This window comes from Anoplopoma fimbria, chromosome 20 (genome assembly GCF_027596085.1).
Source record: "Anoplopoma fimbria isolate UVic2021 breed Golden Eagle Sablefish chromosome 20, Afim_UVic_2022, whole genome shotgun sequence".
NCBI classification, from domain to species: Eukaryota; Metazoa; Chordata; class Actinopteri; order Perciformes; family Anoplopomatidae; genus Anoplopoma; species Anoplopoma fimbria.
The window spans coordinates 27,343,176-27,468,175 of NC_072468.1; the positions used below are offsets into that span (position 1 = coordinate 27,343,176).

General features: G+C 40.2%; 3 protein-coding genes and 1 pseudogene across 3 annotated transcripts; 2 read left to right on the forward strand and 2 right to left on the reverse strand.

The window, feature by feature from the left end:
* Window positions 1-25,594: 25,594 nt before the first annotated feature.
* Window positions 25,595-69,615, reverse strand: cpne4a (copine IVa). Its single transcript, XM_054620916.1, has 15 exons — window positions 69,445-69,615; window positions 62,392-62,571; window positions 58,603-58,674; window positions 55,436-55,510; window positions 54,280-54,363; window positions 53,360-53,449; window positions 47,404-47,502; window positions 42,596-42,682; window positions 38,103-38,162; window positions 35,248-35,381; window positions 33,805-33,859; window positions 31,867-31,918; window positions 30,464-30,597; window positions 29,167-29,403; window positions 25,595-25,726 (listed from the first exon to the last, which is right to left on the reverse strand). The coding sequence occupies exons 1-15, from the start codon at window positions 69,613-69,615 to the stop codon at window positions 25,595-25,597; spliced, it is 1,662 nt and encodes a 553-aa protein (XP_054476891.1).
* Window positions 69,616-86,640: 17,025 nt separating this feature from the next.
* Window positions 86,641-104,330, forward strand: cmtm6 (CKLF-like MARVEL transmembrane domain containing 6). The gene is made up of 5 exons (XM_054620958.1): window positions 86,641-86,813; window positions 88,663-88,780; window positions 95,851-96,027; window positions 99,564-99,662; window positions 101,349-104,330. The coding sequence occupies exons 2-5, from the start codon at window positions 88,670-88,672 to the stop codon at window positions 101,520-101,522; spliced, it is 561 nt and encodes a 186-aa protein (XP_054476933.1). The 5' UTR covers window positions 86,641-86,813; window positions 88,663-88,669; the 3' UTR covers window positions 101,523-104,330.
* Window positions 104,331-105,001: 671 nt separating this feature from the next.
* On the reverse strand, window positions 105,002-109,846 carry LOC129109028 (uncharacterized). The gene is made up of 6 exons (XM_054620945.1): window positions 109,748-109,846; window positions 109,120-109,500; window positions 108,012-108,266; window positions 107,656-107,752; window positions 107,074-107,119; window positions 105,002-105,447 (listed from the first exon to the last, which is right to left on the reverse strand). The coding sequence occupies exons 1-6, from the start codon at window positions 109,797-109,799 to the stop codon at window positions 105,421-105,423; spliced, it is 858 nt and encodes a 285-aa protein (XP_054476920.1). The 5' UTR covers window positions 109,800-109,846; the 3' UTR covers window positions 105,002-105,420.
* A 12,892-nt stretch (window positions 109,847-122,738) lies between these two features.
* LOC129110042 (thyroglobulin-like) overlaps window positions 122,739-125,000 on the forward strand; it is a 25,689-nt pseudogene continuing 23,427 nt past the window's right edge.

Here is a 125,000-nt window from a genome sequence, read left to right on the forward strand (position 1 = left end):
TGTTATTTGAATGAACTGACCCTTTAAAGAGAGAATCCATTATGGAAACCATCATGTAAACAATGTAATGATGGTCTGCATGGAAAACATCCGAGACAATGAGTCCATCTGCTCCATTGTTCCCGGTGGAGCTGCTCATTACGGAGCTGGAACAACCCGCTGGGGATCGAACCGCCGCTCTGCTCCCCCCGCTGTTCATCAGCAGGCGGGGCCGGCGCCGAACAGAAACAAACGGCCGGAGAAGGTGTGAAGTGAGACGGATGGTTTGGTATTGTGGTGTTGATGCTACAGGGCGATGGAGGACGTTCGATACCAACAAACGGTTCCGTTCATCAGGACCATTAACGCCACTGGGACTTATGTTGTCTCTCTGAGGGGGGGATGAAGATCTTCAGGTCTGTGGAGCGACCAACGAGCTGACCTTTGACCTCCTGGATTGAACGTCTGCTGGGACGTTTGTGCTCGGATTCATTTTAATGGAGAGGAAGCACAGCAGCAGAAATAATTCAACCTGCAGAGAAACACACTTAATGTTGATTCACTGTAAATAATTCAGCATGTTTATTTAATTAAGATGATTCTATAACAGACTGAAGATGATTCACCACTGTAAATAATAATCATGCACTCTTTTATGAACCTCATAACTTCAAACTGTGCACCAGAACAAGAGATCAACAACAAAAGATCCAAATGTTCTTTTTACATTTCCTGTGCTTTAATCATTTACTGCACTGTTTTATTAACATCACAGATCTCTGCAGATATTCACACCATGTTCTGTCAAATGGATGAAGAAAGAAAAACCAACCACGGATAAATACACAGTTTGGTTCATTTATTCATTAATTTTTTTTGCAAAAGCACAAACAAATGACTTCATTAAAAGCAGGAATTGAAAAAAGAAACATCAGGAGAAAAACTAACAATAACAAAAAAGGAATAAAAAAGGAAATGACATAATTTAGAAAAATGTCAACAAAAAGCACCGAAAATAAGCAAAACAATCAGTTGATAATCTAATAACAACTAATAAATACATGAAAAATAAGACAGGGAAAAAGAAGCAGTAATTAAATGAAATTAATTCAATGTTAATTAAATGTCAATTTTATTTCTCAGTTTCATTTCTGTTCCATTTCTGAACGGTTAGCTAACACGCTAACGTTAGCTAAACACAAACTGAAAATCAATCAGGGATTAAGATCAGATAATCCCAGACGTCACAATGATGAACTCATTAATGCATCAATTATTCTAATCCAATAAATGAATATATAATATTGTGTAAAATGAGTCCTGTTAAAGTTCTGAGTTCTTCTTCCACCTCTGATAAATAATCAACAAATGTACTTTTTAACAATCACTCGTAATAAACATGTCCTATAAAGTTATGTAACTTTATAAAAACAGTTTGTTATTGTAGCCGCTCATTGACGGCAGGTAGGAAACATGCTAACAGATTAGCATCGCTAGCTCTCTTCTCTTTTAATTGAGGTTGGTTTTTAAAACATGAGGTGACTCTGCAGTGATGGGATCCGAGCTGTAACGTGTTTCAGGAGGAGGGAGGTGAAAGGTGGCCGGCGGGTGAGGAGGAGGGGAGGAGGAGGAGGAGGAAAGGAGGAGGAGGTGGGAGAAAGGTGGTTGAAGCCCCATTATTATTACCTGCCCCAATGGAGCAGCTCCAGGCGGGCATGGCCTCATTTTAAAGTATAGAGAGAGAAAAACATGATATTTTCCTCCTCAGACTCAAGAGAGTAGCTTCAGAAATATACGATATAAATATATATATATATATATATATATATCCATTTTCTATATATATATATATATATATATATATATATATATATACCACGTAGAAAACCTGGATCTTTGGTTCTCTTCTGATGTTTTCTGGTCAAAATAAACTCCACTGTTTGCTGCTGTTTGTCCTTAGCTTCGTTATGATCAATATATTCAATTAATGTAGTTCCCAGAGAAAGACTACTAATGAACATTTAAATGTTTTAAAGGAAGCAGATGACACTTGTTGTCAGAAGTAAAACAAACTGTTTATAATATTTATATTTCTCTAAAGTTGTTTCCTGAAACAAACAGATCAGAAAACAGAACAGCTCGTCTATTATCATTGTCTGATCCATCAATTGTTTGTTTAGTCTGTAAATGTTAGAAAATGTCTTAACCAGAGCCCAAACAAACATTTTTCACATGTCATGTTTTAATTGATTGATAAAACCAAACGATATTCAGATTATTGGGACATAAAACAGAGAGTTTGTGTTTAGTCAACTGATAAACAATGAATCAATACTCAGTTCTGCTGGTTGAGCTTTAGTCATATGAATCACAACAACAGTCATCACTCTACAAGGAAGGCTGTTAAAAACAACTTATTTTGTCATTTAGTTATGTGGAAACATGTTTGACTTTTTGTGAATATATACAGTTACTTTTATTTTCAGGCATGTTTGTTTTGTATTTACACTTTGTCAAAACATCTGTTTCCTCCGTTCTCTTTATACGTCCATCAGCAGTTTGAACGCATTCAACATAAATGTCAGTCAAAGGTTTACTACAGTTGTTTTCCTAATCGCTTTGAGACAGGATGTGCCTGATTCAGAGGTTCTTGACGGTAGTGCTGGATGTAAGAGCAACGCCATCTAGAGAAACCTTATCGTTAGATAATTGATTTCTAGTAGAATAACTTCCGTTTTGCTGGAGTTTAACATCAGGAAGTTGCAGGTCATCCAGGTTTTTGTGTCCTTAAAACATGCTTGAAGTTTAAAGAACTGGTTAGTTTCGTCTGGCTTAATTGATAGATATAATTGTGTATCATCTGCATATATACATATACTGATAATATTCCCTAAAGGAAGCATATATAAGGTAAATAAAATTGGTCCAAGCACAGACCCCTGTGGAACTCCATGACTGACTTTGGTTTTCATCGAGGTCTCATTGTTTACATAGAATAAAAATATAAACATATATGAACAATAGAACAATAATTATTAAATGTAAAATAAGTAATAGTGACACCATTGTGAAATAGAATGGAATAGCAATAAGAGTAAGGTTAAATAAAGCAGCTGTGGTGTCCGTCACAGAGACAGATGTGGTGTCCTTCACAGAGACAGATGTGGTCCTTCACAGAGACAGATGTGGTGTCCGTCACAGAGACAGATGTGGTGTCCTTCACACAGACAGATGTGGTCCTTCACAGAGACAGATGTGGTGTCCGTCACAGAGACAGATGTGGTGTCCTTCACAGAGACAGATGTGGTCCTTCACAGAGACAGATGTGGTGTCCTTCACAGAGACAGATGTGGTGTCCTTCACAGAGACAGATGTGGTCCTTCACAGAGACAGATGTGGTGTCCTTCACAGAGACAGATGTGGTCCTTCACAGAGACAGATGTGGTGTCCATCACACAGACAGATGTGGTGTCCGTCACAGAGACAGATGTGTCCTTCACAGAGACAGATGTGGTCCTTCACAGAGACAGATGTGGTGTCCTTCACAGAGACAGATGTGTCCTTCACAGAGACAGATGTGGTGTCCTTCACAGAGACAGATGTGGTCCTTCACAGAGACAGATGTGGTCCTTCACAGAGACAGATGTGGTCCTTCACAGAGACAGATGTGGTGTCCTTCACAGAGACAGATGTGGTGTCCTTCACAGAGACAGATGTGGTGTCCATCACAGAGACAGATGTGGTGTCCTTCACAGAGACAGATGTGGTGTCCGTCACAGAGACAGATGTGGTGTCCTTCACAGAGACAGATGTGGTGTCCTTCACAGAGACAGATGTGGTGTCCTTCACAGAGACAGATGTGTCCTTCACAGAGACAGATGTGGTCCTTCACAGAGACAGATGTTGTGTCCATCACACAGACAGATGTGGTGTCCGTCACAGAGACAGATGTGGTGTCCTTCACAGAGACAGATGTGGTGTCCATCACAGAGACAGATGTGGTCCGTCACAGAGACAGATGTGGTGTCCTTCACAGACAGATGTGGTGTCCTTCACAGAGACAGATGTGGTGTCCTTCACAGAGACAGATGTGGTGTCCTTCACACAGACAGATGTGGTCCTTCACAGAGACAGATGTGGTGTCCTTCACAGAGACAGATGTGGTGTCCTTCACAGAGACAGATGTGGTGTCCTTCACAGAGACAGATGTGGTGTCCATCACAGAGACAGATGTGGTGTCCTTCACAGAGACAGATGTGGTGTCCGTCACAGAGACAGATGTGGTCCGTCACAGAGACAGATGTGGTGTCCTTCACAGAGACAGATGTGGTCCTTCACAGAGACAGATGTGGTCTCCAGGGATGAGAGGACATGTCCTCCTCCTTTGTTATCAGGATGAAGCACCTGCTGCCTCCACAAACCCCAGCAGACACCCGGTCAATAATAAAATGGAGATTACTCGGAGACTCCACACCGCCAACACACCGGGAGATTATGGCTGCCAGCCGGGGGCGAGGGGGGGGAGATAGTAATGCCTCCCGACGGAGACGAGACCTGGGGGTGTAAGAGGAGGAAGGTGGAGCTGGGAAATGAGTTTCCTAAAGTCTGCCCAGTGAGGTGTAACAAGAGTTCCTGTGGCCGTGTGGAGGATTTGATCTTTAAGGTGGAGGTGTTTAGGTCTCATAATTAAGGTGGCACTGTGGGGTAACGCGCTGAATTTAAGGTGGTATTATCAGCTGAGTGTGAACACGGAGCTCAGTGTCTCTGGTCAGCAGGACGATGTCTAATCAAGCTCTCAAGCTGTGTGTGTGTGTGTGTGTGTGTGTGTGTGTGTGTGTGTGTGTGTGTGTGTGTGTGTGTGTTGTTTGACATTTATAGTTTATAGTGAATAAATTATCTCATAAATATCACTTAATAAAGCGCTCTGTGACTCCCACGTAGAACAGATTAAAGCAATGAGATATTAAATGTTAATCAGTGAGCTTTGGAGGAGCTGGTAGGTGGAGATTGTTCCTTCAGACAGAGCCATGCTAGCTGTTTCCCTCCGCTTACAGTCTTTATGCTAAGCTAAGCTAACCGACTGGTCCACACTGATGAACTAATCTCCGTCTGTAAATTTGAGCTTCATGTTCAGTTTGTCCCACTCCTCACCTGTCTGTCTCTCTCCTCACCTGTCTGTCTCCTCACCTGTCTGTCTCACCTGTCTGTCTCTCTCTGTCTCACCTGTCTGTCTCTCTCCTCACCTGTCTGTCTCTCTGTCTGTCTCACCTGTCTGTCTCTGTCTTCTCTGTCTCTCTCCTCACCTGTCTGTCTCTGTCTGTCTCTCTCCTCACCTGTCTGTCACCTGTCTGTCTCTCTCACCTCACCTGTCTGTCTCTCTCCCTCTGTCTCTGTCTTCACCTGTCTGTCTCTCTCCTCACCTGTCTGTCACCTGTCTGTCTCTCTCCCTGTCACCTGTCTGTCTGTCTCTCTCACCTCACCTGTCTGTCTCTCTGTCCTCACCTGTCTGTCCTCCTCACCTGTCTGTCTCTCTCCTCACCTGTCTGTCTCTCTCCTCACCTGTCTGTCTCTGTCTGTCTCTCTCCTCACCTGTCTGTCTGTCTCTCTCTGTCTCCCACTCCTGTCTGTCTCTCTCCTCACCTGTCTGTCTCTGTCCTCACCTGTCTGTCTCTCTCCTCACCTGTCTGTCTCCTCACCTCTGTCTCACCTGTCTGTCTCTGTCCTCACCTGTCTGTCTCTCTCTCTTCACCTGTCTGTCTCTCTCTTCACCTGTCTGTCTCTCTCCTCACCTGTCTGTCTCTCTCTCACCTGTCTGTCTCACTCCTCACCTGTCTGTCTCTCTTCTCACCTGTCAGTCTCACTCCTCACCTGTCTGTCTCTGTCTTCACCTGTCTGTCTGTCTCACCTGTCTGTCTCTCCTGTCTGTCTCTGTCTGTCTCTCTCCTCACCTGTCTGTCTCTCTCCTCACCTGTCTGTCTCTCTCCTCACCTGTCTGTCTCTCTCCTCACCTGTCTGTCTCTCTCCTCATCTGTCTGTCCCACTCCTCACCTGTCTGTCTCTCTCTGTCTCTCACCTTCTCCTCCTGTCTGTCTGTCTCTCTCCTCACCTGTCTGTCTCTCTCCTCACCTGTCTGTCTCTCTCCTCACCTGTCTGTCTCTGTCTTCACCTGTCTGTCTCTCTCCTCACCTGTCTGTCTCTCTCTTCACCTGTCTGTCTCTCTCTCACCTGTCTGTCTCTCTCACCTGTCTGTCTCTCTCCTCACCTGTCTGTCTCTCTCTTCACCCATCTGTCTCTGTCTATCTCTCTCTTTACCTGTCTGTCTCTCTCCTCACCTGTCTGTCTCTCTCCTCACCTGTCTGTCTATCTCTCTCTTTACCTGTCTGTCTCTCTCCTCACCTGTCTGTCTCTCTCCTCACCTGTCTGTCTCTCTTCACCTGTCTGTCTCTCTCCTCACCTGTCTGTCTCTCTCTTCACCTGTCTGTCTCTGTCTCCTCTTCTTCCTTCTTTGAGTCTCTATCTTCATTGTTAAGCTTCTTCATTTCTCTATTATATATTTTAAATCGCTCATGTCTTCCTCCATCAGCTCCTTCCTGTCCTCCTTTATCTCCTCCTCTCTTCCTCGTTGCTCTTCTTCCTCTCTGTGTTTCCTCACTTCCATTCTCACTGTTTTCAGCGCTGCGACTGGACAAACATCACACTAGCTTTAATAATTAAAACACTTCCTTGAATAAATGATAATGTGTGTACATCTGGAAGGAGGACCGTCCCTGTGTGTTTAGTTGCATATGGTAATGACTTTCCTCTGTGCAGCGACCAGCCGTCACTCTGCTCTCTCATCCTGTTCCAGTATCAGCAGCTGCCAGCAGAACACGCTGCACATCCCATAATGACTGAAACACTCGGCTCGGCAAAATATCTACTCAAACAGAATGTTTTACTTTTAACTTCCGCTTCCTGTAAAACTAGAATATTTCCCCAGTCGGTTAGCAGAAATATTAGAGATGTAAAAGAGAAAAGATGCTCGAGTGTATGTTCACCACATGGCCAAAAGTATGTGGACACTGAGAAGTGAGATCCAGACACCACGTTTAGAATTGAGGTTGTATGAGGTTCTTCAGTCAGTGTATCAGCAATGTACTGCTGTGGACGTATTTTAGACACCAAAACCATCTATACATTAGTGTAAGTGAACGTTTCACCTCTTTACCTTGCTGTCAGACAGAACGTTCTGAGAGTGACTGGAGCTCTCTACAAAGACACCAGACTCCATTGACAAAAACAGTAATTTTACCTCTCGGAACACAGGAGTTGCTGGTCTGACGCTGCCTCCATCTGTTAGTTAGTTTGTTTTATTGTGAGTCTATTGGTTTTCTGAACATGGATGCGTTCGTGTCACTCAGGAAGAAAACAATGCCAATGCAAAGTCAATGAAGGATCCATAAACAAATTAAATTTAAATAAATGAAACACAGTGACTATGCAACGCTCAGACCAAGTGATGAAGTATTAAATATTCAGAAAGACCACATGTGGGTGTGTCAGACAAACACAGGACCTTCAACCAGGAGACCAGTGTTTGTCTCTGTGATGTGGGTTTGTTGTTGTGGTTCTGTTTGCCAAACCCAACGTTCATGAGGGTTTTCCTAAACATACCTAAGGGGTTTTGTTGCCCAAGTTTCATTTTGCAGTGTAATGTTGTTTAAAAAAAAGAAACAAAAGAAACGGGGAATTTGTGTCTCAGTACACAAAACCAATAGTTAGCATTTTGTGAGATGTTTTCAATGGAAGCCAGTAACATTAATCTACAAACTGACGCTACATATCAAACTTCATCTGGTCTTTAGTTAGTTCAGCGCTCCAGTGACGCTGTAAATCATCAACACATCATATGGTTATGTTTCACTCTGTTACATTCCATCTAAAAAATCCCAGTTAGCAAATTTCCAGTCCTATTTAACGACATAACTAAATCAAAGAGCGCTTGAGCAACATTTCAACGGCGACTCGAAGCCACTGTAGCTGACCACACTCAGCCTTTTTGTTGATTTGTGACTCTAATGTGAACATAGAGTTCTGATTCACCAAAGTCACACAAAAACACAAACTAACTAACCGAGTGAAGCAGAAGGAGTCTTGTGGCTTCGGGTGACTTTGGACATCATAGAGTATCAGATCATTTGAGTGTAGTGTAGTAATGTGTAGTTTGATGTTTTCTGGAAGACTTTGGATCTGACTGAACTCCAAACTGGAAAAAGAATTACCTTATTTTTTTTGTCTCATCTTGGCTGATGTCAGCTTTTGTTTTGGAGATGGTCTCCATGGGAACAGAGCCAGAGTTGACAACAGTACAAAGTATTAAAGATAAGATAAGATAATCCTTTTTAAGTCCCACAGCGGGGGAATTTGCAGCTCCTCACACATTAAAGTTAGATCATTTATCAGCGTCTGAGTCACATGTTTGACGTCACATGATTTTGGGTTGGAGGTCCTTCTGTTTAGAGCACAGGGCTGAACGCCGGCCTCCTATTGGCTGCTCCTCGTTAACCTCCTCGTTAGTCGGAGGCGTCTCCTGCACTCGTCAGCTGAGGTAATTAAAGACCTGCTGAACCTGTTTTTAATTGGGCGGTTTTAAGGAACACCTCTGTGGGTCGGAGCGCTTTCAGAGGTGTGACAGCAGCTGAAGGTCTCGACATTAATCAGCTTTTGTGAGTCATTCTGAGTGAAGAGATTCTGCTGAGTCATGCCAACAATGATGGAAAACAAAGTTCACTCTGGGAAGTTTAGTTTACGGAAATTTTGTTCCAACCTTTTTATCTATATTGGCCTCTTTTTTGTATTTTAGAAGGCGGGGCTTAGGTTTAACACTGGCTACCACTTTCTTGAGTCCCTCACTCTCCAGGACTGCTGGTGTTAGATGAAAAAGTAAACATTGACCAACAGGACCAGATTGGTCGACCCCTTTCACGCTGATCTGACAGGATTACCTACAGTGGATTGGCCAGACATTTACACCTTAACACCTGAAAGCTGAACCAGGCGTCTATAATAAAGAGATACTGAAGGAGTATAAACGCCTCTGACTATATCCTCAACAGATATGTACAAGACTTGAAATACCATTTGACGGATGAGTTTTGCGTCATATTTCTGATTAGCCACCAGTTGTCTCTGTCCATACAACTAACAAAGTTAGCGAAAGTTCATGACAGTTTTCTTAAACCAAACCAAGTGTTGTTATTTTTTACCTAAACCTAACTTTCGATTTCAACCTATCCAGAAAAAATATGTTCAATTCATGTCCCTGTACACGAAGCCAGTAGACCACGTTTCATGACTATATCACTAACGGCAGTGAGACTGTGTTGGACCCATGGTGGCGGGAGGTCGTCATGGCAGAACTGTAACCCCTAAGGCTAGCCCTGTTAGCACTGCTGTTGTTGTTAGCACTGTTAGCTCTGTTACGGCTCAGCAACTTCCATGTTTGCTTGTGACGTGAGATCCAGGATCGGTGTGCAGGCAATCCCGGCTCGGACTCTGAATGTTGTATATAGCACCAAAGTGAACAATAAAGTGTGTATCCGCCCCTAAAAGTCCAATGGCTTTTACATTGGACATGTTACACCCTTCAACCAAGTTTCATGGAAATCTAGCCAGTAGATTCTTTAAGTCCTGCTGACAAACAAACAGAGCCGAAGACATAACCTTGTTGGTGGAGGTGATAAAAAAGTTTAGGGTTATCTTAAAAGAAGTAAACAGTTCAGTATTCTAAAAGCAGAAAGAAAAACCTAAATCTGGTTCTGGATAACATCAATGATCCTCTGACTTCTCAGCTTGTGCCATAAAATGTGTATTTTAAACCTTGTCTGTGTCTCATACCTGCAGAACTAATGAAGCATTTGATTACATACAGAAAATAATTGATTTCTCCATCACTGTGAGCCTCAACCTCTACCTTATTCTGTATGGCTGTGTAGCACCAAGGCTGTAAAACCTTGTGCAACAGCATATAGTATATAATCCTGCGGGCTTAATAATAATAATAATACTTTTAATCTTCTTATTCTCCTTCTTCCGTACAAACGTTTGCTGCGTATCTCCTCTCGCAGCGTTGCCCACAAATACGTCAAAATACATAAAAACGTGCGGCCTGATCGGGAATCGTGTGCTATGACTTTTCCATTATTTCGATTATATTGGGCCAAATGGGCATTTTGATAGCTAGCACAGATTTCATGTTTAAGTTCATCAGAGTTTAAGTTTCAGGAACATTTTGGGAACGTATCAGATTTTATAATGGGTGTGTATTGGATGGAATGTTCAGTGCTAGAGTGGGTGATGTCATCGCCAGAGTGAAGAGCAGCTTAAAAATATTCTGTGATTTTCCCCCCAAAAAGTCCCACCATTTTTACTCCTTATACACTTTTTTTAGGGTCAAAATGTAGGAAATGTTGAGCTGGTCGTAGACATGTGTCAATGAAATCAATCAGACTTACATATTTGACTCAATGAGCCTGAAAGCAACATGAACTCCAACCAACTGCTCCATTAGACTCAATGTTAAAAAGTCGGAAAATATCGGACTTTATCGACTGTTTGCTGCGAAAATAAGCTTCTAGGACATCGTAATCCATTTTTATACATTACTCTTAAATAAGAAAGTTCGCTTACAGCTGTAACACGAATGCGCAAGTTCTTAGATGTTAGAGTTTGGAACTTCGACTGCACTGCCAGAGAGGAACGGTCGAGACTTACGGAGCCGAGACTCACATTTAAAAAAAAACAATATGGTCACCGGTGAAAAGACTGGTTCAAGAGTGAATATGTTTTTTTAATTCTTGTTTAATTTACAGACATCCATCTGAAATATGGCAGATCATCTGAAACTGGTTCCTGGAGGCTTTGACAACGACAATTAAAGAAGAAACGGGAGATTTTGTTGTTTGTATTTTCAATTTCATTGTAGTTGTATGAATAAAAACAAATGAATTGTTGTCTGTGTCAGATGGTCTTATTTGTCCTGTCAATGTAAACTGTTAGTGTGTTACTATGACTACGTATTTAATTGCTACATATTTAACTGTGAGCATTTCGACATTTAAAAGATGTTTAAAGGTGGTTCAAAAGTGAAAGTTTATTCAACGACTATTTGTAGACGTTCACGTTTAGACCATATTTCACCGGGAATTGCAAGATTGGCTTTCAACTGAGAAATGTGGATGTGGTTTCATAGTAAGCCTCTAAAATGATAATATAACATTATTAGCACAACGTAGATGATTACAAACGCACAAATCACGTTGAAATGTGGTCTAAACGTGAACGTCTAATCAACGCCTACAAATAGACGTTGAATAAACTTTCACTTTTTAACCATTTTTGAACATCTTTTCAACGTCAGCCATAGACGTCTTTTAGACGTCTTTTCAACGGAAAAATGCTCACTGGGATTTGTTTGATACGCAAACAGACAATATAGACGATATATTTATATACTATATGGAGCTTTGCACAGAAAACATCTTAATGATTCTATCGTCATGGCTATGAGGAGAGGATGTTTAACAGCAGTGGACTCTGTGGTGGTTGATGTTGTTCATCAGTGCAGTGAGACGGAGGCAGAAGGGTCTCCAACGTTTTCATAGTTCACCGTACCGTCATCATCATCTTCATCATTACGCTCCTGTAGAAAAAAAACACCACACACTTTAGATTCTGGTTGAACAATTGGTTGCTATATGTTCATTAAGCTTTTCTCAATTAAGAGTAAAACTTAGCTGTAAAATATCCACTTCATTTAATACATTCAGCTGTTTATTCTCATGCTGCATCTTCATCATTCTTTTGTAGAACAGTGAAAAGTGGATAACTAGAACAACAAACACTGATTTTAATTATGATTCACTGTTTGAACTCACAATGTTTCCTTCCGTCCGTGTTTTGTTCACTGAAAACACAAAAAAGAGTTGACTTTAGTTTCAACAGTAAAATCGAGGTTCATCAAAACTTCTTGTTAATAAAAGTTTCATCCCTGAATGTTCTCACCGTGAGTTCTTGTCCATACGTTGACTGTAACAACACTTGTTATAAGTGCTGCTAAACCCACAGGAACAACGATGAACCTCCACCAGCCTGAAAATAGAAATGTTAAATATAGTCTGAGGGTTTTTGATGACGAGATGTTTGTTAGCGTGTTCTTGTGCTGACTCTGTCTCTAATATCTCAACAAAGTGGGGTTTTTTCCCTGCATGTGGTTTCTAACTATAAATCTAGTTTTGCTCTGTTCAGTCACTACCTTCTGGTTTATTCCCATTCGTGTTGTTTACAGATGTTTTGTTGTTCGTCACTTCTGATTTAATTCTTCTTGTGGATGCTGAAAGAATTGTTGTTGGTGATTTTGTAGTCGTCGTTGTTGAAGCATCACCTTAAAGAATACAATAACAAGATGCAACAAACTGTACAGTTAGAAAAAAGCTCAAGTATCTCACATAAAGATTAAAGAATTAGTTATTTTTGTGAATGATTTTGTGTGAATGATTTAAACAGCTCATCATATTCTCACCTGAGGACTGAGGAGGGCTGAAGGTGAACTGATGCTCTTTTACACTGTGACCATCAGTCACTTCACATTTCAATAACTCATGATACTTTGACTTCTGATCAAGGTGAGATTTTTTAAACGTTAACCGGGCTGAACAGGGATAATATAATGTCAGCACATCATTGTGATTACCCTCATACAGCCACTCCACTGTGTGTCTACATGGTCCATATGTAGAAACAGAGCACATTAACCACTCCTCATCATTGTACTTCTGTTCAGCCACTGTTGGTGAAGATGGAGACGTTTTGAGAGACAACAAGAGTGAAATCAACACCTGGAAATAACTGTCACCATAACTATTATAATGTTTCAGTATATTGATCGAACAAGACAGTTTGAAAACATTATGATGTAAATACTCACTGGTAACAACAGACAGATAATACAAGCCTTCACGTTCTTGTCGTTCTGATCTGAACTGTGTGCAGGTGTAACGACCGACATCCTCAACTGTGACCTTCTGTATAACCAGAGAACAGTTCTCTGAAACACTCAGTCTGTCTGACTTAGCTTCTGCTTCCTTGTGAATCTTCCCATATTCAAACAGCGTTACTGTACTTCCTGAACCAATGAAGAGCCACGTAGTACTGTCACACTTATCCTGATCAGGTATCACATTGTCACAAGGCAAAGTGACTTCCTCTCCATCTCTTACAATGACGGAAGAAAATTCATCAGTTGCTGCTGTTGAGGAAATAAAAAATGTAGTATGAATTTGACTGTCAAGTTTATAGTTTGCAAATATGTCTAATTTTTGGTTTCCAAAAGTTCACAAAACTCATCAAGATGTAACAAACAGAACCTGAATGCTTACCTCTAGAGCTAAACGCCTGCAGCATCAGGAATGAAGACATTACCATCCATCTGAATTCAGCCATCGTGTTCCTCTCTTGCTCTCACGTTTTCAGATGTCAAAGTCTCAGACGCGCTGCTTCTTAACGATGAACGCAGCATCTACTTCCTGTCTTCACTTCCTCACCCTGACTTCACCTCTCAACACCTCTGTTGGATCAGTGTGCAGACAGAGGAGTTCAACCCAACAGAGGGAAGGTTTGCAACGAGAGCTGAGCAAAGACAAGCTTGTAGTGGAGTCTGTGTGTTGGAGACACAGAGAACAACTCGTCACCTCGTTAGCAGTGACTGCTTGATGACCCTCCAAGTATCTGGAGACTCACCTGTGCAGGGAGACGGCCCAATGCCTTTCACAATAACTTACAATAAGTGCATTATTAAAGATTATACACATGAACATATAATATACTAAAATAAAAAAATGCACATAAATAACAAGCATATGGTCTGCAAAAACACATATATGCATGCACATGCACACATGCAGCTACTATCAGAGCCTGTTTAGTGTGCAGGAGTGAAGTTCACCAACCAGCAGGCCGAGAGGAAGCGATGCGAGACTGAAACTGACATCATCATCTTTTTATAGATTCTAAAATATTCATATTGTCAATACCTCCAGAGCCTTACACTTCAGGAGTTGTCTCATTGTTTTCACTTCCTAAGAAATATATATATATATATATATATATATATATATATATATATATATATATATAATGACTTTTAGATTAAAGTTGGTTTTCCACTGTTACTATCAGTCACTTCACATTTCAGTAACTGATGATACAGTTCGGCTGTGATGTCACCACATCATTCTGATGACCTTCATTCAGCCACTTCACTGTGTGTCTACACCGTCCACACATGTTTTATTTAGAAGTTCCCTGCCTCTTGTGTCCTGTGTTTGTTTGACTCCCTTTCTTTGTGGTTTCCACTCCTTTTTTCTGTGGATCACCTGTGTTGGATTTGTTTCGTCAGTCTTGCTCTGTTCCCTTGAGATTCTTCCACATCACTTAATTGTGATGTTCTTTATAACCAGAGAACAGTCTGTCTGATTTAGCTTCTGCTTCCTTGTGAATCTTCCCATTTTCAAACAGCGACCCATAAGTTCCTCGACCAACGAAGAGCCACGTAGTACTGTCACACTTATCCTGATCAGATATCACATTCTCACAAGGCTAAGTGACTTCCTCTCCATCTCCTACAGTGAAGGATGGTGTTGGAATATCTAAAAAAGTTAAAATAAATGACTGTCAAGTTTATCGTACATCGTGTTGCGAAAATTTTAAATAAGTCTGTAAATATGACTAATTTTTGGTTTCCAAAAGTTCACAAAACTCATCAAGATGTAACAAACAGAACCTGAATGCTTACCTCTAGAGCTAAACACCTGCAGCATCAGGAATGAAGACATTACCATCCATCTGAATTCAGCCATCGTGTTCCTCTCTTGCTCTCACGTTTTCAGATGTCAAAGTCTCAGACGCGCTGCTTCTTAACGATGAACGCAGCATCTACTTCCTGTCTTCACTTCCTGAACCTGACTCCACCTCTCCTCTGTTGGCTGTTGTATTAATGTGTGATATTAGCTTTTATTCTCTCTGAGTTTCATGTGGATGTCAAGAGTGTGAAAACGTTGTAACTTTATAGTTCTGTGTGGCTGTGAAGGCTGTAAAGCCTTGTGCAACAGCACATAGTATATAATCCTGCGGGCTTAATAATAATACTTTTAATTTTCTTATTCTCCTTCTTCCATGGAAACCACAAAAACGGCAAGAAATTTTCTCATAGACATACATGCGTTTTAGGCGTGAAGAGAGCTAGAAAAATACTCAACTTTGGGCCGAGACTGACTCGCCATACTTTAATGTAGAAAGAATATTTGAGGTTTAAAATGTTAACAAAACTCTGGACTGTATTGGGCCAAATGGTCTTTTTGATAGCTAGCACAGATTTCATGACATCACAGTTTAAGTTTCAGGCAATTTTTGGAACCATTTCAGATTTTATAATGGGTGTGTATTGGATGGAATGTTCAGTGCTAGACTGGAGAGCAGCTTAAAAATATTCTGTGATTTTTCCAAACAACTTGCTTTTACTCCTTATGTACTTTTTTATGGTCAAAACGTAGGAAATGTTGACAAATATAAAAAATATATCAATGCGATTGGCAGAGTCTTTTCTCTCTGTTGATAATAATATTTTGGCGTTTGGACTCACGTTTTTATTTTCAAAAAAACTTAAAAGGACCTCAAAAGGACACCAAACTAACCCGAAACTAATCTAAATGACACAGCTGCCTTAGAGCTGTTACTATATGCATGTCTTTGGGCAGCAGCAGCCACACAGTCAGTGTTACAGTTTTATTTTCTTTATCTACCATCTGATTAACAGTGAGGATAAAATAGAATAGAGGAAGTTTAACGTGTGAAGATAGTTTAGCAGCTTTTCTGAGAACTAAAGGAGAAGTTGAATGTGGGTAACAACAGCAGCAGAGCTCTGGAGGTTTTTAAAGAAAAAGAAAAATCTAGTTATTATTATTATTATTATCTAAGGATTCCAGTTGGTTTTGCTAAAGAGTTCCCCAAACATCAGTGCTCATGTAAGCTGGAGAATATTTAAACCATCGCTCCGGTTTCATGCCTTTTGCTGTCGGTGCAGTTCTTTGCTGCTTGGTCCCTCAAACACCAATGTCAAGGCCCACCGGGCGACGTCTGATCGGCTGCTATTTATAGGCTCTGTCCCTTTAGACCGGTCCAATCAATAGGGTCAATGTTATTGCTTCACTCCTGTGAAGTTCACTGCTTCAACACGTTGTGTCACATGTAGAATAACGGGTGACTGATGACGTCCGAAGCACAGAGGAGAGTTGAAGGAGAGGCAATGATACTGCAGAGATGACTTATATCATTAAATATATATAACCTATTAAACTATAATGGCTACAGCAAAGTCATATATCTCTGTTTCCTGACCGTACATGCAAAATTACATGCATTTATAGTTATTTGCACTTACAAAACAGAAATGTCTTTAAATTTCAAGTAATAACATTAAGATCCTCAGAGCAGCTTGAGCAACATGATTTAGAAACATATGACTTATGTATATAAGTATTGTGTTCTATTCTAACAAGACACTGTCCTGTCTTTCTGTTCCCAGGAGGCCATAGTGCTTTCACCTAAACGCTGCTGCTGCCCCAATTCTTGGTTCATATGCAAATCCAGACGCGTCTGAAGAGAGATTTTCAGTGTGTGCATATTTGCTAAAAATAGTTCCCTCTCCGGAGGACCACAGCTGTTGCCAGGTGATAGAGGTGCTTGTCTTCATAGCTTGATGAGTTCTGCATTTGGGATTCCCAAAACCTCAGTACAGCGAATGATTCACAAAGCTAGCATTGTTTTATTAGTCTGTCTGTTGGGTTGCAGCTGAACCAGGGGTGCAGTCTCCCTACCAACTCCTCTGGTTGTATAGAAGTCTATGAGAAAATGACTCTACTTCTCTCTTGATTTATTCCCTCAGTAAACATTGTAAACATGAGTTTATGGTCTCAATCTCTAGTTTCAAGTCTTCTTCAATACAGCATGATGTTCATTTAGTAAATGATGCTCCATTTAGAGTCAAACAGACCATAAAGCAGGGGATGCTTTAGGGCGGGGCTACACACTGATTGACAGGTCGACACCAGAGACGTATACGGCGTCTCTACGTCACTCCTCCTCAGTCCATATATGGTCACTTCCTGTTCACTGGTCGCAAAATGCCAAGATGGCGACGACCAGAATGCTAACCTCGTGTATTCAAGACTTTAGTTCACAAACCAAAGAGAGACGTCATGATGACTACGTCAACTTCTTATTTTCAGTCTTGCTCAAACCCCCACGATTGAATGGAAGCTGTGTGTGTTGCACTGGTTAGCTTATCGCCAGCCCAATGCACAGCGCTCATACAGCAGTTAACGTGAAAACACCGTCCCCTGACCCACAGTGTAACTCAAGGTGAAAACTATTAGTTCTGTCAGCACTGTTGCCGTTCTCAGCGCTGTTAGCACATCTTTTTCACGTCAGACATTTCAGTTTTCAGAGCCTTGTGTCCCAGGACATTGTTTTCTCTGTGTCAGTGTGTTCTGTTGGGTTGCAGGTGAACCAGGGGTTCATCCCAAGTCTCTTAATTTGCCTCCTCGCTTCCTTCACTTGCGTCGTTTCCTTGCGTCTTAGTCCCGCCCACCAGAGATGCATGGAGAGACGCAAGGAAACCAGGCGAGGAGAGAGGAGACGAGGAAATGTGTTTTAAGAGACATGAGACGTCCTTTCCTCTGGAGCGTCACGTGAAGCCACGTCTGATTCTGATGACATGACACCACTGATCACATGATCACTGTACTAATATTAATAATGAAACAAAGTAATCATCACTGTACTAATATTAATAAAGACACAAAGTAATCATCACTGTACTAATATTAATAAAGACACAAAGTAATCATCACTGTACTAATATTAATAATGACACAAAGTAATCATCACTGTACTAATATTAATAATGACACAAAGTAATCATCACTGTACTAATATTAATAATGAAACAGTCATCATCACTGTACTAATATTAATAAATGAAACACTGTAATCATCACTGTTTAACAAACTGCTGTGTATAATGAAACAAAGTAATCATCACTGTGTAATATTATTTATAAAGTGTATTCATACTGTGTTCTGTGTATTAATACTGTGTTCTGTGTATTCATATATTAATAATGTGTTCTGTGTATTCATACTGTGTTTGTGTATTAATACTGTGTTCTGTGTATTTATACTGTGTTCTGTGTATTAATACTAATCTGTGTTCTGTGTATTTATACTGTGTTCTGTGTATTTATACTGTGTTCTGTGTATTCATACTGTGTTCTGTGTATTCATACTGTGTTCTGTGTATTTATTGTGTTCTGTGTATTAATACTGTGTTCTGTGTATTTATACTGTGTATTTATACAATACTGTGTTCTGTGTATTAATATACTGTGTTCTGTGTATTCATACTGTGTTCTGTGTATTCATACTGTGTTCCAAAGTGTATTAATACTGTGTTCTGTGTATTTATACTGTGTTCTGTGTATTTATACTGTGTTCTGTGTATTAACACTGTGCTCTGTGTATTCATACTGTGTTCTGTGTATTCATACTGTGTTCTGTGTATTAACACTGTGCTCTGTGTATTCATACTGTGTTCTGTGTATTTATACTGTGTTCTGTGTATTTATACTGTGTTCTGTGTATTTATACTGTGTTCTGTGTATTTATACTGTGTTCTGGGTCCTGCTCATAAGCGCAGGACCGATTTCTACCGACAAAATGCGTTTGTCTTATTTATTAATCATTAACGTCTTTAATTAATTAATGTTTTGAAATTGGGATTGTGATGTCATTATTAAATAATCCAGAATATGATTATGGTTTCTCATAAACACTGGAATTAATTGATTAGTCTCAATGTTTCGGGGTAAATTGGAATTACATAACTCATCAAACCAACACTCAGGAATTATTAGCCTCATATGAATGAATGGAAATGACAAGAAATGATGTAAAAGTGTTTCTACTGACAGACAGACAGACTCTCCAACTCTTTAACTCTCTGACTTTTTAATGCATTCAGTGTGTGATCTGTCATCACTCTGGTATTAAACTCCAGTGATGATGAGTTATATCAGATCAGTATGATCGGCTGCAGCGTCCAATCAGATACCAGATGAACGATGAGGGGGCGTGTCGGCCCTCACAACACTTCCTGGAAGGAAGCTCTCGTGCATCCTCGTTCATGTCTCCTCGCTCCTCGCTCCTCGCTCCTCGCTCCTCACTCCTCGGTGCTGAAATAAGAGCTTTGGGACGGCCGTCAATATGGCGACGCAGAACGACTTCCGGTTCAAGCGAGGAGCGAGGAGACGACAAATAAGAGACTTGGGATGTACCCAGGTGTGCAGTCATGCCTCCTCCGCCCTAATTGTTGATTTGTTGCAGCTGCTCTGAGTTTAAAGCCCCTCCTCCACCCAGCAGCACTCTCTCCAAGCCAGCTGGATCTGCAGGAGCAGTCTTTACTCTTACTGCACTACTTTGTTTGCTCTTTTTTTCTTTTGTTTATTTAATAAACTCTTAATCTGGTTAATGCAACTTAGTTTCTTCCTCTATGTTGTTTCTATTGAGCCAGAGTCGTAACAGGAGATAAAGAGTCACAAACCCTGACTTCGTTGTCAGAAGGCTTCTGTAACCTTTCAGAGTCCAGTCTTTGTCTTTGCTGCTGGGTCACTGATGTCGGGATCAAACATTCAGAGAACCAGCACCCGGGGGAATTTACATCAACTATAAGATTTTTCCATCCAGATATATGCAGGCCATCTGTGATGCAAACGGCTGATTCCTTGGTGTTTTTATTTATGCAGGTTCCATTCATGATGCCAGAGATTTGAGCAACATCCTCTGCCAGGAACTGTTTCCTCCAGCTGGCTGTTTCCTCTCTGGATATATTGGGTTTACTTGTCTCAGGAAACCAGTTTCTTTACACCATACAAGGCCAGATTCAGGTTCAGTTGGTGTCATTCCAGGGCTGATTATGCCGTCAAACTAGCTTTTGGGATCATAAAAGCCCTCTGAAGGGCCACATTAAAAACAGGCGAGAACAAGCTGGAATTATCTTCATCAAAGCTCTTCTTCAGACTTCACAATAGAAACAGAAGGTTAGTCTAGGGTTAGCACTGTTAGAAGTCCTGTCAGCTGATCTTAACAGTTTAAACGCCTTCATCAGAGAGATTAACTCAATATTTACAGTTCAATAATGAAACTAATCCTACAGTTTTCTCCCTGTCATTTAACACTGTGGGGAAATCCATTAAATGGTCGTTTTAATCATTCCATTCTTCTTTTTTTGGGGGCAAAAACTGTTTCACACTTGAGTAATCCATTTAGTGTCTGAATTATACTGTTTTTTATCATTGTGGAAAGCGTTATTATGGAAGGAAAGAAAATGAACGTCAGCAGCTGAACTTTTTCATGGGAACGTGGATTTCAGTAAAAGGAAAACATTCTGGCATCGTTGTTGATCAACCTTTCCTGTTTCTATATTCTTTTAGTTTATCTTTGACATAGTCGAATGTAAATTAGTTTGAGCCAAAGGTAACCAGGTCAGTACAGACTTCCCATTCCCTCCAATCCAAGGATGGAGCTAAACGCAACGTTCAAGATCCTTTTTAGAGGATTTTACTATCTTTTCAAATATTGATACATTTGGTGAAGTTTCAGAAAAGACGTAGGGATTATTTGACAATCTGTCCTGAGTTCAGATTGAGAGGCTTAAAAGCTCACGACTCTTTGTTTCTTTGGTTCTCCACACTGAGCAGCTTTTCACGCACCCATTCTTATTTGTGGTGTTCCCTTGTGTTCGCTGTGACAGCAGCTTTATGCCGAGTCTTTTGCCGTCTTTTGTCCTGTTGACGGAGTTAATGACCTCCTTTCATCCGTCTCCTCCTCTTCTTGAACTCCTCTCGCCTCCGAGCAAACAGAGGTTTAATTACTGCTGCTGTTGTTTGGGAATCACACGGAGGATGTTGGGTAAGCTGGAAGATTCTCCCTCATTTTCTCCTTGACCCTCGCAGGGTTAACACACAGTTCAACACAGAGGAGCTGACTCTGACTCCAACCAAATACACTGAACACACTGATAGTTACTGATAAAACTTTTATTATAAGTCATTTTCTCTTTGTTTTGGACACAATACTGCATGTTAACACAACAATAGGTCATGTGTCCCAACATCTGTCCTCCATCTTTTCTCTCTTTGTACAATTTAACAAACAATAAACGCAAAGGGCCAGTATGTTTCCTGTAATGACCACAAATAAATCCTTTATCACAAGGGCCAAGGACTTAACTCAAAAGTATTGTATGAATGCAAACTGCAATATATAAAAACAGTCCATACACAGGCTCCTGAAATGACAACCACGTCATTAGGATTCTTACTCATAGTACCAATGTCCTTGACGAGTGATATGGTTGATGACGTGCATGATGTGCAAAGATGATTGCGTAAAAAGGGCTAAAGTTAAAAGGTCAACGATCAAAAAATGGGAGATTTTCATAGATGTTGTTAAACTTGGTGAAAGAAAGCAAGTAAATTGGACGTGCTACTTTTTTCATCCAGACATCATGAAGCGTTCTAGTAGCAGAATTATGGTCTTCTTTTAACACATACCACACCCCATAAAACCAATTATTGGCTGTTTGAGTGAGCACTTCATGCATCTATAAGGTCTAGAACCTTGTCCACCTTATAGCATGCAAAGGAACCTGTTGAGGTGGTTCCTCTGTGTGAAGGTTTTCCAGCACACTCTGGAGGGATTACATATCTCAACTGGCCTTGAAATGCCTCTGGATCCTCCAAGAAGGACTCAAAGACGTTGGTTGGGAGAGGGACTACTTTGCATAGCATGATCCGGATCTGTAAAAGGTTGATTGATGTGGGTGTTGAAGGCAAAGCTCTCAATGTTTTCCAGTCTACATTCCAACCCTTATCTGTGGTCAAGATCTTTGGGACGAAAGAACGAGAACACAAATAAGTAGCAGCTGTAATGCGTTACCTTCAGTGTCAGGGCTCAATGACAGGGTGAGGAGCCCAGTAAGAGCTTTGACATCCAGAAAGAGCTGTGAGTAGCAGCTGCTCCTTCATGTTGAGAAACTAGGGCAGACCCAGAATTTGTTTGACGGATTGCTAATCCCAGTTGACTTGATGAGGAATACATCAGGATCACCCAGGATGAGCTGGAGGATGTAGCTGGGGAGGAATTCTGGACCTTGCTTAGACTGGTGCCATTGAGACCCAAATGAAGTGATGGAAAATGGATTGATGAATAGTAAAGTTTGGTCCTGATGTAAGATTGAATTAAACTGTATCATTTTAGGAGGTTTAAAGTGACAAGAATGAGACTGAGTGCAGATCTTTGACATCAAAAAGGAGGTGGGAGTAGCAGCTGCTCCTCCGTGTTGTAAGGAGCCAGTTGGTTCAGGCATCTGCCTTCCTGTTGGGATTTTATGGCCAACAAGGAGGTGACACTGGGGTAGACCCTGAATTTGTTCGAGGTATTACCAATTCCAGTTGACCAAGGAATACCTCAGAATCCCTCAGGATGAGCTGGAGGATGTATCTGGGGAGGTCTTCTGGATTTGTTTTGCCAGCATGTCCTAACAGAACGGGACAGGGGAGTAGATCCAGAATTTGATCCAGGGATCATTTATCACATCTGGCTTGGTGAAACCTTGGGAGGAAAGCTTTATGACATCTAGAAGTACCAAGTCAAAGGCAACTGGACGTCCCTCCCAAGTCTTCAACATCTTATGCCTATCATTAAAAAAGGCTTACTGGTCCAAGGCTGCCTGAAACCAATCCACATGCCTTTGACTGAGCACTTCTAGCTATAAACATGACCTGGATGAGACACCTGGTAATCAGGATGTCTGGACTATCTTTAGCCTGCTGCTACAGTTACATTGAACTGCATATATGGTGTAAAATGGACAGATGGATGGGATGTGAAGTTTAATCCTGTTTTATGACATGAGTACTGTAATATTTTAGGAAGTTTTCTAAAACTGACAGTAAACGTCCTCACTTCCAACACAAAAGAAATGTAGACTGAAAGACAATATGGTTGCACCCTTAAAGGACCGGATGCTAGATGGGATTGTTCCAGAGTCAACAATACAAGGAAAACAAAAGTGAAACAGTAAAATCAAAGACAGAAAGAGGGATGGGCAGGTGTTGTGTCACCAAAATCTATCACCATAATCTAAAAATATCTCCAAGGATACTCAGGTTGTGCTTTTAAATCTACTCACACATTTTCATTCACATGTGAACATGCTTTAGAGCAGAACATCCCCATCATCGGGTACATTGTAAACGTCATTATTACTCATTTTACTCACTACCAGGAAACAGGAACCACAAGGACCGAGGAGTCCCGCATTGAGATTTGCATGCAAAACAACAGTTCATGCATCTGCCTCACCTTTAGAAAAAAAAACAGAAGAGGATGCAGACGTCTGTGGAGGCAGCTTGCTTGTTCATCTGGCAGAGATCCAAAATGTTTTACAACGTACGAACCTTACGAAATTTAGCAAAATATCGATAAACTCTTATAAAACCAAACCAGCATGGGGGGGGGGGGTCATACATTCCTTCATCGTCTGTTTCCCTGCCCGTCATGCTGTCTGCAGGGAAGCAGCGTTTGGATTGGTCAGTGTTGTGTGTTTGTGTGCTTTTCACGTCCATTAAAAACACTCCTGAATGTTACAATCAGCTCGGCCTCAGTAGGCCCCGCATGCACAACGGATGCTAAAGGTGCGACAGTAAGCATTTTCATACATGGAACCCAAGTTGGACCACAAGATAAGATGAAGTTCTTCCTCACCTGAATTATACTTTTAGTGCTACTCTGCCTCATTTCCCAGAAACCTCTGCCGTGTCCACGTGATGTAGAGGATAGCGAAAGATTACGATGTGTGAGCCTTTATGTCACTGTGCACGGTCACACATGAAAACTGGCGCCACCAATGGGCAGTGTTTGAAGCTTGGTGATGTACTGACTACTTCAAGGCCTGGTTGGCGAGCTACTGTGGCTGGTGAGCTAACTGCTGACATGCTAGCTAGACAGTAATTTGCAGACGCTGGTCAGTCAAAGTAGCTCAACAGACTAGCAGACTTGCAACCAGTTAGCTACGTTGTGGTAAGCTAATTAGCTGGTTTAGTTGCTAACTGGACTCACAGTTTATATCGTACCATACATTTTGGCAGTTAATACTGTTGCAAAAAAGGATTAAATAAAATTGGATGGAGTGACAATGCTATTATGACAACTTTCTCGATTTCAGACTCATCCGTTCCCTGTCACAATGGTTTCCGATTGGTCAACACCACAAACACAATAATCAGAGTTCGTTACGCAACTTTCTTCTATGTGAAATCTCTGCATAGATTTACTTTGCCTCTGCGGGCAAATTCCACTGAAAATGAATCGATTCTCATATGAAATGACCAACCAGATCTCAATAGGAGGCGTAAAACTAGCGTGAAATTTTTACGCATTTTAGGCTTTTGCGTGTCATTTATCCCCACGTTGTTAAGTAAAACGATTGCGTTAACTTTTAAGCAACAAACCTACGATGACAGCAGCAGTTTAGGTAAAACATCATGGTTGGGCTTAGAAGAAGAACGTAAACTAAATAAAACAAGAAGTAACTACTTTGGGAATCTGCAAATTAGCGTGTCATTTATACGCCAATTGGTGAAGGCAGGCTGGAATTCTGATGGCATCCGGCTATTATTTTAGCAGTATCACAGAAAAAAATATATACACAAACGTTAGCTACAATTCTTAATAGCACAACCAAAGTAATGCTACATAGCTAGCAAATTTGCTTACAAAACAGTGGCTACTAATAAGTGTAAACTCTGGTTTAGTATATGGTTTAGAACTCGGATCATGACGTGAAGGATACTCCCATGTGATATGAGCTCTAAGGTAGTAGCCTTATGAATGATCAACAAGACTCGTGTGCTTCTATGTTCAGGAACACTAGAGGGTGAACAACACTGCCAACTTATAATGTGCTCAAAAAAACCTCCAGTTATGTTTTTATATTTCAGTTTATATACTTTCGGCAACAGGACGCCTATGAACTGCATCTGGCCACTTACGAAAAGTACCCATTTAATCAGGTTGTTTTTTTAATTGTAACTCCTCAGCTACTTTAACTGCTGTAGCACCTGTATAACCAGCACCTACACCTGCTACGCTACTCTTTTAAAAGTATGATGATGGTTATGAAACACCTTCTACCTGTTTTGTGCTATAAAGCAAGCAGCAGAACTTCCTGTTTGACCAACCTGTTAAATCCCTCCCAATGTTACAGCAGTGTGGAGGCTTGACAGGCTTCTGTGTGCGTACAGTGATCACATTAACTTCTCCAAATGAGCCCCTTCCTCATGGTAAAACGCTGCGTTTAGCACCTTTAACATCCGCATCAACAAAGAACAAAAGACAGTAAACATTTTTCCTCAGTCTCGGAGAGGTTGTGCTGTCCGGAGAGCAGCTGTGGCGGCGGCTCTCAGGGGCCGAACTGCCTGGAAGACTGGTACTCGCTGGGCACTTTGGGCTTGATGCCCTTGCTGTTGTAGTAGTCGACCACCTGGTTGGGGACCTCTGCTAACACACTCTTAGCCAGAGCAGCTGGAGACGCCTGAGGAGGAGACAGAAGGAAACTCTACTGAACATGTGGTTCAGTCTGCAAACATGAAACAGGCTGCTCATTCAAGTGTTCAGAGCCGTTGGCATGAACAGGACAAACATTCTGGGTTCCTACCAGATGATTATTATTGTGGTTTCACTCTTTATTTTTTGGGAGTATTTTAGTTTGCTTTTTCAGGGACAAACACATTGGCACATGGGACGTAGCCATGAAATGACAAATAAAGTACAAAGACAACAAACAACTCCAACTTAAAATCCAATAAACAATGACAATGAAATGATATAACTAAACGAACATTGAGAGACACTATGCTGTTTCTCATCAGTGAGACGCCAAAATGCGTTGTAGGAAACAAAACAATCTGCATGCCAGCTATGCACAGCGGTTCCAGTTCCCAGTGTCCGCGCTGCTGCGTTCTACATTTCACAAAACACAAACTAAACAGGTCCCAAATCTGATGCTAACATTAGCTGTTCTGGTTAGCACCATTCTGGAACCAACTTCCATTAGCAAGTATATCCTCCTCTGCAATCTTAGCATACATTGTCCTTTATTTAGTTGTTATAGTTGTTGTCATGGCGATTGTCGTACATTATTGGGCGTTGAGAAGGGGACTGGTCCATTGTGCTGAAGGCTCATCATTCAGAAACACCAATAGTCCAAAACATTTCACATTAGATTACCCGGAAATCAAATGATTGTTCTGAATGGACTTGACGACGCTGCACATCGGACGGTTCTGGTCTACAAGTCGTTCATTAACTCCTGACAGTGGAGCGTTATACCTTACACATAGTATACTAGTCTCTGCTAACCTTTTAACCTATTCATTTGCTAGAGTGGATTTACAATAATAGCCTCTAGGTTGTAAATGCAAAGCTTTTACTCTGAAACGAGAGCAGCAGGAAGTGATTACCTTTAATTAGCAATAACTGAAAACAATCTACACAATAAATTACCTTTGAATTAAAATGAACTATGATCGACTCTGGAACCTTTCTGGAGTCAATAACAACACGGTGGACTAAAGGAATCTTTTCCTTAATTTGTTTAAGCCAAAAGTAACAAATGACCATTGTTCTGAAAAAAACAGCCCTTTCATTCAGAATGGCTAATAATTATGCTTGATGACAGAGATATTTGGATCAGTTGGAACAAAGTATTTCATCGGACAAATATATTTCCGAAATCGAAGCCTGTCTGAATATTTTGTTCTCCCAACGAATGTTCTGCAGGGATGTAAAAGCATTCATTGTTTTTATACATTGCCATGCAAATATGTTGGACAAAATCTGTGCTTGGTGTAAAAACATCTTATAATCTGCCATGACAATAAGCCAGAGAACATCATCAGCAAAAACATATAACAAAATACAAGAATCTAAAGGGGTTGATAGCTGTAACATTTCCTGATCCCATTCTTGCTCCCCAGAGGATAAGTCCTTTAAACTTTAATGAGCGTATGATCTTTTTTCTCTGCTTTAGACCCTCGCTAACCCTTTTAACCGCAGAAGAAAAGTGCCTTACTCTCCAGAGAGCTCTGAAAGAGGTTTCTGTTCACGATGAACCAGGACGATGATTCGAGAAATTATTCAACAATGAAATAAATAAAATTCACCAATGTTCGACTGTTAGAGATTATCTATCTGCAGCAAGTTTAATTTAGTAAAAATGACCTGAAATCAGCAGGAATGTATAGTAATTAGATTAGAAACTAATCGGCAAAACAAATAATATAGGAATTATGAAAAACATAATGTACGGCAGTTTATATTTCTCCTTTTGGGAGAAATCCCTAACAGCAGTTCTCATTTGACAGCAGCAGTACGAGGCGACACAAGCAGCTGTGACTGACTCTCTAACTGCTGCTGTCAAATGAGAACTGCTTCCTTCTGGGCCCGAAACTCTCCTTCATCTCACAGATTAAACCCAGGAGGGAAAACATATCCAGTCTGTAAAATGAGATAAATCTCCTCCGTACAGTAGAGTCTGCTCACTTCAGACTTGTTAAAGACTCAAAATTCATTATTATAAATAAATAAATTATTTCCCACTTATGATTGCTTGGCAGATTGCCATGCCATCTCTTCTTAAAATGTGAAAAACTAATTTCTTCAATAACTTCACACTCTCGTCCTCCTCCACTTACAATATGCTCTGATCCAGATTCAGAGCTTTCTGCTTATTGCTTTCACAGTCATCTACAGTTCCAATATTTTAGGGTCACGCAGAGTTTATATACAAACTGTATAATTATATATAAAGAAGACATCTTTCAAAGTAACACACCATCTGGTGCCCATATTTAGAGGCTTTTAGCTCCTGATAACAGAGTCTGTGAACAGCTAAATGTGTTCGTAATAATAACTTCATTTACATGGCAAACAAGTAGTGATTAACAGCAACAAGCAACAACAGATTATTACAAAATGAGGCAAAGAAAAGACAAAAAGTTTCAGTTTGGGGGAAATTGAATTTTTGGGGAAATTGTTTTTTCAGTCCACCTTCCACTAATGTTGTTATTGACTCCAGAAAGGTTCCAGAGTCGATCATAGTTCATTTTAATTAAAAGGTCATTTATTGTGTAGATTGTTTTCAGTCATTGCTAATTGAAGGTAATCACTTCCTGCTGCTCTTGTTTCAGAGTAAAAGCTTTGCATTTACAACTCAGAGGCTATTATTGTAAAGCAGCGGTAGGAAATTAATATCTATATTATACCCCGGTCACTTTCCACAGCCTAAAAAAGTTAAGACCATTTAATTATATTTTCATGCCTTTTGCAGCCAAAATCAAAAAAAAATGACAAGCCATTCACTCAGTCCTTTGTAACGCTGTGGGTTTGACTAATACCTGGAAATGTTATGATTGCAAGATTCAAAGTCTATAACAAACAGTAAATTTAACTTGACAGTCTGTTTAACAACAGGACAAGCTTTTTGTGTACTTAAGTCTCCGGGTGTATTAACTGCCCATTTTGTTGTTGTCTTTGTGTTGATCTCATCTTTTTCTTCTATTTGATTAAATAGTTTCATTCGATATCGACCCGTTCTCATTCCAAACCTGTGACATACACACTCTTGGTCAGAACGTCTTGGCCTCACAAAGGTTTAGGCAACAAAACTACTTGCTTCGGTTTATTAAGAGATCAAAGCAACATTAACTCTGTTTTACATAGGATGGGTGAAAGTCCATATCAACAGAAAATAATATTGTTTCTCGACATGATGAGCCCACAAAGAACAAAGAATCTTGTAAGTAAGAAACAATAAAGGACCTAAAATCGCGCCTTGGGGAACTCCGCTATAGAAAAGAACTTTGGGACAAAAACGTCAATAGAGAAACTCACTCCTGTTTAGATGAATGAACATCTGTGTTGAACTAGAAACAGATGTTTTCTTTCCATGTGAAGTCAATCAGATTGACTCACATGTTTGAAGTTGCGGAAGGGGACGAACTGGACGATGTCCCGGAGGACGGGCTCTCCTTTGGGCGATCGCAGGATCCCGTCGTCTCCGTCCAGCATCTGCATGTCACTGAAGTCGGCGTTCCCGATCCCGACGATGATGACGGACATGGGGAGGTGGGACGCCTGGACGATGGCCTCCCTCGTGTCGGCCATGTCAGTGATGACGCCGTCCGTCAGGATCAGCAGGATGAAGTATTGCTGCGAGACAGAGAATATAAAAACAATCAGACTTATCAGTTCAAACTGTATCAGGAAATCTAATCAAAATAAAGTTCTCAGAAAGTCAAAGTCAACATATATATTTATATATTATTATCTTTGCTATCATCTCAAGAAAATAATAACTGAAAAAACTATATTGAAACAGTGAAAGAAATTTTAAAGATGACTTTTTTATGTAATCACAAATATTAAGCTCAAATAAAAACACACAAAAAAGACCTAAAACATAAAAAATAAATAACAGACATTAATGGTTAACTTTTAGATGCACCTGCTGTATTTCAGACTTGAACCAAAAATGTTTCGTAATGCATCAAACCAACTTCACATCTGCTCTCAAAATGTCAAAAGTGAACTGAACCTGACTGTAAACTAACTCCGACCAAGAGAAGTACAGTTCTGTTTTCTCTTCTTTAATCTTTCATGTGTTTGACACTTTGTGTTGGAGGCTGCCTGTCATTCAAACCTGACCCATCCGATGGTTTGTTACACAGAACCATCGTCATAGGAAACAGTTTGGAAATTGCTATCAAAAAGGAAAAAAGCTCCCGTTCTGAAGAGTGAAACCAATACTTCATGTCTTAAAGCTGCATTCCCTCTCCTGTCCACCAGGGGGCGACTCCTCTGGTTGTATAGAAGTCTATGAGAAAATGACTCTACTTCTCTCTTGATTTATTCCCTCAGTAAACATTGTAAACATGAGTTTATGGTCTCAATCTCTAGTTTCAAGTCTTCTTCAATACAGCATGATGTTCATTTAGTAAATGATGCTCCATTTAGAGTCAAACAGACCATAAAGCAGGGGATGCTTTAGGGCGGGGCTACACACTGATTGACAGGTCGACACCAGAGACGTATACGGCGTCTCTACGTCACTCCTCCTCAGTCCATATATGGTCACTTCCTGTTCACTGGTTGCAATAAAGCCAAGATGGAGACGGCCAAAACAAAGACTCGAGGCTTTAAAATGTCAGTCCACAAACTAATGAGTGATTTTGTGGTTGGATGAAGCAGTGAGCTCTAAGCTCTCCCTCACCATGGCCTCTTTGGTGTGGACCTCCTGCGAGGCGGAGTTGGCGACCTTCTGGATGATGGGGGCGATGTTGGTGGGGCCGTAGAGCTGCAGCTTGGGGAGGCAGGCCTGGTAGGCCTCCACCACGCCCTGGATACCTGACGGGGAAACGTAAACCAGTCAGGAGGTTCAAACAGCAATGAACACATCGGGGAAGAGTCCAATACATCCCTGCTTTTGAGAAATTCTGATTATTCACTTTTTCCTGAACATTAAATCATTTTAACGGTTCCAACGTTTCCTCCACAAACACAACCAGCAGCAGAAAATAAAAAACCTCTCCAGACTCTGGAGGACGGTCAAGTTCACTCCGTCCCAGCATGCCCGGCGGCAGCAGTGGTGTGATTTAGTGTCTGAAGGTCATTGATAACAACATCTCCTTCACACACACACACACACACACACACACACACACACACACACACACACACACAGTCTTAATTAAGAGTGTCTCTCTGTGCTGATCAATGACCTTTACAGACGAGATGGCGAGAGACCTTCAGCTGAACAGAGTCGCTCTCTCTCTCTCTCTTTCTGACCCAATAAACATGCAGGAAACATTTTATCTCGTTAGCCAGCAGGATAATTAGCACCATGTAGTCAGCTGGTTATTACTTCACTGATCCTCAGGGGGAGATTCAGCAGCAGATACATGAGGAACACGAGAATAAATAACACCTTTTCAATAAACATGTCAATTTGACAGATTAGCTGAGCTAGGCTAACAGTTTCCCCCTGCTTCCAGTCTTTGTGCTAAGCTAGGCTAAACCATTTGGACTGGATACTGAGGCTTGCTGAGGTGATGACAAGATAAACAAGTTTAGAGGATGTCTCAAATAAAAAATGAATGAATATTATTCCTTTTTTATTATACATTACCACCTCTGGTTCTTTTTGATGTATAAACATGGCAATTCCTGTTTATATTCTAGTTTATTCCATTTACTTTGTTATGCATTTGCATATTTTATTTTTCTCCATTTTAATTCTGCAATGTTTTAAATTCTCTTTTTTTATATTTATTGAGCATTATTGAAGGGAGTCTGAGCTGAGAACTTCCTTTCATATGAAAATTCAATAACTTTATAACTTAATGGAACAAGATTGTATTTCTAATCAGCATAAAGTTAGCTAACTGTTTTTATTATCAATGAATATGATGAGCAGTTTCTCAATTATCAATTCATCAAAATTATTTAAAGAAGTAACTTTCACACTGAGCTGATAAAAGCAATAAATCAGCTCCTTCATCCTCATCCTCGTCATCACCAAACTGCTCCTCAGATCAAAGAGGCTCCTCAGAGATCGGATTCTGACGCTCGTTATGTTGAGTGTTTCAAAGAGAGCCGGAAGGCAAAGCTCCTTACCTGCACACTCCGGGTTCTCCTCGTTAAAATTCACTGCAAAGTCGTGGGAGACCTGGAGAGGAGGAGGAGGAGGAAGGAGGAGGAGGAGGAGAGGAGGAGAGGAGGAGGAGGAGGAGAGGAGGAGGAGGAAGGAGGAGGAGGAGGAGAGGAAAGAGGAGGAGGAGGAGGAGAGGAGGAGGAGGAGAGGAGAGGAGGAAGGAGGAGGAGGAGGAGGAGGAGGAAAGAGGAGGAGGAGGAAGAGGAGGAGAGGAGGAGGAGGAGGAGGAGGAATAGAGGAGGAGAGGAGGAGGAGGAGGAGGAGGAAGGAGGAGGAGGAGGAGGAGGAGAGGAGGAGGAGGAGGAGGAAGAGGAAGGGAGGAGGAAGATGAGGAGGAAGGAAGAGGAAGAAGGAGAGAAGAGGAGGAAGAGGAAGAGGAGGAGGAGGAGGAGGAAGAGGAGGAGGAGGAAGAGGAGGTTTAGGAAGTCTGTTTGATCATTTCATCAGAAAAAAAGATACCTGTAGAAAGAGCTTCAACAACGACATAGGTATTCTCTCTCTCTCGCTCTCTCTCTCGCTCTCTCCTCACCTTCATTCCTCTTCATCATTTTCTTCTTCTTGACATATAACCAGAGCAGCTGACTGACTCGTTCCTCCCTTTGTCTTATTGAAACCTTCTCTCCGTCTCCCTCCCCCAGTGGTGCTGCTTCATTTAAAGAAGCTTTCACCTCAAAGGTTCACCTCATGAAGAGAATCCATCACTTGTGGGTTTAACTAATCTGGCATTTTAACGCTGGTAACGCTGATGAAGAACAGAGGATTTAAACCTTATTCATTCAGTTCAATCTTCTCACTAATGCAGCATTAAAATGGTCCTCAGGGAAACTCTATTTTAATAGAATGTGTCATTCTTTCTTGATCAAAGCAGGAGAAACAAGGTTATTATTTATAAATATATAAATGCTGTTAATCACATGTCAATTTAAAAGATTATTGTGGTTTTAATACGGTCTCACTTCCTGTCTGTGGCCCTTTGGTTCCTACTGAAGCATTTCAAAACACAGACGTGTAGTTTCATCATTCATTTTAAAACAGCTGGTCATTGTAGTTTTTATCAAACAAACTGGAGGGAACAGTGCTTTTATGTGGGACTGCTACTCTAAATAAATATTATATAATTGATAATTACTCATTCAAACTTTGACAGTTAAGAACTCATTATTGTTTTAAAACATCATTTTAGTTTCTTCTGTTTCTATGTTCAGTATGAAAGGTCAATGTTTAACGTTAAATACCTGATCAATGAATGAAATGAAATGTTTACTTATGACGTGAATATAGATAACTGACTCTCCCACTCCTCTCCTCTCCATAGTCTTTCTGTTGGAGTTATTTATGGAAATATGTTAAAAATAAATAAATGGTATTAAACTCATACTATATTATATTTGTCTGTTATATTGTTGTGCTATATTACTATATGTCACTCTTATATAGATTATATATTTAGCGTTATATACCTCTTGTTATTTATTATTTATAATGTCTGCTAACATTAGCCATCGTGAGCTAGCGGTCAAACAAGACCAAGAAAAGCTGAAGCAGCAAAAGAAAAGTGTGTTAAAGAGAAAAAAACATTTCTTTTATTCTGAAGGTCTGAACTTTTCATTTGTTCTGAAGTCACTTTATCTCACTTTGACCGCCGTCTGCTGGAACCTGGTCGGACATTGAAACGCAGCGTTCACAGGTTCATGAATGGAGATAATCAGCATCAGACGGGCTCCTGCCGGGCGCCGCACGGCATCATGGGAAGAGAAGTGAAAGAGCAGCACCCCTGAGGTGAGGAGGAGGAGGAGGAGGAGGAGGCCGGCTGGTAATTACCGGCGTCTTGGTGAGACCCCCCCACCCCCTGCAGACAGAGAGCATGCTGGGAGAAACGGTGAGCTGAGCAGCTAAATTACCTTGTAGTCAGGAGGGATCTGAGCTCCGAAGCCGAACGCCGGGAACATTTTGTCACTGCCAGGAGAAAAGAGAAAAGAGCCTCAGAGTAAGAATGGAAACGAGGGCTTGTGATTGGCTGCCAGCAGAAGTTAACGAGCTCATTCAGACGGTCGCTGGTTCAACACAAAGCTCAGAAATGACTTCTGATTGGCGGGGGAGTGTCAGGTGGGGACTTCCTGCTCGGATCGTACGACTGAAGAGTGAACAAGAAACACGTTTTAAAATATCACAAAAACAAATGATCCACTGGAATCAAACATTGTTCTCTTTTGTTCTGTTGTTGTTGACACGTTTCTTGAAAAGAAACACTCAGAGAGAAACTCTTCATATAAAGGATTTGATTCATATTTTTTATGGATTTAGAAATGTCATCTGAACACAAACAGAAATGTAAAAAAAACACAGTTTGAGGTTTCATGGAACTATTTCTTGACAAACAACATCATATCCATCCGCCAAGTACGTCTGTGCAGTGATTCAGGCTACGGTGAAGGTTGTTAGATGGTCTCAATAAACGGTTATGAACCTGCATTCTCTCTCCTGTCCACCAGGGGGCGACTCCTCTGGTTGTATAGAAGTCTATGAGAAAATGACTCTACTTCTCTCTTGATTTATTCCCTCAGTAAACATTGTAAACATGAGTTTATGGTCTCAATCTCTAGTTTCAAGTCTTCTTCAATACAGCATGATGTTCATTTAGTAAATGATGCTCCATTTAGAGTCAAACAGACCATAAAGCAGGGGATGCTTTAGGGCGGGGCTACACACTGATTGACAGGTCCACACCAGAGACGTATACGGCGTCTCTACGTCACTCCTCCTCAGTCCATATATGGTCACTTCCTGTTCACTGGTTGCATAAAAGCAAAATGGTGACGGCCATGAGGACAAAATGGATGCTTCAAAACGTCCACAAACGTAGGACATTCTCGTAGGACATCATAGGAACCGTTGAATGAGGAAACGTTGTACTCTGTGTGATCTGATGCAGATCTGATTCAAAATAAACATTAGCTCTGAGCTTTGGTTTCAAACAGAGTTCATCAAACTAAACCCTGAAGAGAGAAAGAATGTTCAAGGTTTCTCTTCACATAGAATAAAAAATACAATCTTTTCTAAAGATGTAACCTAATAAAAGCCTGTGTTGAGTAGAAAATGAAGCCTGAAGGGTTTTAAAAGTCTCTCAGCCAGAAAAAAAAAAAAAAAAAAAAGCTTCAAAAAAACAAATACCCGAAGACAAAGACGTTAGACTTAAGAGCACGAGAGGACAGTTCTGTTTCTTAATAAAACGTTCAGTTACAGGAACAGAAGCCAAGGCCTTTTATTTAACCTGCCGTCGAGTGTACTGTCCCTTTAATGAATGGACTCCTGTGATTGGCTGCTGTGCCGTGAAGCAGACTCACCTGTCGTAGTCCTGGCAGATCTCCCCCACAGCCACCAGGGCCTTCAGGTACTCGTTGGGCTGGTACGGGTGGATGTAGTGCAGAGAGCAGCTGTTTCGAGGATCCCCGTTGGACGCCGTGAAGTCGATGGCTACCTGGAGACACGGCAACCAATCAGAGACCAGCGTCAGTTCATCGGCTAGCTTAAACGCCCTTAGCCGTAAGTGAATCACGTACACGCTGGTGTGAGATTCAGCGTACTGCTGTGTCAAAGGGCTTTACAGAGGTATGTAAAATATAAATAACAGTTATGAATCAACTCGTAAACACACCAGGACTTTCACCAAGGAGGAAGCTGTTCATGTCCCCTTAAAAACCAAGGTCCAATCCCAACGTCCCCCTAAAACCTGAATATAAAGGACTTAACTGACATCACTTGGTAGATGGTTGACTTTGAGAGGCAGCAAGGAGTTTAACCAGTGTCAATACTAATGGGGCAGAACAAATAATGTTTCCTTAATATTTTAAACATGTTATGTGCAACTGTGTTGTTGTTTTTTACGTTATTTAAACATCTTTGAGGCTCTTGCTTTACGTAACGAGAGCTAATTGATGAATAAACCAGGTGTGTAATATAGTTTATTCCTCTGATTGCATGTGTTTTAAAGCTACTACAAGGGACTTTTACTCTGTGTTGATTCTGGCGGCCCCTGTGGACAGAAGTGGTAGTGTCTCTGAGCACCAGAGTGCCTTGAGAAAACCTCTCATTTTACTGCAGCAGCGAAGGTATTTGACGAGTTTGGGAGAGTGTTGATTTCTTCCACAGTGAAAAGCAACGCATTGTATACAATATGATAACGAGATAGAAGAAAAGTGTTTAGGAAGCTGCAGTAATTTAAGCAAAAGTAATTAAATGTACTTAAATTAAGATTTAAGAACACGTTGAGGCAGCTGTTTGTGTTTATCTCACAAAAAACAGTGAATTTATCATATTCTGAAATATAAATGGTTCATAAATATATCGTTTAGCTTTTCTATCCCTAAATAAACTTCCAGAGGGAGTTTATGGAAATGAAGAGTTTCTCTCCAACACAAGAATAAAAAACAGTCAAACAAACAGTCTGAGTTATCCTCTGGAGACCACGAGAACCAACAAACAATCCTCTGACTGGAAACACTGCTGCAGAGAAAACTCCTCCTGTTTCCACTTCCTGTTTCTACTTCCTGTTTCTACTTCCTGTTGCTACTTCCTCCGTTGTTTACATGCTGAGAGAGTTAATAATGGATTTTATTTATATAGCACACTTTAAAATACAAAGAAATCTCAAGGTGCTGCACAGGGTAGAACAATCACAATAATCAAATATGATAATAAAACGCTAAAAACAAACAAAAAATAAAATAAGAATTTAAATAAATTAATTAATTTAATCATAATGAAATCTAAGAATATCTATTAAAACTGAACAACCATCCAAACACAAGCAATCTAAATTACCAAGACCTTAGGGGAAGAGAGGAACAGGTGAGGGAGTCTGAGGCCCTGATCTTCTCCGGGAGCTCATTCCACAGGCGTGGCCCCAGTGAGGAGACGGCACCATCTCCCATGGTGGCCAGCTTTGTTCTGACCCTCTGGTGATTAAAACCTCTGAGGAGGAGAGAGGAGTCCTCTCTCTCCTCTCTCCTTCCTGTCTTCCTCTCTCTTCCTCTCTCTCTTCCTGTCTTCCTCTCTCTTCCTCTCTCTTCCTGTCTTCCTCTCTCTTCCTCTCTCCTCTCTTCCTCTCTCTTCCTCTCTCCTCTCTCTTCCTGTCTTCCTCTCTCTCTCTTCTCTCTCTCTTTTCCTCTCTCTTCCTCTCTCTCCTCTCTCCTCTCTGTTCCTGTCTTCCTCTCTCTTCCTCTCTCTCTTCCTCTCTCTCTTCTCCTCTCTCTCTTCCTTCCTCTCTCCTCTCTTTTCCTCTCTCTTCCTCTCTCTCTTCCTCTCTATTTTCCTCTCTCTTCCTCTCTCTTCCTCTCTGTTCCTGTCTTGCTCTCTCTTCCTCTCTCTTCCTCTCTCTTCCTCTCTCTCTCTCTTCCTGTCTTCCTCTCTCTTCCTCTCTCTTTTCCTCTCTCTTCCTCTCTCTTCCTCTCTCTCTTCCTGTCTTCCTCTCTCTTCCTCTCTCTTTTCCTCTCTCTTCCTCTCTCTCTTCCTCTCTCTTCTCTCTCTTCCTCTCTCTTCCTCTCTTCCTCTCTCTTCCTCTCTCTCTTCCTCTCTCTTCGGGTTGTAGCAGCTTCTCTTCCTGCTGATTAAACATTTAGACGTTGGGGGAGATTCCGCAGCAGGAAGTGATTCTGATCTGAATGTTTAACACGAGTAAACAAACGCTGACATCATGTTTGTGTTCCTGACAGACGGAAGGAAGGCGTGTAAAGAACTGTATCCCAGCATGCACCGGGAGGGTTTAATACAAACACAAAGTTTTGGAAGATGATCATTTCTGCTAGTACAGACACATTTTACATTCTGATGTTTTGAGTTTTAGTTTTTGAAAAAGTTGTCATAAAATAATAAATATTCACACATTTAAACCTCCAGTCTCAGTCATTGAGAGGCAAAGAGCTGCAGACTGGTTACACTGGTTGAACTGGTCAGATTCCAGTGAAAGATGCCGGCTGTTAACTGGGACACTGAGGCTGCTGCACGTGTCACCGTGGCAACCGTTTCCATGGTGACATCAGATATTACTTGTGTCTTTTTTTATTAATTTTTTTATTCTTCTTCTCTTCACAGTAAGATAACCTGTGTGTGTGTGTGTGTGTGTGTGTGTGTGTGTGTGTGTGTGTGTGTGTGTGTGTGTGTGTGTGTGTGTGTGTGTGTGTGTGTGTGTGTGTGTGCTCACTGTAAACTGGATCTGACAGCCTCCCATGATGTAATCCAGGAAGGAGTGCATCTTGATGATCTGCAGACAGAACATTTAATATTTTAGAGTTTTTAAAAGAAGAAACATCAAAAAGTGGAGAAGTGAAGTCAGAGTTGCATCAGCTGTTTTGTTTATTCCCATTCTGACCAGCTGACTGGTATCGTCCAATCAGATTCATTCAGGCGTAAACAGAAGCCTTTATAACCCGACGCTTGTTCTGTTTGCTGCTGTCTCGATTTTTCTAAAGGTTTCACTTGAACATGAACGAGCTACTTAAATTAAAGGGCCATACCACGCTCTGAACCCAAAGCAGTTTTTGGGCCCTTGATTTTCACTTCAAAATAAAAGTCCTGCTCCTCTATGGAAACAGAACCATCATGACTAGAAGTAGAGAACTCAAACATGTCTTTAGTGCAGAATAACACAGTAATAATGACATAAATCATAAGTTGAATTTCTTAGATAATCTACAAAAGTTTCAAGTTTCATAGATATTTTTGTCACATGACTGTTGGTCTCAGATGAATCAATCATGGATTCCTGGTTCCGCTGCATAATTAAATGTTTTTTACAGAATCTGGTTTATTTAGTGTGGAATTTTGTAGAATAAAATGACTATGATGAAATATCACAATTATAAGCTTAGTTTTGGCGTAAAGTGTTTGTTACACATGACGTGGTGGGTGAGCTTTAACAGCTTCTGGCTGTGATGACGGTGTAGTTTTGGTGGTTCAGAGGATCAGTTTAATGGTCCATGTTAGTCCTCTTCATCATGGGGCTCTAATTTAATAGACATACAAGATTATAAAAAAGGGTTTAAGGATCATTTCAGCTCTTAATGAATAATTTGTTTGATGCCATTTTGTCTTTTTTATATTTCTATACTTTCTCTTTTTGCTGTTTTGTTTTTCTAGTCTGTTCTGTGTTTTTGAGTTGTGGAACTTTAATGCTTCCATCTTTGCCAGCTCTTAATAAAAAGATATTCAGAATGTTAATGGGATTGTTCTGGCTGATTAAAGGTTAATTCATATAAATATCACAGTAAACTCGTTTTCGGATGGCGTGATTCTTCCTGACTTCCTGCCTGAGACAGAATGAGATCAGAGGATCTTCATGGAGCGTTTGGAGGAACCTGCTCTCATTCTGTCGTCTCGACGCCAACTCTCCTCCTGATCTTAAGAAACATTTTGCTTTCATTTCCTTTCCTCGTCTCCTCCTCCATCGAGTGTTAACGAGCCTTCAGAACCGTAATTTGTTTCCGTGTCGTGCAACACCTCGTCCTCTCCCGCTCTCTTCAAACCGCCGTTCACTGGCTTTGAAGAGGAGATCTCTCGGTGTCGAGTGTCATCAGGCTAAATGTTATCCGGCTCTCGTTGGGCAGGGTTCCCCCGACGCCGCCGTTCAGCGTGGAAATGTCAGCGAGGCTCAGTTCAGACTGACAGATGGGCTCAGAAAAACATCTTTACTGAGGAATCTAGTTTAATGTCACAAAACTGGGAGGGAAGATTAAAAAGTAATTAAATGATTGGATAAGATCCAGATTTGTTTTCCACCAATGCAGGAACAGCTTTTCTTTTCCCAACAACTAAGTGTTTTTTTTGACTAAACCTAACTGGACAGAAGTTTATTTAGAAAGAAATAGATTTAATATATGTGTATATATATATATATATATATATATATATGTGTGTGTGTGTGTGTACAGATTGTAAAGCCCTCTGAGGCAAATTTATGATTTTTGAGCTGTACATATTACAGTCATGTAGCAGAGGCTTTTCTCCAAAGCGACTTACAGTCAGTAGTATGTTACATATCATTCACCCATTCACACACTGATGACAGGCTACCATCAAGGTGCCACCATCAGACTCTAACTAACATTCATCATCAGTCCACACCGATGGCCTTCAGGAGCAACTTGGGGTTAAGTGTCTTGCCCAAGGACACATCGACTGCCGAAGCCGGGTATCGAACCACCGACCCTCTGATTGGAGAACTACCTTACTCTCCACTACGCCACAGCCACATATAAAATTTAATTGAAAATAATTAATATTTATAAGGGCTGGTCTAATCAAGCATTCGCAGCGAAACCTACGAAAAATAATCTGCCATAAATTGTAGATATATCCCACGAAATTATTTTTAGATTTAGTAGATCGAAGTGATCATAAACGAGGAAGTAAAAAGAAAGCAAACGCACAAAAACGAGGAGAAAGAGGGGAGGATGTCCAACAAACAGTGATCTTTCCTACAGGAGACCTCTGATGTTCCTCGTGTGAAACAGGAAGTCAACGTTGATGATTTCGTCTCGTAACTTGTGTATTTCAGTAACGGCACTTTTGTAGTTATTTTAACCCAAACGACAAATCTTTTCCTTAACTTAACTGAGTTGTTTTCTGTGAAGACGAAAGTTTATTTTGAAAGGACTGTATTTATATAACGAGCAGAAATTGCTAAACCTTCGGAGGAAAACACACAAAATATGAGGAATAAAATAAAGTACAGTTCTGGCCTCTACCAGGAGCTTGGCAAATGAAATAATCAAATGTCCTCACCTATTTTATGTTTGTTTTTATTCATTTTTATTAAATGCAAATGCAGCTCGTCAAAGTTCCCCTCCAGCTCTTTTACTTTTACTTGTCTGTCTGTGATTCTGCCCAAATTCAAATTGCCTTTGTGGATTAATAAAGTTGTATTGCATTCATTTGATGTCACTCTGGCTCCGCCTCCGGCCACATCTCTACGTTCCTTTCATCATTATGCTCCCCCCGTCCACCTGATGCCCTCACACTTTACTGCTTTCATCCCATCTTCAATCTCCTCGTTCTCCTCACCTGAGCCTCGTTCGCTCATCAGCCCTGCACACAGCCTGACGGTCTGTCCAGGTTGTCTCATGTCTTTGATTTCTAGCATCTGTTACATGCTTCCTACACCTACTGCCTTTGGACTTATAATTCTTTAGCCAAACCTTTTGAGATAGGTTTTCACGTTCAGACTGACTTCCTGGTTTTGACCTTTGTCAGCAAACGTCTCCATAAAATCACTGAACTGTGTTTTGGTTCTTCCCTTGTTACCTCTCACACAGCAAAAGTCCCTTTTTCAGCAGTGAAGAGTGTTTTGGTCTTCATTAGTCTCTAAATATTATGATAAATATAACAATTTTAATTAAATAATATGAGGTATGCTTATCCCTCTCTCTTCTGTTTCTGTATCACTGTCAGTATGTTGAGAAACATGAAAAACTGAAGCAATATATGAAGGTAGATTCTGATATCAAGACTGTCAGGTCCTGTATTTATGAAGCATCCCATAAACTCTCCTCCATCTAACCGACAGTAAAACCAGGACTAAAGACGTCCTCCTCCCTCGGTGGAGAAATAAATCAAGTTCCTGACAAAGCTTCAACTCTGACTTTCAGCAGCAGACGACTCTCCAGAGAGAGTGAGACCTCGATGTTTTTACACTCTCTCTGACACAAACTAGAAGTTATGACGACATGTTGTAGTTTTCTGTTGGTTTGAAATATTATATTTTGAAATACATATGAACTGAAAATATCAAATTTTCCTTTGAATGACAACAGTTTTATGGCTCCTATATGCAAGTAAAACTGTTATACATGTAATGTCTCGCAGTTTTATTAACAATATTTTGCAATATATAACACTATGTAATACTTTTTAGCTGTTTTGATTAAGTTGAGGATTAAGTTGAATTATTGGTCATCGTCTACAACAAATTGGATGATGTGTCTTCTGTTGTGAACGAGGGAACGACTGATGAACCACATCACAGAAGGGAGATGTTTTTATGGGTTCTTTTGTTCAGAGAATTTTGAACAAAGTTTCTTTTCAACTATTTTACAACGAGGCAGATAATCTTACAGAATCAACAGCTACATAGAGCAGAGTGTCATCTGCATAGAGATGGATATCAATGCTGTTCTTATGGATCGTGACCCCTCGTGGTGACATATTAAGAATGAGAAGTAGTGGACTCAGGTCAGAGCCTTGTGGCACTCCGTTTGGAATATTTGTTTGACAAGAATATTTGTTTTTTTTAATTAACACCTCTCATACTGACATTGCTCAGTGTTGTTTTTTATTTTGTTTGGTAAAATGAGTTTGTTAGTTTTTAGTTTAAACTAAACGAAACCAATGTTGGTTTTTTATTAACTCCACCAAGGAGGTTATGTTTTTTGGTTCGGTATGTTTGTTTGTCAGCAAGATGACAAACATGCATGGAGCAACAAAGATCCCATAATATTTTGGAGCTGATCCAAATCATAGTACTAATACACACATTATCCTTCACATTTAGCAGTTGACCTTTGCGGGGATATGCTTTGTCATAAACCAAACTATTGCTGTTAATGTGCCAAACCAAAGTCTCACGTGTCAGATTTCCCAGCAGCACATGAACACACCGCGAGGAACAAAAATAAAGTGCTTTAAAACTCAGTCAGTCACCTTGCACTGGTTCAGAATGACGATCCCAGAGTTCTTGTAATTCTTCTTTTTGACTGTGTATTTGGGATTCATGCATGGCCACTGCACCTGAAAACACAAAAAACTAATTATTATAGAAAGTCATTTTCAGTTTGTCTTCCGCTATAAACTATATACATAAATAAGACCAACAAAAATTAAGAATAATAAAAAACCTCAGAACATCACATACATGAGCTACTCTGAACCATAAACAAGTAGTAAAATCAAAGAATGGTTGTTGATTAACAATAAGACCTTTATGCATCAAGGAATAATACAATAATGGAAACATTTTTCTAGTATTTAAACAGAAAGTCTCTTTGAGATCAAATTCTGTTTATCAAGAGAGACCAATGCACAAGAAAACAGTTTAAACATTTACTCACACAGAACAGCGGTTACCACTTTAAGTAAAACGAGTAACATTCAAAATGATAGAGTAATAAAATATGTGTATTTATGTATATTTATGACTCATTCCTCTTTAGAACATGAACTATCTTACCCTCCTGTTCTGTATTCATGTCTCTAATCATAAGGTTTGATTTCCTTTGAAAAGGATTCTATTTGCATTTTAAGGTTTTCATGCATTCTTTATTACTTGGTTTTGTTTTTGATTCATTATGCAACACACTTTGAATTTTGTATGAAATGTGCTTTACAATTAAACTTACCAAACCTTGATGAAGTGGATATTTAAACCCAACTAACTGAAGTTAAATGGACCTCAGCCTTTGTGTTGTCACATCATAAAGCACTGCTATATTTCAGACAGGGTTTGCAGCAGTTTTGGAAGAGACAAACAGATCTCAGACTCTCTTACATAAAGTTAAGTAACAGCAGGACAAAGTTATTGATCGTCTCACCTTCTCATAATGTCATAATGTCCACAAATAGAAAACCTACCAGGTGACAAGATGACAGACTGAGGCTGTAAATGATCGTTGTTCTATGTTTTTCTTTTTGTCAGCAAATCTCATGTTAAGATGCAAACCAGTGTGTTAAATCATCATGTTAGTTATCCACCGTGTATAACAGCGTCACAAGGTTAAAGTCAAAGGTTAAAGTCAAAGGTTAAAGTCAAAGGTTAAAGTCAAAGGTTAAAGTCAAAGGTTAAAGTCAAAGGTTACTTTTGGTGTCCTAGGTGAAAGTCCTGAGTTTGTTACCATAACTCCCACTTCTTGCTTGTTATACTCATTATTATACCAATAACTTTTAATAATGGTTGATATACGACTTCACTTCCTCTGACTGGATGCAAAAACATCACATTCAACGTGTCCGTGGTTTTATGTAATGCAAACATTGTTTCTGCACGTTTTGCTGCTTTAACCTGAATGCTAGCAGAGCGTGCTAAGCTAATCCTGAACCAGAACAATTAAGAGTGAGACCACCACGATCTTTAAAACGCATGGAGACAAACTGATGAAGCAGATTTGACTCAACAAACAAGAAACACCTGCATGAACAGCTGACGGAGAATCAACCCCAACCAGCTGCTGCTTCCAGGTGAACACACTCATTATTCCTCCTCTGTGTGTGTGTGTGTGTGTGTGTGTGTGTGTGTGTGTGTGTGTGTGTGTGTGTGTGTGTGTGTGTGTGTGTGATGGATTGAATGAAACACATTATTCCTGTTAACACCAGGTTTCTGTGTGTTTTTCTCTCAGTGATAATCTGTCTCTGCCCCACAAACAGACAAACAGCTGTTTGATGTTGATGCTTATGACAGAAAACAGACTGGTCTCAGGTGATTTCAAAATAAAAGCGCCCCGCAACAAATCAGTTTGTGTTCGTCTGCAGGTGAAGCTGATCCGTGAGACGATGATTCCACCATAAACACCATAACTGAGTTCTCACATAAAGGTATTGATAACTGTGATGTTCAAAAGATTAAGCATTGATATCACTTTAATTGTACACACATGATAATATGGTGTAAATCTCAATTGAAATAAAAGAAATTCCAGTTGACAATGACATTGTATTGATGGAAGGTGTTTGTTTATCACTTCATCTGGTTGCCTTTTTACTATAACACTAGTGTATTTGTGTTCTATGAATGCTTAGAGACTTTTCCCCTCTCTACACTCTCTACATGTTTTCAGTGTAATTCAATTGCCAAAAAAGGGACAAAATGCACAATAATAATAATAAGTAATAATTAGTGTGTCAATAATCCCCTGCTCTACAAGAACACAGGCCTGGAATTCAATTAGTATAAAGTAATTATATCTAATCTCATAATTACAACATTGGCGAGGAAAATCCCAATTATATATTCAGCTCTGGACCAAAGAGTTTCAGCTCTTCTTCTGGAGGACACAGAGCTCTCAGTGTGGAGAGAGAAGTCTGTCTCACAGCTGTTTTAACCACAAACCCTCTGAGCTACAGACGGTCCTTCACCCAAACACGACCGCAGAGGATTCACTCTGACTCCATTACATGTAACCGCTGAAGCCAGGTGACACACGGCGCTCAGACTCTATTTACGTCTGCTCAGATGGATGGAGGAGGAACGGAGAGGTCCCCGGAGGGCTTCGGTCTGAGGCTGACTGTCAGCTGAGGAAGGAGGCCAATAAATAAAACCTGAACAGAAGAAGAAGAAGAGGAGGAGGAGGGGGGGGTATGGGGGGTTTCCCCGACGGGACTCCACTGACTGCTCAGAATGTTCCTCCTCCTTCCGTTGGATCACAGCAGGGATGAAAATACCTTTTACAGTTGGATAATTATATGTATGTTTGAAGCCTCGAGTTGGGCCTTTTGGCCTCCACCATATTTGTTTTTGACTTATGCCAAATAGGTTTTTGACCGTCATCATCATTTTGGTTTTTTTCTTTTGCCATCTTGGGTTTTTAAACGTCATCATCTTGGTTTTTGACCGTCGCCAAATTGGTTTTTGACTTTGCCACGTTGGTTTTTAAACGTCATCATCTTGGGATTTTACTTTTGCTATACTGGGATTTGGCCATCCCCATTTAGTTTTGGGGATTTTTGCCCTTTTGGTTTTTGATCGTCCTCATTTAGTTGTTTTTTTTACTTTTGCCATCTTGGTTTTTGTCTTCGCCATCTTCGTTTTTAACTTTTGCCATCTTGTTTTTTTTGCATTCATTATCTTGGTTTGTTAATTATCACCATCTTAGTTTTTCGACTGTTGCCATCTCTGTTTTTGACCATCCCCATTTTGGTCCTTGAACCGTGGCAATCTTGGTTTTTGACCGTCGCCATCTTGGTGTTTTGTCATCACCATGTTGTTTTTCGACTGTTACCGTTTTTGTCTGTCACAATCTAGTTTATCGGCCATCATTATCTGGATTTTTGCTTGTCGCCATCTGAACAGACACTAGTCCTGTTGCCAAAAAGACAATTGATCATTCACAGCCTCAGTCTGTCATCTTGTCACCTGGTAGGTTTTCTATGTGTGAACATCATGAGAAGGTGAGACGATCAATAACTTTGTCCTGAAACCAGGTGACGGTAAACTAAAGGATGTATTCATCTCCTGCAGGGCTTCATGTTTGACTGTTTTCAGCCTCAGAAGATGGATTTCATTTAAATAACAGTGAAGGAGGACGGGTTAAGGAACACTGTGGCATGGTGTCATCAGACCGTCACAGAGGATCATTACAGAGAAAATATTCGTGTCCTCGTCTCTGATAATGAGACAGCTGAGAGGGAGTCTCACATCGTTAGTGTGTTTTCAGCCGTGTTGTCATCTTCGGGCAGTTTGCAGAGAAAAAACACACAACCTGAGCATGTGGAAACAGAGCGCCGTTCTGAGAGCACATTAATTAATTAGTCTGCCAAAACTCCTGTCCAACAGCCGTCTTCATTAGCCGCCTCCGTCTCCGTCGTCCCGGGTAATTACTCCGTCTGTCCACATGACCTCTACAGCCCCAAAGGTGCCTTTAGAAAAGCCGGTCACGCTGCTAATTGGAGCTTTCATGGAATCCTGGAGCTGCAGGACCTGACGGAGATCGGGTCATTTCTTCTTAAACCTCACGGGGTGAAAGTCTGCCGCTAACTGTGGTTAGCAGCCACTTTAGCGACGCTGCTAAACGGAATCTAATGACGGTAAAACGGTCCCTGTGGTCAAACTGTTTTCAGCTGGAGAAGTTTTGGCTCTTGCTTGTTGTCTTTGCCAAAGAACCCTGCAGCAACGCTAGCAGCTCTGTGAGTCATGCTAACACTAGCATGGCGACATTCTCACTTTGTTACCACTTTAACAATCTTAGTGTTAGTAATTTAAACACAAAGTATGTATCTTTAGATCTCGCTCCGTAGAAGGCACTGTTGAAAAATGTTGGTACCATATTCTATATTTAAGAAGTGGAAGTAATGGTCATGACGTCTCTCATTGGTTTGTGGATGTTTTGAAGCCTCCAGTTCGGCATTTTGTCCGTCGTCATCTTGAATTTTTGCAACCAGTGAACAGGAAGTGACCATATATGGACTGGAGGAGTGACGTAGAGACGTTGTATACATCTCTGGTAGAGACCTGTATCTCATTGTATCTCATTGTATCTCATTGTATCTCATTGTATGTGATTGTATCTGATTCTATCTCATATCTTTTCATCTCATTGTATGTCATGGTATCTTATTTTAGCTCATTGTATTTTATTGTATCTCATCTCATCAAATCTCATTTCATCTCATCTCATTGTATAAAATCTTATTGCTTCTAGTCTCAACTTGTATCTAGTTGTATTTCATCTCATCGTATCTCTTCTTATCTTATCTCATGTCCTCTCAGTGAGACTGTGAATGAAATGTCTTTTGTCTCCTACCTGCCGTCCATCGATGGCTCCTCTCATCTCTTTGAACGAGGCCTCGAACTCTCCGATGTAGTCGTGCTTCCCGTTAGAGTCCCAGTCCCACACGGTGCACTGGGTGGACAAAAAAACAGAGACACCTCAGAGGACGCTGAATTATGAACCGATGAGAAACAAAAACATGTCACACATTTAAATCTTCATCACTCTCTGATTTATGTAATCATCATTCAGGCTCATTAATTAAATGTTTTGTTTCTAATTAAACGTCTGCTGTTGCTGATGAAGATCACGGGAATCTGTTCATTCATTTTCTCTGTTTGGAGGAAATTAATGAGGTTTTATACAGAGAACTGAAAGTCACATTTATTTCTGTTTGTTGGTCATTCAGTAAATAAAGATAAGAATGAATAATCTGCTGCTGCCGAGCTTCACTGTGTCCACTCTGACATGTGAGAGGACGACTCCATATCGAAATGTCTTTTATTTTGTAGAAAGTCTCAGTGGAGAACAAAACAATGTTCAAAGAGACAAAGAGGTACAGCTGATTAAGAAGAGAAGAAATCATCATGATTAACTTAAACCCTCCAAAAATAATAAAAAGGAAATAAAATAAATGTGGCAGCAGTTTGTTCCGACATTTTTCGTATCAGTGTTAAGATACGTATAGAGACTGGTGAGAGACCCATCCACATGATGACGTGAGTGGAACCAGTGAAGCACTGGTTCCACTGGGAGGTGAATAAATGAGACGAGGACTGAATCCAGGACGGTTTACAGAGTTCATGAAAAATAGATCGGAGGAGTCGAAGAGGAACGCTGACGTTCTCAGAGCGCCAAACCAAGACCACCATCTCATGAATTTACACAACACACACACACACACACACACACACACACACACACACACACACACACACACACACACACACACACACACACACGTGCTCCAGTTCTCATTTCAGTCTGGTGGTTTTATATTTTCATATATTCATGGAGTTTCAGCGAGCAAGTGGGCCATTTACTGTGTGTGTGTGTGTGTGTGTGTGTGTGTGTGTGTGTGTGTGTGTGTGTGTGTGTGTGTGTGTGTGTGTGTGTCATAAATCCCAGTATGTAAATCTATCTCCTTTATATTGCCATATATTCTTGAATGCTTTGTAGAGCGGTTGATTGGTGTCCCATGTGACCTGTAGGCGGCGCTACAACAACATTGAAGAACATTTAAGTTTCTCACAGTTTCATCATTATTTCGAGAAAATGATTCTCATGATGGACGCTTTTATTTTGGTTTGTATTATGAAAATCTGTGGTGAGATCTATTTAAATCCACAAATTAATCTTCTTTGTCAGAGCCTACATTGCCCATGATGCAACAGTTTAAAGCCTACTGGTGGCCAAGGACAGGTTGGGCCATGGCTAGCTGGTTAGCATGCTTAGTTAGCATCTCAGTGACCTCCTCACATTCTGTTGATATTTAATATTAGAGTCCAGATTTCACTCGTTGTTCCTTTAAATGTCAAATTAATAAAACATAATTAAAATTTAGCAAGTAAACTGAGAGAAGTGTATTCAACAAGGTATTCAAGAGAACTACTAGTCACCAGAAGTCATAAGAATCTCCTTTCTTAAACAAGCATCTTAAAGCAGAAACCAGAGAAAAGTACAGTGCAAGTGATGTTAATGTTGTTTCAGACTAATCCGAATACAAGGTCAAAACAGGAGTCAAATGGGTAAGCAAATACAAATTAAAAGTGCAACCTGTGTGTAATTATCAGTGTGTGCATTTATGTGTGTGTGTTATTCTATGAATACATTAATCAGCCTGAGTGATGGTCGTAACTGTGCTGTCCTGAGGTCAGTGGGGAGTTCATTCCTCCACTGTGTGTCATTACATTTCTTCTCCTCATCCTCCGCCTCCTTCAGCAGAGAGGAGTGGTCGGGCAGGGGTGTAGGGCTTGACCAAGGCCTGGAGATAGAAATTAATAAAACTAATTAAAACAAGTAAACTGAGAGAAGAAGAAGAAGAAGAAGAAGAAGAAGAAGAAGAAGAAGACAGGATGATGAAGTGATGTTAATGTTGTTTCTCTCTCTTGTTAAGGTCAACAGGAGTCAAATGGGCGAGCTCCTTAAAGACAGCCTGTGTGTAATTATCAGTGTGTGCATTTATGTGTGTGTGTTATTCTATGAATACATTAATGTGAGTGATGGTCTTAACTGTGTGTCTTCTTCATTCTCATTTCTTCTCCTCATCCTCCTCCTCCTTCTCCTCCTTCTTCTCCTCCTTCTCTCCCTCTTCTTTTCTTCTTCTTCTTCTTCTTCTCCTCCTTCTTTTTCTTCTCCTCCTTCTTCTTTTTCTTCTCCTTCTCCTTCTTCTTCTTCTTCTCCTTCTCCTTCTCCCTCTTCTTCTCCTTCTTCTCCTTCTTCTTCTTCTTCTTCTTCTTCTTCTTCTTCTTCTTTTTCTTCTCCCTCTTCTTTTTCTTCTTCTTCTCCTCCTCCTCCTCTTTCTTCTTTTTCTTCTTCTTCTCCTCCTCCTCCTCATCCTCCCCCTCCTCCTCCTCCTCCTCTTTCTTCTTTTTCTCCTCCTCTCCTCCTCTTTTAATGAGCTGTCACTCACACTTCTTTCAGCTCGTTTAGAGTAAATTAGCAGCTCGGATGGTTTCCACAGTGAAAAGCTGTGAAGCTCCAGAAATCTGATCCTGGTTCAGGTTTCTAATTTAGAGAACAGAGTCTAAGGGAGGAGCACAACTCTGAGGACGTCTTTACAAGGAGGGAGATTACAGACGGTGTTTAGGAAGAGGACGTAGTCGTCATGACGTCACTCTTTGGTTTTTGAAGCCTCAAGTTGGGCGTTTTGCCGTCGCCATCTTGGTTTTTTTGCAACCGGTGAACAGAAGTGACCATATATGGAGTGAGGAGGAGTGACGTAGAGACGCCGTATACGTCTCTGGTGTGGACCTGTCAATCAGTGTGTAGCCCCGCCCTAAAGCATCCCCTGCTTTATGGTCTGTTTGACTCTAAATGGAGCATCATTTACTAAATGAACATCATGCTGTATTGAAGAAGACTTGAAACTAGAGATTGAGACCATAAACTCATGTTTACAATGTTTACTGAGGGAATAAATCAAGAGAGAAGTAGAGTCATTTTCTCATAGACTTCTATACAACCAGAGGAGTCGCCCCCTGCAGAACCAGTGCATCAGAGACGGTCCATGGATAAACTCTCCTCTTCATCATCGTTAATCTACTTCCTGTCACAGACTTCGTTCTCACCTCTGTGATCCATCAGCTTCTGTTAGAACATGTGTTCTTGTTTCTCTGTGTGTTCAGTGACATTAAAGTCGTGTTCGTAACGTGTTTGATCAGATCGTTCATGATGTTAATGAGACGTCACAACAGGAGAAAAAGAGTGAAACCAGAGCGTGAAATACTTGACTGACTCTTCAGACCCCCTAAGAGCCTCAATAGCAACATTTCAAAGGGTCTTTAAAACCATATAACTATTATTTGTCACCTGCAATTCTCACTTTAATGTGTTTAAACTGCTGAATATTTACTCATACAAAGCCAGCTACTTATTATTTGTATATTTCTAATACTATTTCTGCTTTTATAATCATTATTATGCTATAATATAAACTGCTGCTGTTATTATTAAGAGGAAAAAGAAAAAGAATAAAAGGAGAAAGACGTAGAAGAAGAAGAAGAAGAAGAAGAAGAAGAAGAAGAAGAAGAAGAAGAAGAAGAAGACTAAAACCAAGTATGGAGGGATGTAAACAGGAATTTAAAATCCTCTTTGTGTTTAATGAAATAGTGTGAGGAACGTTTGTGTAAAAGAAAACTGCAGAGAAGAACTTGAAGGTGAAGCTAAAGTCTGCTGGAGCATCAACAGACTTCATAACTTTATCAGGACCTCATTAACAACACAGAACTCCAAACTATACACCGAACTAACTGTTCTATAAAACATGACAACTAGAACAATATACCAATGTACTGTGAAAAAGGAGGGAAATATACTTGACTGTGTTGCCAACCGGATACTAACAGCTAACAGCTAACAGCTAACAGCTAACGTTAACTAGCTCTCCTGTTGTATTCAAAGGATTTGTTGTTCAAAATGTAGCATTTTTAGGGTTCGACAACTAGAAAGCATTAATGCAGATCTCATGATCTCAAGACCCTCACATCCTCTGTCCTTACACCCTCACATCCTCTGTCCTTACACCCTCACATCCTCTGTCCTTACACCCTCACATCCTCTGTCCTTACACCCTCACATCCTCTGTCCTTAGACCCTCACATCCTCTGTCCTTACACCCTCACATCCTCTGTCCTTACACCCTCACATCCTCTGTCCTTACACCCTCACATCCTCTGTCCTTACACCCTCACATCCTCTGTCCTTACACCCTCACATCCTCTGTCCTTACACCCTCACATCCTCTGTCCTTACACCCTCACATCCTCTGTCCTTAGACCCTCACATCCTCTGTCCTTACACCCTCACATCCTCTGTCCTTACACCCTCACATCCTCTGTCCTTACACCCTCACCTCCTCTGTCCTTACACCCTCACATCCTCTGTCCTTAGACCCTCACCTCCTCTGTCCTTACACCCTCACATCCTCTGTCCTTAGACCCTCACATCCTCTGTCCTTAGACCCTCACATCCTCTGTCCTTACACCCTCACATCCTCTGTCCTTAGACCCTCACATCCTCTGTCCTTAGACCCTCACATCCTCTGTCCTTACACCCTCACATCCTCTGTCCTTACACCCTCACATCCTCTGTCCTTAGACCCTCACATCCTCTGTCCTTACACCCTCATATCCTCTGTCCTTAGACCCTCACATCCTCTGTCCTTACACCCTCACATCCTCTGTCCTTACACCCTCACATCCTCACACCCTCACATCCTCTGTCCTTACACCCTCACCTCCTCCTGTCCTTAGACCCTCACATCCTCTGTCCTTACACCCTCACATCCTCTGTCCTTACACCCTCACATCCTCTGTCCTTACACCCTCACATCCTCTGTCCTTACCCCTCACATCCTCTGTCCTTACACCCTCACATCCTCTGTCCTTACACCCTCACCTCCTCTGTCCTTACACCCTCACATCCTCTGTCCTTAGACCCTCACATCCTCTGTCCTTACACCCTCATCCTCTGTCCTTAGACCCTCACATCCTCTGTCCTTACACCCTCATATCCTCTGTCCTTAGACCTGTCCTTACACCCTCACATCCTCTGTCCTTAGACCCTCACATCCTCTGTCCTTACACCCTCACCTCCTCTGTCCTTACACCCTCACATCCTCTGTCCTTACACCCTCACATCCTGTCCTCTGTCCATCCTCTGTCCCCTCACATCCTCTGTCCTTACACCCTCACATCCTCTGTCCTGTCACCTCCTCTGTCCTTACACCCTCACATCCTCTGTCCTTACACCCTCACATCCTCTGTCCTTACACCCTCACATCCTCTGTCCTTACACCCTCACATCCTCTGTCCTTAGACCCTCACATCCTCTGTCCTCACCCTCACATCCTCTGTCCTTACACCCTCACATCCTCTGTCCTTACACCCTCACATCCTCTGTCCTTACACCCTCACATCCTCTGTCCTTACACCCTCACATCCTCTGTCCTTACACCCTCACATCCTCTGTCCTTACCCTCCATCCTCTGTCCTTAGACCCTCACCTCCTCTGTCCTTACACCCTCACATCGGCAGAGGAGGAAACCTGTGGGAGAGCGACTTGAGAGGGATTTGAATGCTTTGAAGCTGAATGTGATACACATTTCCGTCCAATAGCCAATCAGACGTCCACATTTAGCCTGGAGCCACAACATCCATCGACTGACACAAGAGACACTGTGTGTGTGTGTGTGTGTGTGTGTGTGTGTGTGTGTGTGTGTGTGTGTGTGTGTGTGTGTGTGTGTGTGTGTGTGTGTGTGTGTGTGTACCTGCAGCTTGCGTTCGTGGTCTCCGCTGCAGAGCGAGTTGAGAGAAACCTTGAAGGTGTTCCACACCGGGTTCAGATTGTTCATCACCGTCTGAGAGACACAGAGGAGACGAAGGGTTGTTGGAATGATTTCATGACGTTCACAAAGATGGCCGAGCGTTTCTCAGAGATAATCACACGATCATGGTCTCACGTCTTTGTTGTGTCCAAACATCTCGCTGCAGCAGGTTTAAGTGAAGGTGACGTCTTAGATGAAGATAGAATAACACACTGAAACACTCAAGAGTTCAGGTCGGTCTCATTCAGCGCCTCATTTTGTAGATATTACAGAAATGATTTCATATGTAATCCATGTAATCATGAAGGAGGAAGTATGAAGACCACAAAAGGACAGGTGGGTCAGACAAACATTGAAGAGATCGCTGTTTGTTCTTCGTCTGAAGTGAGACGTCAACGTTTACTTCTGTACTTCATTATAGTTATTTTAACCCAAACGACAATCTTTTCCTAAACATAACTTTTGTTGTGTTTCCTGTGGAGATGGAAGTGTATTTTGAAAAGACTCTGGTCATGTGAAGAGCGAGAACTGACACGATTTGCTGGACTTTCATAGGAAAACCACGAAAAATGAGGATTAACTTTTCATAAATTATCATACAAACTGTTATATGATCCCAAAGAACCTTTTTTATGTGCAAACAGCTCTGCTTCAAACGGACTTTCTGTAGATTGTCCATCATGAAGGTAGTTTTACAAAAATATCTCTCATGGCAAACTATTTCTCTACAGGTTAGAATGACATCAAAGTAAAAGGATCGTTATATGTTACGTGTGTGTGTGTGTGTGTGTGTGTGTGTGTGTGTGTGTGTGTGTGTGTGTGTGTGTGTGTGTGTGTGTGTGTGTGTGTGTGTGTGTGTGTACCTCCGTTCTGTAGACGAGCTGCATGGTGGCGTCGTCATTCAGCCTGTAGATCTCCAGAAACGGGTCTGATTTACTGAAGAAGTCCTGAAAACACAAACACACACACTGACTGTTGAAGAGCGAAATCATTGAGTTGAACACACAATTTTTTTGACAGAACCAACAGTGGACTAGTTCGGCTGTCAGGTTTAGGTCACTGAAATATCTTTATTATCTGACCTCTTTTTCAAGAATTGAATTGAAAAAGAGACACAAATTGCTGAGAGACAAAATTCCACTACAAAATACATAACGACCACAAAGACACACAAAAAGACCAAAAAGAGACAAAAAAACCTACAGACACCAAAACCATCACAAAAAACTAAAAACAACTAGAAGTGACAAACAAATACTAGAAAGAGACAAGAAACAACCACAAAGAGACAGAATGATTATAAAGAAACGCATAAAGACAAAAAAGAGAAACAGAATGAATACAAAGTGAGCAAAACAATCACAAAGAACAAAAAACAACTAGAACGAGACAAGAAACAACCACAAAGAGACAAAACAAACAACTATCAACAGATACAGAATGTCTACAAAGAGACAAACATGTCTACAAAGAGACAAACATGACTACAAAGAGACAAACATGACTACAAAGAGACAAACATGTCTACAAAGAGACAAACATGACTACAAAGAGACAAACATGACTACAAAGAGACAAACATGTCTACAAAGAGACAAACATGACTACAAAGAGACAAACATGACTACAAAGAGACAAAAATACAAGTTCTGTGTCTTCCTCTTATCTATAGAGGAGGTGTCGTCTGATTCTTCACACATCAATATGAACCCTGCTGCTCACCTCTTTATATTTTATGATCCATATTGATTTTTGCATTGTAAATATATATTGTATATATTTTGGATTCACACCTTATTGTTGTCTTACAGTTTTTATATTTGCACCGTTCCAACTTGTATTGTTACTGCTGCACAGAGAAATGCCGATATCTAAAGTATGAATTATGAATAAAAGAGGGTGAAGCCTTCAGTGTTTGAAGAAGAACACACACACACACACACACACACACACACACACACACACACACACACACACACACACACACACACACACACACACACACACACACACACACACCTTGTCGTCCAGCTTCCTGGCGCTGAACGACAGCTCGATGTAGTCGTCGTTCCCCGTCAGCTCCTCTGCTGTGATCTGAAGACACAGAACGAGGAAAATGAAAGTTAATACTGATAATATTTTATTAACAAAAGTTAAATTAAGAGCAAATGAAATGTAATGAAAGAGCAGACGAGTTTAAATCAGAATAATCAGGTTCTACTTCTTCTGTTTCTCCCTGAAGCATCAACATATTATATCTGACAGAGACATGAGAGATGATTTATTACGTAAAACAGAATAATATTCAGATTAACAACAGATCAGACACAAAGAGAAGCCTGCAGGTTTATAGGTGCAGAAATATGAATATATTCTGTTTGTGTTCATTATCATGTAAACAGAGAGAAGAGACCGGAGGGAAGGAAAACATATTGAATCATACGGGAAGAGAAATGAAGAGGAGAAGGAAAGAATGAAGGAAGGAAAGAAAGAGAGAAGGAGGAAAATAAGAAACATGTAGAAGTGAAAGGACGAAACAAAGAAGAGAATGAAGGAAATATATGAGAATGATGCAAGGAGAAGGAAAGAAGGAACAATGTAAGAAAAAGGAAATGGATAGAAGAGGAAGCGAAGGAAGGAAGGAAGGAAGAAACAAAAAAGAAAGCAGTAAATGAGAGATATACAAATAATAAAGAGGAAAGGAAGGAGGAAGGAAGCAAAGAAGAATTGTAAGAAAAGGAGAGAAGAAAAAGGAAATGAGAGATATAAGAAATGAAGGAAGAAAAGAAGGAAACAGGAAAAAGTTTAGAGTCACTCTCTGATCTCAGGTCTGTGACCTTCTTTTATCTTTAAACAACAACAACAACAAGCTGAACCCGGATCAGGACTAAGTTCATGTCCAGGTCTCCTTCTGAGTCTGACTTTAACTGGTCTGAGGTCTGCTGGTTCAACCTTCAGACTGTTTGAAGGTAAAAATAATGAAGCAAAGAAAAACAAAACTGATCTGAAGAAACAACGACCTCCAACATGAAAGAAAGAAAAAGAGAAGGAGGAGAGAAAGAGAAGAAGATGGAGACGGTAAAGAAACTAGGACAAAGGAAAGAAAGAAAGAGGAGAGAAGGAAGGATTATTGGAAAGGGGGAATGAAGAAATGAAGGAAGGAGAAAAAAGGAAGGAAACGATAAAGAGTAAGGAAGGGAGGAAAGAGGAAAGGAAGGAAGGATAAATGGAAAGGCGGAATGAAGAAGGGAGACATGAAAGAAAGACAGAAGTAGGAAGTAAAGAATGAAAGAAGGAGAGATAGAAGAAAGGAAGGTGGAAAAGATCAAAAGTAAGGAAGGGAAGAACGAGAGAAGGAAGGAAAGGAAGGTGGATGAAAAGAGCAAAAGTAAGGAGGGGAATACAGAGGAAAGGAAAGAAGGATTAATGGAAAGGGTAAGGAAGTATGAAAGAAGGAAAGAAGAAGGGAGGTAGGTAGGAAGGAATAAAGGAAAGAGAGAAAGAAGGAAGGAATGATGTGCGAAGGAAAGAAGAGATACAGAAAAAAAGGGAAGAAGGGAAAGAAAGAAGGAAGGAAGGCTGAAGGAAATGATAAAAAGTAAGGAAGTGAAGAAACAGGAAAGGAGGAAAAGTGGAAGAAAGAAGAGAGGAAAGAAGGAAGAAAGTAGTGAGTAAGGAAGAAAGGAGTTAAGGAAGGAAGAATGTAAGGAGGGAATAAGAAAGATGTACAGAAAAAAACAGATTTTACTAGAAAGGAAAGAAAGAAGGTAGAAACCATGAAGGAATAAAGAGAGAAGGAAAGGGATGAAATAAGGAGGAAGGGAAGGAAGGAGGGATTGGAAGAAATAAACAGAAATAAAAAAAAATTAAGTAAATAAAAGCTCTGAGTCACTGCTTCCTGCTCAGAAATCCTTTCAAAGTAAAACCCCCTGAACCGTGTCATGTGTTCACGGAGGTGGAGGAAAACATCAGCGAGGGATTTTCCAGCTGTGGATGAATGAAGGAGTAAATCTGTGAGAGGATCAGAGTCCTCGCAGCTGATTGGACGAAACCACCAAACCAGAACCTGAGAATCCTGCTTCCTGTCTGACGAGGCTTTAAGGTCTCAGAGTCTCAGATTCAGTCTGAGACTCTGAGACCTTAAAGCCTCGTCATGTGACAAGAAAGCACAGACAAAGAGAGGACTTCCTGCTGATAAAACACACAACGGATAGAGGTAAGAATGATCCCTCACTGGCTTCCCACCCAACAACACTATGGAGCTCAGTCACAGTTTAAGTTGTTGATTTCAACTTTGGTGAACTTGTGGATGGAAAGAGGGGAAGAAGAAGAAAGAAGGAGGGAAACAGAAGAGAAGGAATGAAGGATAGATGGAGAAGCACATTATTGGCTTTGCTTCTTCCTCTGAGTCTTTGTGCTTTCTCGCCTCGCAGGTTTCGTCGTGCCTCCTGCTGTGGCCCTGCCCACACCCACTGCTACTACCATTATTATTATTATTAGTCACATCACTATTACTATTCCATGTACCATTACGCTTATTGGCTTTGCTTCTACCCTGGAGTCTTTGTGCTTTCTCGCCTAGCAGGTTTCCATGAATCGTTGTGGTACCTGGATCGTGGTCGTGCCTCCTGCCGTGAACCGGCTGACACCCACTGCTACTACTATTATTATTATTAGTCACATTAATAATACTATTCCCTATATCATTATTTTAATTCTACTATAGTCATTGCTGCTTTTATTATAAGTAGTCTTCATTTTTTCCTTCGTTACTCTGCTTACTACTGTGATTATATGAATCATTTATGTCATATACATTGAATGTGTTGTATCTCTGTTATGCTGTTCATTCTGTACACATGACATCTATTGACTTCTGTCCATCCTGGAGAAGGATCCCTCCTCTGTCGTTCTCCCAGAGGTTTCTTCCTTTTTTTGGGGGGTGTAAGGACAGAGGATGTGAGGGTGTAAGGACAGAGGAGGTGGACAGAGGGTGAGGGTCTAAGGACAGAGGAGGTGAAGGACAGAGGATGTCTCATGTGTACAGATTGTAAAGCCCTCTGAGGCAAATTTGTAATTTGTGATTTGGGCTATACAAAATAAACTGAATTTAATTGAATTAAATGGAAAGAAGGAACAACCAAGATGATGAAGCAGTGAAGACTTGGTGACGTAGTGAAGCTCACCGTGATGATGGCTTTCCCCACGGTGCCTCCTGGTCTGAGCAGAGCTTTGCACAGTTTCCTCTGAGAGATGATCTGCAAACATACAAATACACAATCCAGTATTTCACCATCTTTTTAATACATTTATTAAATACTTTGTTAGGTTAAGGAAAAATATTGTTGTTACATGAAGAATAAATGAATGTTGAGTTCTTGATTGGGAACAAACTCTTGGGTCAAAGACCAGGTTCTGTTTGACCCGTCTACCTTCTATTTTTGAGGTTTTGTGGTCTTTATACTTCCTGGTTCATGATTTTGTGGCATATCTCCATGAGAACAGCCTGATTGTAATGTTAATGAGGCACACTGAGTGGTTGTAGTGTTGTGTTCTGGTTAAACAGAGGATGTTTGTGCAGGTTTGATGGTGCAGAGGTTGCCTGGTGATGGCGCTGAGTCGTAACCTTTAATGTAATGAGGCTCTATGAATCATCAATCAACCAACAACCATCTCTGTCTGAGGTTTCCGACTTCCTCTTCCTGTTAGCAGAAACCTCGTCGCTCCGTCAGCCATCTGGCCGGTGGAGGAGCTGGCAGCCGAGACGAGCGACGCCATTATCGCTGGCAGAGACGAAGACGAGGAGACAAAGACGAGGAGACGAAGACGAGGAGGAGGAGGAGGAGGCTTTTCCCGACTCTCAAAAACCTGATTGTTTCTTCACAGACTGCTGCTCCTCTTCTTCTTCTTCTTCTCTGCATGCTGAAACTCTTCCAGCAGCTGAAAACCCTCCACAGCGTCGGTTTGAGTTTGTAATGAGAACAAACAGCAGATGGAGGACGACTCCGGATGGTTTCTGTTTCCTCCTCCGAGTCCATCCGGCTGCTTTCAGCTTTTTATTTTATCAGCCATGAGTCTGAAAGTTATTTCATGGATTGATTCTGTTTGAAATCGATGCCACAAGCAGATATCTCGATGAATCTGTCGCTGAAAATAGTCTCCAACGATTTAACTATTTCCTCCTGTTCGTTTGATAAAAGCCTCAGTGACCTTTTGTTTAAAGAGATTACTGAGAAGTTTTACTCAAAGGGCCAGTTTGTATTGTTTTGGGGGATTTATTGGCAGAACTGTAATATGATATTCATGACTATGTTTTAATTATTGTAAAATCAACTGAAACTAACAATCGTTCTCTTAGGTCCCCTAATGACCAAACATAGGAATGTTGTTACGTTCAGGCTGGTCTCATCCGGCATTCTTAGCCTTTATCTACTAATTCGTCAATATCCCACTAAATGATTTTGTATGTTACACAGGTAATCATGAACCAGGACGTATAAAGACCACAAAAAAAAAAACAGAGTCCAACAAACAGCGATCTTTGACCCAGGAGAGCAAACTTGAGTAGTTATTTTAACCTCAAACAAAGATCTTTTCCTGAACCTAACTAAGTAGTTTTGTTGCTTAAACTTAACTGAGTTTCCTGTGAAGACGGAACTTTATTTTGAAAAGACTGTATTCATGTGGCGAACAGAAATTGACACTTGTTGCTTATAGGCTGTATATAAGAAGTGGACGAAGTAGTCGTTACATCTCTCATTGGTTTATGGTTTGACATTTTGAAGAGAGAGTCATTTTCTCATAGACTTCTATACAACCAGAGGAGTCGCCCCCTGGTGGACAGGAGAGAGAATGCAGCTTTAACACAGGAAGCATCGACTTCACTTTACAGAACAGGAGGTTGCCGCCTGTTTCTGCTGGACTTTGTAGGAAAAATAAGGAGTGACTCATCCTAAGATAACATACAAAAAATGTAATGAGAATGTAATTTAAAATAACCTAAAACTGAGAATCATTTTCGTTAGCTTAGAGTGAGCCGTTCATACAGTCCGCCATGTTTCTACAGTAGCCTAGGACGGACAAACCGAACACTTCCTCCAGAGTTACAGTTTTTGTTTTTACGTTTTACCTGAAGGCCATCGTAGTTCTCTACACACACAGTGTTATTATGGTATGGACGACCTCATACAACGGTTTGAATCATTTCATACGGAAAGTTCCTCTTCATTTTTTGTGTGTTTTCCTGTCCGCTCGTTACATGTATATGCTCCTTTCAAAACAAACTTCCCTCTTCATTGGAAAGCCAGTTAGTTTTAGATTAAGGAAAAGATATTCGATTGGGTTAAAGTTATAGGGTGTTCGGTTGGTTGTATTCTGCAAGTTTACCACTAGATGGCTCTAAATCCTAAACTCTCCCTTTAATGATTTACTGCGGCTTTAACGTCTTCACTAAGAACCAACGGGCTTAGAGCCGAGAGACGCAGACAGAAAGTCCTAAGAGACCAAAAGGATCCTGATTTGAGTCTAAACATGAGATTTGATAACATAATAATAAATATATAAAATAAAACCACACTGGTCTCTGAGCTGATTGATATTCTGCTTTTCTTCGTCCTTGACCAAGACGCAGAAATAAAATATGAATACTAATGCAGCTTATTAATTAGTCCCACTACATTTAGACACTTCCTGTCTCTTTCAATGTATTTTTCTGTATTGTTTGGCAATTTCTTATGTAAAGGAGAATCAATTATTTATATGAGAAAAACAACTCATTTAAGAAACTTCAGCCTTGAAACACATTTTGTGCTGCAGGTGAAAGAATAAACATTTTATTCAGTCACGTTGTTGTCTTCATCTTTGTTGTGAACGTTGTGTTTGTATCAGCCGGTCATCTGACAGCTTCATCTGACAGCTTCAGCCATAATAATCTACAGAAGCAGAGGACGCTCGTCGTGTTTGAGATTCTTCAGATTATTATCTCTGTTGTTTTAAAGAACATAAAAACCACCACTCAGCTGCTGTTTGGCCCAAAAAAAACATCAATATCTTCAATAACTAGCTTTTCAGCAACTGAAGAAAAGACAGAAAGTAAAAAAAAAAAGAAAATTGTATTTATATTTTGTTGCTTACAGTTTATTTGTGAAGTTTCGGTTAATTAGAAGAAGCTCAGGAGTTTTGAGGGTCACAAACAAAAACAAACATTCACACTTTCAGCTCAAGTGAATGTGATGATTGACAGCTTCATGATGTTTAGCTGTAACACACACACACACACACACACACACACACACACACACACACACACACACACACACACACACACACACACACACACACAGTGGAGTCTTCCTCTGACAGAGCTCCGTCACACTCTTCAGTTTTGTGACACTCATTTATTTTTGAAATTGTTCAAGAAGTCGATTCACTTTCTGAGAGGTTTGTTGAGTCTGAGGAAACTTAACTTCACATTAAAGGAAGAGAAGTTAAATTAAACTTTTCTTATGTGTAATAATTTAGCAAAATGTGCTCATTTTCTCTTATACAGCGTTTGAGCTATATCTACGAAAATGAATGTTCTGTAATTCATAGATATCCCACAAAATCAATTCGTCAGTAGACAATCATTAAACAGGAAGTATAAAGGACACAAAAAGCAATAAAAAACACTCTATCATCCAGGAAACCGCTTTCCTCGTGTGATATGAGGAGTCAATGCTGATTTGAAACTTTGTCCGTACTTCAGTAACAACACTTCTGTTGTTATTTTAAACCTAACCAAGTATTTCACCATCTTCTCCTCATAAAAGTGTGTTTAGTTTATGGTTGTAGGATTCCTGCAGCTCTCTATAGGACTCCAGTTGTCATGGTTACATTCATGGAGCCGACACACAAATGTACCATAGAAACCTGATCAAACAGAACACCTGCATGTTGGAGTTCAGTCAGAACCAACGTCCGTCCAGGTGACTCACCTGTCCCAGCGTGCACTCCACTGAGCCAAGGAAGTCGGCCTCCTTCAGGCCGTTGTGGCTGCTGTTGATGTCGTACAGCTCCAGGCGCAGACGCTGCACCTCTTCAAAATAAAAGTCCAACGTGAAGACCTTGGAGTAGGTGGGGTTTACACAGCTGCGGATCACCTCCGTCCGGTCCACCTGCAGGAGACACAGAGCAGGAGAAAAAACAACCAGATGAAATGTTTATATTTCCAGATGTTTTGGTTAGTTTGTTTGCATGGCACACGAACCCGACGTAAGAACCAGCCGTCAACCTCCGAGTGAAGCCAAAGCTTCCTGTGTTAAAGCTGCATTCTCTCTCCTGTCCACCAGGGGGCGACTCCTCTGGTTGTATAGAAGTCTATGAGAAAATGACTCTACTTCTCTCTTGATTTATTCCCTCAGTAAACATTGTAAACATGAGTTTACTTGAGGCTTCAAAATATCAGTTCACAAACCAATGAGTCACGATGACTACGTCCACTTCTTATGCACGGCCTGTGGTAAGAACCTAAAACAAGACCTAAAAAAATCCAGTTTTCAGTTCAGAAGATGAAGACAGAGATATAAATGGTCTCTGCGTGCAGTCAGACGGCTGTCCGACAGCCAGAGACGCCTCCTGTCCTCAGCGTCAGCAGACAGATGGCGTTCATGCTGGAGCTTCTCCAGAACACTTATTTAACGCCGCCTTAATTGGTTCATTAAAATTTTGTCTGAATGAGCTGAAGAGAAGTCCCAACATGGAGTGTGACGTCCTGCTAGTCCTCCCGCTGACCCAGCTGGACGTCTTCCTCAGGATTCTACTTCCTGCTGTGTTTGTGTTTGTGTGTGAAGACGTCTGTCGGACGCTGAGAGGAAGCAGAAGAAGAAGTCTGGCAGCTGAAAGCAGGAAATCCTCCTGCAGAGTTCAGGTTCTGATGTGAAGTAGAAACGTACTGAGAGCCATAACAAACTCCCTCTGTTTGGTTCAGTTTCACTGCAGACGACTGTTTTGAAATAATGCATTATTATTATTATTATTATTAATATTAATCTATTAAATGCTGAAAACGAAGGCCTACAATCAGTATGTCTGCATCATTTCTGATCACGAAGGTTAAATACAGAAGAAAGTCTAATAAAAGGAGACAAAACTTTGAAACCTCGTAATTCATTAAAGGAATTTATTAGCTTCAATCTGAATAAATAACTGTGGAACATTTACATTAACAAAATATTCAATATAAGATTATTGTGGGGACAAAGAAACTGGTGTTGTTGTAAATTAAATAATAATTTTCATGCATTAATTTAAATATACTATATCAACAAAAAAATACTAATACATTTTCATCATGTATGAAAGCTTTTCGGGACGACATTATAAACTAGCAAAGATAACCAAAAGTAAAACTAGCATTAAACCAAAGAACATAACAAACTGAAAGCATAACTAGGTTATAACTAACTGAAACACAGCATGTTGTTAGCATTAGGCTAACAAAACTAAAACCGCCAAGAAACTAACTGAAACTGAACCTCGTCAGAAACGTAAACTAGTATGCCAGTAACCAAACTTTAACTAACATGAAGCCAACTGAAACCAAACGTAGAACTTAAAATAGCATGAAGGAAGACAAATAACTAGCATTACACCAAAGAAACACAACAAACTGAAAGTACAACTAGAATAAAACCAACTGAAACAAAGCATGTTGTTAGCATGAAGCTAGCAAAACTAAAACTAGCAAGAAAACAACTGAAGGTAGCCAAAACTCAACATGGCATTAAACAGAAAACATGTCTTCTTGGAGGAACAAAAAAGGATAGAAGCATAAATGAAGTATGAATCAGGATTTTTATATAAAAGTTTGTCACAAACAAGACGGATCCACCAGCAGATGTTCGTGGAAACGAGGAGAGCAGATTGAGAGCAAACGTCTTCGTCTCTTTTCTTTTCACAGTGACAGCGTCCTGTGTTTCCGTCCTCTTCTGTCTGTCTTTATGTTCCTCTGTTGACTCTCAGCCTTCCAGCAGCAGTGATGTCATTTCCTCCCGAGAGCCACAAAAAGTTTCACCTGATGAGAATGACCTCAGGTCGGCCTCTGAAGGACCAGCCGGCCTGTCGTGGGCAGAGAAACCTCCATCTGAACCTTTTTTAACGAGTCTGAAGGGAGACGGCGAGCAGCTTCTCTTCCACAACGACAGCGCCGGCGGCAGACTCAGGAGGAAGAGCTGCTCGTTTCACTAGAAAACAGCGTTTGTCAGATTTCCCTCTGAAGAAAGTGAAGCTGCTGACGAACCGACAACAACAACACTCAGCGCTTCCTGTTTCCTCCAGACAAACAGAGCTCAGAGATAACGACATCAGGAAGTCGTGTTCGATCTAATGAGCTCATGATCCGGATCTGAATGATCAATGTTTTATATCAGCAGTGTTCTCAATCTTTAAGGAACAAGTTCATTAAATGAACCTTTTATTGGCTCAGAGAACTGTTTCAACGTATTATAGTGTATTTAATTCTAATTACAACCACGGCAATTACACTTAAAATACTTTACAACCTCATAGTTGTATCTACTGTATAAAACAAATGACTAATTTAATCAATATAGTCAATATAATCAATTTCATCAAGAATCCAAATCAAACTGTGAATGCTTCTGACTTCCAGATATCCTGTGAGCCAGTGAAGTAGTATTCAGAGACTTCACTGCAGTAAAAGTACTATTACCACACTGTGGAAAAGTACAAATACTACACTGTAAAAATACACTGTTACTAGTTGAAATACTTATACCACACTGTTAAAAAACTGTTACCTTAAAAGTACTAATACCAATCAGTAGAAATACTTGTTTCCAGTTAAAGTACTATGACCACACTGTAGAAATACTCTGTTACAGTAAAAAACACAAATGCAACAATATATAAAAACTCTGTACTGGTTAAAGTAGTAATTACACACTACGAGTACTAATACCACATAGTAAAAATACTATGTTAAACTACAACTACTAATACCACACAGTAGAAATCCTCTGTTAAAGTAAAAGTACTTATACCAAAGAGTAGAAATACTCTTTGATTGTAAAATTACTAAAACCACCGCATGAAATAATCGGTGACATCAAAGGTACTATTACCACACTGTACAAATATTCTGACTAGTTGAAGTACTAATGCCACACTTATACCAAAAAAATACTTTGTCAGTATAATCAGTGAAATATACTTTTATACTATTAATATTTCATAAGAACCCGATCAGCTTTTTCTGTTTTACAGAATAAACTGACTTTAATTCATCGTCTTGTTTTTTTCCGCTTCGTTCTTCTCTAAATACTTTTCACAACTTCTCTCATGAAGCAGAGAAACCACAGATATAATGTTAGAGCGGATCTGCTAAATGCACATCCATATATATATATTTATATTCATATAAATGTGTGTGTGTGTGTGTGTGTGTGTGTATTGTGAGTGGGAGCAGAGGATTGTGGGGGTTGTGTGAGGATCTGCAGTGAGGTGTGAATATTCAGCTTTTGTTTCCTGACACTAATGAGATCTTTCATGAAGACAAAGATTCTGGAGTCACAGACGTTCATACACATATTAAATATTCCTGTCCTCCATCTGATGTTCACTTACAGGTCTACATTTATGTAAAATGAAATAAATATGAGAATGAACGTGAGAGGAAACAGGAGCAGAAGGAGAGGAGATTCTAAATGATTCTCTGAATCCAGGTCAGCTTTGATGTCAAGACAGCTGGAGACAAAAGGACAGAACTGTTCTCAGGTCTGCTTTCATGAGCAGAAAAAAAAGTCCAAAAAAACCAAAATAGGATTCAGGCAGAGACGTGGACAAAGTCTCAAGTCCTAAACCTTAAGTCGTTAAGTGCTCTTCACCGAATGGAAAGCCGTTAGTGTATAAACTGTATATAAGAGGTGGACGTAGTCATGGTGATGTCACTCATTGATTTGTGGACTGATGTTATGAAACCTCGAGTTTGGTTATTTCACCGTCTTGGATTAGGGCCATCGCCATGTTTTTTGCAACCAGTGAACAGGAAGTGACCATATATGGAGTGAGGAGGAGTGACGTAGAGACGCCGTATACATCTCTGGTGTGGACCTGTCAATCAGTGTGTAGCCCCGCCCTAAAGCATCCCCTGCTTTATGGTCTGTTTGACTCTAAATGGAGCATCATTTACTAAATGAACATCATGCTGTATTGAAGAAGACTTGAAACTAGAGATTGAGACCATAAACTCATGTTTACAATGTTTACTGAGGGAATAAATCAAGAGAGAAGTAGAGTCATTTTCTCATAGACTTCTATACAACCAGAGGAGTCGCCCCCTGCTGGACAGCAGAGAGAATGCAGCTTTAACACAGGAAGCATTTTTTGGACTCATGCTTATTCAGCCGTAAAGTTAACCTCCAGTATGTTTCTGTAATCAGCAGTTAACTTTTTTAACTTCACAGACTGATCGATGTTTTAACCGATAAAGTTTGAATTCACAAACGTAATCCGTCACCGAGACACTGATGTGACCTTTGACCTCCCGTCACATTCAGGCTGATTACAAAAGACACAGAAAACGACTGAAACCAACGACAGACAGAGAAAAGAGAAGAAGATGAAGAAGAAGAAGAGAGGATGAAAGTGGGACAGGAGGGAAATAACAACGGACCACAGACGGAGAGAGAAGAAGAAGAAGAAGAGGCTTCATCTGCATCTCTAAAAATACTTTAGAGAAACATAAAGTGGGGCAACAGAAACCAGGTCTGACCACCTCACACCACACACACACACACACACACACACACACACACACACACACACACACACACACACACACACACACACACACACACACACACACACACACACACACACACACAAAAACACTCAAGAAGAAGAGACGGCCGAGTTTTGTAACAAATCCCCTCACATAGTCGCTGCTTTTAAAAACTCAAACTGAAACAGAAGTGATGAAATGTTACGTCCACTCATACGTGTACGTTTATAAACATACCAGCTGTCCCATGTATTTCTCTGATATCAGATTTATTCTGCAATAAAATCCCATAAATAGTAGAATATTCTAAATGATTCATATTCTAAATAATAATAATAATAATAATAATGATTATTGTTATTATTATTATTATTATTATTATTATTATTATTATTATTATTAGATTATTAACCATTTAAAATAATAATATTTGTAAAATATTTGAGGATATTAATAATTTAAAATAACATTAATGCAGACATTTATTTTAAATTATTGATAATCAATTATAATATAATGATGTCAAATAAAATAATGATAATCAATTATAATAAAATAATATAATAATATAGAAATAAAATAATGATAATAATTTATAATAAAATAATAAGTTTAAATTTATTCAAAGTTTAATAAAAAGTTTCCTGAAACCAATCAGGAAGTAGTTAGATCTGTGTGGTCAGAGATAAAGAAGACGTTTTCTCCTCTTTCATCTCTTCTTCCTGCCTCTGGAGTCTGATTTGTTCCTTCCTGAAGATGAAGGAACATCAGCTCCGTGACGTTCCTCCTCAGCTTCCTGTCACAGCTATCATCTCTGCTGCTGATTTAAAGGATGAAGATATTTTCATTCCTGCTGCTCTCAAAGCTAACGGCTAACGGCTAATCAGGTGACCTGCTGACCAGCTGTTAGCGGCTGACTTCTGATCAGAACCAGGAGAGTTTGTTTTGGTTCTAAAGGTTCTAAAGGTTCTAAAGGATAATTGTCTCTCTGTTTGTCTTCATGCTGCGTTCAGGGGAAAACCTGAAGCTGAAGATTCCCAGCCTCATTGAATGCGTCCTGTGGGAGTTTTTAATGGACTGAGAAGTGAGCTAATGAAGTTAGCAGTGAGCTAATAAAACACTGAACGTTAGAAACCAGACAGGAAGTTACCAACGACATCCCATAATACCTGATGGAAATAATTTAAAATAAGGAAATGAGAGGTTCCAGATTAATTTGTATTTGTTTTAAAGTTATTGAGCCCCAAAGTTATTAAAAAAAAAAAAATCTCAAACAGGATAATACCGATCTGCTTTGACCACCTTTGCCCCCCCTTCTGACCTGGTAACTCTCCCCGCCCTTCTGACCTGCAGTAACCTTTGCCCCGACCTGCAGTAACCTTTGCCCCGCCCTTCTGACCTGCAGTAACCTCTTCTGACCTGCAGTAACCTCTGCCCCGCCCTTCTGACCTGCAGTAACCTCTGCCCCCCTCCTGACCTGCTCCTGACCTGCAGTAACCTTGCCCCGCCCTCCTGACCTGCAGTAACCTTTGCCCCGCCCTCCTGACCTGCAGTAACCTCCCCGCCCTTCTGACCTGCAGTAACCTCTGCCCCGCCCTCCTGACCTGCAGTAACCCTGCCCCGCCCTCCCTGACCTGACCTGCAGTAACCTCTGCCCCCTTTGCCCTCCTGACCTGCCTGCAGTAACCTTTGCCCCGCCCTTCTGACCTGCAGTAACCTTTGCCCCGCCCTCCTGACCTGCAGTAACCTTTGCAGTAACCTCTGCCCCGCCCTCCTGACCTGCAGTAACCTCTGCCCCGCCCTCCTGACCTGCAGTAACCTCTGCCCCGCCCTTCTGACCTGCAGTAACCTGCCCCGCCCTCCTGACCTGCAGTAACCTTTGCCCCGCCCTTCTGACCTGCAGTAACCTCTGCCCCGCCCTTCTGAACCTTTGCCCCGCCCTCCTGACCTGCAGTAACCTTTGCCCCGCCCTCCTGACCTGCAGTAACCTTTGCCCCGCCCCCTGATCAGCCCAGTAGGTTATATAAACCGGTTCCTTTCACTCTTTGCTTGTTATTCATGAACCGGTGTTCAGCTGGACTTGGACTCAGACTGTCAGCAGACATTCATGTGTTTTTAATTCCATATTTACCCACTCTACCAACTCCAACATTCCGTCTCAACAGAGAACACCAGACAGCAGCTGGACGCCATCACAAAGTTCAACAAAGCGGTGTGAAGGCCTGGCGTGGTTGCCGCGGCGACCTACCTCCATCCACTGCCCGTGGGACTTCATCTTGAGGACGAAGCAGGGGTCGGGTTTGTTCAGGGCGTCCCGGTCTGAGATCCCTTTACAGGTGAGCCTCAGCTCCACTTTGGTCAGACACGGGCTGCTGAACAGACCCAGGGAGTTGGCCGCCGACTCGTAGATGTCACTCATGGTTGGAGGCGGGACAGGAAGTCTGAACGGGACAGAAGAGGGGGGGGTTAGTGTACGGGACGCCAGCATGCATCACTTTAGTCGTTTACAACGTCACACGTTTAACGCCAGAGACCGTCGTTTACTTCCTGTTTCATCACAACAATCAATGAGTCATTGTGGGAGGCTGTGGCGTAGTGGAGAGCAAGGTAGTTCTCCAATCAGAGGGTCGGTGGTTCGATACCCGGCTTCGGCAGTCGATGTGTCCTTGGGCAAGACACTTAACCCCAAGTTGCTCCTGAAGGCCATCGGTGTGGACTGATGATGAATGTTAGTTAGAGTCTGATGGTGGCACCTTGATGGTAGCCTGTCATCAGTGTGTGAATGGGTGAATGATATGTAACATACTACTGACTGTAAGTACTGCTAATGAATGTAATGTAATGACTAACCAACCGTAACCATGACGACAGAGGTGCCCTGACCTTAACGAAGCAGCGTTTGAACACATCTAGTGCAACAATGTCTCCTTCTAAATAAAAGCCCCAAAAAATTTATTTACGAAATAAAGACCAACATTTCAAATGTCCTCGCCTTCAAAACACAACATAACTTTCCAAGTGTCCTCAAATTACGAATGATATTGAAAAAATATATATATATTTACTAATTTAAAAATATATATATTTTCAAAAAGTACATTTTCAAAAAAGTCCCCATGTTCCAAAAAATGTCCAAACTTTATTGAAAATATGCAACATTTCACACGTCCTCACTTTCAAAACATGTCCTGACTTCCAAATGTCCTCAATTTTCCAAAAAATAAAATGATTACAGTATTTTATATAAGATATACTTTCTGAAAATCCTTTCTGAAATTGCATTGTAGAATTGTAGTACCTTTAATTTGATAGAAAAAATGTTATGACTTTTTGGAAAGCTTGGACATTTTTTTCAAATTTAGAACACATAAAGTAAAGAAGTTTTTTAGAAAATAAATATTTAGGTCATGATGTTTTGTAAATTAAGTAAATCATTATCATATTTGTGGTACTTTTCTGTAAACATGACCCTTCTTTGAAAATTTAGGACACGTTTGGAAGTTTAGACATTTTTTGGCACACAAGGACATTTTAAGAAATTTCTGGAAACATTATTTTGAAAAACGGAATTTTTTTAAAAGTTAGTTCGAAGATTTAGAAAATTTACTTTCTTAAAATGGTATACCTTTCTTAAGGATTTTTAAATTATTATTTATTTTAGATATCTTTTACATTTGGGGACACACAGTGAGCACACACACTGGGGAGGTTTTTGAACATTTCTGAAGGAGAAAACTTTATTTTTAAAGAATTTCTTTTTCATGATTTTTTTTTGAAATTTTAGGACAATTTTGGGAAATCAGGACATGTTTTCAAAGTTCGGTCATTTTGGAAAACTGAAGACATTTTGTTTGTGTTCGTTCCCCCGCTTTACTTCCTGTCAGTGAAACTACTTTGCAACCAGTGCACTCAGACACTCAGACAGTATTTATGGAGTTATGTCCAGATGTGATTAAATGAATTATCAGCCTCTGAGTGAATCTGAGCTTCACAGCTTCAGTCTCGTCTCCGTCGAAGCAGATGAACTCTCGACCTTCACAGGAAGCCGCTACTGTTCTCCACAGGAGGAGTTACAGTAAAACATCCTCCTCATCTCCACCGGCTCGGGTTACATGAGACGTGAGGAGGAAGAGATGAAGATGAAGGTCCAGGAGTCTGTTTTAAAAGCTGACCACTGATCAGTTCTTTAACTGTTGAGGATTTTTCTTACTGCACAAGTACAGTGGATATAAAAAGTCTACACACTCCTGTTAAAATGCCATGTTTTTGTGATGTAAATAAATGAGACCAAGTTAAATCATGTCGGAACTTTTCCCACCATTAATGTGACCTATAACGTGAACAATTCAACTGAAAAACAAACTGAAATCTTTTAGGGGAAAAAATAAAAAATAAAAAAGTAAAATAATGTGGTTGCATAAGTGTGCACACCCTCTTATAACTGGGGATGTGGATGTGTTCAGAATTAACCAATCACATTCAAACTCATGTTAAATAGTAGTCAGTACACACCTGCCATCATTTAAAGTGACTGATTAATCCCAAATAAAGTTCAGCTGTTCTAGTAGGATTTTCCTGACATTTTCTTAGTTGCATCTTACAGCAAAAGCCATGGTAGCACCAGAGGTACCTCATTGTTGAAAGGTATCAGCCAGGAGAAGGCATTAGATACACCATGGAACACAGTGAAGACAGTCATCATCAAGTGGAGAAGATATGGCACAACAGTGACATGACCAAGAACTGGACGTCCCTCCAACATTGATGAAAAGACGAGAAGAAAACTGGTCAGGGAGGCTTCCAAGAGGCTCCAGCAACACTAAAGGAGCTGCAGGAATTTCTGGCAAGTACTGGCTGTGTACTACATGTGTGTACTACATGTGTGTACTACATGTGACAACAATCTCCCGTATTCTTCATATGTTTGGGCTATGGGGTGGGGGGGCAAGACGGAAGCCTTTTCTTACCAAGAAAAACATCCAAGCCCGGCTACATTTTGCCAAAACTTACATGAAGTCTCCCAGAAGCTTGTGGGAAAATGTGCTATGGTCTGATGACACCAAGGTTGAACTTTTTGGCCATAATTCCAAAAGGCAAAAAAACAACACTGCACATCACCCAAAGAACACCATAAGATAAGATAAGATAAGATAAGATAAGATAATCCTTGATTAGTCCCACACCCACAGTGAAGCATGGTGGGGCAGCAGCTGCTTCTGGTGCTTTTCTTCAGCTGGAACCGGGGCCTTAGTCAGGGTGGAGGAATATGAACAGTTCCAAATACCAGGCAATTTTGGCACAAAACCTTCAGGCTTCCGTTAGAAAGCTGAAGAGGAATTTCACCTTTCAGCACGACAACGACCCAAAGCATACACCCTAATCAACAAAAGCACGGCTTCACCAGAAGAAGGTGACAGTTGTGGAACGGCCCAGACCTGAACCCAGCTGAACCTCTGTGGAGGTCTGCAGAGGGCTGTGCACAGGAGATGCCCTCGCAATCTGACAGATTTGGAGCTCTTTTGCAAAGAAGAGTGGGCAAATATATAAATATCAAGATGTGCCATGCTAATAGACTCCTACCCAAAAAGACTGAGTGCTGCAATAAAATCAAAAGGTGCTTCAACAAAGTATTAGTTGAAGGGTGTTCATATTTATGCAACCAGGTTATTGTAAGGTTTTTATTTTTTATTTTTCCCCCTAAAAGATTTCAGTTTGTTTTTCAATTGAATTGTTCACGTTATAGGTCACATTAATGGTGGGAAAAGTTCCGACATGATTTATCTTTGTCTCGTTTATTTACATCACAAAAAACCTGGTGTGTAGACTTTATATATCCACTGTAGCTGAAGGTCACTGACCATCAACTTGCAAATTTCTGCTGCAGAAAAGAAATATAAGTAACATCTTTATCTATTTTCTACAACAACAAAAAAAACTTAAATACAACAATTAAAATAAATTAATAAATATAATAATACAAATAAATAAATAAAATAATGCATTCAAGTAAATAAAATAAAATTGTTGGTGTCTTTTGGTGGTGACGACTTAAAAAAATAATAATGTATCTTTAATTTACCTCAACAATCACTTTAATCTAAAGTAATTACCTTAATTTGAAAAGTTTTAATCAAAAATCAGGTGGACTTTAAGGGCACCAAACCTCTTTACAATCCATTATCATTTAAATGTTATTAAATATATTAAGATTGTGCTTTTGGATAACGAAATGCAGATGCACCTTGGTTTTAAAGGGAATTGGTTGATTGATTGATTAATTAAGAGACTAAATAAAACCACTCTGACCATTTAACTATTAAAAGTGGAGTCAGACAAACCCTAAAAGCACTCACGCCATCACTTCAGATCACAACCTATTCATCATTTAAACGTGGCCCTCTAGGTTTTAAATAAAACGTCTTCCCCAGAACATCGGAGACGACAACAGTACGGACGTTAATGCAGAGAGGACAGCAGCCGTCTGATTATAAGTTAAAGAAACAAGACAAACTACTCTCCTCCGTCAGTCAGTGACGCTAAATGAACTGAACGAACTCATCCGTCTGCAGGAGTCTTAAACATCTCAACCGTCATGAAACCTCGTACATGCTGAAGGTACTTTAGTCCACAGGGGGCGCCAGAATCAACAGGAAATAAAAGTTCCTCGTAGTAACTTTAACTTAAAATTCATTATATTAAAATGAACTGATTTGACAGTTTTAGATGCTGGTGTGAGACTTTATATTTTAGGCTGTAGTAGTGATATAACCCTCTATTGTTGGCAACCATCCATACAGTCAAATTACAGACTCTGTTATAAATCATATATTTTAATGGATTATCTTCATGGGTTTAAGGAGGTAAATGTCTTTAAGTTGCATTAAGGTGACGGAGTGATGATGATTGCACATTGTGGGTGTTTTTTACTGTGAGGATGTGCTGCTCTGTACATATCATCCATCTCCATCACTAGTGAAGCTCCTCATCAGTCTTCTGTAACCTGAAGAAGCAGCAGAAGTAAAGCATGTGTAAACCGCAGCGTGACGCTCAGCAGGTGGATGTCGGGTGGAGGAGGTGTGGAGCGTTTCATGCAGCTCTCGGCTGTTGAGTCAAGCGGCGGATGAATGGCTCCACCAGCTGAGGCTCGCTGCGCTGACATCCAACAACAGATTAAAGAGCTGCTCATGAAAATCACATCACACAGATCCACGTGCAGCTGCAGCACTACAACGGCTTCAATAATTCATGTCATTCAGCGGCGCTCGCTCTGAACAATAACAACCTTCTGTGGAGAGACGGAGACTCTCTTCATGGATCTATGGAGGTGATACAGTCCGTCCAACTACAGCACAGAACTCAGTCCTCACAGAGACACATGAACAGATACAGTAAAATGTTCCAACAACAAAACAAAGCAGGCAGACTGAAGTGATGTGTGCAGAAACCTGAAGCAGAGACAAATCGTAACGCAGCATGATTCACTGAATCTGTTATTTTCAAAGAAGAGGAACTTGCATGCAAATATAAAATATCACCATAATCAGTTGCTGATATCAACTTTTTCCTTTTTCCTTGCACCAAAACCAAAACAGCGTTTGTTTCTAAAATAGAACCCAAACTTCACTCTGTTTCTTTGTAAGACACTCAATGTGATGTTGAAAAGACTCGTTCAATCACCTGATTATTTATAGTAACAGTCTGATAAACGTCATCAGCTGTTTTCTTTCACATTGAGAAGCTCATCATTTTGGTTTTGTCAACATTGAATACAAGTCTCAATCAACAGAGAATTCCTCTGAAAAAACATTAAAAGCAGATTGAGGTTCCTTAATCACACTCGTTGAGGATGAGGCAGAACTATATAAAATGGTGTCGTCCGCATAGAAATGAATTTTGCAACACAGACTATTGATATAAATTGTAAATAAGATAGGACCCAGTATGGACCCCTGTGGGACACCATTTTGTATATTTAAAAAGCTAGAAAATAAACTATCAACTTGAACACTTAGAGTTATTTTTCTCAAATAGTTTTCAAACCATTATCTGCCATTTGTCGATATTTTCTCTATGTCAGAAGCCTTTGATAGGTGTAGGAATAATGCTGCGTCCTACGTCCTATCAGAAAACACTAAATATGATCTAATTTGTTGCACAGATATAAGGATTTGTTTGTTTTCCCTTCAGTTTGACAATTTTTCCAAATACTAAAGTACCCATGATCCTCAGCAACTAGCTATGAAATGAGTGTCGGTCTGAAGCTAAAGCGTCATGCGATCGGCTGGTTGATGAGTCTGATCTGTAACTGTAACTGTCAGTGATTCATTATCACCTGCTGTATAAATATACACCACACTGCAGACTGAGAGAGAAATAGTAATTACTAATAATTAATGTGACGGAGAACAGATGGTTCATGTTGTTATTTACAACCTTTGTGTTTTTTAGGAAAAGTAACTGATGGCATTTGTTTTTTCCACCTATGGTTTGCATTTTGTTTTACTTTCACTTTGCCCTACTTTGTATTGCAACTGCTGCACAACAATTTCCCTCTAAACAGATCAAGTTTAACCATATTTTAATCTCATGAATGTTTATTGTTTCCCTGAGGATGATGATGTCCACCAGTCTGTCCATCTCTGTGGTCGAGGGACGTTCTGCCTTCTCAGTCGCGATTTTTATCTGGTAATATAAACTTTATTGTCCCCCAGAGGAGAAAGTTGTCTCTTTTATTGCTGCATCCAAACCAAACATCACAATAAAGAGTCATAAAATAAGAACATGAACCTGATATAAAACTACCAAGCAAATCACAGCAGTCAAAAAAACCAGTGTTAAAAACTACAAGGATTCAGAGATACCTATTAAAGCATTCACATCGTGGTGCATACGTTACGAGCAAACACACGATTAGGATAAAAGCTGCGGTTAACGTTGTGTTTTAGTAGTTTTAGTCTTAAAATCAGTAAATTGCCTGGTTGGATTTTCAACCTGAGGCCGCAAAGATCTCATGTTCATTTTGTTGCCACTGATTGATGAAGATTTGATTAACTGTGATTTATTTTGGGAATATGCACTGAAGCCAACAGTGGATTAATGCTGTGTGTGTATCACAGCCTGATGCCTCATAGAGCTCCATTAAAAACACATCAAAGAGCCTCACTGTTGATCCTTCATCACCATAAACACACACTATGGTTTATTCTGACTCGATCACACATACACCGCCGCCATAACATCGTTCCAATGGCCCATTATTCCCCAATAGCCTGACAAATGTCCCGTTGCTCTGGGACTGCATTGTGAATTACATTTCAAAGGAAAATGTATTTTTTTGTGGATTACGTTTGCTTTGGACGAATCATGAATCATTTCAAATGAGTCCACAGAAGGCCTCGTAGGGAGGAAGTTGGGGTGACTGACGGGTCAAAGCACTCTCAGTCTGCTGTTTGTGTCTGAATATGAACCAAGAACTGGTTTCGCTGCATATTTGTTTTGTTTTGTTTTAATCTTGTGGATATTTTAAGCTAAACCAATATGTTTTTCAGTAAACGATCCCGAGTAGTTTTGTAGCGTTTTTTTGGTTTGTTTTAAATTACAACGTTAACCATCTGTTTTAAACTTCAACCGTAAAGAAAGGTTTAGTTTTATGTGACTGTAATGGCGTAGGAGAGAGAGTTGGTTCTCAAAACAGGAAGTCATCAGTGACGTAGTAAAGCCTGCCTCTCTATTGATTTGATTGGCTGTCTGGGCAGAGTGTGACATTGACGAGCCATCAAGCGCTGAAAAGTGGAGGATATCTTTAAAGACACTGCTAGAAAAACACAACATGGTGCTAGAGAAGAACGCACGAGTTGGTGCACGTTACAACAGGAAACCAATGGTTGTGGGCAACGGGTTTCTAGTGAGGCGTTTCAAGCGACGCCTTCTGAGGGAATTTTTAAAACTTACCATCCAACCAATGAAGGCCAAGAGTTCGTAAATGATTGTTCATGCCTTTGCTAGTAGGAAAAAAAATCTGGAAGGTCCAATGACTTTGTTCAGCATTAAATGAACCATGGGCTTGTTAAATGGAGAGTGTGTGTTTTCGGGATAACAGGCTTTTGGTATTCTGGATAATGAGCTGTTCCACTTCCTCCTGATGCCACAAATACTCACTAGAGCTACAAATATGTATTAATCCACCGCTGAAAATAGTCCCCAGCTAAGTCACTATTTCCTTCTCTGAGCTGTTTAGGACATTACTAAGAACTTTCTTAAAACATGAGGTATATATTTGTGTTTTTCTTTTTAATGGGCTTGGAGCTGAGAGCCACAGACAGGAAGTCAGACAGGATTGACATACTAACACGTTGTTGGTTTGAGTCTATACATGAGATTTGCTGATAAGAAGAAGAAAAAAGAACTTCATTATCTCATCCGATGCCGAGCTCACATGCTGCACATTCTTAAATGAATTTGTGTTCAGTGAAATTACCACAACAGACCTGGAGCAGTGAGATCTCCCAGCAGAGGAAACTGTACACAAAGCACAGATGGTGGAGTAGCGGGGGGGTTAATGTGAGCCCAGCAGCCCTGGAGCAGGTTAATCACATCCACATAGTGATCAGTTAGCATGCTAAGTAGCTAAGGGGTGTAATGATTCCAATAAACAGACTGTAGTTGAGTTCCAAATCACACACTTTTTCTTTTTACTTGGGACATACTGCAGCTGTCTTTACAAAGTGCGTACTCAAAGGACTACCTCCGGTTCTTTTAAGTGGAGTCAATGCTTCATGTGTTAAAGCTGCATTCTCTCTCCTGTCCACCAGGGGGCGACTCCTCTGGTTGTATAGAAGTCTATGAGAAAATGACTCTACTTCTCTCTTGATTTATTCCCTCAGTAAACATTGTAAACATGAGTTTATGGTCTCAATCTCTAGTTTCAAGTCTTCTTCAATACAGCATGATGTTCATTTAGTAAATGATGCTCCATTTAGAGTCAAACAGACCATAAAGCAGGGGATGCTTTAGGGCGGGGCTACACACTGATTGACAGGTCGACACCAGAGACGTATACGGCGTCTCTACGTCACTCCTCCTCAGTCCTAATATGGTCACTTCTAACTCGAAAACCAAGATGGCGACGGCCAAAACACCGAAATCAAGGCTTTAAAACCACAGTCCACCAACTCATGGGTAAAATCATATGGGATGTACCACTTCGTCACAACATGGCACCTTAAACTTTGTACCTCTGGCTCATATGTCTGCCGCACAAAGGATTGAGGGTCAGAAAAGCCAGAAAAACATGTATCCTTGAATAGTGCAAAATGTGACCTGATTCAGGCTGGTCTCATCCAGCATTCATAGCTACACATATAAAAACTATGTTCCATAATTCATAGATATCCCACACAATCTTTTCGTATGTTATGCATGTAATCATGAACCAGGAAACATAAAGATTTAGATTTTTTAGATTTCAGGAGAGCGTTGTTTTTTTCCCCGTGTGGAACAAGAAGTCAATGTTCATGTTCATGTAACGTAGATTACGTACTTTAGTAACGGCACTTCTGCAGTTATTTTAACCAAAGCCAACATCTTTTCCTAAACCTGACTAAATTGTTTTGTTCCCTAAACTTTACTAAGTTGTTTCCTATATTCATGTAACAAGCAGTTATTAACACTTGTTTCTGGACGTTAGTAGGAAAACCGATATCATACGAGCTGTTAAATGAGGATACCTTGCAGGATGTGGAAGAACATCCTGGTATTTTCGACATTCTGATTTTGACATTCGACTTTGAACTAAATCTTTTTTGGCACACTGAATAGTCTGGTAGCATGGGTATTATAGTATATTTACATGTTTAGAATTTCTCAAACTGAAAAGCTAACCCCCAGCTCCCTCACCTCTCTTCCCACATCAACACATAAACACACATGGACATATTTCCTCAACAACTTTCCACTCTATTGAAGATGCTGAGGGGTTTGTCAGGTCACTGGGAGAAACTCCAACCAGTCCCTGCTGAGGCAGAAATAGATCTCTGCTCACTTGTTTTATTGATGAGGTGACACAGATCTAAATAAAAAACACATCAGTGACCCTGAGTGTTTGTTTCCACGTCCTACATTTTATAGAAAAGTCATCAGTCTCTTTGAGAACTGACCCTGGTGGTGCGTTTAATGACGCTCTGACACTATTGTAACTTTTACAGATTGCTGTTCACGTTTTACTTTTTACAGTGGAGGGCGTTTAAGAGGACAAAAATCAACTGCAGTAAATTTCAAGTCTCTAAAAGCTGATTTAAATGATTTGATTTATTTAATTGCACATAAAAAATAAAATGTAATGAAAAGATATTTATTAAACAATATGCAATGGAGGGTTTATCACTAGCGTCCTCGACTTTTGATTAAACTTATCAAATAAAAGAACGGATTCAAATTTTGAATAGAAATAATTAGTTCCACAACATGAAGTCATTATCCTATAAAAAATAAAAGACTCCAGTATGGAGACACAGTGAAACCAGCAGCTGCCTGGAGGGAAATCTAAACTCTGCATGGAGGATCTCAAATTGATTCTGAGGGACGGACATGGATGTCTGTGAGTCAACATCAGACCTGCAGGTTTTGCTTCATGTTTCACTGGTTTTTATCTCTTCTGCACAGACCGACATTTACAGCTGAGCTTTTCTATCTCGATTCTTCGGCTCAACTTTACAGCTAAAGACGGAAATCTCAGTTCAAACATCAGAGCTTGTTTCCTGGTTTATATATAGTTCAACCAGCTTCTAAAAACTCATTTTTACGGACTTGCTTTTATGTGTGTTGTCTTTTTACTACTTTATTTATATCTTTTTTTCTTGGTTTCTTTTTATCGTATCACTTGGTTTCATTGTTTCATCTATTGTACTGTTATATAAGGCTGTCATTACTTTAGAGCGTTCTGCTGTTTTATTGCTTTGCTTTGTCTGTCAAAGCACTTTGCAAACTCTGTTTTTAAAAGTTCTACATAAATAAAGTTATTATTATTATTACAACAACTATACCCCCCCTAACCTAAACCTAATGCTAGCTTAATTCTAAAACCAAGTCTGAACCCTAAAAAAGCCATTTAAAGCAGTGAGGCTGCAGAATGATGTAGAAACATAAGAAAGATTACAATTTATAAATAATGGACCCGTTTCAGATGCACATCTGAAACGTCTACAAAGGCAGCGAGAAGAAGCTAGCTAGTGAACGTCCATGAAAACAAACAGACAAGGGAAATATATTAAACACATTTACTGGACCTCAAGGATTAACACATGAAAACAGACACTTTGTTATTTTACAAGAAGCCTCTACAGAAAGATTTAAAACGTTAAGTCTTGATCCGCAAACTGAAGAAAAACAGTCCTGACAAAATGTCCTCACTTCACTAAAACATCCCTGGTCCCCACATAGATAGAAGAACAAGAATATATGAACACACACATTACCAAGATGCTAAAACAGAGAAAATTTCACTGAATTAAGACGATAACTAATGTTTAAACTAGGATGTCCAATTCATTAGAAATATGCTCATATTTTAGTTTATTAAAAGCTATGATGAATTTATACGAAGAAAACCAAATATATTAGAATATTATTCGAGATATCAGAAGAAATCCCTCCAAAATAAAGTACTGTGTCTTTATTACCTCATAAAATACGTGGAGTGTTGCTGCAGAGCTATAAAACAAACACCATCACACACACCATAGAAAACCATAGAAACACTGTAAATACACAATATAACTACACACTGTAAATACACACTGTAACTACACACTGTAACAACACACTGTAACTACACACTGTAACTACACACTGTAAGACACACTGTAATGACACACTGTAACTACACACTGTAACTACACACTGTAACTACACACTGTAGCAACACACTGTAACTACACACTGTAGCAACACACTGTAACTACACACTGTAACGACACACTGTAACTGTAACTACACACTGTAACTATACACTGTAACTACACACTCTAACTACACACTGTAACAACACACTGTAACAACTGTAACACACTGTAACACACTGTAACTACACACTGTACACACACTGTAACTGTAACTACACACTGTAACTAACACACTGTAACTACACACTGTAAACACACAACACACACTGTAATGACAAACTGTAACTACACACTGTAACTACACACTGTAACTACACACTGTAACTACACACTGTAACTACACACTGTAACTACACACTGTAGCAACACACTGTAACTACACACTGTAACTACACACTGTAACTACACACTGGAATCCTGAGAGAAAATACCACAAAATACAATGAATACTAATATTCTCTATAAGATGCCATGAACTCACTGAGTGACACTTAATTTAATAATAGTGTAATAAAGACTAATAAAGAAAGTCAGTGAAACTGAACCCAAAAAAAAATCATAAATTGCACCTTTAATAATAATTTATGATTAATGATTAATGAATTGATTACTGACGCTTAATGGATCAAATAGAGGCAATTAGTAATTATTTATTTTCTACAATAATCCATTATAAAACCTCACAAATCTTAAGTTTTCATCTTAATGTCTTCTAACTGATACTAGTAGAATCAATCAATGCTTATTAATTATTAATTATAAACCATTAACAACGGATGTATTCTTTATTAAAATGATCAGTCAACAGATAGAAGCTCTCAGTCAAAACCAGCTGGTCCCTGTAGGAAAACTGAATGAATGAATGAATGAATTAATTAATTAATTAATAAATAAATGAATGAACGAGGTTTGGTTCATCGTGAGCTCACTACACACTGAAACCTTCAATTCACTCAGAAACAGGAAGCTTTTAAATCCTTAAACTGAAATAAAAAGAGCAAATAAATAAATAAAAAATGATCCTCAGAGCTTCACGTCTCCAACTAAAATCATAAATCACAAACATCTCAAAGTAAACAGCCTTTAAGAGAATTTAAACACGTGAAACAAACAAACATCTGTTCACCAGAATGATTCAGGGACTTAAAATAAAGATCAATCAGCTCAATAGACTGGAATTCTTTGTGAGAATCTGACAGAAAGATGTTGAAATCAATCCTCATGAATAGACATCTTTCTTTGTTTTTTACCTTCTCAGAGTTGCATGAAGAAGAAGAAGAAGAAGAAGAAGAAGAAGAAGAAGAAGAAGCTCCGGAGAAAAAGCATCAGAAAGTTTCCAGTTTCAGCTCAGACAGACTGAACTGAGATCAGCTCCACGCTGACGGACACTCAGCTTCATCCTCCTCCTCCTCCTCCTCCTCCTCCTCTGGCTGCTGGAGAGCCTTTACAGCCTCCACACGCCTCTCACTGCTTTATAGCAGGGGAAGCCTCTCTCACAGGAGAGGAGGAGGAGGAGGAGGAGAGAGGAGAGAGGAGAGAGGAGAGAGGAGAGAGGAGAGAGGAGAGGAGAGAGAGAGAGGAGAGAGGAGAGAGGAGAGAGATGAGAGAGGAGAGGAGAGGAGAGAGGAGAGAGGAGAGAGAGAGAGAGAGAGAGAGAGGAGAGGAGAGAGGAGAGAGGAGAGAGAGAGAGGAGAGGGAGAAATAGCAGGCTGCAGCGCCTCCTGCAGGCTGAACACAGGAAGTACAGGTCGGTGAAGGAGCACCAACCAAACTCTGTTCGATTTTCTGGGTAATTAAGAAAGAAAATCACAGAATGTGTCATCATCTCTACTTGATGGGGTTTTAAAAAGGTGACTGAGAAAGATCAAATTATATTTAAATATTGTATATTTTTATAACAAAAGAGACTAATATTTTTATATAACAATGATTAAAATAACAATTATAAACTTTTATTATGCAGAACTTTTCAAATGAAATACAAAATGATGCACATGGTCAAACTGGTAATAAAATACTTTAAAATATTCTAAATACTCTAAACCTAAAAACAAGATTAAATGTAATAGTATTAAAACAATGTGCTTGCATAAAAAGTTGTTTTGTTTAAAGATAAGTTTATATATGTGCTCAATTGTACTAATGCCTTTAATTTACAACACAAATGGCAATAATCGATTTTCACTATAATTAATACCACAACACCCTTCTTAATAATCACAACTACGTGTCTCTTAAGGAAATTATTAGGAAACTATGGTACCTGTGAAATATCAGTGGGTGGTATGAAGTCAAAGTAGTAGAAGTAGTGATAATGAAGTAAAAGTTAAAGTTACTGTAGTAAAAGTAGAAACTATGGCAGTTGTAGTATAAAGTTGTAGCAGTACGTTACCGAGCTACTAGAAGTAATAAATACTAATAAAATATATATTTAGGTTATTTGAATATATATTTAAATCATTACTATAACATTTCCTGCTGCACCTGAACGCATCTGATTAGGAAGACCAGGTGTCGAATTTTTCCAAAGGCCTAGAAAAGCAACACAACCGTTTTCAGCTGTGTGGGGCGTTCAGGGACTGAATGAAATCAACCACAATAAAACACTATCAAAACAGAAGCTACCCTTGTTCTATTTCACAATAAAAGCACACAGTGATAACAGCTGATACAACAGATAATAATCTAAGGGTGTAAACATAAAAGATGAAAGTAATATGAATATATATATATATTATTAAAACAATAAAGCAAAGGGTTTTTTTTGTTATTTATTTTGATTGGCTTAAAATACATGTTTATATGCAGATCAATACATTACGTAGAGGATAGATTGTACTTTATCAAATAACAAAACAAAACACTGATGAGGCCAACAATTTACAGAGTACGTGGATGTAGAACGTGGAGAGAAACTTTAAGTACTTTTTAGTTTCTAATCTAAGAAGAACACACAAACACATAATCCATTATCCATAACAACCTTTATTCATGCTGCCTAGTAACTGACTGATGTTCTTGATAGAAATGCTAAAGTTAAATATTGTAATAAATCCGTATCATCCCGATTTGTGAGATTTAAACCCTTTTTTTAAACTGTTGACCCTCCTCATCTGTCAAACCAGACCTCTTTATATAGATTTGATATATTTATTCCTTTTTTTTGTGGGATGTATTCACTCTGAATTAATATTTTACTTATGAGATTTTTTTATAGTAGGTTTTCATGTAAAATGCATTTGTCTTGGTGTTTTGGTGAATAACAATAAACACAGTAAGAGAAAAATAAAAATAAAAGCAAATACTGCAAACAGGAGCGAAACATTAATATGTAATAGAATAAATGACAATAAAAATATGAAACAATTTATGCATGGGTGTACATATGAATATATTATTATCATTATTCAGTTTTTGAGAGCCCTCAATTTAGTTTCTTCAGTTTTGTCCGGACTGTAAACATACTGAACCTTAAAACAGATAAACACTATTTAAGAGCTTTTAAAAATTTGCATTCCTAATTATTCCACTGACCAACCTTCATATCAATTTCTTTTGAAAACTATATGAAGTTTTACGAGTTGTTTCTTCGAGCAATTTCTGAGTAACTGCATCTTTTTTTTTAAGAAAAGTTATTTAAGAAATATGTATCTGTTTTTTTCTAGTCTAAATAATATTTTCTCAAACTTATAAAAATTAAATTAAATTCAGTTTATTTTGTAGAGCCCAGAATCACAAATTACAAATTTGCCTCAGAGGGCTTTACAATCTGTACACATGAGACATCCTCTGTCCTTAGACCCTCACATCCTCTGTCCTTACACCCTCACATCCTCTGTCCTTACACCCTCACATCCTCTGTCCTTAGACCCTCACATCCTCTGTCCTTACACCCTCACATCCTCTGTCCTTACACCCTCACATCCTCTGTCCTTAGTCCTTACCCTCACATCCTCTGTCCTTACATCCTCTGTCCCTCACATCCTCTGTCCTTACACCCTCACATCCTCTGTCCTTAGACCCTCACATCCTCTGTCCTTAGACCCTCACATCCTCTGTCCTTAGACCCTCACATCCTCTGTCCTTAGACCCTCACATCCTCTGTCCTTACACCCTCACCTCCTCTGTCCTTACACCCTCACATCCTCTGTCCTTACACCCTCACCTCCTCTGTCCTTAGACCCTCACATCCTCTGTCCTTACACCCTCACATCCTCTGTCCTTACCCTCACATCCTCTGACCCTCACATCCTCTGTCCTTACACCCTCACATCCTCTGTCCTTACACCCTCACATCCTCTGTCCTTACACCCTCACATCCTCTGTCCTTACACCCTCACATCCTCTGTCCTTAGACCCTCACATCCTCTGTCCTTACACCCTCACATCCTCTGTCCTTACACCCTCACATCCTCTGTCCTTACACCCTCACATCCTCTGTCCTTAGACCCTCACATCCTCTGTCCTTACACCCTCACATCCTCTGTCCTTACACCCTCACATCCTCTGTCCTTAGACCCTCACATCCTCTGTCCTTACACCCCTCACATCCTCTGTCCTTAGACCCTCACATCCTCTGTCCTTAGACCCTCACATCCTCTGTCCTTACACCCTCACATCCTCTGTCCTTAGACCCTCACATCCTCTGTCCTTAGACCCTCACATCCTCTGTCCTTACCTCTGTCCTTACCCTCACATCCTCTGTCCTTACACCCTCACATCCTCTGTCCTTACACCCCTCACATCCTCTGTCCTTAGACCCTCACATCCTCTGTCCTGTCCTTAGACCCTCACATCCTCTGTACACCCTCACCTCCTCTGTCCTTAGACCCTCACATCCTCTGTCCTTACACCCTCACATCCTCTGTCCTTAGACCCTCACATCCTCTGTCCTTAATACACATCCTCAGACCCTCACATCCTCTGTCCTTACACCCTCACATCCTCTGTCCTTACACCCTCACATCCTCTGTCCTTACACCCTCACATCCTCTGTCCAGGACATCCTCTGTCCTTCCCTCACATCGGCACAGGAAAAACTCCCCTAAAAAACCCCTTTAACAGGGAGAAAAAAGGAAGAAACCTCTGGGAGAACGACAGAGGAGGGATCCTTCTCCAGGATGGACAGAATGCAATAGATGTCATGTGACCAGAATGAACAGCATAACAGAGATACAACACATTCAATGTGTATGACATAAATGATTCATATAATCACAGTAGTAAGCAGAGTAACGAAGGAAACAATGAAGACTACTTATAATAACAGCAGCAATGACTATAGTAGAATTAGAATATTGATATAGGGAATAGTATTATTAATGTGACTAATAATAATAATAATAATAATAATAATAATAATAATAATAATAATAATAGTAGTAGCAGTTGGTGTCAGCAGGGCCACAGCATGAGGCACGACCACGGTCCAGGTACAGCCACGATTCATGGAAACCTGCGAGGCGAGAAAGCACAAAGAGCTTCAGAGTGGAAGCAAAGCTCATGTGCGTTATAGTACAGGGAATAGCATGAACTCTTTTAATTTGATAGTTTCAACCGGAGGCTCGCCTTCTTCCGTCTGACTTGACAGAATAAAGGTTGAACGCGGAAGTTTGCCTGAGTTCAGTCGAGCAGCAGAGAAACACCAACGCGTCGAGTCGGAGGCTAAACTTCACAGCTGGAAGCTTAATATTCCTGAGAACCGGAAGAAACCTGAACGGTGAGTCTGTCCACGGGACGTCCACGTGTTAACACTTTTCCAGTTCACTTCCTGTTTCCAGCGGCTCAGGTCTGCGGGTCGAAGGCCACCAGGAGTGAGAACCAGACTGCGTTTAAAACTCCGCTGATTTAAGCGTTTTGACGTCGTGTGTTAAGTTTGCGACTTTTAAACAGGGAAACAAGAGTGTACATGTCTAATAGAATACCCATTCTCCACTTCGGCATCGACCACACACCCTCAGCGTGGTTACTGAGAGAGCAGTCCGTCCTGAAGGCTTCATTCTGCTGGGAATCCCCCGCAAACTTCACCCCGAGCGGCTGAGCGCATAGAGCGGGTTGTGCCGGACTGAAGGTGGGATGTGAGGAGAAAGAACCTCAGCATGGAGAGAAGACAGAAGCCGAATCCTCCAGAACACCCCCCCACTCATGGTCAACACGAAAGTCACGTGGTGTGTCGGGTCTGAGTGTGTCTGTAAGCACGGAATGATTCAATAACCAAAGTTCTGAATACAGTCTGGTGAAAGCCACTTATGTCCAAAGGAGTTTCAGGGTTCATCAGGTGAAAGGTGAGTTCGTGGACAGTCAGTTAGTTTTATGAGCAGCTTATATGACTCTTATCAGTGTTTGCAGAGCACACCTGCACTCTGCCTGTGTGGAACCTGCTTACTTTCACTTTCACTCTTGAAGGAATAAGAACATAAAACAAAATGTACGTTTATATGTCAACAAACCTCCAACAGACAACATGAACTTCTTCTTTTTCTTCTGACATGTCCGGCTCCACTTTAAACTGTTGACCCTCCTGATCTGTCAAACCAGACCTCTTTATATAGATTTAATATTACATTACATTACATTACATTACATTACAGTCATTTAGCAGACGCTTTTCTCCAAAGCGACTTACAGTCAGTAGTATGTTACATATCATTCACCCATTCACACACTGATGACAGGCTACCATCAAGGTGCCACCATCAGACTCTAACTAACATTCATCATCCAGTCCACACCGATGGCCTTCAGGAGCAACTAATATATTTATTACTTTTTTTTTGTGGGATGTATTCACTCTGAATTAATATTTTACTTATGAGATTGTTTTATAGTGCATGTAAAATGCATTTGTCTTGGTGTTTTGGTGAATAACAATAAACACAGTAAAATAAAAGCAAATACTGCAAACAGGAGCGAAACATTAATATGTAATAGAATAAATGACAATAAAGATATGAAACAATTTATTGAAGGAATAAGAACATAAAACAAAATGTACATTTATATGTCAACAAACCTCCAACAGACAACATGAACTTCTTCTTTCTCTTCTGACATGTCCGGCTCCACTTTATCTTCAGTCTGGAGCACCATGGGATGTTACTGCCAACACTGTTATAATAAAACCGTAATAATAATCAATCAATAATTAATGATGATAAATGAGTAACAAATCAATAATGTACTTCTGTTTTCAACTGCATTTGTATAACAAAATATCATATTTTACAAAATATTTGTTTGTTTTTGCGTTAAAATATGACTTTGTAAAGAAACTTAAGTTATCAGATAAATGTAAAGTACATGTATGATGTGGCATGGATAGAAAATACTAAAGTAAAGTACAAGTACCTCAAAATTGTACTTGTGTGCAGTGCTTTGGTCAGTCCTGTGGTCCGTTCAGGTAAACACATGAAGTTTCTAAGCAGATAAATGTGTGTTCAGTTTGTGGACAGTTTGGAGGACGGCGTATCCTCTGAGGAGGACGATGTATCCTCTGAGGAGGACGGCGTATCCTCTGAGGAGGACGATAAGTGATGCTCTGTGTGTAACTGTAGTTTTTTTGTCTTCAGCTCCGTCATGGCCGATGTTTACTCCCCGACGACGGTTTCGAACCCCAAAACATCCTGGCTCATGCTCCCATCAAAGCCTCTGGAGAAAGTCCGCTGTGGGATCAAAGTCATTGAAGTGGTGAGTTCAAAGACACGTCATGCTTCTGTAATATCAGAATGTCAAGAGACGGAGCTTAAGATAAGATAAGATAAGATAAGATAATCCTTTATTAGTCCCGCAGCGGGGAAATTTGCAAGCTTGTTGTGTCGGCTGATCTGAATAATTGGCAATGTGTTTGATAACATGAAGAGGAGAACGATCGGGAGCTGATTGAGTCCAGATGGAAACCCTGATTTGAGAAAAACCCAAACTGTTGAATTGTGTTTTAGATTAAGTTAGGTTCTAGTTATGTAATGAAGTGGAAGGTTTCTTAGTCCACGGTGGACTGGTCTCTGCTGGATCTGGGTCTGTCCACGGTGGACTGGTCTCTGCTGGATCTGGGTCTGTCCACGGTGGACTGGTCTCTGCTGGATCTGGGTCTGTCCACGGTGGATCTGGGATCTGTCTGTCCACGGTGGACTGGTCTCTTAAGAACAACTTTATAGAAACATACAATCTTCTCTCTGATGGTCTCGTTTACTGATGGAGGTCTATAGAGGATCAGGACTAAACTGAGACTGGTTAAGGACCAGTTTAAAGCTCCTCACTGTCACTTTAAATATACATTTTTCTCTGGCTGTAGGAGACTAGTTTAGCTCTAATGGAGGAGAGGATTTATCTGATTTTTGTCCGATTGTTTCGACCTCTGAAGAGCTGCAGAGCTCTGAAGCTCCGCCCCCCCGGCTGCTGCACAGAACGCTGTCTCGTGATTATGAATATTGAACGTTTCGTGTGTCCAAATTGCACCAAATGACACGTTCTCAGATCTCCAGCAAAACACCTGCAAAGTGTGAAGGAGATCTGATGAACTGTACTAGAGATATGAGGAGGACACACTGACAGAGTCCTTGATTTATAGCCGGTCTAAGATGTTTTATTTCTGGTGTCCAGACTTTGTTCGTATGAGGAAACATCTTGGGTAAAGATTGGAAATGTACTATGGAACTATTCTCTGATCCAAACTGGCTCAAATGTTTAAAAAAAGCAAAACATTTTGATTTCATGCACAAAGACACGATATATATTTCCTTTAGACGACCCACAGCATAAACACACAGCTCCTCCAGGTTTAAACTCCAAATACAGGCACAACAAACACACAGGTGTCAGACCAGAGCCGGCTCTCTGCTCCCAGTCTGCAGCTCCACTGATGCTGAAAGAGTGATTTTTATATCTCACAGTTGGTGGTTTTGTTTACAGGAGGAGAAGACTCAGTAAATATATTTATTTTGCTGCTTCAGTCGTCGCTGAATGTTCCTCATAAAACATCTCAAACGCTGTGAAACGTTTTCAGACGGAGTGAAGTAGTGACTTTGTTTGGGACTAGTTTCAGCGGCGGATTAATCCACAACTTTGTGTGTGTTTGTGTGTGTGTGTGTGTGTGTGTGTGTTTGTGTGTGTGTGACCTCTGGACCTTCCTCCTCAGGAAGCTGCAGTTTGGGAAGTGAAAGTGCTGCAGAGCTGCAGAGAGCTGTCGTTAGCAGATCTGAGAGCTGCTGACCCTCCACTGTTGCAACAGTTAACAAAGGGGTGTGGGGGTGTATATATGTGTGTGGGGGGGGTCTACATGCTGCACATGTTGGTGACTGTTGGACAAAATGAGGATGTGCAGGGACGGAGGACAGACTCCTTCATGAGGACACAAGATGGTTTTTTTATTAACTAAATTCATCTGCAGACAAACTTCAGAGGAAATATTCGTATCCTTTACTGCAGTAAAAGTACAAGTACAACACTGGAAATACTCCACTAATAGTCAAAGTCCTGTTTCTGATTCTTCAGTTCCTCTGAGTGTTAGTGTAAGTTAATGGATGGCTGTTAGCTGAGATGCTAAAGAGTCAGGCTACATCCACACTGATGTAGTTTTAAAAATGAAAAACGATCTCCGTCTAAACTAACAAGCCTGAAAATGAGTATCACATGACTATTCAGGTTCACTGGAAATGTGGGCATCGGTGTAAACAGGAAGTAGATTGGTTGCACAGTTGCAGAAAATAGGACTTAATTATAAAATGTTAGGCTTGATACTTAAGATCTTCCTCTATAAACTTAAAAGAAAGTTCCAAGTCTGCAGCTCTTGCTTTCTATCTCTCTCACAAACATCTCATTTACTTTAAAATCAACACTTACTAATCAAAGTTTACCTGATTTATGGATCAATAAATGTGATCAGCACACGTCTCTCCCTCGTTTCCTTTGTTTCCTTGTTCTCTGTTCTCTGTTCTCGCTCTGCTGCTGTCTGGAGTCTCTGTCGTACTGGAGAGCGTTTATGCTTTTGTTCCTTTACAGTTTCTTTGTGAACTTCACAATAGTTGTTCAAAACAAAATAAGCTTTAATAAGAAAAGTAAAGTCTTTCATTTTGTGTCCATCATCATCCTTAAACCTTAAAACGTCGGCGTCGTAGGTTTGATAACACCGCTGGACACGCTGCTCGCTAATCGCTCCAATAACAGCTGCTAGTAAAGACAACGAGGTCAACAACACCTGTGGTCTGATGTCAATGATGAGTTAACCTGGTGGTTGATCAATAATCAAGGCTGATGTTTTCTTCTGGAGGCGTGGGGAATCAGAAGGACACGTCGTGACTGATGAGACCCAAACGTGAACGTTTGTGTTAAAGAAATCGATAAAAAGCGTATTTGGTTCCTCCTGTCCACACGACCACGTAAACCTGGAGTTTACAAACTTACCCGTCCTTCGTTTTTCGGTGCTCTAAACCTCCGACCTAGTGTTGAGTCTGTGTGAACTCGGCTAAAGATATGTGTTTAAAATGCAAATGTAATTCTGTGGATGAAGCTTTACAAACGGCTTCAGGAGACTAAATTAATAACGTGTAGACGAGAAAATGTACTCAAACATGTGACACAGAAGTGTGAACACGAGTTCTCTTCAGCTCCTCCAGCACAAAACGGCTTCTCTTCATAACAATACATATTCATATCTTAATGAAACTAGTTTTAAAGCAAACTTCATCTAGCCACCTGTTGCTAATGTTAGCAGTAACTGTTGCTAACTCACACTTCCTGAGGTGGTTTCACAATAAAAGCCTTTGTACCTGTCAATGTTTTTATTGTGAAGCAACACATAGACATATATATGTATAAATGATAAAAAACTAATAACAAATCTATAATGTACTTGTGATTTCAGCATTGTTTATTATTGTTTGTTATTGTTTATATTAAAAAATATATAATATTTTATAAATATTTGTTAAGTTTTGTGTGAAAAAGCATTACTTTGTAAAGTAAGTTAACAGATGTAGTAAAGTACAAAACTACTCAAGTAAAGTACAAGTAGCTCAGATTTGTACATAAGTGCAGTACTTTATATATACTTCTCTCTTGATTTATTCCCTCAGTAAACATTGTAAACATGAGTTTATGGTCTCAATCTCTAGTTTCAAGTCTTCTTCAATACAGCATGATGTTCATTTAGTAAATGATGCTCCATTTAGAGTCAAACAGACCATAAAGCAGGGGATGCTTTAGGGCGGGGCTACACACTGATTGACAGGTCGACACCAGAGACGTATACGGCGTCTCTACGTCACTCCTCCTCAGTCCATATATGGTCACTTCCTGTTCACTGGTTGATGGTTGAATGGCAGAACTTGAGGCTTCATAACATCGGTGCACAAACCGACGACAGACGTCACCATGACTACGTCACCATGACTACGTCCACTTCTTCACTCTGGTGTCGCCACATCTCGTTTCTAATTGTTAATGATTCAATAATTCATAGAGCTCAAGGTTCTTCATAAATCTGCTCTCTAGATTCTCAGAGCAGCAGGTTTATGCATTCATCTTTTTAACATTTCTTCATTTTCTGCATTTCTACTTTCAGAAATACTTTTGGTACTTTTAAATACATTTTGCTGCTCATACTTTTGTACTTAAACAACTCTTTGAATGTAGGACTGTTTTGTCCACACTGTAGTATTAGTACTTCTACTGCAGTTAAAGATCTGAATTCCTCTTATGAACAGAAGAGACATTTAAAGGCGTCACCTTGGACACATTTTTGTTCTCTGGATTAATGATCTTTATTATGATTCATAAGCGTCTCCCAGACTAAACAAGTTAAACGCTGTTAAGAGAACAAACTCACTCTGTCGGTATAAAGGTTGTGTAACCGCTTCACCCACAACATCTGTGTTCCACTTCCCCCTAAACAAGGGGCATTGTGGGAAATGTAGGATCCGGTGTTTTAGGACTGAAAGTTGTATTTAAATTCCACTACTTGTACTGAAGAGAAACATTAAATCACTTCAGCAGTGAAGCTTCTGTCTGATATGTAGGAGAAGACTGTAACCTGCTGAACCACTAACTGTTTCAGGGCGGATTTAACTCACATTCTACTTTCTGTGGTTTTGTTTTTCACTTCAAAATAAAAGTCCTGCTCCTCTGTGGAAACAGAACAATCATGACTAGAAGGAGAGAACTCAAACATGTCTTTAGTGCAGAATGACACAGTTAGAATGACATGAATCATAAAAAAGAAAAAAATGCAAGTTGAATTTCTTAATTTATTTTACAAAAATTGGAAAATACTGGAATCTATATATCCAACATTCCTCAAGTGTTACCAATGTTGGCTCTACATGATTGATTGATTGATTGATTGATTGATTGATTGATTGATTGAGCTATTCACACGTTTTACATTCTCTACTTCCAGCCTCTCCTCTCTGCTCTGACATGTAGAATAACATGTTTCTGGTGATGTATCACAATTTTAAGCTTTGTTTTGACTGCTTTTTTCTGAAGCTTTTGTCACACATGATGTGTCTAAGAATCGTCAGAAAGATAAAAAACCTCACGATTAATATGTTTTTTACAGTTTCTGGCTGTGATAAACGGTGTAGTTTTGGTGATGTTTTAAGAAAACATGCTTTTCAGTCCCCTCTTGTGGTTTTGGGGTTCAGAGGCCCAACGTCAGCTTTAAAACCTGAGAGTCCGTCAGGAAGCTTCAGACGACAAACGGCTCTAACAGTGACCCTGTAGATGTGATATTCTCAGCTCAGATGGGAATCAAACCCTCGACCCCGGGTTGGGTCTCGCTGCCTTGCTCTGCAGCTCCAGAGCGCGGTGTAGCGGTGGGTTGAGGCTCCGTGACGTCAGACGTCTGCTTTTAGCTCTGTGGTTCAGGGTTAGTCTCCGTTTTGAAGGAAAAACACAAAAGCTTTTCTATAAAAGCCAGCGGTGACCTGGGAGCAGAGTCTGGAGTCTGGTTCACCACAACACCCACACCCAGAGACGGCTGTGCCTCCAGCATGCACGTCCTCATGTTCCCAAAGCGCCATTCCTTCATATTGTTTATATTAATAATGCATAAAATGGAGGATTTACAGCACATTTCCTGTCTGTCGCTGCAGGAAGCAGAACTTTAGAAGTTCATGGAACAGAAGTTTAATGACCCTGTTGTTTTAAAGAGAAGACGTCCTAAAACAACACAGAACGTTCAAAGAGACGGCGGTCCTCGTCTAAAGGTTAGAGAGCCGGACGGAGGAAGACGCTCACGCTGGACTTCATTTACACTCAGAGGAACAAAGGAAGAGCGAGGTCAGAAAACCAAACTAAGCATCCGTGTGAAGCTTCAACCTTACGTACCAGACAGCCAGCGTCTGAAAGCATACCGAGGTGTTGCACACGATCGTTGCATGTGTCTTTGATGCATTTATACTTCTTATATGTATTTTGATATATTGAAACTTGTATGTTCGTAATAAATCCAACTTTAAATGGGTTTTTTTGCATATTATTACATCCAGGCGCCACAAAAAGATAATCACCTAAAGTGACGATACGACATAATTACAGAATTGCAATAACATATATTTTGCGATTTTAGCTTTTTCAGCAGCAAATTTGGCCGTTTATCAACATCTGTTTTGTCTAATAAGATAAACTAAAAAGCCCAAAAACTACAAATTACATGAAAGTGTAAGTTGAGACTTTGTTTGACAATAAAATCAATAGTTTTAAGACTGCTAATTAAAGTAATTTTCACGTGTTTATTGATTCTGTATTTAAATAAAAACAGATCAAAGTAAAGTCTGACATAGCAGAAGATAAAGTCTTCTAGAGTTGTACAGAACATGATTCATTCAGTTTGATATTATAAGTTATTATAATATCAAAGCAGCTGGTTGTGACTTCAGAGTGTTTCTGCTGGAGGGGGCGGGGCTTCACTGGATCGTACCATGACAGCTCCTGTGTGGGGGAGAGGGAGGGGCTGACTTCCTCTTCCTGTTGACTCAGTGTGGTTCAGGCGGCGCCCCGACTTCTCTTCCAAAGAATTCATTATCAGACTGGGAATCTGTGAGGCGTTCAGGAACCAGTCAGAACAAAGGGGACAATGTTCAGCAGACAGACGAGACGTTTTCACATTTATGGAAAATAAACAGATGAAGAGTTTAAACCACAGAGACGCTCCGTCATTTATTTAAGATGCTGTTTGGTTTTTACTTTTGTCTCCAGCTGCTGAGAAAAGAGATGATCTAATGCAATATATAATTCAAATATTAGTACTTTTAAGTGATTATTTCAAATAACACATTAAATGACAAAATGTAAACCATACTCATCTATTTGATGTTTCAATGAACTTTTTTTCTTGAAAGAAAAATGTAAATCATTAAATCTCAACTAAAAAGTCAGATGTTTTTTTATATTTATTTAACTAAAACTGATTAAGATTTATTGGTCAATGCTCTTTTTATAAACGTAAGCAAACTTATTTTAATAAGGATCTCTTTATTGTTTTTAATTATAGAGACTGTTTAGTGTAGATATCAACCTGACGGCGCTCTCTAGTGGACAAACATATCGTTGACATGAGATTGGTTAAATAAAGTTCTCCAAGTTCAATAAAGTTTCTCATGATTTTAAATAAGGTTTCTCTCTGTTTTAATATAGTTTCTGCTGTTTGAATAAAGCCGTTTTACCTGATGCTTCTGCTCTCTGAATAAAGCTTGACTGATCTCTCTCTCTCTCTCTCTCTCTCTCTCTCTCTCTCTCTCTCTCTCTCTCTCTCTGATCAGCTGTTGTCCTTCGTGGCCTTCATCATGGAGGAGATGATCAACAGCTGCAGCAGCTGTGGGCCTCTCTACTTCTTTGAGTTCATCAGCTGCACGGCCTTCCTCTTCACGCTGCTGCTCCTCGTCCTCCTCTACACCTGCCTGCACAGCCGGGTGGGCATCACCTGCTGGGCCAAGCTGGTAAGAGACCGCCACCACGTATAAATACATGAATAATAATAACGATGACAGAGCCAGGGGGATGTTAAGATATTTAGAATTTCTGGAATTCAAATTTTTATATTTTACGAGAATAAAGTGCAAAAGTTTGTTTGATTATAAAGTCATACATTTACAAGAAAAAAAAGCAGGAAAATAATGATAATATATTTATAATTTGTTGATAAAAGAACATAAAAGAAACCGTGTGCATGTATCTTTCAGGACCTTCTCGTCGCTCAGAGGCCGTCTTTAGCGTAATAACTAGTTTAGCAGCAACGAAATTCAGACTGTGTAATCTTCTTGATTTGCATTCTAATTGTAGAGAATTGTGTTTTTATTCTCGTAAATTAACAACATTTATCTCCGTTCTTTAAAGTCACGATGTGACCTCCTCCCCCGGCTGTTTAATTATTATTTTGCCCTGAAAGGCCGTCGTAGTTTTCCTCGCTCTTAACTGTTGCTTTGTTAAAGGAATAGTTCGTCATTTTGGAGAATGCGTTTATTCGGATCGATTCCAGTCTCACGTCTGTACAGTAAATATGAAGCTTCAGCTGGTTAGCTTAGCTTAGCATAAAGACTGGAAACGGGTGGAAACGGCTAGCCTGGCCCTTTCTCAAGTTGGGACAGCAAAGATTATTGTCATGTACCAGTGTGATTTGTGTTTTCTATAAAAAGCTGTAAATCCTCCTGAAAGAGAGAAACCACATCAGTCCACTTTGTGAATAGTTTGTGATCATTTGCTGTTGATCGATTCATTGACGAGGTATCAAAAATCCACCTTGGCAGCAAAATATTTCCTCAAATGTAGATTTTTAAGAATGAATTGACAGACGTGTGAATAGTGTTTTAATCCGTGACCTGTTAGTGACAGTTTCTTCACTACACAGTATACAACTCAACGTCTCCTTCTCTTCTTCATGACTCATGAAAAGTGAACACAGACGTGAAACACACCGTCCACAGTAAACCTCCATAAAGAAAACTTTAAAATATGCTGATTATCTTCCCTTTAAGTCTCACTGTGATTCAGTGATCGTTTCAGAAAGGAGAACATGTGAAATTAAAAAGACTTTCAAGAACAAACGCCGTATCTCTGCTGTTTATCGTCTTCATTCTCGGATCATAAAACGGCAATTAAACATGACGTTCTGACCGACAGTGAAGACGCTATAAACCAGCTTCACACCCGGAGCGATACCGTAGTTTTATCCAGTTTATTCCTGCGTTAGAATGTTTAAACTACATGAAGCACCAGTTTGTTTTTCATGAATCCGTTATCTTCCCGTCCGAGCTCGTCTCTGCTGCTTCGTGTTCTCGTCTCCGAGCTGCAGCTTCCACAGCGATCCACAGTGTTGAACTGAAACATAGGGGAGACCTGTCAATCAGTGTGTAGCCCCGCCCTAAAGCATCCCCTGCTTTATGGTCTGTTTGACTCTAAATGGAGCATCATTTACTAAATGAACATCATGCTGTATTGAAGAAGACTTGAAACTAGAGATTGAGACCATAAACTCATGTTTACAATGTTTACTGAGGGAATAAATCAAGAGAGAAGTAGAGTCATTTTCTCATAGACTTCTATACAACCAGAGGAGTCGCCCCCTGGTGGACACTAGAGAGAATGCAGCTTTAACACATTCTGACCTCACACCGGGCCTCCCGGTACAGCCCGGCACGCAGCACCGCCACGGCATCGCTAACGGGACACTTCCGGGGTTCTTCTTCTACCGGTCCATTTACGGTAGACCGCGCTGCCCCCTGCAGGAAGAGGCCTGTTACATGTTTAAGTACTGCAGCGCTGGATGAAGTACTCAGAGTACTAATACAAATACAGTACCAGTCAAAAGTACACACTTTAACAACTTATTTCACTCGATCAAATGCAAATCAATTTATAACTTTTATATGATGTGATTTTCTGGATTTTTCTTTTTATATTCTGTCTCTCACTGTTAAAATAAACCTGCCATAACAATTATAGATCGTTCATTTCTTTGTCAGTGGGCAAACTTACAAAATCGGCAAGGGATCAAATAATTATTTCCCCCACTGTATGTACAGTAGCAGTCAAACGTGTGGACACCTTCTCATTCAACTGCTTTGAAGAATGTAAAATATAAAACATATTCTGGTTTGTTGAGCATTTGTTTGTTTACCACATAATTCCATATGTGTTCCTTCATAGTTTGGATGTCTTCAATATTAATCTACAATGTAGAAAAAAAATAAAAATAAAGAAAAAGCATTGAATGAGAAGGTGTGTCCAAACTTTTGACTGCTACTGTATGTGTTAATACTCTGTTACAAGTAAAAGTCCTCTATTCAAAACCTTACTCTACTAAAAGTGTAAAAGTATTAGCATCACATGAGATAAAATAATCCTTTATCAGTCCCGCAGCAGGATTACAGCAGCAGAGGGTACAGTGCAAACAAGAGACGTAGTAAAAGATCAAAAACAAGTATTATAAATAAGTAATAAAATCAGTAAAGAATCCACAATAACTGAACTATTATATATACAGACAGAATAACTATAACTATAATTGCACAGTGTATTTGTATCACATATACCAAAAGTACTAATTTAGAAGAAGAATATATATTATATTATTGTATTATAATTATTGACGCATTAATGAGTTAAGTCTTCAAGGTGAAAGAGAATATTAGTTTCAGTCCTCGGGAACATATTCATATTACACTTTAGAGTTGTTTTGTTGTTTTTAAAGCAGTAATAATAAAAACCTGTGACGTCTGTTTCCTGTATTTCACATATTTATATCAATCTAATGAGTCAATATGGGTCAAGACACCTGATGGGATCCAATAATAATCTATAAATATAAACATAGAGGTCACAAATGATTAGAAGGATGTGAAAGAAATACAAATTATATTGGCACACAAAATTAGGTTGATTTCTATCTATTTTTCGATCAGGCCCTGAACGCCTCATAAATGTTCAAATTTAGCCCCAGAAGATTTGAAAGTTTTTGCTGAAATTAAGAATGAAATTTGAGATGTCATGCTTTAAAAATGATCTTAATTATACTGTAATTAAAAGTAGAAATACTGTGTAAATTGGTGTATTTTCAATTGACAAACTCTGTTTTTTGTTGATACTTGATTATATATAAATATATTTATGAGCTTGTTAAATAAAAAAATTATATTTATATTTAATATTTTATTGATATTAACCTGGAGCATCTGTAACTTGTTAGTTTAATGATAAAGACTTAATCTGTGTGAGGATTAAACAAACCCACCGGACCGTTAATCACTGAGGTTTAGAGGTTTGTCACCTTTGGACAGAGCCAGGCTAGCTGTTCCCATCCGTTTCCACTCTTTATGCTAAGCTAAGCTAACAGGCTTCATCTGCTGTACAGAGTGAAGTGAATATTCACACAATAACAAAATGTTGAACTTTTCCTTTAAGGTTTGTCAGGTTGTGTTTCCACAGTAAACAGAAGCCATCAGCTGACCTTCCTCTTCCTCCTCCTCTTCTTCTTCAGGACTTTGGGTACACCGCATTCATCGGCGTGGCGTTCCTCCTCTCCTCCATCATTTTCACCGCCAGCAACAGCGACACGACTTTAGAGAGAAGTGCTGCGGTGAGAAAAACATCTGATACTCACTGATGTCCTCTCCTACGTCCTCCTTTCCTCCTCCTTATTTACACTCCTACGTCCTCCTTTCCTCCCTCCTTATTTACATTCCTACGTCCTCCTTTCCTCCCTCCTTATTTACACTCCTACGTCCTCCTCCTCCTTATTTACATTCCCTCCTCCTCCTCCTTATTTACATTCCTACGTCCTCCTTTCCTCCCTCCTTATTTACACTCCTACGTCCTCCTTTCCTCCCTCCTTATTTACATTCCTACGTCCTCCTTTCCTCCCTCCTTATTTACATTCCTACGTCCTCCTTTCCTCCCTCCTTATTTACATTCCTACGTCCTCCTTTCCTCCCTCCTTATTTACATTCCTACGTCCTCCTTTCCTCCCTCCTTATTTACATTCCTACGTCCTCCTTTCCTCCCTCCTTATTTACATTCCTACGTCCTCCTTTCCTCCCTCCTTATTTACATTCCTACGTCCTCCTTTCCTCCCTCCTTATTTACACTCCTTCCTCCTTATTTACATTCCTACGTCCTCCTTTCCTCCTCCTCCTTATTTACATTCCTACGTCCTCCTTTCCTCCCTCCTTATTTACATTCCTACGTCCTCCTTTCCTCCCTCCTTATTTACATTCCTACGTCCTCCTTTCCTCCCTCCTTATTTACACTTTATTTACATCCTCCCTCCTTTCCTCCCTCCTTATTTACACTCCTACGTCCTCCTTTCCTCACTCCTTATTTACATTCCTACGTCCTCCTTTCCTCCCTCCTTATTTACATTCCTACGTCCTCCTGGCCCTTACACTCCTACGTCCTCCTTTCCTCCTCCTTATTTACACTCCTACGTCCCTCCTTATTTACATTCCTACCCTCCTTTCCTCCCTCCTTATTTACATTCCTACTCCTCCTTCTTCCTTTCCCTCCTTATTTACATTCCTCCTTATTTACTCCTCCTTTCCTTGCCTTACCTACATCCGTCTTCCTTTTACTCCAGTTCCTCAATCTTTCATCCTCAACCTCCTTCTTTTATTTCCTACCTCCTCCTTGTTCTTCTCTACCTCTTCCTCTCCTCCTCTACTTTCTTCTTGCCTTACCTACATCCTCCGTCTTTCCTTTCCTAACTCCTCCTTTCCCTCTCTGCGTCCCTTTTCCTTTTCATAACTCCTCCTTTTCCTCCTCCCTCTTTCCTTTCCTAACTCCTTCTTCCCTTGTCTACCTCCTTCTCTCATTTCCTTACTCCTCCTTTCCCCATACACTCTCCCATTCCTCCCTTCCCTCTCATTTCCCTCTCTTTCCTCCTCTTCTCATTTCCTTCATTCCCTCTCATTTCCTCCCTCCTTCCCTCTCATTCCCTCCTTCCTTTTCTCATTTCCTCCCTCCTTCCCTCTCATTTCTTCCCTCTCATTTCCTCCTTCCTTTTCTCATTTCCTCCCTCCTTCCCTCTCATTTCCTCCCTCCTTTCCTCTCATTTCCTCCCTCCTTCCCTCTCATTTCCTCCCTCCTTCCCTCTCATTCCCTCCTCCTCCCTCTCATTTCCTCCCTCCTTCCCTCTCATTTCCTCCCTCCTTCCCTCTCATTCCCTCCCTCCTTCCCTCTCATTTCCTCCCTCCTTCCCTCTCGTTTCCTCCCTCCTTCCCTCTTTCCTTCTTGATGTTTTTTAATCCTCCGTCGTCTCCTCCTGCAGGCGTTCGGGTTCTTGGCGTCGTTGATGTTCATCGTTGACTTCGTCTTGTTCGTGAAGAGTCAGGGGTTTCCCTTTAAGGGAGACGGGAAGCCGGAGTCCAGTAACGGCGCCGTGCCGGTGGGGGCGGGGCCAGAGGAGGCCAAACTCAACCCGTCGGCCAACGAAGCACAATAAGTCTGATTCTCAACCGCAGTTTGTTACTCAGAGGTCAGATTATTTTACGCACTATTCCTTTAAATGACAGCAGGAGGCGGAGCTTCAGCGACGTGGCGGCCATTTTTAGAGTCCTTTTTTTTTTTAAACAAGTGTTTTTAGTCGTCGTTGCCCGCAGCTGAGGGCGCTCTGTGCTGCGATCATCAATATCAATCAATCTTCCAATCATCAATCAATCAATCAATCGCAGCGCAGAGCAGCTGTTCTGTGTTTGGTCTTAAAGAAACAGTTCTTTAAGAACTTAGAACCATCAAGAACAGAGACACTAAAACCACAGAACCACTAAAGATTCTGCTGTAAAATTTAAGACTTTTAAACCACTCAATGAATTCATGTCTTTTCTTTTTTTATTATTGAATATCATGAAATTTAAAAACTAATTTTGTCTAAATTGAACACAAAAATCAACTAATGTTCATTAAATTATTTTAATTCTCCTAAAATTCAAACGTTGTTTGTTAGATAATTGTTACACGTCACAAAAAACCAAAACAAAAGAAAATATTATCATCACACAAAATTAAGTTTCATTTATTTTTTTATTTTGTTTCCGTGTAAAATATAGAAAACTTAAACCTCCTCAAGCCACCAAAAGCCTTAAAAAATACAATCAATCTCTGTGTTGGTTTTTTTCCTCTTTGATGATTTTAAAGTTTGTGCTGAAATGAAGAAACTCAACAAAGAAAAAAAGTCTCAATAATGAATATAAAAAAACATTTCATCTAAATCAAACAGCAGCTACAAGTCATTTCTGAGTAGAAATGATGAAGTTTGACTGTTTGTTGTCAAAATGTGTTTTATTCCAGATTATTTCTTTATTTCTACTAAGAACCAGCAGATGGAGCCGTTTTAATTCAACGTTTTTCTTTGAGTGACAGTTTTCATACAAACATTCCTTCCTGTTGATTGTTGACCATAACTTGGCCTCCAGATGTTTCCAGATGTTTCATGCTTTATGACTAAAACATATTTCTTTGAAGCAGCTTCATGTCGATGGGCCTGTTTCTTACTTCCTGTTTTGTTTATCTTCTATGTTTTTTATATATCGGTTTATATTCTTCGACTGTCATGGTTTCATGGATTTTCGTCACGCTCACAGATTTTGTGTCTTTTTAAAGTTTTTAATCGTCTTAATCACTTTTGTGTTTTTTTTAAATTGAATTGTTTATATGAATGAAATGATGACGTTTTATCAAATTTCAATACATTCTGAATATTAACGTTCGTCGCTGTTTATTATCACGTCTGATTTTGTAAAATGTATATGTTAAATTTAACATTTTCTATACGTTAGTGTGAAGTTGAATGGACATTTTTCTCAATAATTTAAAGGAATACTTCAATCAAACACAGTCACTGAGTTAATTAATTGAGGTAATTGACCCTCGGCTAAGCCCCGCCCCCCACCGCTTTGACTCCGTCAAGCTGTCAGAGCTACGTTACCACGGAGACCAAACTGTCACTAACTCCACTCGCGCTCTAAATATTATCTATTTGGTAAAACTATTGAAGAGAGAAACAAACAGAAGGTTCTACAATATGTTGGAAGGAAACATCAGGATGAAAAGATAAAGAAAGAGGCGTAAAAGTGAATCAACATCAGAAGTTTTCACTGACAGAATCAGATTGTTGTTACTAGTGTCCAACAACATGATGGAAAGGATCCTACAGAGAAACTTGTTTTTGTTAAAGTATAAAATCCTTTTTGTTAACCAGAAACCGCCGATATGTCGCCCTCATCAAATACACTCCATTAGCAAAAGCAGTAATTATACCGTGTCGTAAAACACACTAAAGTAAAAGTTAATAAAACGACAGTCACCAGCTGTGGTTCGTTCAAACCCTTGAAGGATAGACGTTGAGTTTAACTACGTTTCTGCTGAGTTTAAAAACGTGTTTTTCGACACTTAAAATGTTTTTTATAAAGGAGTCTGGTGTATTTAGAGAGAGACGGAACTCATTTTACTCTTTAACAAAAACATCCTTTTCTGTATAGATCCTTTATTTTATTCACTGTTACAATCATTTAAAAGCCAAAGCAGCATGTGTATAATTTACTGAAGTTATACCTTTAGCAGCTAGCTTAGCATGAAGCTGTTGATTTCGTTTCTCTTTGTCGTCGTTTTTCTGTCCCCGGACCCCTGGGTAGTTCAGTTCAGTGATCAATCTCTTCATGGAGTTTAGGGATCAAAACGATCACGTTTGGGTGAAATATTCCTTTAATATATTTGGTGATTTAGAGTTTAACCTCCCACCAGCCTCCAAAGCACAACATGATTTCATCCACCAGTCACATTATTAGAGATTTAAAAGATTAATTTCCTGCTTACATTTGAACTTTCCAAATGTTTAAAGAAGAAAAGTATTTTGTTCCTTTCGATGAGTGGTCACATGAGGTGTTCAATACTGTTAACTGTTTTTTATGCTTGAGTGACATTTATAAAAGTGGGAACAGCAGTTTAACAATCATGCAATACATGAATAATAAACATTTAATACACTGGAAGACTAAGTGGGAATCTTTGTTATTACAAGAAATATTTTCTTATTTGTGTCACTCATACAATCCAGAAATCTGTTTTCATATCAACATGATGATCTACAGCAGGAAGTAAAGTTTATTTTGGAGAAAATAAATGTTTTTGTAATATATATGTGTATATTTTCCACGATACTCTTCTGTGACTGTAAAACGTTCATAACACAAAATACTATGTGAGGGTCCAGTGAACATCTCTCTCTTGTCTATTAAAAATTGCTGCGATTTCATTTCTGATGTCATTTTATTATTCGGTCACGTATTAAACACATTTTCAAGAAATAAATGTGCTCTGTTTTTTATAAATATTCCATGTTTTTAATCACTTTTATCAGTTTGAATCACTCGTGTTTTCAGTGACCGTTAGCTTGAGTTTCTCCTGAAGATGAAACTTTTGGAAATTTGAGCTAAATGTGAGAAAATATATTTTTATTACAGCATGTTTTAGTTTAATAGAACAAACTTTGTGCTGAAGGAGAACACATCTGTGATTAAAGATTTATGAAAATATAATCTATACTTATTTTGTAAATCTTAAATCAATAACATGTTTATTTTAAAACAAAGGCCTTAGGCGTCTGGTTGGGTGAGTTAATTATGTGGTTCGTTATTTGACTACAACTATTGCTTATTCTCGTTATCGAATGATCTGCTTGTATTTTCTCGATTAATCATGTAGTCCATTAATATGTAAGAAAATAGTGACAAAGTTTTCCAGAGCCCGAGGTGACGTCTTCAGGTGTCTGGTTTAGTTCAAAACAAAAAACATATTTAATTTTCTATCACCAGAGACTAATCAAAACCACCAAATGTTAGAACAAACATTTTCTTACTGATACTTTCTTAAATTTAAAACAAGCAAGCTAACACTGGAATAAAATCATTTTCATAAGATTACAGAGAAGTATTATGTTTTATTCATGTTGTTGATGTGTAAAGGATATAAGATATGTCATACAAAGGCGTAAGAAAGTATCTTTACATGTTGGAAAACTTTAAAGATACTTAATTTCGATATTCAAACCTAAGACTCCATGTTTTGATGGCTGCACCATTTCATCAGATATTATTATAATATTATAAACATCTTAAAGAACTAAAACTATCAACGGAAGCAAAAAAAGCATTTATGACTGTTAAATACATTATTCTGACTCTAGCTGCATACACATACATACAGACTCAATCTATGTTCAACGTCCTGTAAATCACTTTAACTACAGAGAGATTCCTGCTGGATTAAACGACCACTAATCAATATGAGGGCAGATATGTTACAGATATTAATATCAGACAGTCCGGCCCTGTTTCCTCTGGACGTCACAGCTCCTCCATGAAGTCTGGAGGCTGAAACAGAAAGCAGAGTTCAGACAGTCCAGAAAAAGACAAGCAGCTGATGAAGACCAGCAGTCAGACTGTAGAAACACCGTTAACCCTCTGAATACCAAGCCTTCAGGGCGTTTTATGCTCCTGGAACATTTGACTCTCTGTGGTCTTGTTTTAATACTGTAATATAAAAGTCCTGCTCCTCTATGGAAACAGAACCATCCTGACTAGAAGGAGAGAACTCAAACATGTCTTTAGTGCAGAATAACACAGTTATTATGACATAAATCATTACAAAAACACAAGTTTTTTGATCATTTATTTTACAAAAATGACCAATGTGTACTATTCATTTAAAATTTTCCCAAGTGTCCACAAGTGTTACCAATGTTGGAATGGAGCTCTGCATGTTATAAATATGATAAACTATTTACTTTTTTACATCCTCTACTTCCAGCCTCTCCTCTCCTCTCTGCTCTGTGTTCAGCAGCAGTTCAGTCAAAGTTTCACAGATTTTTGGTCACATGACTGTTGGTCTCAGATGAATCAATCATGACTTCATAGTTTCACTGAGGAGCTCAGAATTTAATGTTTTTTACAGAATCTGGTTAAAGCAAACGGTTTATTCTGAGCGAGATTTTAAATGGGACATGTAGAATAAAATGTTTTTTTGTTTCACCAGTAGTGGAGATAGAAATCTAAAGTTTGTCCTGAGGGTGGCGCTAGAAGAAAGGTCATAAGAATCACCCTCTACCCTTACTTTCTATTCTGTTTAAATAGATGTATATATATATATATATATTTGGTATAGATAGATAGATAGATAGATAGATAGATAGATTAGATTTTTTAGATAGATTTTTGTCATGCACAAAAACGTGCCCCTCATGGGTTTACAAGACAGCAGCAGTACAGCTGCAGTGGATCCACATCTCATCAGGTCACATCTGATTACAAGATGACATGTTGCTTCACCGCTCCATCTTAAGCAAAACATTCTTTCTTCTCTCCCAGGCCTGGCAAATAAAAACCCTGCCTTCACCCATTGACAGCTGGGATCGGCTCCAGCTCCTGCGACCCTTAACTGGATAAGCAGGTTACGGAAAATGAATGGATGAATGAACGGGTTTTATTTCACCAATTAGCTGCTTTAGCAGTAAGATGGAGTTTCACTGCCAGCGAGAGGAGTGGTCGAGGAAATTACAACAAAAGTCTACTTTTGTTAAAAAGGTGGCTTTTGAGGGTTGAAATATATATTTACATATTTCTTTATTTTCAAATGTAAACAGATACTGTAGAGAAGCAGAGGGGAAGTTGTTTCACAAGATGTGTTTCGAAAAACGCAGACAGATCAACGATAACAGGAAAGAGGAAATTTTGGTTTTGTTTTCATCAGATGTGAAAAACGTTCCTGTTTCTGTGCAACTTCATTTACTCTTAAGAGTTTGTCCATTTGTGAAGTATTTCTTCACTCTAGGGCAGCTGTTGTTTCTTAAATGACCCACCTTTTACTAGCTGCCTTCTTTCAGAGTCACTGATATTCAAACATTTGTTTTCAGATAAAGAGGTGAAAGAAACATGAAGGTTAAATATTAAATGTAAAGTATATTAATAATATAACAGAAATGATGTTTCTCAGTGACTCACCTGCACTGTCACGTCTTTCAGTTCTCTGCGCTTGCAAACACAAGTCCTTTAAAGACAAAAATAGTTGCAGAGTAAAATACAATGATTTTTTATAATTGAAAGGAAGAAAATAATTATTTGGGAAATATCAGAAAAGTTTCCTTTCATTTCAGCTGGCTGTGTTTGATTGACAGCTTCTAGCGATGGGAACTCCGGTGTGTTACAAGCTTCTAGTGTGTCGATGGGAACTCCGGTGTTTTAACGTAGGGAACTAGAGAGTGTTGTGTTTTAACGTAGGGAACTAGAGAGTGTTGTGTTTTAACGAGAGTGTTGTGTTTTAGGGAACTAGAGAGTGTTGTGTTTTAACGTAGGGAACTAGAGAGTGTTGTGTTTTAACGTAGGGAACTAGAGAGTGTTGTGTTTTAACGTAGGGAACGAGAGAGTGCTCGTGTTTTAACGTAGGGAACTAGAGAGTGTTGTGTTTTAACGTAGGGAACTAGAGAGTGTTGTGTTTTAACGTAGGGAACTAGAGAGTGTTGTGTTTTAACTTGTATTGCCGGTGTTTAATGTAGGTAAAATGTGTTAATCGTTGGTGAAAGTTACCTTTTGATGATGATGGATGTCACGGTGATGATGAGCACAGAGTGCAGAGTGAAGATGATCAGTCGGACAGCCAGCATTGTGTCAACACTCTTGATTTCTGTGAAACAGAAATGTGAAGTTAACTATTGGATGTTAGACGATTAACATCAAGATGATACTGTCATTTTCTACAGTCCTCTGAATTCTGGTGTTATGGTTTACCAGCAGATGGCCGTTGCCCTGGTGACATTAAGTTGTGAAGGTGTTTTATGACACAAGTATTTGGTTCTTTGATAGAAAGTTAAAGCTACAAGAGACCTGTGGACATAAAAATCTGTTTTAGTATAAATAACTATTTCCAGCTCAGAGAAACAAACCTTCCTCTTCAGCCTCCACATACAGACTAAACGGCTTGGAGAGAGTGCGGTTGTTGTTCTTCAAACCACAGGTGTAGTTCCCAGAATCCTGTGCAGTCGGAGTGCCGAGATAGAGGGAGGGGCCAGTGTGTTTGAGGGCGTGGCCATTTCTCAACCAGGTGACCTCCAGTTGGTGGAAGGAGCACCCTGAGGTGCAGTTCAGTGTGACTGCTTCTGGTCTGTCTGTGGCTTTCTTTATTTTCATTTGAGTTCCATCTGAAAAAATGTAATGTAAAAAGAATTTTCATTATTCATCATGAATATCTTTTACTCAGAACATGGTTTATAAAGAATGCTGTGATTTTGAAGTCAAGTTACCGACATCTTAAATTTGCTTATTTGTAGAGCTGAAACTATTCGTTGATGGACAGAAGATTAAACTGGAACAATATTTATAATCAATAGAGTTCCATGTTTCAGAAATATTTCTGATACAGCCTTAAATCCTGGACCAGGTCGCGGCGGAGTCTTTGCGGAGTCTTTGCCTCCTGTTAGCCGTTAGCCGTGCTGCTAACGTTACTAGCTCTCCTCCTGTTAGCCGTTAGCCGTGCTGCTAACGTTACTAGCTCTCCTCCTGTTAGCCGTTAGCCGTGCTGCTAACGTTACTAGCTCTCCTCCTGTTAGCCGTTTAATAATCTTTTTTTATGTTTGTTGGTTATTTTTATTGTAAAGCAGATTTGAACTGTTCTGGTGGAGAAGGTGAATCAGCAACGCTTCAACCTTTTGCTCTTTACGACCTCTGAGGCGACTTTAAACGCTTAAGAGAAACTATTTGTTTACAAACAAGAATAATAAAGAAATGTTTAATTCATTTTTTTTTCTCACAATATAATCAAAAAGAACCGATAAGCAGAATCAATAAGAGTACTGCTGTAGATGAATCCTAACGGTACCCGTCCCTAGCTGCAGTACATCGTGTGTTTGAGCAGCTTTTAGATGTGACTGTTTGTAACTGTGTGAATATGAACAGGTCATCCTGCAAAAAAGAGCCTGGCTCTAAAAACTATAAAAGATTATTAATATTATTGTCTTTATTATTTTTTATAGCATTATCATATGATGTTCTTACCAGTCATGGTGACTTTCACTCCTGCTTGGCCAGTAAAATCTGCTGACCTGGTATTAGCTTCCATTCTGAAGCGAAGAGTTGCATCGTCTTCCTCCTGTACATCTGTGATCTGTAAAGAACAGTCTCCCTTCTTGTCTCCCAGGTATCTGTAACGAGGGTTGTTGATGTGGTTGTATTTTAAGTCGCTGGCGTACACGGTCGGAGTGATGCCCTGACAAAGTAGATGGTTCTGGCACCAGACGACTCTGATGATCTGGACTGAAACCTCTCTTCCACCCTCAGAGACAGACTTCAGAGGTGTGAAGGTGCAGGGGATGGTGACAGTGGATCCCTTCACAGCACAAACTGGACCTGGATAGTTCACTCTATCACTCACAGCATCTGTAAAAACACAACACAGTGATGTCAGCTGAGTTTAGGAATAAAAGGACCTTGATTTAGGACGAGTGCTTTGGTATGAAAACTTAATTAAAATGGACCTCATGTACTAAAACAGAAAACAAAAAGAGAGAATATAATAAAAGTGCCGTTTCAGAGCTGCAACTTTCATCAGTTTGATGTTAAAAACTGAAACTGTGACAAAAGCTTGAGTAAGATATAAACGTAACATATAAAGTCCATGTCTTACCAGCCAGCAGTAACATGAAGCACCAGGAAATCTTTGGGTCCCAAACTGCCATCTTAACGTTTTGAACTCGTTGATTCAACTTGTTCTGCTTAAACTGTGGAGAAAAGACTCTGACTGTGTTTGGAGGAAGTGACATAGTAACCACAAAGTGTCTAAACTTGTCCCGTACATCAGACGTCAACGGTGCAGCTCGTTTTCCTGTGAATGTCGGTAGATATTAAACACCAGGAAGATCCTCCATAAGAAAGATATCTTGTCAAAAAACTATTTGGATTCATCTTTAGGGAGCTACAACAAAGATTAATGAAGTGGAAGCTGATATATATTTATTTTTGTGATAAGAACCCTCATGTTTATTGTGTGGGCACCAAAAACTCCACACAGTTATCTCCATTACACTCATCTTTTCAAACTAAAAGCCTGTGTGTTGTTTGCTGAACACTGCCACTGAAATACTGCACTCAATTATCAATCACCTGCACCCAGAATGCACCTGGGAAAAGAGCTTTAACAATTTAAATCACTTAGAGATTGAAGTTTACAAATAGGATACTGGTTTGCAGAATAAACACTTTCCATTTGTGTTCATAGTTGGTGTGGGAAGTTCCAGTCTGTTACAAATGTTTTGGTATTTTTTGTGTCCTCTGTGTTCTGCTGTCACACTGCCCTCTAGTGGAATCACACACTCATTACACTGCAGAGGTTTTTAATTTTCCTTTATTGAGAAAACAAATACAATAACAAATAGAAAAATTTAAAAAACAGAAATAAAATAAAATCACAAAAATAAATGAACTATAACAGCAGGTAAAGAAAGTAAAGAAAACAACTTGAGAGCGTTCTTGTCTTTATCAAGTTTCAGTGAATTAATTGGGAGTTTCAAGTAACGCCACTTCTGTAGTTACTTTAACCCAAACGTTGACTTATTTGTCACGTTACTTACGTGCTTAGGTAATGCACTCCTAAAGTTAATTTAACCCAAACGTTGACTTATTTGTCACGTTACTTACGTGCTTAGGTAATGCACTCCTAAAGTTATTTTAACCCAAACGTTGAAATATTTGACATTTACCGTCGGCACTGTAGCGAGGTTCGGGCGGCTTGGTGGATGTAACGCTTGAGAATCATCCCTCTACCGGCAGTAGGTGACGCAGAGACATTACAATACCCCCCCACTCTGGTGTATCATCTCTACAGGGGAGTTTTCAAATACACTTCATCAGAGACGCCCCCATTGTACCAGATGGTACCTCTGCACCTTAAGCAAGGAAGGTGACAATTATGACAGTCCACAACCTGAGAGGAAGATCTCAAGGTAAGATACGTAGTAAGCACCGGGAAGGGAACCTCTCTTATCTGGGAACAGGTCAAGCGTGACTTCACAGAGCAAGTCATAAATTACTTAAGTCATAAGAACAGGAACTAACAATAGTTGTCTTACAATTATTCTCTGTAGCTCGGAATAACATTGTATAAGTCTTTAGAGTATTCAATAACCCCACTCAAGTTATTCCACGGGTGACTCCAGGAAGGGAGGTCTTTGTCCTGAATCTGTGAGAGGAGAACAGAGCTAAATATGTTTCATGCCCTTTGAAGACCTGACACACCGTGTGACCACAGTGCCATCCAGCGACCATTGGCGATAAGACATATTTTTCTTAAAGACCGGAATGTTTTGTGGAACAGGTAGAGAAGAAATATTAGCAAAAGTTATAAAATGTTTACACGCTAGTAAGTCACATGACCGATGCACATTTCTGTCTCCATGTTATCTTTGTTTAATCCTGTGTACTAACTATGTGTAACTAAAATTAAATTTTTGTTTACATACAAGTTGATACGTGTGTAAGGTTTATATTCGTGATCCATAGTGGGGGAAAGTATGTTACTTATTTGTTTAAGATGTTGGATTAGTTAATTTACTAAGCAAGAGCACGCCAACATTAAGAGACAAAGAAACTTGGAATAGTTGTGGAGAGGTGTCGTAAATCACGACCGCACCCCGCCATTTGACACCTATCCTGTGTGGATAAAACTCGTGAGTCTTTTTTTTGTCGCCCTCTTGTTTTTCCTTCTTCGTTTTGTGTTGGTTGTGCGTCTTGTTTGGTTTTATAGAGTTTCATACACGCTCCCGTTATTTTATTTGAGACTCGCAGTTATTGTCTAATGCTCTTTCTTCCTAACTACTTTTGAGCATCTTATAAGAGATAAGATAAGATAAGATAAGATAAGATAATCCTTTATTAGTCCCGCAGCGGGTACATTTGCAGGCTTACAGCAGCAGAGGGTAAAGTGCACACAAGAGACATAGTAGAAGAAGACAAGATAAAATAAAAAATGAAAATAAAAAAAAAACAAGTATTATAAATAAGCAATAAGAAACAGTAGAAAAACAACAATAACTGAAATATTATATTTACAGACAGAAAAAAATATTTTAACTATTATTGCACAGTGTAATGTATTGCACAGGTTTTTATTGTCATGTTTTTATTGTCATGTGTCATGTGGTCTGCTGGGAGCAGAGCTGGTTGTGCAGCCTGACAGCAGCAGGAAGGAAGGACCTGCAGTACCTCTCCTTCATTATAGTTAGTCCTTTTAAGCAAGCCTTATTTTGTTTTAGTGTACGTCCGTTAACCTCGTGAGATATCAACTTTAATTATTGTCGTTAAGCCAAACGAGATTAGTGTAAGTATATCACAACAAGTAGTTTTAGTTATCATATTATTCAGAGTGTCCGGCCCAAACTCCGTGTCAGATCCAGAACCTGCTGCCGCAGACCAAGACCTGAAGTGCACGGTAAAACCGTGAGCCGCTTTCTAGTTCACTTTGTAACAGCAGTGTGTGTGATTCAGAGACTTTTGCGGGTCCGTTTGGTGGACCTCCGAGGACAGCTGAGAACCACTGTTTCTTCACTCCTTCAACCGGGATTCATCACCTCTCAACGAAGCACAACACCCCTGGAGAGTGGTGAATTGACTCCGTCGGAGCAGAAACAACCGCTGAACCCACTGCAAAATCATCTGGACAGCGCTGCACAAAGTACGAAACTGACATCTTATAACGTGAGCAAGAGTTGGTGTCGGATAACGCTCTGAATGATTATTCATCCATCCATCCATCCATCCATCCATCTCCTTCCGCTTATCCGGGGCCGGGTCGCGGGGGCAGCAAGCTAAGGAGGCTCCTCCAGACGTCCTTCTCCCCAGCAACACTTTCCAGCTCCTCCTGGGGAACCCCAAGGCGTTCCCAGGCCAGACGAGATATATAATCTCTCCAGCGTGTTCTGGGTCTACCCGGGGCCTCTTACCAGTTGGACGTGCCTGGAAAACCTCTAAAGGGAGGCGTCCAGGAGGCATCCTGATCAGATGCCCGAGCCACCTCAGCTGGCCCCTTTCGACGCGAAGGAGCAGCGGCTCTACTCCGAGCTCCCTCCGGATGTCTGAGCTCCTCACCCTATCTCTAAGGCTGAGCCCAGCCACCCAACGAAGGAAGCTTATTTCGGCCGCTTGTATTCGTGATCTCATTCTTTCGGTCACTACCTAAAGCTCATGACCATAGGTGAGGGTTGGAACGTAGATGGACTGGTAAATCGAGAGCTTTGCCTTACGGCTCAGCTCCTTCTTCACCAAAACGGTCCGGTACAACGCCCGCATCACTGCTGACGCTGCACCGAACCGCCTGTCCATCTCCCGCTCCATTTTACCCTCACTCGTGAATAAGATCCCAAGATACTTGAACTCCCTCGCTTGGGGCAGTGACTCACTCCCAACCCAGAGGGTGCAATCCACCGTTTTCCGGAAGAGAACCATGGCATCAGACTTGGAGGTACTGACTCTCATCCCGACCGCTTCACACTCGGCTGTGAACCGCCCCAGTGCGTGCTGAAGGTCACGTTCTGAAGAAGCCAACAGAACCACATCATCTGCAAAAAGCAGGGATGCGATTCTGAGGTCCCCAAACCGGAAACTCTCCTCCCCCGGCTGCGCCTTGAAATCCTGTCCATGAAAATCACAAACAGGATTGGTGACAATGGGCAGCCCTGGCGGAGGCCAACACGCACTGGGAACAAGCTCGACTTTGTGCCGAGTATCCAGACACAGCTCTCACTTTGGTCATACAAGGACCGAATGGCTCGTAGTAACGAACCAGGTACCCCATATTCCCGCAGTACCCCCCACAGGACTCCCCGAGGGACACGGTCGAAGGCCTTCTCCAAGTCCACAAAACACATGTAGACTAGATGAGCAAACTCCCATGCACCCTCCAACAGACCTGCAAGGGTAAAGAGTTGGTCCGCTGTTCCACGTCCAGGACGGAATCCGCATTGCTCCTCTTGAATCTGAGGTTCGACAATCGGACGGAGCCTCCTTTCCAGCACCCTGGAGTAAACTTTCCCGGGAGGCTGAGCAGTGTGATACCCCTATAATTGGAGCACACTCTCCGGTCCCCCTTTTGAAAATGGGAACCACCACCCCGGTCTGCCACAGGCACTCCACAGGCACTGAAGAGACGTACCCGACTGTCCACGCGACAGTGAAGAGACGTGTCAACCACTTCCCCTGAGTCTTCAGACTCTGCAAGAGGACAATTCCAGTGTTCTTTCCACCACTCGACAATATCCCCAGTCCGGGTCTGCAGTTCTCCCCCCCTGCTGAGCACAGCCTGAGAAAAGCCCTGTTTCCCCTTTCTGAGTCGTCTCACGGTTTGCCAGAACTTCCTTGAGGCCATTCGAAAGTCCTTCTCCATGGCCTCGCCGAACTCCTCCCACACCCGGGTTTTGCCTCAGCAACCGCCGCAGCTGCAGCCCTTCTGGCCAACCGGTACCTGCCTGCTGATTCAGGAGACCCCTCGGCCAACCAAGCCCGAAAGGCCTCCTTCTTCAGCTTGACGGCCTCCTTCACCGCTGGTGTCCACCAGCGGGTTCTTGGATTGCCGCCACGACAGGCACCGATCGCCTTCCGACCACAACTCCTAGCAGCAGCTTCCACAATGGAGGATCTGAACATGGCCCACTCGGATTCCATGTCCCCAGCCTCCCCTGGGATGCACGAGAAATTGTTCCGGAGGTGGGAGTTGAAGACCTTGCGGACAGGATCCTCAGCCAGACGTTCCCAGTTCACCCTCACTACACGTTTGGGTTTACCGGGTCTGTCCGGCAGCCTCCCCCGCCACCTGATCCAACTCACCACCAGGTGGTGATCAGTTGACAGCTCTGCTCCTCTCTTCACCCGAGTGTCCAAGACATACGGCCGCAGGTCTGATGACACAACTACAAAGTCGATCGTAGACCTTTGGCCTAGGGTGTTCTGGTACCAAGTACACTTATGAACCTCCCTATGCTCAAACATGGTGTTTGTTATGGACAGTCCATGACTAGCACAGAAGTCCAACAACAAAGCACCACTCGGGTTCAGATCGGGCAGGCCGTTCCTCCCAATCACACCCCTCCAGGTTTCTCCATCGTTACCCACGTGAGCGTTGAAGTCTCCCAGAAGAACTATGGAGTCCCCAGTCGGCGCCCTTTCCAGAACACCACCCAAGGACTCCAAGAAGGCCGCGTACTCCGAACTGCCGTTTGGTGCATAGGCACAAACAACAGTCAGAGACTTTCCTCCTGCGATTCCCAGTCGCAGAGAGGCGACCCTCTCGTTCTCCGGGGAGAACTCCAGAACAGCTTGTGAGTATCCCCACACCCGCCCAGTGCCTCTCACCCTGGGCAACTCCGGAAAAGGAAAAAGTCCAGCCCCTCTCCAGGAGTTTGGTTCCAGAACCGGTGCTATGCGTGGAGGTGAGCCCAACTATATCTAGCTGGTAGCGTTCCACCTCCCGCACCAGCTCCGGTTCCTTCCCCGCCAAAGAGGTAACATTCCACCTCCCTAGAGCTAGTCTGTGATGCCGGTGGTCAGCACGCCCAGGTTTCCGCCCCAGCCTGCCGCCCAGCTCACATTGCACCCGACCCCAATGCCTATCCCTGCGGGTGGTGGGCCCACAGGGTGGCGGCATGATGTAGCTTTTTCGGGCTGGGCCCAGCCAGGCCCCATGTGCCAAGGCCCGGCCACCAGAAGCTCGCCGGCGAGCTCCCCTACCAGGTCTGGCTCCAGGAGGGTGCCCCGGTTTCCCTATTCCGGGCGAGGTGCCACAACCTTGTATCGTCCGATTCATTGAGGTTTGGTGAATCGCTCTTAGTCTGACCCCTCCCCCGAGACCACTTTGCCTTGGGAGACCCTACCAGGAGCTATTGCCCCCGACAACACAGCTCTCAGGATCACTGGGGCACACAGACCCCTCCACCACGATAAGGTGGCGATTCTGAATGATTATAATTTAGATTTATCGGTTAGGATTATGAAGGAAATCACAATCTTCCCTTCACTATCTGAAATAATTTGCCTGTGTTATTTGAAACTAATTCATTCATCATTTATATTCTTGTCTAATTATTAATCTTGTTATCAATTCATTTAATCGTATTAGAAATAAATTACCCATTTATCGCCAAGTCGTTGTCTGTCATATTATTTCAAAGTGGGAACTATAGATCAATTAACTTGGTACCTACACCTGAGATATTGAGACTGAATAATTTGTTACCAAATTATTTAATTTATTTTTGTTATTTTCCTCCGTAAGGAGGTGGTGCAATATTTTATTTTCAAGGTAGTTTAAAATATGCTACAATATGCTTGAGAACGTCACCGACTCCATATTCAGCTGTTGACATATTTCTGTTGAGTTATTTTGGAAGGACTTGTAGGATATGATAAAAGTTTTAAACTTGAATCCTCTGAGCTTCGTCCTCCGGTCATCCTGCATCGTCATGGCTCAGTCGTCCCTGTTTGATGACACGTCTTCTGTGTCTCTGTCTGCTTTTAAAACAAACTTCCCTGAATACATTTACCTCCAATGAAGGCACACCGAGGTTTCCTCTGGGTTTTTCTGAGAAAAACAGGATGTATTTTTGCTTCAATCACAGTTGGACAACTTTTGTGTTTCAACCAGAACCAGAGACCTGCAGGTTCAACCCGAAGATGTAGAGTGTGAAGCACGATCCAGAGTATCTAACTGGGGGAAGATATTTTTTTCAATTTTCTTCAAAATTATCATTATTTATCAATGAATGTATTATAAAATCAGACAAACATTTTGTACACACGGTTCCTTTTAGCTTGAAATTGTAATGATGTTCCTAAATTGAAAGTATTTGCATTTTTTGCAATGGAGTGGGTCTTTGCCTCATAATAATAATAATGAAAAACTGTAAATTAATTGTTATTGATGTAAAATTTTGAAATAATACTAGAAAATATATATATTTTTTAATAGAATTTCAAAGTTTGAAACCATAAACGGTTTTGTTGCCTAAACCTAACTGTTGGTTTTATTGTCTAAACCTAACTGTTGGTTTTGTTGCCTAAACCTAACTGTTGGTTTTATTGTCTAAACCTAACTGTTGGTTTTGTTGCCTAAACCTAACTGTTGGTTTTGTTGTCTAAACCTAACTGTTGGTTTTGTTGTCTAAACCTAACTGTTGGTTTTATTGTCTAAACCTAACTGTTGGTTTTGTTGCCTAAACCTAACTGTTGGTTTTGTTGTCTAAACCTAACTGTTGGTTTTGTTGTCTAAACCTAACTGTTGGTTTTGTTGCCTAAACCTAACTGTTGGTTTTGTTGTCTAAACCTAACTGTTGGTTTTGTTGTCTAAACCTAACTGTTGGTTTTATTGTCTAAACCTAACTGTTGGTTTTGTTGCCTAAACCTAACTGTTGGTTTTGTTGTCTAAACCTAACTGTTGGTTTTGTTGTCTAAACCTAACTGTTGGTTTTGTTGCCTAAACCTAACTGTTGGTTTTGTTGTTTAAACCTAACTGTTGGTTTTATTGTCTAAACCTAACTGTTGGTTTTGTTGCCTAAACCTAACTGTTGGTTTTGTTGTCTAAACCTAACTGTTGGTTTTGTTGTCTAAACCTAACTGTTGGTTTTGTTGTCTAAACCTAACTGTTGGTTTTATTGTCTAAACCTAACTGTTGGTTTTGTTGTCTAAACCTAACTGTTGGTTTTATTGTCTAAACCTAACTGTTGGTTTTGTTGCATAAACCTAACTGTTGGTTTTATTGTCTAAACCTAACTGTTGGTTTTGTTGCCTAAACCTAACTGTTGGTTTTGTTGTCTAAACCTAACTGTTGGTTTTGTTGTCTAAACCTAACTGTTGGTTTTGTTGCCTAAACCTAACTGTTGGTTTTATTGTCTAAACCTAACTGTTGGTTTTGTTGTCTAAACCTAACTGTTGGTTTTGTTGTCTAAACCTAACTGTTGGTTTTGTTGTCTAAACCTAACTGTTGGTTTTGTTGCCTAAACCTAACTGTTGGTTTAGTTGTCTAAACCTAACTGTTGGTTTTGTTGTCTAAACCTAACTGTTGGTTTTGTTGTCTAAACCTAACTGTTGGTTTTGTTGCATAAACCTAACTGTTGGTTTTATTGTCTAAACCTAACTGTTGGTTTTGTTGCATAAACCTAACTGTTGGTTTTGTTGTCTAAATCTAACTGTTGGTTTTGTTGCCTAAACCTAACTGTTGGTTTAGTTGTCTAAACCTAACTGTTGGTTTTGTTGTCTAAACCTAACTGTTGGTTTTGTTGTCTAAACCTAACTGTTGGTTTAGTTGTCTAAACCTAACTGTTGATTTTGTTGCCTAAACCTAACTGTTGGTTTAGTTGTCTAAACCTAACTGTTGGTTTTGTTGTCTAAACCTAACTGTTGGTTTTATTGTCTAAACCTAACTGTTGGTTTTGTTGCCTAAACCTAACTGTTGGTTTAGTTGTCTAAACCTAACTGTTGGTTTTGTTGTCTAAACCTAATTGTTGGTTTTGTTGTCTAAACCTAACTGTTGGTTTTGTTGTCTAAACCTAACTGTTGGTTTAGTTGTCTAAACCTAACTGTTGGTTTTGTTGCCTAAACCTAACTGTTGGTTTAGTTGCCTAAACCTAACTGTTGGTTTTGTTGCGGTAGAAACTAAGATGAAAGATGATTTTCTGTTGTTTTACTGCATCTCTTCCAGACACTTTCAGAATCTAAAAATGCTAATTTCATTCAGCAAATCCCATAATTCATCACTGTTTCATGGTAGTTTATAAGAAAAATGGCAATCCAGTACATTGTTTGAGTCATATCTCATTAATTTCCATTGGATTTTGATATTTCTTGTAAAAACATAGTGGAGGTTTTGGCCTGATGGTGGCGCTAAGCACTCAGCAAATTCATTCCAATTCATCCCATGAGGACCATGAATATAAAATAGTAAATTTAACTGAAGTCTGGGCTGTAAATGTTGAATTATTAAGGTGAAATACTGAACTGATGAAATCTCAAAGTATCAAAAACTGACTGGAGCACAAAGCTGACAACAAATATTTACTCAGATCAGTTTATTATCTCATAACATCTAAACCAGAAATCTTTGAGCCGCCCCTGGTGGAACATTGGGCTTCAACAAACGGGTGAGTTAATGATGTGGTTCGTTATTTGACTACAACTATTAAACTTATTCTCGTTCCTGTCAGAATGATCTGCACCAAACAGTAATTTTCTCTATTAATCATGTAGTCCATTAATATGTAAGAAGTCTTGTTCAGATGTCTTGTTTTATCAATTTCCAATCAACAGTCCAAAACACAAACATATTACATTTTCTATCACCAGAGACTAAACAAGACCACCAAATGTTAGAAAGAAAACTTTCTAACTGATACTTTCTTAAATACTGAGTTTTCTTCACTGTGTCTGGTGAGCAGCAGTCAACTGAAACAAGCAAGCTAACACTGAAATAAATTCATTTTCATAAGATTACAGAGAAGTATTATGTTTTATTCATGTTGTTGATGTGTAAAGGATATAAGATATGTCATACAAATGTGTAAAAAAGTATGTTTTAATACTGTAATATAAAAGTCCTGCTCCTCTATGGAAACAGAACCATCATGACTAGAAGGAGAGAACTCAAACATGTCTTTAGTGCAGAATAACACAGTTATTATGACATAAATCACATGACTGTTAGTCTCAGATGAATCAATCATGGCTTCCTAGTTGCGCTGAGGAGCTCAGAATTTTTACAGAATCTGGTTACTTCAAACGGTTTATTTGGGCCGAAATTTTAAATGAGAATAAAATGTTTTTGATAAAATATGAAAAATGTAAGCTTTGGTTCGGTTGCTTTCTCTGTGTTCATCACTCATGATGTGTTCATGGCCCGTCGGAAAGAAGAAATTCTGATTATAATGGCGACTTTTACATCTTCTCTCTTTGATGAACGGTGTAGTTTTGGAGATTGTTTAAAGAAAACATGCTTTCCATCCCGCCGGCAGGTTTTTGGGGTTCAGGTGTCAAAGGGACACACGAACTCTGATTCAGGCCAAAAGACAGGAAAATGGTGCAGTCTACTTTAGATTTTGTGGCAGTACTTTTATATAATTATATATATTTTCATTTTTCATATATAGGTACGTGAGAGACCTATATAGAGAGAGAGATGAGCTTTCATTTCTCATGAAATGTGTTTCTAAAGAGCACAATGAACAACGATGACTCAAGAGAGGAAATGATCACTTTGTGGTTTTAATCAGCTTTGAATTACGTAAATGTTCCAGTCAGTGTCGTCATCCTCTGGGAGGAAGCAGCTTCCTGTTTCTTAATTTACTGTTATGAGTTTTTTCATTTGTGTAGTATTTTTTCACTCTGTTTCTTAAATGACCCACCTTTTACTAGCAGCCTTCTTTTATCAGAGTCACTGATATTCAAAAATGTGTTGCTCTCCATCAGCAAATTTTAACAGGAAGAGATTGAAGCTCAGAGACACTCCATAAAGACATGAAGGTTAATTATTAAATGTAAAGTATACTAATAATATAACAGAAATTATGTTTGTTAGTGACTCACCTGCACTGTCGCGTCTTTCAGTTCTCTGCTTTCTTGCAGAGAACACAAGTCCTATAAAGATGGATGTAAAAATAGTTGAGAGAATGTTGATGTTACAAAGTAGGGAACTAGAGAGTGCTGGTGTTTTAACGTAGGGAACTAGAGAGTGCTGGTGTTTTAACGTAGGGAACTAGAGAGTGCTGGTGTTTTAACGTGCTAGAGTGTTGTGTTTTAACGTAGGGAACTAGAGAGTGCTGGTGTTTTAACGTAGGGAACTAGAGAGTGCTGGTGTTTTAACGTAGGGAACTAGAGAGTGCTGGTGTTTTAACGTGTAGAGAGTGTGTGTTTTAACGTAGGGAACTAGAGAGTGTTGTGTTTTAACGTAGGGAACTAGAGAGTGTTGGTTCTAGTAGAGAGTTGGTTAAAACCTAACTGTTGGTTTTGTTGCCTAAACCTAACTGTTGGTTTGTTGTCTGTTGGTTCTGTTGTCTAAACCTAACTGTTGGTTCTGTTGTCTAAACCTAACTGTTTAGTTGTCTAAACCTAACTGTTGTTTAACTGTTGTTCTGTTGTCTAAACCTAACTGTTGGTTTTGTTGTCTAAACCTAACTGTTGGTTTTGTTGTCTAAACCTAACTGTTGGTTTTGTTGTATGAACCTAACTGTTGGTTTTTGTTGTAACTAAACCTAACTGTTGGTTTTGTTGTATGAACCTAACTGTTGGTTTTGTTTTTGTATGAACCTAACTGTTGGTTTTGTTGTATGAACCTACTGTAGGTTTTGTTTATTCAGCCTCAAACAACCTTCTGCTCCTGCCAGTGACCTCCAGGCCTATTGCAATATGTGTTTTTTTTGTTGAACACCCAAATACCAAACGCCCTCTTGTCTGGGTTCATAACAATATCCGGTGGCGATCAGTGAATTTCACCGAGATGTATTCACTGTTTCTAGCAAGCCACACGTCGGCTCGTTTACTACGGCTGTATGAACCCAAAATGAAAAGATTTAGCTGTTACTTCAGTGCGATAAACAGATATGAGGATGCTGAAATAACTACATAATAATATTGATTTGTAAAAAGTCTGACTTCATGCTTTGTCTTGTCTGTCCATAAGACGACAAGATAAAAAAATGTTAAATGCTTGTTTTCTGAATGCAGTTCAGATTGATTGTTGCTAGGCTATGCTAACATTGTAGCTGCTCCTTCAACACTCAAAATAACATCATCTAGGCGTAAATACGGCAGCGTTGTTTTCATTGTTTGTACCATAGACAGTCTATAGTTTACATTCATACACATAGGGAGTCATAGGGATCAGGTGCAGGACCGAGGGTGGTTAGAAGGTCAGGGTCTAGGGAATGCATTATGTCAACAAGGGGCCTCACAAGTATAGCAATGCAGGGTTGTGTGTGTGTGTGTGTGTGTGTGTGTGTGTGTGTGTGTGTGTGTGTGTGTGTGTGTGTGTGTGTGTGTGTGTGTGTGTGTGTGTGTGTGTGTGTGTGATTCTTCTCTGAAAACCAAAATATAAACAATTGTGTGATATGAGTGGAAAAATGTTTCTTTATTTACCTCAAAAGTACCTTCAGTGTGGACAGCTTGTCCTCATGTGAGACCTTCAGTGTGGACAGCTTGTCCTCATGTGAGACCTCTTCAGTGTGGACAGCTTGTCCTCATGTGTGTGTGGACAGCTTGTCCTCATGTGAGACCTTCAGTGTGGACAGCTTGTCCTCATGTGAGACCTCAGTGTGGACAGCTTGTCTCATGTGAGACCTTCAGTGTGGACAGCTTGTCCTCATGTGAGACCTTCAGTGTGGACAGCTTGTCCTCATGTGAGACCTTCAGTGTCTTCATACGTCACACTGAACACCGACTGCCTTTCACCCTGTGTTTCAGAGATCCTCTCGTCCAATCAGAGGGCTTCACGGCCCGCCGGTCGCCCTCCTGAGTGGCGGTCGAGGACCCCTGGTTCCGCCGAGACGGACAGACGAGGAGGCCGGTGTGTCGGTCCTTCTCACGGTGACTCAGCAGGTCTGTGGGTTTATAAAGACGCAGCAGATGCTCAGTCCGTCACCAAGGAGACGATGGCTCGGCTGCTCCACATCACCTTCATCCTGGTCTGCTGCCTCGGGCTGCTGCAGGGCAAAGCTTCAGGTAAGCACACCTGGACCTGTGACTGTCTACCTGTCTGTCTGTCCGCCACTGTTAATATCACAGCCGTGTGTTTTATCTTGAGTTAAAAGTCTAAGTCTATCCCCGATATTTCTTTAAATCAAAGCAATTCTCATGTTTAGACTCAAACCAACATGTCAGCTCGTCCCTCGACACTGTCTTGACTCCCAGCGTCTTTTTTTCAAATGTTCCACATGAGGAAAGATTGAAAAAAGGTGTGCTCTCCCTTGAACCTTTTTAGAAAAGCTCTGGTGACGTCACTGTAGAAAATGGAGAAAGAAGCTTGTTTTGTTGGTGTCCTTCTGTCCTGAACTTTATGTGTCAGAGAGACAGTATCATGAGCTTTTATCACCGTACGCCTTGTCTTTCTTTTCCTCTAACGTTACGGCTGTCAGATCTATACGAAGTATGAAGCAGATGTCCTCTGTTTGGTGCTCATGGTGGAAAAACTAAATGTATAAAACAGATAGACAGTCGCCCAAATAGACAAAAAGGAAAAAGAAGCGATGTGAGTATATAATACAACGCTGGTTAGAGCGGTGAGACTTTAAGAGAAACGCCAGAAAAAGGCACCATTTGGACTCAGACAGCTGGTCACTGTAGTTTTAACAGACAGGAGGAAATAGTGCATTTATTGGGGCTGATTAATCTTAATTAGGTGCAGCAGGACTGTTCATGTGAGGTTGAGTAAATAAAAAAACAGATTATTATTAAAAACCGAGATCTACTCGACATGAAACAGCGTCTTTATCTTATTGATTTGTGTGCTGAGTCTTTTTTTATTATCCATAGATGTAGTTTTTATACTTTTTCCCTATTACTGATGCATCTTCTTCATTGACATCTAACCTAAACATTCTACTGTATCTCATTCATGACCTCAGTCCGGCTGTATAACTCATAAGACACATTTAATACCTTAAATGGTATCTGAGTCCTGATTGGCTGACATGTTGATGACACTGGAGTGCAGTAGAGTTTATTGCCTGCCTGAGTACATAATAGTTCTGTGTCTTTATTTGTTCAGCGTTGATGTCATTGAGTAGTAGCAGTAACTTCCATCAGGTGTTCATGTCAAAGTATTTACGTATAAACAGGCGTGAGAACACAGGATGTGTGACATGACGCCTGAGCTTCCTCTCCATCACACGTCTCTGTTTCTGGTAGTTGTTTTCTCTGTTGCAGCAGGAGGAAACACAGCAGCCGTCCTTATAAAGTAGGCAGATATGCACACATATTGATATGATATATATATATATATATATATTAGATATCAGTCACATCCGGACATCTATTCAGTTCAGTTCTATTTTTATATATTTTATAATGGAATCTTAATTCATGTTTAAGTTTTGACAAATTTGTGATCGATACCCAAAGCCCAGGTATTGTTTATTAAAAAGTCAGATTAAAATGTATTAAATGGTTTATTATTCATTTAAGGAAATGAAGGTTATAGATTGTCTTTCATTTGCAGATGGTGCGTTCAAGGCTGCTGGGAACATTGTCACGCACTGTAGCCTGCAGTAGAACGTCCAGTAGCTTCTATTTGTTTGACTTTGTACATTACATTACATTACATTAGCTAGCCACAGACGTCGGTTTGTTAGCGTCAGTCTCGTTGGCTAGCTAACTAACAAGCTAAGAATGAGCCTAGATGTGGAGATTTGAGTTTTAATTACGAACGATTAGAGGACGATACGTTTCTGAGGTGGTTGGGTCGAGCAGGACATGAAGCGGGGAGTCATTTATGCAGAAAGACGTGTTTTATTCATTTACAGTCCAACATAGAAATCACCAGAGTACACCAGTTTTTGTCTCAGGACAAGCTGGAACTGTTCTCTGATTGGTTCATTGTTTGAAGGGACAGGTTTGGATTGACAGTATTGGAGTGTGAGCGAATGAATCCTGATAGGTGGAACAGGATGTCCTCGTGTAGGCAATCATTATACACATTTATTTGTTCCCCTACGAGTTAAGTTTTATTAACCGTAGGATAGGTGTTACTGTCATCTGATTGGTCGAAGGCAGAATGAAACGGATACAGATGGTCATTACATTACATTACATTACATTACATTACATTACATTACAGTCATTTAGCAGACGCTTTTATCCAAAGCGACTTACAGGAAGTGTATTCAACATAGGTATTCAAGAGAACTACTAGTCAC

Coding starts and splice junctions, on each gene's coding strand:
- cmtm6 (XM_054620958.1), top strand. CDS start 88,670: ATGGCCGATGTTTACTCCCCGACGACGGTTTCGAACCCCAAAACATCC. Junction 96,028..99,563: donor TCACCTGCTGGGCCAAGCTG/GTAAGAGACCGC, acceptor CTTCTTCTTCAG/GACTTTGGGTACACCGCATT. Junction 99,663..101,348: donor CTTTAGAGAGAAGTGCTGCG/GTGAGAAAAACA, acceptor CTCCTCCTGCAG/GCGTTCGGGTTCTTGGCGTC.
- LOC129109028 (XM_054620945.1), bottom strand. CDS start 109,799: ATGGCAGTTTGGGACCCAAAGATTTCCTGGTGCTTCATGTTACTGCTG. Junction 107,120..107,655: donor ACATCCATCATCATCAAAAG/GTAACTTTCACC, acceptor TTGTCTTTAAAG/GACTTGTGTTTGCAAGCGCA. Junction 105,448..107,073: donor TGAAAGACGTGACAGTGCAG/GTGAGTCACTGA, acceptor TTTCTGTTTCAG/CCTCCAGACTTCATGGAGGA.
- cpne4a (XM_054620916.1), bottom strand. CDS start 69,615: ATGAGTGACATCTACGAGTCGGCGGCCAACTCCCTGGGTCTGTTCAGC. Junction 58,675..62,391: donor TGGAGTGCACGCTGGGACAG/GTGAGTCACCTG, acceptor GTATGTTTGCAG/ATCATCTCTCAGAGGAAACT. Junction 42,683..47,403: donor GAGCCATCGATGGACGGCAG/GTAGGAGACAAA, acceptor TTGTGTTTTCAG/GTGCAGTGGCCATGCATGAA.